The 141,950-nt window shown below is 43.1% G+C and overlaps 6 protein-coding genes across 9 annotated transcripts in view; 3 read left to right on the top strand and 3 right to left on the bottom strand.

The window, feature by feature from the left end:
* Window positions 1–62,509, top strand: part of lrp2a (low density lipoprotein receptor-related protein 2a) — a 69,760-nt gene extending 7,251 nt beyond the window's left edge. The window contains exons 3-81 of one of the 2 annotated variants that reach the window (XM_071340546.1): window positions 85–207; window positions 410–526; window positions 1,285–1,395; window positions 3,344–3,457; window positions 3,741–3,857; window positions 4,522–4,665; window positions 4,759–4,878; window positions 5,007–5,135; window positions 5,636–5,805; window positions 6,863–7,086; window positions 10,479–10,685; window positions 10,850–11,052; window positions 11,142–11,282; window positions 11,460–11,663; window positions 12,281–12,473; window positions 13,293–13,418; window positions 13,892–14,022; window positions 14,310–14,447; window positions 14,556–14,840; window positions 15,037–15,276; window positions 15,425–15,544; window positions 15,764–15,880; window positions 15,974–15,994; window positions 16,417–16,797; window positions 17,096–17,110; window positions 17,487–17,735; window positions 18,470–18,681; window positions 18,794–18,978; window positions 19,083–19,311; window positions 23,394–23,571; window positions 23,764–23,892; window positions 24,624–24,790; window positions 24,886–25,029; window positions 25,210–25,319; window positions 25,841–26,018; window positions 26,271–26,484; window positions 27,165–27,404; window positions 27,608–27,796; window positions 28,815–29,735; window positions 29,876–30,041; window positions 30,210–30,368; window positions 30,462–30,751; window positions 30,993–31,193; window positions 31,440–31,466; window positions 31,716–31,958; window positions 37,264–37,389; window positions 37,563–37,682; window positions 38,320–38,457; window positions 38,949–39,150; window positions 39,319–39,614; window positions 39,784–40,450; window positions 40,559–40,729; window positions 40,819–41,042; window positions 41,255–41,432; window positions 41,544–41,740; window positions 41,929–42,174; window positions 42,353–42,481; window positions 43,872–43,991; window positions 45,816–45,932; window positions 46,349–46,465; window positions 46,751–46,888; window positions 48,365–48,487; window positions 50,595–50,723; window positions 50,882–51,013; window positions 52,734–52,865; window positions 53,096–53,239; window positions 53,492–53,657; window positions 53,749–53,877; window positions 54,215–54,435; window positions 54,659–54,838; window positions 54,929–55,048; window positions 55,216–55,306; window positions 55,442–55,509; window positions 56,142–56,259; window positions 56,388–56,514; window positions 60,550–60,663; window positions 60,766–60,882; window positions 60,969–61,040; window positions 61,230–62,509. In XM_071340546.1, the coding sequence (XP_071196647.1) occupies window positions 85–207; window positions 410–526; window positions 1,285–1,395; window positions 3,344–3,457; window positions 3,741–3,857; window positions 4,522–4,665; window positions 4,759–4,878; window positions 5,007–5,135; window positions 5,636–5,805; window positions 6,863–7,086; window positions 10,479–10,685; window positions 10,850–11,052; window positions 11,142–11,282; window positions 11,460–11,663; window positions 12,281–12,473; window positions 13,293–13,418; window positions 13,892–14,022; window positions 14,310–14,447; window positions 14,556–14,840; window positions 15,037–15,276; window positions 15,425–15,544; window positions 15,764–15,880; window positions 15,974–15,994; window positions 16,417–16,797; window positions 17,096–17,110; window positions 17,487–17,735; window positions 18,470–18,681; window positions 18,794–18,978; window positions 19,083–19,311; window positions 23,394–23,571; window positions 23,764–23,892; window positions 24,624–24,790; window positions 24,886–25,029; window positions 25,210–25,319; window positions 25,841–26,018; window positions 26,271–26,484; window positions 27,165–27,404; window positions 27,608–27,796; window positions 28,815–29,735; window positions 29,876–30,041; window positions 30,210–30,368; window positions 30,462–30,751; window positions 30,993–31,193; window positions 31,440–31,466; window positions 31,716–31,958; window positions 37,264–37,389; window positions 37,563–37,682; window positions 38,320–38,457; window positions 38,949–39,150; window positions 39,319–39,614; window positions 39,784–40,450; window positions 40,559–40,729; window positions 40,819–41,042; window positions 41,255–41,432; window positions 41,544–41,740; window positions 41,929–42,174; window positions 42,353–42,481; window positions 43,872–43,991; window positions 45,816–45,932; window positions 46,349–46,465; window positions 46,751–46,888; window positions 48,365–48,487; window positions 50,595–50,723; window positions 50,882–51,013; window positions 52,734–52,865; window positions 53,096–53,239; window positions 53,492–53,657; window positions 53,749–53,877; window positions 54,215–54,435; window positions 54,659–54,838; window positions 54,929–55,048; window positions 55,216–55,306; window positions 55,442–55,509; window positions 56,142–56,259; window positions 56,388–56,514; window positions 60,550–60,663; window positions 60,766–60,882; window positions 60,969–61,040; window positions 61,230–61,400 (13,862 nt within the window). In that variant the 3' untranslated portion in view covers window positions 61,401–62,509. The remainder of the gene's footprint in view (window positions 1–84; window positions 208–409; window positions 527–1,284; window positions 1,396–3,343; window positions 3,458–3,740; window positions 3,858–4,521; window positions 4,666–4,758; window positions 4,879–5,006; window positions 5,136–5,635; window positions 5,806–6,862; window positions 7,087–10,478; window positions 10,686–10,849; window positions 11,053–11,141; window positions 11,283–11,459; window positions 11,664–12,280; window positions 12,474–13,292; window positions 13,419–13,891; window positions 14,023–14,309; window positions 14,448–14,555; window positions 14,841–15,036; window positions 15,277–15,424; window positions 15,545–15,763; window positions 15,881–15,973; window positions 15,995–16,416; window positions 16,798–17,095; window positions 17,111–17,486; window positions 17,736–18,469; window positions 18,682–18,793; window positions 18,979–19,082; window positions 19,312–23,393; window positions 23,572–23,763; window positions 23,893–24,623; window positions 24,791–24,885; window positions 25,030–25,209; window positions 25,320–25,840; window positions 26,019–26,270; window positions 26,485–27,164; window positions 27,405–27,607; window positions 27,797–28,814; window positions 29,736–29,875; window positions 30,042–30,209; window positions 30,369–30,461; window positions 30,752–30,992; window positions 31,194–31,439; window positions 31,467–31,715; window positions 31,959–37,263; window positions 37,390–37,562; window positions 37,683–38,319; window positions 38,458–38,948; window positions 39,151–39,318; window positions 39,615–39,783; window positions 40,451–40,558; window positions 40,730–40,818; window positions 41,043–41,254; window positions 41,433–41,543; window positions 41,741–41,928; window positions 42,175–42,352; window positions 42,482–43,871; window positions 43,992–45,815; window positions 45,933–46,348; window positions 46,466–46,750; window positions 46,889–48,364; window positions 48,488–50,594; window positions 50,724–50,881; window positions 51,014–52,733; window positions 52,866–53,095; window positions 53,240–53,491; window positions 53,658–53,748; window positions 53,878–54,214; window positions 54,436–54,658; window positions 54,839–54,928; window positions 55,049–55,215; window positions 55,307–55,441; window positions 55,510–56,141; window positions 56,260–56,387; window positions 56,515–60,549; window positions 60,664–60,765; window positions 60,883–60,968; window positions 61,041–61,229) is intronic. The other variant, XM_071340547.1, reaches the window with a different exon arrangement.
* A 2,842-nt stretch (window positions 62,510–65,351) lies between these two features.
* On the bottom strand, window positions 65,352–68,945 carry rdh1 (retinol dehydrogenase 1). Its single transcript, XM_071340545.1, has 6 exons — window positions 68,821–68,945; window positions 67,651–67,698; window positions 67,209–67,539; window positions 66,183–66,441; window positions 65,832–65,995; window positions 65,352–65,723 (listed from the first exon to the last, which is right to left on the bottom strand). The coding sequence occupies exons 1-6, from the start codon at window positions 68,821–68,823 to the stop codon at window positions 65,467–65,469; spliced, it is 1,062 nt and encodes a 353-aa protein (XP_071196646.1). The 5' UTR covers window positions 68,824–68,945; the 3' UTR covers window positions 65,352–65,466.
* A 2,808-nt stretch (window positions 68,946–71,753) lies between these two features.
* Window positions 71,754–98,578, top strand: abcb11a (ATP-binding cassette, sub-family B (MDR/TAP), member 11a). The gene is made up of 29 exons (XM_071342110.1): window positions 71,754–71,798; window positions 72,894–73,063; window positions 78,383–78,516; window positions 78,652–78,664; window positions 79,023–79,071; window positions 79,207–79,448; window positions 79,632–79,716; window positions 79,836–79,969; window positions 80,127–80,298; window positions 80,478–80,602; window positions 80,899–81,073; window positions 81,171–81,284; window positions 81,370–81,480; window positions 81,564–81,689; window positions 81,825–82,028; window positions 82,142–82,312; window positions 82,457–82,658; window positions 82,764–82,830; window positions 82,939–83,074; window positions 83,195–83,359; window positions 83,472–83,576; window positions 83,859–84,020; window positions 84,180–84,383; window positions 87,756–87,997; window positions 88,198–88,354; window positions 88,472–88,669; window positions 89,386–89,592; window positions 89,800–89,946; window positions 97,353–98,578. Exons 1-29 carry the CDS (start codon window positions 71,754–71,756, stop codon window positions 97,551–97,553), a joined length of 4,263 nt encoding a protein of 1,420 aa, XP_071198211.1. The 3' UTR covers window positions 97,554–98,578.
* Window positions 98,579–104,031: 5,453 nt separating this feature from the next.
* Window positions 104,032–110,236, top strand: spc25 (SPC25 component of NDC80 kinetochore complex). Of its 2 annotated transcripts, none has more exons than XM_071340542.1 (7): window positions 104,032–104,186; window positions 108,767–108,926; window positions 109,021–109,086; window positions 109,205–109,351; window positions 109,471–109,575; window positions 109,692–109,790; window positions 109,899–110,236. In XM_071340542.1, the coding sequence occupies exons 2-7, from the start codon at window positions 108,773–108,775 to the stop codon at window positions 110,021–110,023; spliced, it is 696 nt and encodes a 231-aa protein (XP_071196643.1). In that variant the 5' UTR covers window positions 104,032–104,186; window positions 108,767–108,772; the 3' UTR covers window positions 110,024–110,236. The 2 variants fall into 2 exon arrangements, with proteins under 2 accessions (XP_071196643.1, XP_071196644.1); XM_071340543.1 differs by lacking the exon at window positions 104,032–104,186 and adding an exon at window positions 104,332–104,511.
* Window positions 110,237–110,286: 50 nt separating this feature from the next.
* nostrin (nitric oxide synthase trafficking) lies at window positions 110,287–114,187 on the bottom strand. 2 transcript variants are annotated; one of them, XM_071340539.1, is made up of 16 exons: window positions 114,101–114,187; window positions 113,828–113,913; window positions 113,453–113,536; window positions 113,265–113,327; window positions 113,047–113,128; window positions 112,894–112,956; window positions 112,689–112,787; window positions 112,404–112,529; window positions 112,044–112,142; window positions 111,837–111,962; window positions 111,609–111,717; window positions 111,421–111,509; window positions 111,189–111,314; window positions 110,718–110,958; window positions 110,535–110,612; window positions 110,287–110,458 (listed from the first exon to the last, which is right to left on the bottom strand). In XM_071340539.1, exons 1-16 carry the CDS (start codon window positions 114,125–114,127, stop codon window positions 110,322–110,324), a joined length of 1,635 nt encoding a protein of 544 aa, XP_071196640.1. In that variant the 5' UTR covers window positions 114,128–114,187; the 3' UTR covers window positions 110,287–110,321. The 2 variants fall into 2 exon arrangements, with proteins under 2 accessions (XP_071196640.1, XP_071196641.1); XM_071340540.1 differs by having other exon boundaries at window positions 113,828–114,009; window positions 114,101–114,135.
* Window positions 114,188–119,022: 4,835 nt separating this feature from the next.
* cers6 (ceramide synthase 6) lies at window positions 119,023–140,346 on the bottom strand. Its single transcript, XM_071340541.1, has 11 exons — window positions 140,025–140,346; window positions 138,038–138,143; window positions 137,015–137,145; window positions 131,951–132,008; window positions 129,197–129,247; window positions 128,969–129,061; window positions 125,138–125,266; window positions 124,823–124,929; window positions 120,806–120,962; window positions 120,319–120,342; window positions 119,023–120,076 (listed from the first exon to the last, which is right to left on the bottom strand). The coding sequence occupies exons 1-11, from the start codon at window positions 140,192–140,194 to the stop codon at window positions 119,909–119,911; spliced, it is 1,194 nt and encodes a 397-aa protein (XP_071196642.1). The 5' UTR covers window positions 140,195–140,346; the 3' UTR covers window positions 119,023–119,908.
* Between the last annotated feature and the right edge of the window lie 1,604 nt (window positions 140,347–141,950).

Below are 141,950 nucleotides of genomic sequence, written 5' to 3'. Positions count from 1 at the left end.
TCTTACTTAGACCTTCACCTACATGTTAAGTGTTGTTGCTGGTAGTGTGGAGACTAATATTGGATGTGCTGTGTGTGTCCTCAGCCCTTGTAACATGTGATGAGAGTCATTTCCAGTGCTTGAGTGACGGGGAGTGTGTCCCAGATGTCTGGGTTTGTGACGACGAAGAGGACTGTGAGGACGGCTCAGATGAGAGACACCACTGTCGTAAGTTCTCGCACTTTCTACAGTAGAGGAAATCAATACACAAGTACTGTGTAGACCATACAGTGTACAACATATTCTATTTAGACTTTTCACCAGTGTGACAGGTGCCACAAATGTTAACCCAAAAATCAATGACAAAGGCAATTAAGGGGGTAGAGAAATGCTACACTTGTGGTTAAGTTGCTCCTCAATCTCTCTGCAGCTGGTAGGACGTGCTCCAGTGGGCAGTTCAGCTGCACCAATGGGGCCTGCATCCCAGGGGAGTACAGGTGTGACCGGCTGCCCGACTGCTCCGATGGGGCTGACGAGAGAGACTGCCGTAAGTTCCCCAGTGTGGCTTACTTACCTTCTTCCCTCAGGCTCCTGTGGCATTTTAATCAATTTGTAAGATTAAGAGGCTTGCTGACTGACAGAATGGCCACAATATGCTTCTTGTTGTCAGAGGTTGATTGCAGATTCCTTGGGGATTAGTCAAGCTGAAGTTCAGCTGCTATTCCATTATTGTGCCGACATGTTAGACCCACAGCACTGCACACTTTGGTAATCTCACAATGGCAGAAAAAAAAGCCAAGGCTGTTTGTGGCGCTAATAGAAAACTTACTGTAAGTGTTTTATCCTCCCATTAGCTTTTAGCATTTTTTTTTGCGCCATCACAGGCTGAGCCTGTTTGCCATAATTACGTACAAAGCTTTATATTTCAGAGGTGAATTGCCAACGTGACTTCCTGGGGGAGCATTTAAGGGTATATTTTCTACTGTTCATGAGATTAAAAGGGGGTTAGAGCTGCCAATGCGGCAGCTAAGTTAATGATCTGCTAGCAGCAGACTGTTACATTTGGCTAATTGCATAGTTGTGTTAATACTTGAGTACTTGAGAACTGTATATAGGAATGCTTAAGACATTTGAGAAATGTCATGTTTAAGACTAGTAGAGACATTTGAGGTTTGAAAGGGAAAGCATTATGCACCTCTTTGAACAAATTATTTGATGCTTATTCTTTATATTCTTTGAATATTCCACAGATGGGTTTGTTCTATGTCAGTCTGGTATGATTTGTCATGTTTATTTCCCTCTCAGACTACCCTGAGTGTACAGAGCTGAGGTGTGCCAACAGTGCCTGTTATAACCGGACCCAGCACTGTGATCAGGTCATGGACTGCCGTGACGGGTCAGACGAGGCCAACTGCAGTAAGTGTTCACTTCTGGCTGTGACTTGGGCTGTTACGATGACCGTATTACTGCCACATTACCGGTCAAGAGTCATGAGGGCAGTCAAATTCCACGTGACCATTTAGTCACGGTAATTATGATTCTCCAAGCTCTGATGCTGCTGATGGTCATTAGTAGCCTACCAAACGTTTTAACTGCTGGTACTCAGCACTCTATTGTCCCTCTAATCACTCTGACATCAATGCAAATGTAATCGAAAATCTAATCCAACACTTCATTAGAGCCCATGAGCTCATGTTGCGCAACATTTCTATAGGCTATGCAATTGCGTGAGGAAAACAGAGTGATGGCCTCTATTAAAAAGAGGAGGCCTACTATATTGGGGCGGCAGGGTAGCCCAGTGGTTAGAGCGTTGGACTAGTAACCGAAAGGTTGCAAGATCAAATCCCTGAGCTGACAAGGTAAAACATATGTTGTTCTGCCCCTGGTGGTGGTGTTTTCCTGCTAATGGAACATTTGCGCTTATTGCCATGTGCGCTTTTCAGCGCTTATAATGTGACGAAATAGCCTTAGTTTATCAACATTTTAAGCTAAACATTCTCATCTGTTGCATCAGGCTCATTGCTTAAAACAGTTTTTTTTTATGATAGTGGTTGTATTAGTTTGGGATCTATCGCATCCCACAACTGTCCCAGACTATGTTTAGAATATGTATTTCTCGCACAGAATAAAATAGGTCAACTTTTGTACTATGGGGGATAGTAGATTGACATAGGCTAGTGCTTTTGCTGTTTGTTAGGCCGACTCATCTTGTTGGCTGACGAAAAGTAAATGTGGACAATTCTTCCAATATCTTCAATATGCGCCTCAAGAATTAGATAAGGACTCGAGCAGTTACGTCCCCGATGTGTCTGTCTTCACTTGTAGCCTGTGAAAAAGGCCCAATCAAGTGACTGAGAACAATGTGAGTGAGAGGTGTTTCGGCACACAGCCGGGAGAAGGGAATTATAATTATTATATCCAGCCCAAGGGCACAACGGCCACTGGCCGCAAAAGACATGGATTTGTTTAGGGGGCATTACGGCCGCACAAAGGGGATGCAGCCGGGAAATTCGAGGCATTATCAAGTGCTTGTCAAATTGTTAATGAGAGACTATTGGAGTGTGTACAACCTGAGCAAAAAAACTAAGCAGAGCTTATGCCTTTCATGCAACTTTTTTCAAATGATCATTAGAGTCACATCATAGAATGTACAAAACATTTAGCCCAACATTTGTATCACAACTAAAGTTACATAAATAACTCTAAATTAAGCATATAGGAGTACCTGTTTCTTTGTTAACCTCTCAACACAGAATAGCTGTATGTGCGCACTCCCTCAAATCATTTGGAGAAAATATCCTTTCTATTTTATTCAGCTTTGTTCATTTATGTTCTTCATACTATAAATAATATAAAATAATGCCACGGAATTCTAAGCAAATCTTATCTGCTCAATGAACTAGTGTAGCCCATAGCCATATGGCATAGCCAGATCAGGACCTAGCATGAGGACAACTCAGACAATGCTATTCTGTTCTTCTGAAATAGACTACATTTTCTTCATATCATGTTTCTTTAGACCTGTCTAAAATAAATAATGGATTTATTGTGATGGTGTAGGCTATATTACGTGGATTTATTAGACATTTTTTTTAAATGTAGATGTTCCAAAGGTCTGCATCAGTGTGTGGAAGCCAGGAGATGTTAAATGTTTTTATGTTAATTAACGGTCACTTACCGTGAGACCAGCAGTTATCTGCTTGACAATCACCGGCTGACAAAATTGTATGACCGCCACAGCCCTAGCTGACCCGCATGACCACGTATTTAACCAGGCCCTCGTCCGGTCAGTGCAGCAGGGGTAAGATTAAAAACTGACACATACAGACAGTCACTGAAGGGGTTTTGTGTCTGTTTTATTCAGCACAGCACTGCAGCAGTGGCCTGTTCCAATGCGGAAACGGAGAGTGTGTCCCTCAACGCTATGTCTGTGACCATGACGACGACTGTGGAGACAGGAGTGATGAACAGAGCTGCAGTGCGTACCTCTACCCTCCTCGCACCACTACTGCTATCTGTCAACCCATAGTCTGCACCTCTAATCTTAACTCCTCACCCAGATAGTTTCTCCCCCTAACTTGGACTTAATCTGACCTTTTCAATGTGCTTCTCTCTCTCTCTCTCTCTCTCTCTCTCTCTCTCTCTCTCTCTCTCTCTCTCTCTCTCTCTCTCTCTCTCTCTCTCTCTCTCTCTCTCTCTCTCTCTCTCTCTCTCTCTCTCTCTCTCTCTCTCTCTCTCTCTCTCTCTCTCTCGCCCTGTAGCCTATCCCGCTTGCAGAGGGAGCTACTTCACATGCCCCAGCGGTCGCTGTGTTCACCAGGTCTGGCTTTGTGATGGAGAAGATGACTGTGAAGACAATGCAGATGAGAAAGGCTGTGGTATGGATGCTACAGTGTGACAGCTCCCCTTCTTCTTGACACATTTTTAATATTGGACCCAGAACCCTGAAAAAGAAACAGTAAGCGGGTTCAGTAGATACACACTTGAAGGAGTGAGAAACACTGCTGTGTCGAAAGCTGATTCACCTCTGGTCTCCGTGGTTGGTATGGGCTAGGCTCTGTGCTCCTTAAAGTGTGGTAGTCAAATTCCTCTTTGATCGCTCACCCCTCCAAAGAGCTTTAGAATTCTTCAAAAGATATTAAAGTTACGGGAGTTAGTGTCCTTGCCAGTTTTTAAGACTCTGATCGACAACACTGTTTGTGATAGTCGCAGTTGTTTCTAATCTTGAATTGTATCTGTAACTTGTGACGCTTTTGTGTGTATTTAGTATTTTTCTGTAATATTTTAAGTACACGCTGCTATTTCCCTGTTTTGCCTTCTTGCCAGTACGCCCTCGCAAAATAGGTTTTTAACCTCAATGGGTCTTACCTGGTTAAATAAAGGTTAAAAAAATATAGATTTCCCCCCCTCCTCACTGAAGAGTGTTTTTGGAGAATGGGCTGCAGAATCCTCCAATAAGGCTGCTGTCTTCAATGCATACCTCACACATTGTTGCTGTTTTCTCAAAGCAAGGCAATGAAGATGACTTTGTTTTCTCTGCAGACGCTGTATCACGTGAGTGCTATCCTGGAGAATGGCCCTGTCCATCCTCAGGCCTGTGTATCCCAATGGACCAACTGTGTGATGGGACAGCCCAATGTCCAGATGGAGAGGATGAGACCAACACCACTGCTGGACGCAATTGCAGTCAGTAACAGTACAATCAGTTTAAAGTGCACGCACATACTTTATTTTGAGAAGTGACATTGGGAGTAATGCGTGTCTGTCTGTGGTTGTCAGGTATCTGGAGGTGTGCCTCTCTGAGCTGTGAGCATCGCTGTCATGCGTCTCCTGAGGGAGGAACCTGCTCATGTCCTTCTGGGTACACTGTCAACAACAATAACAGCCGCTCTTGTATCGGTAAATACTGATAAATTCACTCCGTTACAGTACATTGAAAGAACTGGAATCTCAGGCTACTAGAGGTAGAATATTGGATGTTTGCTTTGAATTATTCCATTTTTTTATTTTTTAATTCTTGGGTGAAGACTTTGACGACTGTCAGATGTGGGGCGTCTGCGACCAGCTCTGTGAAGACCGGATAGGAACCCATCGCTGCAGCTGTCGAGAGGGCTATTTCCTGGAGCAGCACCGATACTGCAGAGCTAACACCTCAAGTGAGTGGCCAGTGTTGAGCTTCAATATACTTCAACATATCAAAGTCATTCCTGCTGCCTAGAGCCCCTCAACCCAGCCTCCTGTCTGCCAGACTCTGTCCGCCTGCTCTGCTTTCTGGTGCATTGTTGCACACTGAGTGTTATTTCTGCCAGTCGTTTGTGTCTGTGGACCCCTCTGACTTTGAGGCCAGCAGCAAAGAGGGATTTACTATGTTAACAATACAGATCAAATTATCTTGACCATTTGAGTTTCTAAAAATCTTACTAAAGGTTACTATAGATTAAGATTTGAATCAACCCAATAGTATGGCTTCAAAACTGACTGACTCAAATGTATTGTTATTTATTTTCTGTTTTCTACTGCTGAGTAAATGAATGAATGATTATACAGTATATACAGTCAAAAAACAACTGCTCAAACAGCATATGACAGGTGTTTATAAGAGATGATGAAATGTTTGGCGTGTTGTCTTACTGATTGCCTTGTCTACTGTCTGTAGCTAGCGTAGCCTCGCTGGTCTTCTCCAATGGCCAAGACCTGCTGATTGGTGACATCCATGGACACAGCTCTCGCACCCTGGTCCATTCCCAGAACAGAGGAGTCCCTGTCGGGGTGGACTTCCACTACCTCCTCAATAGAGTCTTCTGGACGGATACTATTCAGAACAAGGTAATACTGGCATTAAAATACTTCACGAGTGGTCCCTGTGGCCTTGTTAAGGCATCAGTGCATCGTTAGAATTACATGTACAGTGGACCGTAGTTACAGTCCACAGGATAGAAAGGCTTATTGTTTGAGGAAATGCTTGAGTTGTACAGGAACCTGCCCCCCCCCCCCCCCACACACAAATGAGAGGGAATACTTTGACAGATCTCTTAAGATACCGCCACTGTTAATACTGTACAAATGGTAGACCTGTCGGCTCCCAAATGGCTGGGTCATAATGAAGGGGAAGTAGGTTGGAAATGGAATCCAAAATGTCTAATCTGGAAAACTGTCTGATATGCTGGTATGATGTTCGCATAGCTCAGTGTAAATTTTGTAACCCGATCGTGTTCAAAGTAATCATGCAGTATTTGTTTTCACCGAGTCCACCCTGTTATATGCATTCTTTGGCCAGCTCAAAGGGCTTTGTTCAGCATCTTGGCTTCTGTATGGCTTGAACCCCAGCCATGAGGCTGAAAAGCAGGGACATACCAGCAGTGGGGTATCTGTGTAGATCAGTCACCTCCATAGCAGAATGTCAGCGTATTTAAATTCGGGGGACCACAAACAGGCCATGTGAACGTACTAGGAAGGTTAAACTAGCAGGCTACTTCCACATATTCAGTTTCTCTTTAAACAGGTCAGCTGAAAATCCTGCTTTTTAGATGTCTGGGTCTTGTTTCAAACGAGCCAGAGCTGTAAAGAGCACTATCCCTTCCGAGGTGCCAAGGCTTCAAGCCTGAGAAACTGGTGCCATCTTGGAATCAGTAGGGTAGAGGTTTCAGAATACTATCCGACAGCACCGCTCAAATGCTACGAGACAGACAAGATGGAAGTCAGACAAGCAACTAAAGCCCAGCCTTAATGACAGTAATTTCCTTCTCATGTGGAGGTATTATGGTGACATATCCCCGTCCCTGTTTCTCGGACTGTCTCTTTTTTTATATATCTCCGTGAATTTCCGGAGCCTTAACCACCAAAGAGCTAATCTCTTAGCAACAATGCTTTCTTTTGTGGCCAGGTGTTTTCGGTGGATATGGACGGTTCCAATATGCAGGTGATTTTAAATGTATCAGTTGACTACCCAGAGAACCTAGCCGTGGACTGGGTGAACAATAAGCTGTATGTGGTGGAGGCCAGCGTCAACCGGATTGACATGGTGGACTTTGACGGGAATAACCGGGTGACGCTGATCGCAGAGAATCTGGGAAACCCCAGAGGGCTGGCCGTGGACCCAACTGTGGGGTGAGTCGAGTGGACCTCCCCTATCCTCCATCCCTCCATCCTCCATCCCTCTATCTATCTGTCTCTCTCTCTCATGCTGTACCGGTAGAGAGTAATGAGTGTGTTCGATTCGCAGATTTTCCTGGCGGATTAGTGAGCAGTATTAAAAGTGATGAGCCTCATTGTAATCCAATAGTGCAGTTCCAGAGTGGAGGCTGGGCCAGGTGGTTACAGGTGAATTGGGAAGTGATGCTAAATGTACGCACTTGTTCTACCTCGGTGGGATTTAGGGCTGGCCCACCTGTAAGACCGGGAACAAAGACAGTGGAGGATGTGTCTGTTTCAAATTCAATTAAAAAAGGAAATCCGCTTATGTATCACCTTTTGTTGAGTTGCAGTCTTGGTCGTTTTATAGCTAAAAGGATGGATAGCTTTGCTGCTATGCAATCCAGTTTACCAATGTTCAATATTGCATCCAGTACATAAATCAAATCAAATTGTATTTGTCACATGCTTCGTAGACAAGCTTCGTAGTCTACACGTAGGTGTAGACTAACAGTGAAATGCTTACTTACGGGTACTTTTTCAACAATGCAGAGTTCAAAATAAGATAAAAAAATCAAATAAAACATTTAAATGGTGAAATGAGGACACACAGTGAACGAAAAAAAGAAAGACTAAAAATAACATGGCTATACACTGAGTATACAAAACATTAAGAACACCTGCTCTTTCCATGACAAACTGACCAGGTGAATCCAGGTGAAAGCTATGATCCCTTATTGATGTCACTTGTTAAATTCACTTTAATCAGTGTAGATGAGGGGAGGAGACAGGTTAAAGAAGGACTTTTAAGCCTTGAGACAATTCAGACATGGATTGCCTTGAAATATTTACGGTAAGTGCCTTTGAACAGGGTATGGTAGTAGGTGCCAGATGTACCGGTTTGTGTCAAGAACTGCAACGCTGCTGAGTTTTTCACGCTCAACAGTTTCCCGTGTGTATCAAGAATGGGCCATCATCCAAAGGACATCCAGCCAACTTGACACAACTATGAGAAGCATTGGAGTCAACATGGGCCAGCATCCCGGTGGAACGCTTTCGACACCATGTCCATGCCACGACAAATTGAGTCTGTTCTGAAGGCAAAAGGAGGTGCAACTCAATATTAGGAAGGTGTTCCTATTGTTTTGTACACTCAGTGTATTTAGGGAGTAGAAAATAATATGGCTATATACAGGGAGTACCAGTACCAAGTCGATATGCAGGGGTACGAGGTGTGTGTGTGTGTGTGTGTGTGTGTGTGTGTGTGTGTGTGTGTGTGTGTGTGTGTGTGTGTGTGTGTGTGTGTGTGTGTGTGTGTGTGTGTGTGTGTGTGTGTGTGTGTGTGTGTGTGTATGTGTGTGTGAGTATGTTTGTGTGAGTGTGTGTGAGTGTGTGGTGTCAGTATGCATGTGTGCATGTTTTGTTTGTGTGGGTGTAGGTACAGTTGAAGTCGGAAGTTTACATAATTCTTAGCCAAATACACCTTAGCCAAATTCACAATTCCTGACATTTAATCAGAGTAAAAATTCCCTGTCTTAGGTCAGTTAGGATCACCACTTTATTGTGGAATGTAAAATGTCAGAATAATAGTAGAGAGAATTATTTATTTCAGCTTTTATTTCTTTCATCACATTCCTAGTGGGCCAGAAGTTTACATCCACTCAATTAGTATTTGGTAGCATTGCCTTTAAATTGTTTAACTTTCGGGTAGCTTTCCACAAGCTTCCCCCAATATGTTGGGTGAATTTTGGCCCATTCCTCCTGACAGAGCTGGTGTAACTGAGTCAGGTTTGTAGGCTTCCACGCTTTTTCAGTTCTGCCCACACATTTTCTATAGGATTGAGGTCAGGGCTTTGTGATGGCCACTCCAATAACTTGACTTTGTTGTCCGTAAGCCATTTTCCCATAACTTTGCTTTAACTTCCTGACTGATGTCCTGAGATGTTGCTTCAATATATCCACATAATTTCCCTCCTTCATGATGCAATCTATTTTGTGAAGAGCACCAGTCCCTTCTGTAGCAAAGCACCCCCACAACATGATGCTGCCACCCCTGTGCTTCATGGTTGGGATGGTGTTCTTCAGCTTGCAAGCATCCCCCTTTTTCCTCCAAACATAACAATGGTCATTATGGCCAAACGGTTCTATTTTTGTTTCATCAGACCAGAGGACATTTCTCCAAAAAGTACGATCTTTGTCCCATGTGCAGTTGCAAACCGTAGTCTGGCTTTTTCTATGGCGGTTTTGGAGCAGTGGCTTCTTCCTTGCTGAGCGGCCTTTCAGGTTATGTCGATATAGGTCTTGTTTTACTGTGGATATAGATACTTTTGTACCTGTTTCCTCCAGAATATTCACAAGGTCCTTTGCTGTTGTTCCGGGATTGATTTGCACTTTTTGCACCAAAGTACGTTCATCTCTAGGAGACAGAACGCGTCTCCTTCCTGAGGGGTATGACGGCTGCGTGGTCCCATGGTGTTTATACTTGCGTACTATTGTTTGTACAGATGAACGTGGTAGCTTCAGGCGTTTGGAAATTGCTCCCAAGGATGAATCAGACTTGTGGAGGTCTACACATTTTTTTCTGAGGTCTTGGCTGATTTCTTTTGATTTTCCCATGATGTCAAGCGAAGAGGCACTGAGTTTGAAGATAGGCCTTGAAATACATCCACAGGTACACCTCCAATTCACTCAATTGATGTCAATTAGCCTATCAGAAGCTTCTAAAGCAGTGACATCATTTTCTTGATTTTTCCAAGCTGTTTAAAGGCACAGTCAACTTAGTGTATGTAAACTTCTGACCCACTGGAATTGTGATACAGTGAATTATAAGTGAAATAATCTGTCTGTAAACAATTGTTGGAAAAATTACTTGTGTCATGCACAAAGTGAATGTCCTAACCGGCTTGCCAAAACTATAGTTTGCTTACAAGAAATTTGTGGAGTGGTTGAAAAACGAGTTTTAATGACTCCAACCTAAGTGTATGTAAACTTCCAACTTCCAACTATATCGTGTCAGTGTGTGTGTATGTTAGGGTGTAAGTGTAATTAAGTATATATAGGTAGAGTCCAGTGTGTGTGTGCATAGAGTCAGTGCAAGAGAGTTAGTGCAAGAAAGGGTCCATGCAGGTAGTCTGGGTAGCCATTTCATTAGCTATTTAGCAGTCTTGTCTTGTGGCTTGGGGGTAGAAGCTGTTCAGGGTCCTGTTGGTTCCCGACTTGGTGCACTGGTACTACTTGCCTTGCGGTAGCAGAGAGAACAGTCTGTGGCTTAGGTGGCTGGAGTCTTTGACAATTTTTGGGCAACCTACTGTACTGGTAACCTGTACCTAATCTGTACCTAACTAAGCCAAAATACATTTTCTTCACAGGTTCCTGTTCTTCTCAGACTGGGACTCTCTGAATGGAGAGCCAGGTTTGGAGCGGGCTTACATGGATGGAACCAATCGCTATGGGATCATCAGGACTAAATTGGGCTGGCCAGCAGGGATCACACTGGATATTGATGCCAAGCGAGTCTACTGGGTCGACAGCCGCTACGACTATATTGAAACCACCACATATGATGGGCTTCATAGGTAAGCATACCAGATATGTTCCTTATGAAAGAGCTCAAATGTGATGTTCTTTGGCCAAATGTCTGGAGAGACCAAATGTAAGAAGTCAAAACAATGCCGTTTCCCTGTCTCTCACAATGGAAAATGTACAGTCTGCTCAGGGTATCCTCTCCACCACCTTTCAGGAGAACAGTAGTCCATGGAGGTGCTGTGATCCCCCATCCCTTTGGCATCAGTCTGTTTGAGCACACTGTGTATTTCACTGACTGGACCAAGATGGCCGTGATGAAAGCCAACAAGTTCAGTGACACAGACCCTCAGGTGGTCTACACCACATCTCAGACCCCACATGGAGTGCAAGTGGTACACCAACTGAGACAACCATATGGTAAGCATGTCACGGGTACAACCACTCTGCTGATTTGCCCCACTTCTGTATGTTCTGTCAGTGACTGAGCGGTTGTGTTGTGTTCACAGTGGCTAACCCTTGCGGGGCAGACAGGGGCGGCTGTGAGCAGATCTGTATTCTAAGCCACAGGTCAGACAACCAAGGGCTGGGCTACCGCTGCAGGTGTCGCATGGGCTACGACCTGCAGGCTGATGGCAAGAGATGTGTTGGTAAGACCAACACACAAACCTCGTTTCGCTTTTTCCCTATTAACATTGGACTTGGTACACTTCAATGTGCTGTGTCCTTTATATGTGTCCTTTATACTGCCCATGTGCCCATGTGGTGTGAAATATGAGGTAGAAGATCTGGAGGTTCATGGTGGATGTCTTCTTCTCACTCGCTAGCGGTGAGGCAGTTCCTTCTCTTCTCCAGCCAGCTGGCTGTCCGAGGGATCCCCTTCAACCTGTCCTCTCAGGAGGATGTCATCCTTCCTGTCACTGGAACGCCCTCCTACTTCGTTGGGGTGGACTTCAGCGCAGAGGACGATGCCATCTTCTTCTCAGACACGGCCAAAGACATTATCTACAAGCAGAAAGTGGATGGCACCGGTGAGAGTATTGATGACTCAATACTGTATATTAGAATCAAACACCGAATTTTCTGTTAAATATATTTTTATAACTGAATTTGTAGTTCATGTTTTTTTCATTTTTAGAATGTGAGGAAAACTTTTTTGTAACCATGGTTACATCCCTACATATATCCTTTCAAGCAGAGAGCTCAAGCATGTGATCCAGCCAAGCTTATACCGGCAGTTAGGGGAGTGCCTTATGGAGCCGGGTAGTGCAGTGGGGGAGGGATGGGGAGAGGGAGGGAGGGAACGGGCAGGAGCATGGACAGCAGTGAAACTATCACGTAACAGCTCAAAGTCAGGCTCCAGAATGTGATAAAACAAACACTGGGAACATAATTAATTAAGATTCAATATTTATCTTCCAACTTCCATGTAAAATAAGTTACTAATGTGGTAAAGAAATTACAGTAGAAAATGAGACCACAATCTGTACTGATCAGTGGTGTTGTTTTTGCAACATAGGGTTGACCAGCCCTAGTTTTCTCTGTCAGGTCTACATAGCACAAATGCAAGCTGACAGTCTATTTACTTAAATGTGTTCCTCTTTCATCTCCGTATTAAATGGCGGTGTCACCACTTTGATCTGCACAGGCAGGGAGGTGCTAGCTGCCAATAGAGTGGACGGCGTAGAGGACTTGGCTTACGACTGGATTTCAAAGAACCTCTACTGGACGGACCCGCGCTTCAGGAGTATTTCAGTCATGAAGGTGGCCGATCAGTCCAGGAGAGCCATCATACGCAACCTGAACAACCCAAGGTCCATCGTGGTGCACCCTGTGATTGGGTAAATACAGCTTGGCTGGGGGGGGGGGGGGGGCAGGGAGAGACGCTTGGCGCCACTTCCAGCCTTAATGTTGCAACAAAAACAAGAGAGAGGGAGAGCAGATATGATAGGGTTATATATCTTGTTGATGCTTGAAGAATGCTGACTTTACCGATGAATACATGCTTTTTACAGCATAATATCCCAACATTTGATTCTATTCAATTCATTAATATAAATGCTGATCAGATCATATTTGTTTAAGATTCATTTAAAGGACCATAGGATGTCAAAGGGAGACAAAGATAGTGTGTGAAATGGGTCAAGTACTCCAATGTCCTGGGCATGCACAATTTAGTAAGGGCATTATCCAGAACCAGCAGGGCTCAGAGGCCCATGCTTTCATCCTGGATCCCTGCCTCTTAAGAACATGAAAAAGCATTAGCAAACTGAGCAGTTGTGTCTAGTCACACCTAGTATAATGCGAGAGGTACCGACCCATTCATAGATTGTTCGCACTTTAAATCCCAAACCTGATAAAAGGACTCTTTATTTAGTGCTAGTGGGACATTTCCAATAGCTTCAAAGTCATAAGGCCTCTGAGTCCAACAGCCTAGATTAGTGCTGCATGAAGGCCGGTATTGTAGTGAACACTAAGAACTTGGCTTAAACTGAAAAAGCCCTGTGGAGCTCTGAAATAAACTGTCTATATTTCTCAGTTCATAAAAGATTTTGAAGTGGTCCTAAAGCCATAGTCTACTTCGGTTGAGGTGAAAAGACACTATGATCTTTTCCCATATAAATGTGAGTGTTGGTTAATGTGTATGTTTTATTTGGCAGGTATATTTTCTGGACCGACTGGTACCGTCCAGCGAAGATTATGAGGGCCTGGTGTGATGGGTCACATGCTCTGTCAATTGTGAACACTACTCTTGGCTGGCCCAACGGCCTGGCTATCGACTGGAGGTGAGCCAATGGTCCCAGAGCCTAGCAGGACCAAAGGAATGGCCTCACAATACGCCATTCTTCATCTTCCAGTAGTACTCCGTCAAGAAAACAAATAGCAATTTCATTCATAACAAATCAGATGCATAGGATTGACTTACGTTTAGAAATTGTGACACTCTGTGCATTGCTTAATCGGTGGTAAGCTATTAGCTGGTCAAAGTGAGGCTGCATGAAAAGTGGAATACTGTTAATATAACCAACCGTATGTTAGTGCGGTTTTTAGTGAATTTATGTAAATCACGAAGCTCATCTGCATTTCCTGCTGTCCAGCAAAATTCTCAGCGACAAAAGAGTGATCAAATTAAGATCCGACATCTGTAAGATCTCATTAAGCCTCTTATCAGACTGATCTTCCCTAATCCTCCTCTTGACAATATGTTTGTGCAACAGTGTTTAAGAATGTCTGTCCTACTCGTCCTGTCTCCCCCCAGCTCCATGCGCCTGTACTGGGTGGATGCCTTCTTTGATAAGATCGAGCACAGCACCTTTGATGGACAGAACAGGCTGTCTCTGGAGCGCATCACTCAGATCTCACATCCTTTTGGTCTCACCATTTTTGGAGGTGATTCAATTTTCTCCTCTTTAAATTCACAAAGAATGGAATGCAACACTGTTCCATCAGTTGCATTAAAGCTACCTTGTTACTGTATAAAAGCTTTCATCGTTAGAATTTCATTACTACTCGTCCATCCAGCTTGATTGATGATCATTAGAGAGAGCAATTACCGTGTCATCTCAAACATTAGTTCAGTGATGATAAGAGATAAAATAGCTAATGTCATAGGTTGTGCCCTGGTATTCCCAACGCCGGGTCTCAGTTTCATGAGCATTCCTGCGTGGCCTATCCAGGTTATGCATATTTCACTGACTGGCGCCTGGGTGGGATCGTGCGTGTGCGCAAGACTGACGGGGGAGAGATGGTCATCATCAGGAGGGGAATCAGCCACATCATGCACGTCAAATCTTTCAACTACAACTCCCAGACCGGTGAGAAACTCTTTCATTGTTTCCCCTGCTGCGGTGTTAATGTTATGGAGGATAACTCTGTGGCCATCACTGGATTCATTCCGTGATATCCTTTGCAACCCCTCTCAGGTTCCAACTTCTGCAATATGAATACGAACCCTAATGGAGACTGCAGCCATTTCTGCTTCCCGGTGCCGGACTCCCAGAGGGTGTGTGGCTGTCCGTATGGCATGAAGCTGGCGCCCAGCCAGCAGACATGTGTAGAGGACCCTTCCAACGAGCCCCCCACGCTGCAGTGCGGTTCCAATTCCTTCTCCTGCACCAATGGGAAATGTGTCCCTCAGAACTACAGATGCGACGGCGTTGACGATTGCCATGACAACAGTGATGAGGCCAACTGTGGCGGAGCTCATAGTAATGCGTTGTATTACGTTTCAATGGAGTATACTAACTGTTTGTCATTCAAGGCACTTTATTGGGGCATTAGTAATAATGTTTAATATACTTATACTTATATTTTGTATACTTTAGTATACTTAGAATGGCTTGTTACAGTGTTAAAAAGTAGCCAAAAAATGATGTTTCATTAATCCTTACTTTTCTTTCTCAGACACCACCTGCTCACCCAGGGCGTTCACCTGTGCCAACCAGCACTGTGTGCCCAGTGGATGGCACTGTGACGGGCACAACGACTGCTTTGACAGCAGTGACGAGCGGGACTGCCCCACCCAGACCCCTGGCACCTGCGCGGCCAACCAGTTCACCTGTGCCAACAACCGCTGTATCCCACACATCTGGCTGTGTGACACGGACAACGACTGTGGAGACGGCTCGGACGAGGCCAACTGCAGTGAGTCTCCTAGTCAAGGATCACTTTTATTGTCGAACATTTACTATAGGAGTAATACCTCTGTTGTTGAGTGTCTTTTTGAGAATGACTGTCAGTCAGGATGTGTTGCATTTAACTGTTAGCTCCATTGGTCTCTCTGTGTTGGTAGACCTCAGTGGTACATGCCACCCGGAACAGTTCCAGTGCCCAGACCACCGCTGTATAGGCCCCAGCTATGTGTGTGACGGTGACAGAGACTGTATGGATGGGGCTGACGAACAGGGCTGCAGTGAGTGACTCTGTATTATTTTCGCACTGTACTGTATTTGGGAACTTGCATAGTTGGACAGCGCCAACAACAAGTGTCACACAATTTCAAGTCAATTGAATATACTGTAAACACAAGCGTACGTTAGCCTCTTATCCCATTGATCTTATTCCATGTGTATTAAACAGTACACACAATGACTTTGCGTGTTCTAAACGGCATCCTTTGTTGTTTTTTCAGTTTACAACTGCACTCTCTATGAGTTCAAGTGTTCTAATGGACATCAGTGTATCAACTCCTACTACCGCTGTGATGGGGTCTTTGACTGTAGCGATCACTCAGATGAGTCTGGCTGTCGTAAGTATTCAACCTCTTTTTTTTTTAAGTTACAAGAAAATGTAAATGATCAGTTTATATATTCTCCTTTCTTGCCTTCTTCACTGCTATCAGATGATCGTGAGCCTTTACCAGGTAGGAACAGCCTCAATCATTGGTGAAACCTCACATGTGTAGCTTTGATTCATCCCAAAACCTGCCAACCACACTAACCCTCTGAATACGGTTAGCATGTTGCAAAACACAATTGTATAAAATGTTTTTTTTTGTCTGTAGTCACATGTGTTCTAGAATGTACAAGTAGTGGGTTTTGATACAGAGTAGACATGCAATGGCTGTTGTAAGTATACCACCTCAATGTTTTGAGTCACAAGAAGACAATACAAGGATCAGTTTCTACATACAGAGTTGATCAACCAACGGGTCTTGGAGCACAGCAGTTTGAGCATTACTCTCAGTGAAGTGACATCATCTCCGAGGTTCTGTTGAGGCTTCCTCCTGAGCTTCAGCCACACTTCACTACACTGTCTGACCTTGCCTTCTCCTGCTGTGCCCAGCCACCAGACCCCCAGGGATGTGCCACCATGAGAGTGAGTTCCAGTGCCAGTCAGACGGCAGCTGTATCCCCTCCACCTGGGAGTGTGATGGTCACCCGGACTGTGAGGACGGCTCAGACGAGCACCACGTCTGTCCCCCCCGCACCTGCCCCACCACCCTGTTTCGCTGTGACAACGGCAACTGTGTGTACCAACGGTGGCTCTGCGACGGCGACAACGACTGTAGGGACATGAGTGACGAGAGAGACTGCCCCACACCACCTTTCCGCTGCCCTAGCTGGCAGTGGCAGTGCCCGGGCCACAGCATGTGTGTCAACATCAGCAGGGTGTGTGACAACAATCCTGACTGCCCCAATGGTGCAGACGAGTCCCCGCTCTGCAGTAAGTCACCATCTCTCTCTGCCTTTTAGTCCAGCATGCTAATAGTGTCATGTTACGAAAATGAAGTGCACTCTCTGTAAATTTTCTCTTTGTAATTTTCTAGTTTCACTGGTCACTTGAAATCTTGACATATTTTGCACCGTGTTTCTGGTCACAACCAATTGAGTGCGTTAATGTTTGTGAGGAATTTTTGTTATGTGTGGAATCTTGTGTTCAAATCATGCATGTGTTGATTTGGTCTGTATTAACTTAAAAGTGATCTATGATTTTCCTTTCTTGCCTTCCTCACTGCTTTCAGACGAGCCCTTACCAGGTAGGAACAACCTCAATCATTGGTAAAACCTCACGCGTGAGGCTTTGATTCATCCCAAAACCTGCCAACCACACTAACCATCTCAATATGGGTAGAATGGTGCAAAACACAATTGGAGGATAAAGGGAAATTCTTGTCTGTAGTTACATATGTAGAAAATCTGTTTCAGAATGTACAAATGGTGTGTTTTGACGAAATTCCCAAAATATTTTCTAGGGTAGAACGCGCTATTTATAGCACTGTGATTAATTGAATAGCTAGCTACAGTAGTACCTTCATTCAGTTTGTTCATTTATCCACATTACCTGTTAAGTGTCACCAAGGTGTTTCATTTTCTTACCGTCTGTTATTGACTCTCCTCTTTTTACCATCCTAGACCAGGAGAGCTGCACTGACAACAACGCAGGTTGCACCCACGGTTGTATCCAGGGGCCGTTTGGGGCCCAGTGCACGTGTCCCATGGGCTACCAGCTAAGTAACGACTCGAAGACGTGTGATGACATAGACGAGTGTAGCCCCCCTGGCCTGTGTAGCCAGCATTGCTTCAACGAGAGAGGCTCCTTTCGCTGTCACTGCTCCGACGGATACACTCTGGAGGCTGACCAACGCACATGCAAGGTCTCAGGTGAGGAGGAGGATGTGTGTATGCGGGGGGGGGGGGGGGGGGGGGTTGAATTGGCATCTGCCGCATTACCATTTTGTGCTCTTAGAAACGATTTACGTACATTTTCATACCAATCCATCATATAGATTTGACCAATCCATTTAGTCCACAACATACTCAGTTATGTTTCCTCTAAACATAATTGGCCTAATTTCAAAATAAGACACATCCTCCCACTGTGGATTAAATCCAGTCTCCTCGATGACAGGCAGAGATGGATATACAGTGCATCTGATTGGCCCACACAGACATGATAAACTGTCCAGTTGCTGGACAGGACAGGACATGAATGGTCTAAAGGGAGCCGGTGTTGGCACCAGACTACCGGGCGGATGCACTCTCTCTCTTCTTCATTCTCTCCCCACTCTACTCTGATTTCCCCAGATAAGACAAATAACATATATGTCACTCACTGACTCTCTCTCCGGGTAATTAGGACATAATCAACAACAAAGGGCTTGTTTATGAGCAGTGTGCCTGACATGAGCCCATCTACCTCAAAGATAACCAGCTGAAAAGCCCTGTAATTCAATCTGCCATTATTCCCAACAAGGCTGCATTGATTCCCTGCTGTAGATATCTGAGGAGCTCAACTTATCTTGTTTTGTAGTTTAAGGAAGAATTTTCTACAGCTGATGAGAAGTCTTGTTTGAATTATAATGCACCGGTGAAAAGAGAGTATTTTTTGTTTACAGGTTCACGCGAGGCTTTCCTTTTAGTCGCCAGCCGAAATCAGATTGTGTCCGATGACATAACCACTCAGCCCAATGTGGTCCGCTCGCTGGTCCGGGATGGACGAAACATTGTGGCGCTGGACTTTGACTCAGTGACTGACCGTGTGTACTGGTCTGACACCAGCCAGGACAGAATATGGAGCGCTCACAAAAATGGCAGCGACAGGGCTGTGGTGAGTACCAAATGCCCTTCCATTTCCCACAAAAGAGATGCTACGTTTTCTACATTCTCTAGGGTAATAAATGAACTCCAATAACTTAAACATATGTGTGTTGATTTGACAGGTTTTTGACAGTGGAGTGACAGTGACAGAGAGCCTGGCAGTGGACTGGGTGGGCAGGAACCTATACTGGACTGACTATGTTCTGGAGACCATTGAGGTGTCCAAACTGGACGGCACCCACAGGACTGTCTTGGTCAGTGAGAATGTGACCAATCCCAGAGCCATTGTGCTGGACCCTAGGGACAGGTGAGGCTCATCTTTAGAGAGTCGAGTACACAGTGGAAATTCAAAATGTAATGAATGAAAACAGCGTAATTGACTGTAACTATAACAGTTAATCTACTGTGCAGTGCTCACCTCATGTTCTGGACAGACTGGGGGAGGAACCCTCGCATTGAGAAGGCCAGTATGGACGGGAAGATGAGGACAACCATCATAAGCAACAAACTGTACTGGCCCAACGGCCTAACCATTGACTATCCCAACAATCTGCTCTACTTCGCGGATGCCTACCTGGATTTTATTGACTACTGTGATTACAATGGCAAAAACAGGAAACAAGTTCTGGCCAGCGATCTGGTGAGCAAATTCATTTTTTAATTTATATTCTTTACATAGATATCAAACCATTGATACATAATGAACAAAAATATGACTGCAACATGTAAAGTGTTGGTCCCATGTTTCATGAGCTGAAATAAAAGATCCCAGAAATTTTCCATGCGCACAAAAAGTGTATTTCTCTTAAATGTTTGTTTACAACCCTGTTATTTCTTTCAAATTTGTTTACAACCCTGTTGGTGAGCATTTCTCCTTTGCCAAGACAATCCATCCACCTGACAGGTGTGGCATATCAAGAAGCTGATGAAACAGCATGATCATTACACAGGTGCTGGGGACAATAAAAGGCCACTCTAAAATGTACAGTTCTGTCACACAACACAGTGCCACAGATGTCTCAAGTTTTGATGGAGCGTGCAATTGGCATGCTGACTGCAGGAAAGTCCACCACAGCTGTTGCCAGAGAATGTAATGTTAATTTCTCTACCAAAAGCTGCCTACAACATCGTTTTAGAGAATTTGGCAGTACGTCCAACCGGCCTCACAACCGCAGACCATGTGTAACCACACCAGCCTAGGACCTCCACATCCGGCTTCTTCACCTGTGGGATCGTCTGAGTCCAGCCACCCAGACAGCTGACGAAACTGTGGGTTTGCACAACTGAAAAATGTCTGTACAAACTACCAGAAACCGTCTCAGGGAAGTTCATCTACGTGCTCGTTGTCCTCACCAGGGTCTTGACCTGACTGCAGTTCGGCGGCGTAACACGACTTCAGTGGGCAAATGCTCACCTTCGATGCCCCCTGGCACGCTGGAGAAGTGTGCTCTTCATGGATGAATCCCGGTTTCAACTGTACCGGGCAGATGGCAGACAGTGTTTGTAGGTACTTTAGGTACTTTTAAGGTGAGGATCTTAATGGGTTATGAAAAAAAATAATTCACTACAAAACAGTTCTGACATGTGGGATGTGAAAACTGACGCTCAATATCTCAGAACTATATTAGTGCTGATAGAACCTTATAGTCCCAAGGTCACAAAATCTTTGTCTATTTATTGAGGCTACCAGACAGCCCTATTCATTATTTTGTCTACAACACATTTTGATAATCTAATAATTAACAAATGCAAGGTTCAAAACTCAATTATACATTTCAAGCAATTTTGACATACCAAACGACCAATAGGCCTATGCTAGTAATTGTTGCTTGATGCCCCATTGCAGGTGACCATGAAAAGTAAACAGTTAATATTCTTGATCACCAAACAATTTTTTGTTACGTCTGCTCCCGCTCCCTCTCTCTGGTGCTCGAGGTCGCCAGGCTGCTTATCATTACGCACACCTGTCACCATTGTTACGCGCATCAGCGCTTAATCGGACTCACCTGGCCTCCATCACGTTATTAATTACCTCCCCTATATCTGTCAATTCCTCAGTTTCTTTCCCTAGTCAGCATTAATGTCATTATGTGTCCCTTGTCCAGACGGTGTTCGTGTTTTGGTTCCTTTCTGTTTTTTCATTAAATATTCACTCCCTGTACTTGCTTCTCGTCTCCCAGCGTCTGTCCTTACAGAATGCTGACTCCACAATTTGAAGCATCAGGGACTTTTAGTTTTTTAGTTTTTGTTGGTGACGTCGGGTCCGTGTGCTGCTGCCGAAGCAACCAGGGATGCCTCAGCTGGCTCGTCAGGCTCCCATGCCTCAGCCGGCTCGTCCAGCTCCCATGCCTCAGCCGGTCCGTCAGGCTCGCCCAGGTGGTACGCCGGGTGGCGCCGCTAGGGGTGGGGGGGACTACCCCCTAGGTAGGCCTATGTTAATGACCAAATTGAATAAGCAAAGGTATAAATATAAAATATAAATGGTAGGCTACATTTTTTACAGGGGTGGAAAAAGTACCCAATTTTCATTCTTCAGTAAAAGTAAAGATACCTTAATAGAAAATAACTCAAATAAAAAGGTATTTGGTTTGAAATATACTTAAGTATCAAAAGTAAATGTAATTGCTAAAGTATACTTAAGTATCAAGAGTGGCGCAGCGGTGTAAGGCACTGGATCTCAGTACTTGAGGCATCACTACAGACACCCTTGGTCAATTCCAGGCTGTATCACAACCGGCCATGATTGGGAGTCCCATAGGGCGGCGCACAATTGGCCCAGCGTCGTCCGGGTTTGGCCGGTGTAGGCCGTCATTGTAAATAAGAATTTGTTCTTAACTGACTTGCCTAGTTAACTAAAGGTAGAATAAAAAAAACAACAACATCAAAGTAAGATCAGATCAGATACAGTAGGGATGACCAGGGATTTCTTCTTGATACGTGCGTGGATTGGACAAGATTCCTGTCCTGCTTCAAAATATAATGAATACTTTTGGGTGTCAGGGCAAATGTATGGAGTATAAAGTACATTATTTTCTTCAGGAATGTAGTGGAGTAAAAGTGAAAGAAATAGTATAGTAAAGTACAGATACCCCCAAAAAACTACTTAAGTAGTACTTTAAAGTATTTTTACTTAAGTACTTTACACCACAGATTTTAAAAATTTATTTTTCTCATTCAGTTTCACACTCTCGACCCCGCAAAATGTTCTCACTACGCTACTGTAGCTCACCCAACCTGTGTTGATTGACAGTTTGCTGATCCAATCAGAGGGCAGAGTGTGTGTTTCACTAGCCAATATATTTTTTGGGGGGGCAAGTGCGATACTGTCTCTGGCTGCATGGAGAGTAGCCTAATCCACGGAGACTCTGTGCCACAAAATGAGTGACAAAACGTAACAAAACTTGGGCAGATGTCATCAGTCTCAAATATAAGTCGAGTCCCAAGTCTTGAGACTCCAAGTCGAAGTCAAGTCTGAAGTTGTTTTATTTTCTATCAAGTTGAGTCTCAAGTCATCAAATTTGTCACTCAAGTCAGACTTGAGTCCAAGTCATGTGACTCGAGTCCACACCTCTGCAAAGAACACTAGAACATCATCCAGGGATCTCCAGGCCTCTCTCGCCTCGGCCAAGGTCAATGTTCATGATTCCACCATCAGAAAGACACTGGGCAAAAATGGGATTCATGGCGAAGTAGCAAGGCGGAAACCATTGCTCGCTAAGACGAACATGAATGCTCGTCTTAAGTTTGCCAAAAAGCACCTGGATGATCCTCAAGAGTTCTGAAACAATGTTCTATGGACCGATGAGTCAAAAGTAAAACTCTTTGGCTGACATGGGCCCCGTTATACCTGGCGAAAACCAAACACTGTATTCCACAGTAAGAACCTCATACCAGCGGTCAAGCATGGTGGTGGTAGTGTCATGGTTTGTGGATGCTTTGCTGCATCAGGACCTGGACGCCATGCCATCGTTGAAGGAACCATGCATTCTGTTCTGTATCAGAGAATTCTACAGGAGAATGTCAGGCCATCTGTCTGTGAGCTGAAGCTGAAGCGCAGCTGGGTCATGCAGCAAGACAATGATCCAAAACACACAAGCAAGTCTACATCAGAATGGTTGAAGAATAAGAAATTCAACGTTTTGTAATGGCCTAGTAAAAGTCTAGACCTAAACCCCATTTAGATGTTATGGCAGGACCTGAAACGAGCAGTTCATGCTCGAAAACCCACAATTGTCACTGAGTTGAAGCTGTTCTGCACGGAGGAGTGGGCCAAAATTCCTCCCCACAACTACAAGAAGTGTTCGATTGCAGTTATTGCAGCTAAAGATGGTGTAACCAGTTATTGAGTTTAAGGGTGCGATTACTTTTTCATTGGTTTTGCATTACTTTCTTTAATAAATAAATGAAATATGTATACATTTTTTGTGTTATTTGTTCACTCAGGGTCCCTTTTATATAACATTAGGTTTTGGTTGAAGAGCTGATAACATTCAGTGTAAAAAATATGCAGAAAAAAAAGACGGGGTAACTCAGTAAAATCTTTGAAATTGTTGCATGTTGCGTTTATATTTTTGTTCAGTGTAGATGTTATTGATACCGTTTTTAAGCTTGGAGAACATTACATACATCATATAATTTTAATTCAAATTTGCTTATTTCCCCTTTGTGTGGATTAATATCAATAAAATGCACTTCTTGTCTTTTGCTGCTCTCAATAAAAAGGTACTGCAACATCCCCACGCAATTACCATTTTTGAGGATTTTGTCTATTGGACCGACAGATACATCAACCGCGTTATCCGAGCCCATAAGTGGCACGGGGAGAACCAGACAGTGATGCTCTACAACCTCCCTCAGCCCATGGGCCTGGTGGTGGTACACCCGTCCAGGCAGCCCGCAGGTAGGACAAGGACATACAGTAGTATATGCTAGGCCGACTGAAAATACATATTTGGCATGGTGATATCATAAGCTGGTATTGCCACAGTACAGTTTTGTCATTGTATTTGAAATTACATTTCAGAATGAAACCAAAGGTGACTGAACACTGTTGACCTTTTTTTCTTGTTTGTGTTATGGGACCCGTGTGCAGGTGAAAACCACTGCTTAAGCAGCCCCTGTTCTCATATCTGTCTGCTGTCGGCCGTGGGGCCCAGCTTCTACTCCTGTGCCTGCCCCTCAGGCTGGACCCTGGCTGCAGACCAAATCACCTGTGCCAGAGGTAGGCTCCATGCCAACCTGAGGGAAACGCTCATCACTCACAGTTTGATTAAAAAGGAAGTGAGGTCAGATGGAACAGATTGTAACAGTCATAACTCATAAAGCTTTTATTAATGGAGTAGGAATTGCTGTAAATCCTTCTCAAACCTACATACAGAGCTGCTCTTTGCAAATATATTTTAAGGGGGCCTATCCAGCTCCTAGAGCGCCAGACTCATATTTTAGAGGCTAGGGACTTGTCAACAGTATCCCATTTAAATTCTGTTGTAGAATCCCTTTCCAGAAGTAAATATTTAGGATCATAAAAGTGTGGCTAAGGTTTCAATAAGACAAGGGACCTTTAATGTGAAGTCCAGAGAGTCCTCTTTAGGTCAACAGCTTAACCCATATCAGGTTGCAGGGCTTCAGCTTTTTCTAGCCATGCAGAACGCATTCCCCCCTGAGAGGTGAATTACCCAAGAATGAAAATGCCCCCGAGCTATCCATTGATTCTAATCTCTGATGACAAAGCAAATCAGGGCTGTGGAACAAACTTTCACCTGCCCATCTGAACCCCCTCCTCTTTCAACCTTCTTTCAACATTAAGAGGTCTTAGGAAGAAAGTATGGTGATATCAAATTGTAGTATTTGTTTCTGTTTTAAAAAAGACTATCAGAGCCCCGTAGGCTATAGACATGTCCGTTTGGAGCCGTCATGTCTTGTTTGGTGATGAATAGTTTGGTTTTCCTGCAGATGAGGATCCTTTCTTGGTGGTGGTGAGAGATAGTGTCATATACGGCATTCCCTTGAATCCGGACGTCAAGAGCAACGATGCCATGGTGCCTGTTTCTGGACTTCAGAATGGATACGATGTGGACTTTGACAACACTGAGCAGACCATCTATTGGGTGGAGCACCCGGTAAGTATTCGCACTGTCCACACAAACAGAGACGTGAAGTGAGACTACTCTACTGTCCCTAGGCTCTGACCAACCCTGTCCCTTCTCCTCTGTAGGGTGAGATCCACAGAGTGAAGTCGGACGGTACCAACAGGACAGAGTTTGCCCCGGCAGCCATCCTGGGTTCCCCTGTGGGCCTGGCCCTGGACTGGATAACAGAGAACCTGTACTACACCAACCCAGCCACCCAGTCTATTGAGGTGAGCTGAAACATCCATACTCTCTATGCTCCTGTAGAAAACAACGCAGTTATTTTGGAAAATGAATGGTACTGACGGTGATCATCGTATTTAGAAAAAAAAAGTTGTTATCTTAGTTGGTTTCCCTCTGTCAGGGGTATATCTGATACAGTATGTGCGTGCATTTGTGTGTTTTGTCAGGTTTTGAGGCTGAGAGGGGAGATGCAGTACAGAAAGACTCTAATCACCAATAATGGCTCCCCGACTGGCGCAGGCACTCCGGTTGGCATCGCTGTGGACCCAGCACGCGGGTAAGCCCACTTTTAACACTGCTCTGGCACGGCTGCTCATCTCCACTGTCACTGAGCCCTATCTGCCTGCCTGCCATTTGCTCCACCCACAGAGAGAGACTTACCACTGTTACTGTATACCACACAACACAACACACTCCAACAAGCCACCACCAGGGAATATGTGCACCTATTACCTATTCATTGTTAGCATATCGAATGTGTAATGACATAAATAAAAAAAGGGGGAAAATATGCAAATCCAGCTTATCAGCTGCAGGACAGAAGAACGTATCAAAGAAAGAGGAATGTCCACAACTCTGGTAATCAGAAGCACAAAACAGTTGGATCAAAACGTTGTCCGTTTTGTGCGTCTCCTTAAATCACCATGGGAGTTTTTTCTTTCTTTTTTCTTTAATGACATAATTGAGATATACATTTCTCGCTTAATCTCACACATTGATTGAATCTGTTGTAGATGTTCTCATATGAGGTGATTGAGCTGCCGAGGGGCTGTATTCATAGCTGTGTCTCTCTGTAAGGAAACTGTACTGGACAGACCAGGGCACAGAGAGTGGCATCCCTGCCAAGGTAGCAGCTGCAGACTTGGACGGCTCCAACCCTGTCTCTCTGTTCACCAACAACCTGGATCAGGTGGAGTTCATCACTGTGGACATCAGCGAGAACAAGCTGTACTGGGCTGTCACAGGCGCTGGAATGGTGGGTCGTCATCACTACCTTAACCACTGCCTGTGTCTCAAATGCCACCCTATTCCCTATATAGTACACTACTTTTGACAAGGGCCCATAGGGCTCTGGTCAATTAAAGTGCACTATATAGGGAATAGGGTGCCCTATGATTCCTGTGTCTGACTCTAACAATATACCACTTATGTAGTCCACCTCAATGCCTATTATACATGTATTTTACATGTTATTAATGGCAGTCTTGATATTATTAAAACCCCACAGATTGAGCGTGGCGACCCAGACGGAACCAATCGCATCACTATAGTGACAGGCTTGTCCCATCCCTGGGGTGTTGCTGTTCATGAGAGCTTCCTGTACTTCACTGACCGGGACTTTGAGGTGATAGAGCGCGTGGACAAGGCCACCGGTGCTAACAAGGTGGTGCTGCGGGACAACGTGTCTGGACTGAGAGTACTGAAGGTGCACTACAGGGAGAGTGAGTATCTGAGGGACCTGATGATACACAGCCAAGCAAATATGAACCCCACTCCATTGATCTGGATTGAGACCTAAGCGTTGGTTAAATAAGAATCATTAACTTGTTGGAAGCATCAAGATTACCAGTTTATTGGAGTTTTCTTTCTATTGTGTTGAGTGTTTAATCAGTATGCAAACATACATATTTTGTCTGTTCTGTTTTTTGTGGTAAAGACATAGCATTGCTGAATTATGGTATTGCTTCGGTGTTTTTGATAGCTGTTGGGTAATTACTAGGGAGACGGAGTGGGTTATTAGTGGACCAGTTCCTCTTCCCTTAGGAACACTGGGCATTGTGTACGGAACAAGCAGTGTTCCTTTGTCCCCTAAAACAGAGCAGATACTGTAAGTGACATGTTCTCTAGGAATAAGCCTCAACAAGCCTTGAGCCTGATTTGGCAACAATGTATCAAAGTGGTGTTGTTGTCAGATTCTTCCAATGATGACTAAGAAATGAGGCACAGGTTACTTTCAGTTCCAGTAATGTCATTTGTAATAGTTTAGTCGCTGGCGTTGCTCTTGTCATCCAAGACCTAGAAGTTGTTTCGAAATTCTTAATAAATGTCTAGTTCTATTTGGCCAGACTCCTGTTGTATATGAATGATGTCCTAATCCACCATGTGGTCTTTGCCTCTGCAGCTTCGGCTGGTACATCCAATGGCTGCAGCAACAACATGGGGCTGTGTGAGCACCTGTGTCTACCGCGGCCCGGAGGCCTGTATACCTGTGCCTGTGCTACGGGCTTCAAGCTGAGCGCTGACAACAGAACCTGTGCTTCATACCAGTCCTACGTGGTCATCTCCATGCTGTCTGCCCTCAAAGGCTTCAGTCTGGAGGGGGCTGACCACTCTGAGGCCATGGTGCCAGTGGCTGGGAGAGGTAGGTGTTGTTCAGATATAAAACTCCTGCTGCAGGGCATTATAACTCTTTATGTCATGCATATGGAGGCTTTATGGATGCTTTATGAATGCTACATGATACCAAGGAAACAATACTTTGTTTGGTTTCAGACAATATACTCTGATGACATTGAAGCAACCACTGAAGTGTTTGTGTCTTACGTCTCTGGTTGTGTCTTGCAGGCCGCAATGCTTTGCATGTGGACGTCCACATGCCCTCTGGGTTCCTCTACTGGTGTGACTTCAGCAGCACTGTGACATCTCAGAATGGAATCCGCCGGATCAAGTCTGACGGAGCAGGGTTCGACAGTGTGGTCACATCTGGAATTGGACGCAACGGGATACGAGGTATCGCCGTGGACTGGGCTGCAGGTAGGCATGTTCAGAGAGCTCAAATGAAAAGTGTTTAAATTATGCTAGTAGTAGGGCTCTATAAAATCTGTTTTATTTTTTGCCTGATTCTGTTTAGTTTTTTCCCAAATTCCCTTTTCTCCATTTTGTTTTTCCAGGTTTCCGTTTTTCCCATTTATTGAGGGGGGGGGGTTTATTCAAAATCACACTTTGTTAATAGAAAAACATCCTAAATTTGATGATTTAAGTCCACAACAATCCTTAAACCACATCAGGAGACCACCTTTGAGGTCTGGGAAATATCTAAGACGTTTAGAATTTGGAGTGTAGTTACCCTTTAATTAAACTGTGCATCAGCCAGAGACCATTGTTTGGTTAGCTGTGTTTCTGTAGCGCTTGTGTGATTGCAGAGTTTGCAAAACAAATGGCCACTGGATTGATACAAATAATCATGATATCATTCTGCCAGGTAGGCACAACCCATTGGAACCCATGCCCAGTTGACTACTTTAAAATGGCGTAAGCATTGTAGAAGCCCACAATGGCACTGCCTACGGTCTGTTGGCCACTAGAGGCCTCTGTCATTCTCTATGGGCCCTACAGCAGGTAGAGGAATTAAAGGTCAGCCAGTAGTAGGTATCCATGGATACAGCGTAAGACGCTTCAACACAGGGCCTGACTCCAGAGAGCAGGCTGGTTTATATAACAGTCCGTTGACTGGAAAGAAATTAGTATAATGGACAGGAGAATGCTACTTATCTTGGTACTGTGGCCAATAAGGATTTTAATGATGGTTATACTAAACAAATGCCGGTTTCCCGGACCCAGACTATATATAAGCCTATTTCTACTTTTGCTGTCCAGAAATAGGCTTAATCTGGGTGTGGGAAACCAGCTCCTGGTAACTATGCAAATTAGCAGGCTTACCCTGTCCTTACGCAACCACTCAATAAGAACTACATGACCAGAGGCCTTTCCTACATCATCTAATCCCCATTACCCGTTCACTTATATATGTCAATTTGGCTGTGCTTTTCAGGGAACCTCTATTTCACGAATGCTTTCCTGACGGAGACCTATGTGGAGGTCCTGCGCTTGAACACCACTTTCCGACGTGTGCTGTTGAAGACTCAAGTGGACATGCCACGCCACATCGTGGTGGACCCTAAAAACAGGTACCTGTTCTGGGCAGATTACGGACAGAACCCCAAGATTGAGCGAGCTCTGCTGGACGGGACCAACCGCACTGTGCTGGTGTCATCTGGGATTATAACCCCGCGAGGTCTGGCTCTGGACTACCAGACTGGATATGTCTACTGGGTGGATGACTCTCTGGATATGATAGCCCGGGTCAACCCTCAGGGGGGCGAGACAGAGGTAGTCCGGTATGGGAGTCGTTACCCGACTCCCTATGGCATCACTGTGTTTGAGACTAGCATCATCTGGGTGGACAGGAACCTGAAGAAGGTGTTCCAGGCCAGTAAGGAGCCTGGCAGTACAGAGCAGCCTGCAGTGATCAGAGACAACATCAACATGCTGAGAGACGTGACCATCTACGACCAGCGTATCCAGCCCAGTTCGGCCCAGCAGCTCAACAACAACCCCTGCCTGCAGACCAACGGGGGCTGTGCCCACTTCTGCTTCGCCCTCCCCGGGAACCAGACCAAGAAGTGTGGCTGTGCCTTTGGCAACCTGGGGACGGACAACGAGGGCTGTGTGGTGTCGCGGGATGATTACCTCATCTATACAACAGAGAGTACAGTGCAGAGTCTGCATCTGGACACTGACGACCACGGACTGCCCTTCCCTGTGGTCAACGTGCCCGGCACCTCTGTGGCCCTGGACTTTGACCGCACAGACAATAGGATCTACTTCACCCAGAGCTCAGGGGCTGGGAGCAGCAAGATTAGCTTCATCAGTCTTTCCTCTCCTACCTCACCTTCAGTCGTGGTGGCTTCAGGTAAGACACTTAACAACTAGATTTGTTTTGTTATGTTACAAAATCATACTGTAATTAATTATCTGGTTTCACCTTTTTTGGTGAAAAAAAATCTGGTTAATCTGGTTTCACATTATGTGTTGTGTTTTGTGTCCATGCAGATCTAGGAGCTCCTGATGGTATTGCCTATGACTGGATCAATAAACGGATTTACTACAGTGACTACATCAACCAGACTATCAACTCCATGGCAGTGGACGGGACACAGAGATCCATCATCGCTCATGTGCCTCGGCCTAGAGCCATAATGCTGGATCCCTGCAGGGGGTAAGACTGGCCAGAAATGCCAAGAATGCTAATACCGTTTCACTCCTTCTGTTATGATAACAAGAGCGCTCACTCAGTATCTTCAATAGATATTCAGCATGTGTTGAATGTGCACTGTGCAATCATTGATTAACAATGGGAAAACTTGTCTTCTTCCATGCCACACAGATATATGTACTGGACAGACTGGGGGACGAATGCGAAGATTGAACGTTCTACTTTGGGAGGGAACTTCAGGGCAGAGATTGTAAACAGTAGTCTGGTGTGGCCCAATGGACTGACCCTGGACTATGAAGAGCAGAGACTGTACTGGGCAGACGCCAGCCTGTAAGACCCTCTTATAAATCTACATTCTTCTCACAAGTCATTCGTTGTCCTTTCATGTTGTTGCTAATGATATGTGCTGGTTTTGGTTATCAGACAGAAGATTGAGCGCTGCTCTCTCTCCGGGGCCAATCGGGAGGTCATCGTCAGCACAGCCATTTACCCTTTCGCCATGACCATGTATGGCCAGTACATCTACTGGACTGACTGGAACACACGCAGTATCTACCGGGCTAACAAGCACGATGGGTCTGACCAGAGGGTGATGACCCAGAACCTTCCATCCAGACCCATGGACGTCCATGTGCTGGCCAGCAACAAGCAGCAACAGTGCAACAGCCCATGTCAGCAGTTCAACGGAGGCTGCAGTCACATCTGTACCCCAGGTACTAGAAGTTAGGCCCTGTTTTAATCCTCAAGTTTTCTGATCAAATAGAAGCAGGCTGTAGTTTCTTAGCTAAATGTCGGAGTTGGACCAAACTTCCATTGAAAATGTGATCTTCTCTAGCATCCTATTGTTTTGGTGTTGTAATGTTGTTTTGGGATAGTGTGAGTTGGGCTGTGGTACGCCTGTCTCTCATACCCCCCCCATCCGTCTGATGCCTGTCCCCCTGTCCCTCTCCGCAGGGCCCCAGGGTGCTGAGTGTCAGTGTCCTTCAGGGGGTCGCTGGTACCTGGCCGACAACAAGCACTGTATCCCTGACAACGGGACCCGCTGCCAGGAAGGCCAGTTCACCTGTATGAATGGACGCTGTATCCGTGCTCAGTGGAAGTGTGACAATGACAACGACTGTGGGGACGGAAGCGACGAACTGGAGAGAGTCTGTGGTATGGTGCTCAGTGGCCACAAGTAGTGCCTGTTTTCTCGAATCATATTTGTTTGTCTCGTCTATTCAGAAATATCTTGCAATGTGATGATTTTGCATGTCTTGAATGTGGTTGTGATTACAGCTAATTATGATTGATTTATCACTACACCTGCTCTGTCCTTCACTCTCTGAGCTACTCTTAACTGTCTTTAACATGCTGCCTCTAACCAGCCTTCTGTTTCTCACTGCAACAACAATTTTACAGGATCCAAGAATGATTTCCAAACTTCCGGTGTGTATGCTTGCAGTTCACTAATCTAATGTAGCTATTTAGTGCTGCTTGTTTCTTTCTACTGACCCCGTCCTAAACTAATGAATGCATGTACTTACATCTTGCATGCAGTCCAAGTGCAAATGGCAGCAGCATTTATTGCCTTGTCAGGTAAAGCCCGCCTCCATATTTTACACCCGTCCATCTTCACCTGCTCTCCCTGTCCATTGGCTAGAGCTCTGATAATGTTGTATCTGGTTTTATTGACAGCCTTCCACACCTGCGAGCCCACTGTGTTCACTTGTGGGAATGGTCGCTGTGTGCCCTACCACTACCGCTGTGACCACTACAACGACTGTGGGGATAACAGTGATGAGGTAGGCTGCCTGTTCAGTCCGTGCGACCCCAACACTGAGTTCCCCTGCAACAACGGACGCTGCATCGCCAAGGACTACATCTGCAATGGCATCAACAACTGTTATGACAACGGCACCTCGGACGAACAAAACTGCCGTAAGTCCTCAAAACAAAACTTGGTTACAAATCTAAAGTAAAAAGATTAGTTCATGAAGATTAGATACGTTTTTGTTTTGTAAAAGTCACTAAAATATACAGTACCAGTCAAAAGTTTAGACACCCCTACTCATTCAAGTTTTTATTTTTATTTTTACTATTTTCTACATTGTAGAATAATAGTGAAGACATCAAACTATGAAATAACACATGGAATCATGTAGTAACCTAAACAAGTGTTAAACAAATCTAAATATATTTTATTCTTCAAAGTAGCCACCCTTTGCCTTGATGACAGCTTTGCATACTCTTGGCATTCTCTCAACCAGCTTCATGAGGTAGTCACCTGGAATACTTTTCCCACAGTCTTGAAGGAGTTCCCACATATGGTGAGCACTTGTTGGCTGCTTTTCCTTCGCTCTGTGGTCCAACGCATCCCGAACAATCTCAGTTGGGTTGAGGTCGGTTGATTGTGGAGGCCAGGTCTTCTGATGCAGTGCTCCATCACTCTCCTTCTGGTCAAATAACCCTTACACAGTCTGGATGTGTGTTTTGGGTCATTGTCCTGTTGAAAAACAAATGATAGTCCCACTAAGCGCAAACCAGATGGGATGCCGTATCGCTGCAGAATGCTGTGGTAGCCATGCTGGTTATGTGTGCCTTGAATTCTAAATAAATCACTGACAGTGTCACCTGCAACGCACCCCCACAACATCACACCTCCTCCTCCATGCTTTATGGTGGGAACCACACATGCGGAGATCATCCGTTCAACTACTCTGCATCTCACAAAAACACAGTGGTTGGAACCAAACATCTCAAATTTGGACTCATCAGACCAAAGGACAGATTTCCACCGGTCAAATGTCCATTGCTTGTATTTCTTGACCCAAGCAAGTCTCTTCTTCTTAATGGTGTCCTTTAGTAGTAGTTTCTTTGCAGCAATTCGACCATGACGGCCTCATTCACGCAGTCTCCTCTGAACAGTTGATGTTGAGATGTGTCTGTTACTTGAACTCTGTGAAGCATTTATTTGAGTAGAAATCGGAGGTGCAGTTAATTGCCGATTTCTGAGGCTGGTAACGCTAACAAACTTATTATCAGAACTCAGGACGAGACCCAGTTGCAGACAGTTCGAATCACAAAAGTGTATTTACAAAACAGGGGACAGGCCAACAACAGGTCAATGGCAGGCAGAGATTGGTAATTCAGGGCAGAGTCCGTAAGGTACAGAACGGCAGGCTGGCTCAGGTCAGGGCAGGCAGAGGTCAGTAATCTAGGGCAGTGTCAAAAAGGTACAGAACGGCAGGCAGGCTCAGGGTCAGGGCAGGCAGAAGTCAGTAATCCAGGGCAGTGGCAAAAGGTACAGAACAGCAGGCAGGCTCAGAGTCAGGGCAGCCAGAATGGTCAAAACCGGAAGAACTAGAAAACAGGAGTACGGAAAAGACGAAAGAGCAGACAGAGGCCTGTGAGACAGACGTTTAATCCTTGATACATGAAAAGTGGGATGTATACGGAGGGTGCGGGCAACAGAAGACGAACAGCAGATAAAACAGGGGGAAAGTATGCAGGATCCCAAGTGGACCTTCTGCTCGAGACGATACCCGGGAGCCGGGGTCCGGTGGCGGTCTACTTGTCCTCGATACCTGAAGGTGGTCTTGAGAAAAGCCGAACGGGCTCTCTTCCAGATACGGCGACAGTGGTGGATGAACATCTGGGCCGATGGTATGCTGACCTTTTCCTCTTGCTCAGGGAAGAGTGGGGGCTGATAACCCATCGAACACTCGAAAGGCGAGAGACCAGTGGCTGAGCAAGGGAGGGTGTTGCAGGCGTATTCCCCACACATGAGTTGCTGCCTCCAGGTGGTGGGGTTTGCGCAGACGAGGCAGCGAAGACAGGCTGGCTGACGACCCAATGAGTATTCAGAATGCCTTCCAGAACCGGGATGAGAACTGAGGACCATGGTCGGAGACCATGTCCACCGGAAGTCCATGGATCCGGAGGACGTGCGGCACCATGTGCTGGGCCGTCTCCTTGGCTGAGGGTAGCTTAGGGAGGGGAATGGACACCGGGTGGAAGGAGATGGTCAAATTGAAACGTGTGAAAAACAGGGCCCATCGAGCTTGCCTGAAGTTGAGACGCTTGGCGGTGCGGAGATATTCCAGGTTCTTGTGATCCGTCCACACATTGAATGGATGTTCCGCCCCATCTAACCAGTGCCTCCACTCCTCCAACGCCATCTTCACCGTTAGTAGTTCTCAATTTCCCACATCGTAATTCCTCTCCATGGTGTTAATACGATGGGAGAAGAAGGCGCAGGGATGTAGCTTAAGGTCCAGGGTAAAACGCTGGGACAGAACAGCCCCGACTCTGACATCCGAAGCATCGACATCCACCACAAACTGACGGGACGGGTCCGGATGGATTAATATAGGAGCTGTGGTGAAGCTGTGCTTAAGGTCCAGGAGCACCCTGTCAGCAACTGGGGACCACGTGAAATGGACCTAGGGAGAGGTGAGCGCTGATTAGGGGGAAGCCAGGGTGCTGTAACCCCAGATAAAACGGCGATAGAAATGGGCAAATCCCAGGAAGCGTTTCAGCTGCACTCTGGATGTGGGTTGGGGCCAATCAACCACAGCTCTCACCTTTCCGGGATCCATCTGCACATTCCCAGCAGCAATGATGTATCCAAGGAAGGAGATGGTGGAGCGATGGAATTCTCATTTTTCTGTTTTCACAAAAAGCTGGTTTTCCAGGAGACGCTGGATGATTTGTCGGCCTTCGAGAACGTGTTCTTGAGCTGAGCGGTAAAAGACGAGGATGTTGTCGAGGTAGATGAACACGAACCGGTTCAACATGTCGTAGAGAACGTCGTTAACCAGGGCCTGGAACACAGCAGGAGTGTTGGTCAGATCGAATGGCATCACCAGGTATTCGTAGAGTCCGCTAGCTGTGTTGAAATCTGTCTTCCACTCGTCACTTTCCCGTATCCGCACCAGATTAGAGAAAATGGTTCCCCCCTGGAGCGGTTCGAAAGCCGAGGCGAGTAGCGGGTAGCGGTTCTTAACAGTGATGTCATTGCGGCCCCAGTAGTCGATGCACAGGCGCAGTCTTCTTCCAAGCCCACAGGAAGATGTCCCGTGCAGGCTGCGCCGACTTCAGGCAATGAGCGTGGCAGAACGGGCTCCAGCCCATGATAGCACCAGCAGTCCAGTCGATGAGAGGATTGTGACGATGGGCCCATGAAAACCCCAAAACCACGGGTACCTGAGGAGACTTGATGAGTATGAACTGTATAGTCTGACACTCACAGCTTGATAGGAGTGGTATTGTTGGTGACTCTGCCTATAGAGCGCCCATCCACCGCTCTAACGTCCATGGGATTGGAGAGGAGCTGAGTTGGGATGCCCAGCTCTGACACCAGGGTAGTGTCCATGAAACTCTCATCGGCCCCAGAGTCAATGAGTATCCAGAGAGATTTTGACTGGTCGCCCCATGGAGAGGAGCACAGGTAAGGGGAGAAGGAAAATTCTCCGTATAGCCCACCAGATTACTCATACCTACTGATGAGCCTGGTCTTTTAATGGACAGGTAGACACGTAATGACCTGTAGTCCCACAATACAGACAATTCTTGGTGTTAAGTCAGCGTAAACGTTCGGCTGGAGACAACCTAGCTCTGCCGAATTGCATCGGCTCTGGAAGAGGCGAGTCTGCAGACCTCAGAGACTCTTGGGGGAACTCAGGTAACCTTGGATTCTCTCGGAAACGTAGACGCCAGGGACTTCCAGGATTCCTCAGAGGCAAGGGGGGATCCTTGTGTAAACGAGTGGGACTGGAATCAGATCTCCTTTCCCTCCTACGTTCCCATAGCCACCCATCGATCCAGATGGTCAAGGTGATGAGCGACTCGTGATCCGTAGGCAGCTCCCGGGCTCCAAGCTCGTCCGAGGAACATGTCGAACAGGGATTCCTGGGTTCCAGGCACTCTCAGCAGCCAACGTGCGGAAATCAACAGCATAGTCTGCCACACTGCGGGAGTCTTGACGAAGCTGGAGTAACTTCCGGCAGCCTCTCTCCCGGACAACGGAGAATTGTTGTTCCCACACTGCCCTAGCCCAGGCGAGGGCCCTCCCGGACATCAGCGTTATCAGGTATGCTATCTTCGAGCGGTATGCTATCTTCGGCGAGGGCTGCAGCTCGAAGATGAGGGAACACTGGGAGAGAAACGCCCGACAGGTTCCTGACTCTCCAGCTAAGCGTTTCGGTGGAGGTAAGCAGGGTTCTCGGGAAGCCGAGGAGGCCTGGAGAGACGCGCTGCTGACAGAGCGGTTACTGAGGGGCTGGGAGGTTACTGTCGTGGCTGGCTGCCTATCAGACAATCCACCAAATTGCTCCAGCAATGTATTCAACCCTTCCATAAGACCTCGAAGTAACTCCTTGTGTCTCCCAATGGTGTCTCCTTGTGGAGGAAACGACGTTGCGGAGCTGGTCTGAGTCTGCTGGGTCAGTCATGGCCAGTTCATACTATCAGAAAACCTAGCTATAAATGCACAGAGGATAATGGGGAAAATGGGCGATACCTGGAGGGGGCTGGAGACAAGCACAAGACAGGTGAAACAGATCGGGGTGTGACACTTATCCTCTGCAGCAGAGGTAACTCCAGGTCTTCCTTTCCTGTGGCGGCCCTCATGAGAGCCAGTTTCATCATAGTGCTTGATGGTTTTTGTGACTGCACTTGAAGAAACTTTCAAAGTTCTTGAAATTTTCCGGATTGCACTGACCTTCATTTCTTAAAGTAATGATGGACTGTCGTTTCTCTTAGCTTATTTGAGCTGTTCTTCTCATAATATGGACTTGGTCTTTTACCAAATAGGGCTATCTTCTTTATACCAACCCTACCTTGTCACAACACAACTGATTGGCCCAAACGCATTAAGAAGGAAATAAATTCAAAAAATTACTTTTAACAAGGCACACCTGTTCATTGAAATGCATTCCAGGTGACTACCTCATGAAGCTGTTTGAGAGAATGTCAAGAGTGTGCAAAGCTGTCAAGGCAAAGGGTGGCTACTTTGAAGAATCTCAAATATAACATTTGTTTGACACTTTTTGGTTACTACATGATTCCATATGTGTTATTTCATAGTATTGATATCTTCACAATTATTCTACAATGTAGAAAATAGTAAAAATGAAGAAAAACCCTTGAATGAGGAGGTGTGTCCAAACTTTTGACTGGCACTGTATACTAAAATATATATACTAAACAATAACACCAATTCTCTTCTTGTCATGTATCTCAGCGGAGCGAACATGTCAGCCAGAACACACTAAGTGTACATCCACCAACATCTGCATCCCCCGCTCCTACCTGTGTGACGGGGACAATGACTGTGGGGACATGAGTGACGAGAGCCCTACACACTGTGGTGAGTCTCCCAGGCCTGTTCTGTACCGTAAGGGCGAGTCCGAAATGGCACCCTATGCCCTTATATAGTGCACTATATAGGGAATAGTGTGCCCTTTTGGAAGCACCATAACTGGGTTCTGAGAGGAGAGTGACCCCTAAAGGACCTTACCATGTCTGTTTTTCCCCTTCCAGCCACCTCTACGTGTGCCCAGAACGAGTTCCGCTGCTCCAGTGGCCGCTGTATCCCAGCCCATTGGTACTGTGATGGGGATACTGACTGTGCTGACGGCTCCGATGAGCCCTCCTCCTGTAGTACGTACCACAGCTCTCCTTCACTCACTATGCTAAGCAAGAGAGATTCAACTAGGTTCTCAGAATGGAGTCATTATTCATTTGTTCTCCTGAGTTGAAGAGTCGTGAATGATTCGTTTATTTTCTGTGTGTGTGTGCGTGCGTGCGTGCTGTTGGTGATGTGTCAGTAGTGTATGCCTTTGTTAGTGATGTGGTCAGTCAGTCAGTCCGGCCTCCCACTGTCTGCCACATTCCTCCATACTGACGCCCACTAGTCTCCTCTGACAAACACAGCCCCTCCCCTTTCCTCTCTTCCTTTCCTCTCTTCCTTTCCTCTCTTCCTTTCCTCTCTTCCTTTCCTTTCCTCTCTTCCTTTCCTCTTCCTTTTGTCCCAGGGTAATTACACAGCCTCACTTTATCTAGTGTTTCAATAGAACACCATCGATTGAAATGTGGAGGAGATGCCATGACTATTTTTATAGCTTCACTTGCTTAATTTTGGTTCCGATATGCTTTACCTGTTGTCTTTACTAGATGAAGTCAATCAGAACATGTAAAGGAAGTTTTAAGTAACTGACATATTTGTATTTAGAGGACAATAGTATTCTAATTGTAATCAGTTTTTGCATGGTTTGCTTTGACATTTGATTCCCTGCAGCCACCCTGGTGAGAACCTGCAACGCTGACCAGTTCCCCTGTGACGACGGCAGGTGCATCGCTTCCTCCTGGATCTGCGACGGGGACAATGATTGTGGAGACATGAGTGACGAGGACCAGAGACACAACTGTGCTGAGTGTGAATTCCTCTCCTCTACCTCCTCTCTCTCTCTCTCTCTCTCTATCAGGAGTCAGACACTGAGGGATCAGGATACATGCTGGGTTTGTGGGGGGTGGATACTGGCTCTTGTTGAAGGTCTCCGGCCAGAGTCCAAGGAGCTCACATTCCTGGTTTCCCCTGCCTCACTCATTACTTTGTGTCTGTTGCAGCTCCCAGGCTCAGGATGGAACTAAACTATTATGTCATCCCTCACCAATGTGGGCTCTGACAATAAGAAGCCTGGAGCGCATGGCTTCAGCGCACCACAGGCCTCGGCAGGAGTCTCACTTCAAACAATAGGGCTCAATCACATTAGATGGATAGGAAACTGAAGTCACGGCTAGAGGTCCTGAAATACACTTAGGAATGTTTGGACTGCGAGAAATTTCAGGTCCGGTCTCGGGAGTCTTCATAATCTTGAAACGCCTCTAATTTGGTGTCATTTATCCTGCCCCCCTCTGTTTTGTTAGACAACCGCACATGCTCGGTCTTGGAGTTTACCTGTGTGAATAACCAAGCGCCACAGCGGAAGTGCATCCCTCGTGATTGGGTGTGTGATGGGGATGCGGACTGTGCGGACGCGTTGGACGAGCATCAGAACTGCACGCGCAGACCGTGTGGCGTCAACGAGTTCACCTGCAGCAACGGCCTCTGCATACGCAGCTCCTACAGGTTTGGCAACTCAGACTTGACAGTGACATAACAATGACATTTGTCAGATGTCTTGAATGAGTCATTGTTCAGTAGATGATGAGACTACAGCGTGGGTGTGTGGGCTGGGCAGCAGCACCCCCTGGTGTACGACGAAGTACACTGAGTGACTGATGTGTTTGATGACAGGTGTGACCGGAGGAATGACTGTGGGGACAGCAGTGACGAGCAGGGCTGCACCTACCAGCCGTGTCAGCAGCACCAGTTCACCTGTCAAAACGGACGCTGTGTGTCCCGCGACTTCATATGTGACGGGGACAACGACTGCGGGGACGAGTCCGATGAGCTTGACCACCTGTGCCGCACGCCACCGCCTACGTGCCCCCCCGGGCAGTTCAGATGTGACAACGGACACTGTGTCCCGATCTTCAACGTGTGTGACCGTACCGACGACTGCTCAGACAACAGTGATGAGAAGGGCTGTGGTGAGTGCATGATATCTTAAAAGCAATAAAACATATTAAGTTATATAAAATATAAAAACATAAACTACAACGCCCATATAGCCATTTAGTATCATAGCAGAGCAGCAGTGTGGTGTTGGATTTATAGTCAATCTCCTCTAATGCCTGTTCTCTCTTGTCCTGGATGCAGGAATAAATGAATGCACCAACCCCTCCATGCACCACTGTGACCACAACTGCACTGACACACCCACCAGCTTCATCTGCACCTGTCGCCCCGGCTACCACCTCATGTCCGACAACAAGACCTGCGACGATGTCAACGAGTGTGCGGAGACGCCCAGCGTGTGTAGTCAGGTGTGTGAGAACACGGTGGGCTCCTACATGTGTAAATGTGCCCCCGGGTTCCTACGGGAACCGGATGGCCGCAGCTGTCGTCAGAACAGCAACATTATGCCCTACCTCATCTTTAGTAACCGCTATTATCTTCGTAACCTGTCCACGGAAGGAGAGGCCTACTCCCTCATCCTGCAGGGCCTAACCAGCGTGGTGGCCATGGACTTTGACCGAGTGGACAAGAGGTTCTATTGGATTGATGTGAGCCGCAGGGTGATTGAGCGGATGTTCTATAACGGCAGTAACAGGGAAGTGGTGGTGAACGGGGTACTCCATGGAGAGGGCCTGGCGGTCGACTGGGTGGCCAGGAAACTCTACTGGGTGGACAGCTTCCTGGACTGTCTCAAAGTGTCCGAACTGGACGGACGCTTTGTGAAGAAACTGGCTGAACACTGTGTGGACGCCAATAACACCTACTGCTTTGAAAACCCCAGGGCGCTCGTTCTCCATCCCAAATATGGGTGAGTAAATCTAATCACTAATCATTACACGGTAAAAATTGTGAATAGTTAATTTATTCTTGATTCATTCGATAAGCCAGTAATCTCAACCCATTTGATCTCTGTCAGATATGTCTACTGGACGGATTGGGGGGACAAAGCCTTCATAGGCCGTGTTGGAATGGACGGCACCAACAAGACCGCAATCATCACCACTAAGATCGAGTGGCCCAATGGGGTCACTATCGACTACAGCAATGACAAGCTCTACTGGTCGGATGCCCATCTCAACTACATTGAGTAAGACCCTGCTTCATATTGCCATGCGGTCTTGCTTTGTTCCCGAAATGCATAAAGGCCTCCTGTAATCCTACTCCTCTTCTCCTCAGGTTCTCAGACCTGGAGGGACATCACAGACACACCGTGTATGATGGGATACTGCCCCATCCGTTTGCCCTGACTGTGTTTGAGGAGACCGTGTACTGGACTGACTGGAACACCCGTACAGTGGAGAAAGGCAACAAATACGACGGATCCGGCCGCCAGTCTCTGGTCAACACCACACACAGACCCTTCGACATCCACGTGTGCCATCCCTATAGGCAGCCCATAGGTCAGTCTCAGTCTAGGAGACAGTAATCTGAGTCTCCTCTTCTCCTGGATCAACATCCATTCCTTCACACTCAGATTGCTATCACTTCATTATCCTGACGTTTCCTGCCTGTTAGATCCATTCAAGTGTTTACATTAACACAATGCCGGGCCTGTGTTTGCCCAGCTGCATTGAATGCCTGACTGATTCTCTGACCCCATCTCTCCCCCCAGTGACCAACCCCTGTGCAGGGAACAATGGAGGCTGCTCCCACCTGTGTCTGCTCCGCGACGGGGGGCGGGGTCACACCTGTGAATGCCCCGACCACTTCCTGACTTTACAGCTGGGGGGGGTGGCTCGCTGCCTGCCCATGTGCACCAGCACCCAGTACAGATGTGCGGATAATGAGCGGTGAGTGGGAGTTCACCTTAGAGTTCTACTGCGATACACACATTCTCTTTGTTTTATACAATTGTGGCATTGGTGAGCCCTGAACGGTATTGCTCTTCCTCCCCTCCACAGCTGCATCCCCATCTGGTGGAAGTGTGACGGCCAGAGGGACTGCAGAGACGGCTCTGATGAGCCCTCCACCTGCCCCAGTCGCCACTGCCAACTGGGCCAGTTCCAGTGCAACGATGGAAACTGCACCAGCCCCCACTTCCTGTGCAACAACAACCAGGACTGCCATGATGGCTCTGATGAAGATCCTGTGCTGTGTGGTGGGTGGCATTTAGCTCTGTTCTTTCTGTTTTCAGAGAACACATGAAACAGTCTTTGTAATTGTTTGATTACATTGTTATTTAATTGTTGATTTCCCATTAGTTGTGATCTTTGTTGTTAAATACCAGGGATGGATTCATGTACTTCAGTAGAGTGTTTCAACTGAATTGACTGTTTGTATGTGCAGCCACTCATCAGTGCGAGAGCCACCAGTGGCATTGCACCAATAAGAGGTGCATCCCCGAGGCGTGGCAGTGTGACGGGGAGGACGACTGTGGCGACGGCTCTGATGAGGAGCCTACCCACTGCTCCAGCAGGACCTGCCGGCCCGGACAGTCCAAGTGCCGTAACGGACGCTGCATCCCCCAGAACTGGAAGTGTGACGTGGACGACGACTGTGGCGACAACTCTGACGAGCCTCTGGAAGAGTGCAGTGAGTGACGCGCCCAACACAGAGAATCACGTGGTGAAATCACGCCCAGTTAACTATAGGGATTGAGTGGGGATTGCTACAGTGAGCCTACTGAGATCTGTTCATCCTAAACTGTGGAAAATCACAATTGATAGCCGTTTGCTCTTCTATTGACTTCCTTGACGTGGTCTTTTCACAGTGGGGCCATCTTATCGCTGTGACAACCACACCCAGTTTGACTGCAGGACCAACTACCGCTGTGTGCCACTGTGGTCTGTGTGCAACGGTCACAACGACTGCAGGGACAGCAGTGATGAGCAGGGCTGCGGTGAGTCCACAGAAACACCAGCGTCCTGACATAAATCAACCAATGGTGCGAACCCACCGTGCTGAATAATAGAGGCTTTGTATGAGGTAACAATGTGTGTTGAGAGTGAATGAAGGGTTGTTAGCGGAACATTACATAGTGTGACAGCAGGAGGTAGTGATGGAGAGGTTCTCACCGCTTGCTCCATTCACCTCCCCGTGAGAGAACGCTCTGGATTTATGGCCTGTGTGTGTGTGTGAGAGTGTGCGTGTGTCTGCGTGCTCATGTGTATGGTGCAAGGTTCACACTGCGCTCTTTGTGCTGCGCCCCGATCCACACAGCAGCAGCCCTGGCCCTCCCATCTCTTATCAGAGGCCCTCACTCCATTAGTGCCATCCCCGCGCTAGAGGGGAGATCCGTGCTAATCTCTGTTAGAGAATGCAGCCAGCGGCCGGGCCAGGTGAAGAGCAAGGAGAGCCTGGATCCACTATCTTTCAAACCTCCGGCGCTGTGTGGTAGAGACAGCGCAGCTCTGCTCTCCTCCTCTCCTGTCCTCTCCTATAGACCTGGCATAGCTCAGAGCTCACCCACTTCAGACATGCTGCACTCCCCTCTGCATGATGAGCTCTGGTTTAATTAAAAAACCAGAGGGCACCTCTCAGTTCAGCTCTGTGGTCTAGTAGTTATCATCGACGCTATATTAAATAGTAGGAGGCACAGTGTTGAAGAATTTCTCATTAGTCTGACAGTGTCTTGTAGTACCAATGGTTGGTTGTAGCTGTAACATCATAACAGCCTTGTAATTTGGTCGAAAGAGGAGAAGTAACATCGCTGTAATGAACCATTGATTTTTCAGCAAGTAAAAAATCAACTATATGTGTTTGCACCAGTGCAATGTTTGGCCGAAAAACATTAAAGAAAAAACTAAAGGATAAGAACAATAAGAAGGATAAGAATGATGAGAGGGATAATAAGGAGAAGAATGGTAAGATCAATAAGAATGATAAGAACGATAAGAATGATGAGAAGGATAATAAGGATAAGAATGGTAAGAACAATAAGAATGATAAGAACGATAAGAATGATGAGAAGGATAATAAGGATAAGAATGGTAAGAACAATAAGAATGATAAGAACGATAAGAATGATGAGAAGGATAATAAGGATAAGAATGGTAAGAACAATAAGAATGATAAGAACGATAAGAATGATGAGAAGGATAATAAGGATAAGAATGGTAAGAACAATAAGAATGATAAGAACGATAAGAATGATGAGAAGGATAATAAGGATAAGATTGGTAAGAACAATAAGAATGATAAGAAGGATAAGAAGGATAAGCTGAAGGATTAGCTGAAGTGTAAATGCGCCGTCTTTTGTCTCTTATCTCATGTCCATGTGTGTGTTTCAGAGGAGGTGACCTGTGACCCTCTGGGGGACTTCCGCTGTGACAACCACCAGTGTGTCCCTCTGCGCTGGAGGTGTGACGGGGACAACGACTGTGGGGACAGCTCGGATGAGCGTGCCTGCAGTGAGTTCTACAGTACATCTACCCACCATAACTGTCTAGTACTGTATCTACACTGAACAAAAATATAAACGCAACATGTAAAGTGTTGGTCCCATGTTTCATAAGCTGAAATAAAAGATCCCAGAAATGTTCCATACTTACAAATAGCTTATTGCTCTAAATTGTTGTGCACAAATTTGTTTACATCTTTGTTAGTGAACATTTAACCTTTGCCAAGATAATCCATCCACCTGCAGGTGTGGCATATCAAGAAGCTGATTAAACAGCATGATCATTATACAGGTACACCTTGTGCAGGGGACAGTAAAAGGCCACTCTAAAATGTGCAGTTTTGTCACCAAGACAATGCCACAAATGTCTCAAGTTTTGAGGGAGCATGCAATTGGCATGCAGACTGCAGGAATGTCCACCAGAGAATTGAATGTTCATTTCTCTACCATAAGCCACCTCCAATGTCATTTTAGAGAATTTGGCAGTACTTTCCAACCAGCCTCACAACCGCACACCACGTGTATGGCGTCATGTGGGCGAGCGGTTTGCTGCTGTCAACATTGTGAACAGAGTGCCCCATGGTGGCGGTGGGGTTATGATATGGGCAGGCATAAGCTATGGATAACGAACACAATTGCATTTTATTGATGGCAATTTGAATGCACAGAAATACCGTGACGAGGCCCATCGTAAAGTCCCATTTCTTTTAAGGTACAGTAACTTTGACCAACAGATGTATATCTGTATTCCCAATAATGGGAAATCCATAGATTAGGGCCTAATTAATTAATTTCAATTAACTGATTTCCTCATATGAACTGTAACTCAGTCAAAATCTTAGAAATGTGCATGTTGCGTTTATATTTTTCTTCAGTATACTTAACACCTGAACCTTAGATTACCTGGCTGGCTTGCATTGGGACCTCTACACTGAGCCTTCATGGGCTGGTTGCACAAGTTGGGCATAACTAGGTCGTAACTCTATCTCATCCTTTTAAGCCCAACCTTTTAAAGTCCAACTGGTGCAACCGGCCCTATGTGTCTACTTAGCAGTTATGGGCTAACTCAGACAACTGGATACTTATAGTCATGGTTTTGAGTCTCTGAGCAATGCTAATGGGGTATTCCATTGTAGCTCAGACACAGTGAGTCACCCAGATGAAATAGAGGTGTTGATGGCAAAGAATGGACCTGTTAAGATAACAAAGTGCTCTTGCAAAAGACAACACTCCTGTCTTCGAAGCAGTGTTATGTGGGGCGAGCTTATCAGCTGTAGAGAAACAGCTTGTCCTCAGCATGTCAGACAGAGGGAGTGAGGGAGTCGGCCACCTCGACTCTGGAGAATTTAAACAAGTCTGAGAACATGCCAGCTAATGAGGATAATATCTATGCTTCAAAGAACAACTAATGTCTCGTAGAAAATCACTGTGTTGTATGATGAAATTTGCCCTGGTGCTTTTTGCTGCCACTCCCCTTGTAACTGTAGTGGTTATGCATAGTGAGAGAACACCTCCAGTGAATTCCATCATGAACTCACCACAGAAAAATGACTGACATGATTGGTCGGGGTCTTAGAGATCATTTGATAATGTACAAAACAAGTCACAGCTATTGCAATAACCCAATTGAGGGAATAGAACTATAGTATTTATCAAAGCAGTGTCTGGTTTGTAGGGAAAATAGCAAACAATCACAGAATAATGTAGTAATACTGGGACACCCTCTGTCAGCTGTGTCTACATCGTGTTTGTTTGGACTGTGGCAATGATGACTAATTTAGTATTCTCGTGTGCGGTGATAATTCTTTAGTTCCCCTCTCTGTGTTCCCCCCAGGCCCGCGTGTGTGCTCCGAGAGCGAGTTTCGCTGCGATAATCTGCACTGCATTCCCGACCGCTGGGTCTGTGACCATGACAACGACTGTGAGGACAACTCGGATGAAAGGGACTGTGGTGAGTGGAGGCTCTTTGTTTTGCCGCTGGCTTGGCTTATTCATGTGTGAGGGAATACAGCGCTAAGCAAAGAGGCACTAAAACTTCACCTTTTTGAGGAACGGGATACACAGAAAGGACCACCAGGATGAATTGACTGTGCTTACTGAAAAACATGACATTCCTTCTTCTGTTGCCAATTATCCTGGTCAGATTGTGAATTCAAGTCCATTCTAGATGTTTATTTATAGTAGTCATGAACACAAGGTCAGAATCTGAGAAACATCAGTACTTGGCATGACTGTAAATGAGTGAAGTGTATGGAGTGATATTAGTGCCAACTGAAATAGAATTTGTATTCCAAAAGTGAATTTGAATTCAAATGGGTTCATTAATACCTATTAATTATGAGTTGTGCTGGCATGGCTGTGCTGCAGAGCTGCGGACCTGTCACATGGGCTACTTCCAGTGTGGCAGTGGCCACTGCATCGCCGACCGCTTCAAATGTGACGGCAACGCCGACTGCATGGACTACACTGATGAGATATCATGTCGTAAGTGTTAGATATTATCATAGATGTGTCTATGGGCTGATGTCAAACACAACGCTCCCAGTGAGCAAAACTGGATAAAATACAAAACTGGTTGAAAAAACTGGCAAAACTGGTTGAAATTACGTCTTTTCACCCAGTTTTACTCAGTTTTACTCATCTCTTCAGATGAACAAAACACATTGTGTCCAGAACAATCATGTTACTACAGCACCCTCTACAGTTATCTAAATTAAAGTTACAACCGTGAATTTGATTTGTAATGGTCCATTTATCTTTCATTTGCAGCAACCCGTTATCCCAATGGCACGTATTGCCCACCGTTCCTGTTTGAGTGTAGGAACCATGTGTGTGTGCAGCCCTACTGGAAATGTGACGGAGACAACGACTGTGGAGACAATTCAGATGAGGAGCTCCATCTCTGCTGTAAGGCCAATGCACCTTCAATGATGACACTGTCCTTTAAATGGTTACACTGTTCCTTTAAATGGTTACACTGTCCTTTCAATGGTTACACTGTTCCTTTAAATGGTTACCCTGTTACTTTAATTGTTACGCTGTTCCTTTAAATGGTTACACTGTCATTTAAATGGTTACACTGTTCTTTTAAATGGTTACACTGTTCCTTTAAATGGTTACCCTGTTACTTTAATTGTTACACTGTTCCTTAAATGGTTACAGCATTCCGTAAATGGTCGCACTGTTCCTTAACCCTATTACTGTCTCTTCTTGAAAAACTTGTTGAACAATTATTTACCCTTAAATTCCTATTACTAACAACTCAAATTAGAAATTCCAATAGTTATTTTTTTAATCTTTATGTTTATTTTGGAGATTACAGAGCTCTACCAGGCAGTTGAGAAGTCAAAATAAGGTCATACCCGCAATGCCATATTAGAATGGCAATTTGCATAGCATTTTTACTAATCTCAACAATATTACCAAATGTACTTTAGATCTGGTTCAATGGCTTTTATAGGTTGGTAAATTGGTAATTGTGCTTTTTCAGGTGGTGTGTATTGCAATGTCCGTCAAAATGTTTTTCTTAAATTTCAAATGATCCAGATTCTTCCACCATTTTCCCCACATGCTCGGACTACATTTTGAGTTAATATATGACAAAGTGCAGTTTTTATTACTATTATAGGTATTATTTTATAGGCGACCTTACGTCTGAGTATTGATTAATTGACCCCATGGGTCATGAAATGTAGTTTAACCAATTTATGTTGCCTAATATATAGTGTGTTGTCATCAATTCAATTATATTTTTCACCATAATAAGTATATATATATATTTTTAAATATACCCTATTCTGAGTCCACCATACTTTTTACTTTTCACAAACCAACCGCCTGGTTGAGCAAAATAATTTTTTACTAAATTCCTGCTAATCAGGCCTTTTTACATTTTAACTATTTATTTTAATATTCCTGCTTAATTCTATAGCTAGAGGACTCCTGATATCTCCAGGAGTGATAAGTATAATTGTTGTCTTAATCTGTGGTCGTCTAGTACTATCTTTTTGCTAGCTAAGGCCATCTACTTAAGTGCTGCCTGTCTTAACTAGCACTCTCACTTGACTTTTCCCCCTTATTAGCTCTGACTTTGCTGATAGCTACTTTATAGAGGAAAAATTTACTTACTATGACTTTAGTATGTGGTTCCACCTAGCTATGTTAAGATGAATGCAGGAGGGCTGGGGGAGTTGACCAATCAAGTTCAAGTAAAGATTTGTTTTATTTCCAAATCCATTGTCAAAACATGCTCTGCCAGCCGGTTGAGAATAGGGTTAAATAGTTACACTGTTCCTTAAATTGTTACATTGTTGAATGTGATGGTCTTTATTCTTTGACAGTGAGAAATTACATTGAGTTCATGTCCTGGTCTTGTCTCCCTAGTGGACATCCCGTGTGATGCGCCATTCCGTTTCCGCTGTGACAACAACCGGTGCATCTACAGCCATGAGCTCTGCAACTCTGTGGACGACTGTGGGGACGGCACTGACGAGAAAGAGGAGCACTGTAAGTACACGACAATCACAAGTTACAGTAGTGTCATGTAGGGCAGGTTTCCCAGACACTGATTATCAAGCCTAGTCCTGGACTAGAAAGCATACTCAATGAAGAATCTCCATTGAAAAAGCTTTTTAGTCCAAATTTAGGCTTAATCTGTGTCCAGGAAACCGGCCTATACAGTGGGGCAAACAAGTATTTAGTCAGCCACCAATTGTGCAAGTTCTCCCACTTAAAAAGATGAGAGAGGGCTGTAATTTTCATCATAGGTACACTTCAACTATGACAGACAAAATGAGAAAAAAATTCCAGAAAATCACATTGTAGGATATTTAATGAATTTGTTTGCAAATTATGGTGGAAAATAAGTATTTGGTCACCTACAAACAAGCAAGATTTCTGGCTCTCACAGACCTGTAACTTCTTCTTTAAGAGGCTCCTCTGTCCTCCACTCGTTACCTGTATTAATGGCACCTGTTTGAACTTGTTATCAGTATAAAAGACACCTGTCCACAACCTCAAACAGTCACACTCCAAACTCCACTATGGCCAAGACCAAAGAGCTGTCAAAGGACACCAGAAACAAAATTGTAGACCTGCACCAGGCTGGGAAGACTGAATCTGCAATAGGTAAGCAGCTTGGTTTGAAGAAATCAACTGTGGGAGCAATTATTAGGAAATGGAAGACATACAAGACCACTGATAATCTCCCTCGATCTGGGGCTCCACGCAAGATCTCACCCCGTGGGGTCAAAATGATCACAAGAACGGTGAGCAAAAATACGCCACCAGGGACTCAAATCCTGCAGTGCCAGACGTGTCCCCCTGCTTAAGCCAGTACATGTCCAGGCCCGTCTGAAGTTTGCTAGAGAGCATTTGGATAATCCAGAAGAAGATTGGGAGAATGTCATATGGTCAGATGAAACCAAAATACAACTTTTTGGTAAAAACTGAACTCGTCGTGTTTGGAAGACAAAGAATGCTGAGTTGCATCCAAAGAACACCATACCTACTGTGAAGCATGGGGGTGGAAACATCATGCTTTGGGGCTGTTTTTCTGCAAAGGGACCAGGACGACTGATCCGTGTAAAGGAAAAAATTAATTGGGCCATGTATCATGAGATTTTGAGTGAAAACCTCCTTCCATCAAGAAGGGCAATGAAGATGAAACGTGGCTGGGTCTTTCAGCATGACAATGATCCCAAACACACCGCCCGGGCAACGAAGGAGGGGCTTCGTAAGAAGCATTTCAAGGTCCTGGAGTGGCCTAGCCAGTCTCCAGATCTCAACCCCATAGAAAATCTTTGGAGGGAGTTGAAAGTCCGTGTTGCCCAGCAACAGCCCCAAAACATCACTGCTCTAGAGGAGATCTGCATGGAGGAATGGGCCAAAATACCAGCAACAGTGTGTGAAAACCTTGTGAAGACTTACAGAAAACGTTTGACCTCTGTCATTGCCAACAAAGGGTATATAACAAAGTATTGGGATAAACTTTTGTTATTGACCAAATACTTATTTTCCACCATAATCTGCAAATAAATTCATTAAAAATCCTACAATGTGATTTTCTGGATTTTTTTTTCTCATTTTGTCTGTCATAGTTGAAGTGTACCTATAATGAAAGGCCTCTCTCACAGGCCTCTCTCATCTTTTTAAGTGGGAGAAGTTGCACAATTGGTGGCTGACTAAATACTTTTTTGCCCCACTGTATTGTCCCGTCTCCGTGGGAGTTTGGAGTAAATGTAGCTCGTTATTTAGGGCTCCCGAGTGGCGCAGCGGTCTACCGCACTGCATCTCAGTGTTAGAGGCATCACTACAGACCCTGGTTCGATCCCAGGCTGTATCACAACCGGCCGTGATTGGGAGTTCCATTGGGCGGCGCTCAATTGGCCCGGTGTCGTCCGGGTTAGGGGAGAGTTTGGCCGGGGTAGGCCGTCATTGTAAAATAAGAATTTGTTCTTAACTGACTTGCCTAGTTAAATAAAGGTTAAATAAAACATCATTATGTAATAATAGCAAAATTGATCGTCCAATTTGTGTCAATGTCTTTTACTCTCTAAAATGATTGACATCTTAACATGATGATTGACATCTTGACATGTTGTGTTTGTCACAGGCCAGACCCCCACACATGGGCCATGTTCAGCGGATGAGTACAAATGCAGTAATGGCCAGTGCATCCCTCTGCAGTATACCTGTGACGACTATGATGACTGTGGAGACCATTCTGACGAGCTGGGCTGCAGTGAGTAACCCACCCAACTCATTTACCACAGTCTTCACTCTACATCTCAATCATCACAAACCTTTATCTTATGCTAAGCTATATGGCTGTTTGTATAATACTGAAGTGAAAGTAAACGTCGACCCTCATAATGTGACACGTATACGTGCTCTGCCCAGACGTTGGCAGTGGGCGCTCCTGCAGTGACAACATCTGTGAGCATAACTGCACAGATCTGACAGACGGAGGCTTCCTCTGCTCCTGCAAGCCTGGATACAAACCCAGACAGACAGACAGGAACACCTGTGAAGGTACAGAAAGCAGCAACACCACCTGAGTGTACAGTCGTGGCCAAAAGTTTTGAGAATGACACAAATATTAATTTCCACAAAGTTTGCTGCTTCAGTTTCTTTAGATATTTTTGTCAGATGTTACTATGGAATACTGAAGTATAATTACAAGCATTTCATAAGTGTCAACGGCTTTTATTGACAATTACATGAAGTTGATGCAAAGAGTCAATATTTGCAGTGTTGACCCTTCTTTTTCAAGACCTCTGCAATCCGCCCTGGCATGCTGTCAATTAACTTCTGGGCCACATCCTGACTGATGGCAGCCCATTCTTGCATAATCAATGCTTGGAATTTGTTAGAATTTATGGGTTTTTGTTTGTCCACCTGCCTCTTGAGGAGTTGACCACAAGTTCTCAATGGGATTAAAGTCTGGGGAGTTTCCTGGCCATGGTCCCAAAAAATCGATGTTTTGTTCCCCGAGCCACTTAGTTATCACTTTTGCCTTATGTCAAGGTGCTCCATCATGCTGGAAAAGGCATTGTTCGTCATCAAACTGTTCCTGGATGGTTGGGAGCAGTTGCTCTCTGAGGATGAGTTGGTACCATTCTTTATTCATGGCTGTGTTCTTCGGCAAAATTGTGAGTGAGCCACTCCCTTGGCTGAGAAGCAACCCCACACATGAATGGTCTCAGGATGCTTTACTGTTGGCATGACACAGGACTGATGGTAGCGCTCACCTTGTCTTCTCCAGGAAAAGCTTTTTTCCGGATTCCCCAAACAATCGGAAAGGGGATTCATCAGAGAAAATGACTTTACCCCAGTCCTCAGCAGTCCAATCCCTGTACCTTTTGCAGAATATCAGTCTGTCCCTGACGTTTTTCCTAGAGAGAAGTGGCTTCTTTGCTGCCCTTCTTGACACCAGGCCATCCTCCAAAAGTCTTCGCCTCACTGTGTGTGCAGATGCACTCACACCTGCCTGCTGCCATTCCTGAGCAAGCTTTGTACTGGTGGTGCCCCGATCCCGCAGCTGAATCAACTTTAGGAGACGGTCCTGGCGCTTGCTGGACTTTCTTGGGAGTCCTGAAGCCTTCTTCACAACAATTAAACCGCTCTCCTTGAAGTTCTTGATGATCCGATAAATTGTTGATTTAGGTGCAATCTTACTGGCAGCATTATCCTTGCCTGTGAAGCCCTTTTTGTGCCAAGCAATGATGACGGCATGTGTTTCCTTGCAGGTAACCATGTTTGACAGAGGAAGAAAAATGATTCCAAGCACCATCCTCCTTTTGAAGCTTCCAGGCTGTTATTCAAACTCAATCAGCATGACAGAGTGATGTCCATCCTTGTCCTCGTCAACACTCACACCTGTGTTAACAAGAGAATCACTGACATGATGTCATCTGGTCCTTTTGTGGCAAGGCTGAAATGCAGTGGAAATGTTTTTGGGGGATTCAGTTAATTTGCATGGCAAAGAAGGACTTTGCAATTAATTGCAATTCATCTTATCACTCTTCATAACATTCTGGAGTATATGCAAATTGCCATCATACAAACTGAGGCAACAGACTTTGTGAAAATTAATATTTGTGTCACTCTCAAAGCTTTTGGCCAAGACTGTAGAAGAAAACACCCCTCTGTAACAACATCTTCGATGATCTATTCTTTCCTCTTCTTACGCTATTAGTAATCATTTGGTCTTTTCTCTGTGTTTTTCCTGTTTCTTTGTGTTTGTGATCAGACGTGAACGAGTGTGAGGTCTACGGGACATGTCCACAAGAGTGTCAGAACTCCAAGGGCAGTTACGAGTGCTTCTGTGCCCAGGGCTTCCGCTCAGTCAGCGAGCAGCATGGCATGGAGTGTGCTGCTGAGGGTAAGAGCTTAGCTGGACAAGTCATTTTGTCTGCATCCTAAATGCACCCTATTCCCTTCGTAGTGCACAACTTTTGACCAGGGCCCATACAGATGTAGGATCTTCATTTGAGCCAGTTTGCGACAGCAGGGAAGATGGTGCCATTTGGGACGCAACCTCTGTCTCCGATCTGTTAGTCCTGATTGTTAAGGAAGTTACCCTATTTCAATATTCTCCATTCTCCATTTCAGGGTACCCACCAGTGCTGCTTCTGCCCGACAATGTGCGGATTCGTTGCTTCAACCTGTCCTCAGAGCAGTATTCAGACTACGTGGACAACACAGAGCACATCCAGGCTCTGGACTACCTGTGGGATCCAGAGGGCATCGGACTCAGTAAGACCTTCAGCTCAACTAGTTAACTAGGCAGTTCTCTTTGGCTTATGTGAAGAGCACTATGGGAGTGATACAGTGACTGGGGAGGTTTTCATTTCTACTCCACTTCATTAGGAACCAAACAGAAGCAAATGGGTCAAAACGGGGAGGGACTACCTGAACTTGTTAAATGAGAAACACCTGTTTTAATTTTCCATTGCAAACATTTTGCTATGATGTGTACTTATGAATATGGCCCTGTTGTGCTTTTAGGTATTGTGTACTGGACGGTCCTGGGCCGAGGCTCTCAGTTTGGCTCTATCAAGCGGGCCTACATGACCACTTTCAATGACAACGGCAATAACCCAGTGAAGGAGTTGGATCTGAACCTGAGATACATTGCCAACCCTGATGGCATCGCTGTGGACTGGATCGGAGGGTACAACACCTCACTCATTGCTTACTATATTCGTTTTTTGAAAATACCTTTTGGGTTGAATACAATCTAACACCTTCCTTCTGTTTCTCAGTCACATTTACTGGACAGACGCAGGGACCAATCGAATTGAAGTGGCAAAGTTAGATGGTCGCTACAGGAAGTGGTTGATCCATACTGACTTGGACCAGCCAGCTGCTATTGTTGTCAACCCAGCACTCGGGTACGGAAGTGATCAACTACAGGCTTTCTGTTTGTTCCAAAGAGGAAAGTGTGTGTGTGTGTGTGTGTGTGTGTGTGTGTGTGTGTGTGTGTGTGTGTGTGTGTGTGTGTGTGTGTGTGTGTGTGTGTGTGTGTGTGTGTGTGTGTGTGTGTGTGTGTGTGTGTGTGTGTGTGTGTGTGTGTGTGTGTGTGTGTGTGTGTGTCAGTGTTCACCATAAGCTAATACACTGGATCCTCTCAGCTATAACAGCAATGTCGAGTGATCGACAGTATATAGATTTCAAAGTATTAGTTAACATTAGTTAACCAATACTTTTATGTGTCTGTGCATTCCCTAGACTCATGTACTGGACAGACTGGGGCAGGAGACCCAGGATTGAGTCTGCTTGGATGGACGGACAGCACAGGCAGGTTCTGTTGGATGAGGACCTGGGCTGGCCCACTGGACTGGCTCTGGACTACCTGAATGGAGACAGGATCTACTGGTGTGACTCCAAGGAGAACATCATAGAGTCCATGAAGCCGGACGGCACCGAGAGGAAGATCATCATGTCTGGAGGTCCGAACCCACTGAGACCTTTCTTAGATGTTGCTAACATCGTGATGTTATAGTCTTTGTAATATCTACATTATTAACTCCCTTAATAGTTACTGATTAAATCAAACCACATGTCCAGGACAAAGTCTCTTTTGTAAAAGAGGTATTCTGACCTCAATGGGGCTTCAATAGACTGGGTCTTATGAAACTATGGCTAATTGAGTATGGTCATTTTCTGCTTCAGATATTGGTAATCCCTACAGCCTGGATGTCTTTGAGGGCCATGTATACTGGACAACCAAGGAGCGGGGTGAAGTCTGGAAGACGGATAAGTTTGGGAAGGGGGACAAAGTGAAGGTGCTGACCATCAACCCCTGGCTGACTCAAGTCCGCATCTACCAGGAGCACAGAAACAACCGTTCAGGTTAGAGTTTGTCAAGTCTAAAACATTCACACGGTAGTTTTCTCCTGTCTGGTGAGTGTACGGTAGTCACTGGTCTCTTCCCTCTATCAGTACCCAACCCCTGTAAGGACGTGTGCAGTCACCTGTGTCTGATCCGGCCTGGAGGCTACACCTGCACCTGCCCACAAGGCTCCTCCCTGGTCAGCTTCAACCCCAACGAATGTGACGCAGGTATGGTCATTAAATCACATCACCTCCCTGCCATGTTGGCTGCACCATCATTTATCGTTGGAATCATACTCCATGCAGGCATGGCTGCTTTGATATTGTTGTGGTGACCTCGTGGTGACCTCGTGGTGACGTTGTGGTGACTTTGTGCGTGGCTTTCACTCCTGCAGCCATTGAGGCTCCAGTCTTAATGCCCCTTGCATGCAGATGCATGAACGGAGGGACCTGCTACACTGACGAAGGGGGCCTGCCCAAGTGCAAGTGAGTTCAGCAGCTGGTGTCAGGGAGTAGATTCGTTGTCATATTATTATAACATGTAACACCACAGCCACAAGCCATAGGAGTGTTTCGTTCCAGCAGGAAGAAACATCGTTTTTTTGGTCTTTTATATTCCAGGTGTCCATATGGCTATGCAGGGAGTTACTGTGAGATGGGAAAGTCCAGGGGTGCCCCTGCAGGAACAGGTATATTATAATATGAGATAAGAAGTAGAATATCTATATGATTTCTCCCCAAACAAGTCAGTCCAATATGCCAGTCTTCATACAAACTTTCCACTGATCAATTGTTCACAATAGAATAGTCATACAACATTGGTCAGAGACAAATTACATAATTTTTCTGGAAACCGTTGCCTCACAACTCACAACTGGGGCGGCAGGTAGCCTAGTGGTTAGAGCGTTGGACTAGTAACTGAAAGGTTGCAAGATCGAATCCCCGAGCTGACAAGGTAAAAATCTGTCGTTCTGCCCCTGAACAAGTCAGTTGTTCCTAGGCCGTCATTGAAAATAAGAATTTGTTCTTAACTCACTTGCCTAGTTAAATAAAGGTCAAATTAGATTGTGACCTTGAGATTGGTTTTGACTCAGCAAACACTAAAGGGGTTTTTCTCTCCTGTAAAGTGACTCTATAGCCTTTTAACTTCAATTGGGAGAATGTCAGTCAAGTAATAAGTAATCTGCATGTAATTTACCAGCAATAAGTGATAAGTGTTTTAGTTTCGGACTACTGATACGTACATGTTTATCTGGACACTTACAAATGATGAGTAGAAATGTTCTGGAATAAACATTGCTGCTGATATCTCTGTCTTCAGCAGTTGCCGTACTGTTAGCAGTGATTATCATCCTCATTACTGGAGCGTTGGCTGTTGGGGTTTTCCTCAACTACAAACGAACTGGCTCCTTAATCCCATCCATGCCCAAACTACCCAGGTAGGATCTCAGCTTTGATCTCACCCATCTGTGCGTGCCTCTGTTGTGTCGTTTTAAAACCAGAGCTTCATATGAGAATTGTTACCCTGGAAATTGTAAACAGTTTTTCTACCGTCTCTCTTTTCCAGCCTCAGCAGTCTGGTGAAATCGGGTGACACTGGGAACGGGGTGACGTTTCGTTCGGGTGACAATGTCACCATGGATCTGGGACCTCCACCCATCGGGGTTTCATTCATTGACAGGGCCATGCAGTTGGTAAGCACTGGATTGTGTTGGTTTAGCACTTAGTGGTGTCACTGCACCTTCAGACTGCACCATCAGCATTTTAATCCTGTGTTAGGCCTGGGAGACCCCGATTAACTTTGGCCTTTTGGACCTCTGTACATTTTTCACTTGTGCATTATTTTAAGCTATGAAAATAAATTAAGAGAGTCAAACACTCTCTCTCTCTCTCTCTCTCTCTCTCTCTATATACAGTGGGGAGAACAAGTATTTGATACACTGCCGATTTTGCAGGTTTTCCTACTTACAAAGCATGTAGAGGTCTGTAATTTTTATCATAGGTACACTTCAACTGTGAGAGACGGAATCTAAAACAAAAATCCAGAAAATCACATTGTATGATTTTTAAGTAATTAATTTGCATTTTATTGCATGACATAAGTATTTGATACATCAGAAAAGCAGAACTTAATATTTGGTACAGAAACCTTTGTTTGCAATTACAGAGATCATACGTTTCCTCTAGTTCTTGACCAGGTTTGCACACACTGCAGCAGGGATTTTGGCCCACTCCTCCATACAGACCTTCTCCAGATCCTTCAGGTTTCGGGGCTGTCGCTGGGCAATACGGAATTTCAGCTCCCTCCAAAGATTTTCTATTGGATTCAGGTCTGGAGACTGGCTAGACCACTCCAGGAACTTGAGATGCTTCTTACGGAGCCACTCCTTAGTTGCCCTGGCTGTGTGTTTCGGGTCGTTGTCATGCTGGAAGACCCAGCCACGACCCATCTTCAATGCTCTTACTGAGGGAAGGAGGTTGTTGGCCAAGATCTCGCGATACATGGCCCCATCCATCCTCCCCTCAATACGGTGCAGTCGTCCTGTCCCCTTTGCAGAAAAGCAGCCCCAAAGAATGATGTTTCCACCTCCATGCTTCACGTTTGGGATGGGTTCTTGGGGTTGTACTCATCCTTCTTCTTCCTCCAAACACAGCGAGTGGAGTTTAGACCAAAAAGTTATATTTTTGTCTCATCAGACCACATGACCTTCTCCCATTCCTCCTCTGGATCATCCAGATGGTCATTGGCAAACTTCAGACGGGCCTGGACATGCGCTGGCTTGAGCAGGGGGACCTTGCGTGCGCTGCAGGATTTTAATCCATGACGGCGTAGTGTGTTACTAATGGTTTTCTTTGAGACTGTGGTCCCAGCTCTCTTCAGGTCATTGACCAGGTCCTGCCGTGTAGTTCTGGGCTGATCCCTCACCTTCCTCATGATCATTGATGCCCCACGAGGTGATATCTTGCATGGAGCCCCAGACCGAGGGTGATTGACCGTCATCTGAACTTCTTCCATTTTCTAATAATTGCGCCAACAGTTGTTGCCTTCTCACCAAGCTGCTTGCCTATTGTCCTGTAGCCCATCCCAGCCTTGTGCAGGTCTACAATTTTATCCCTGATGTCCTTACACAGCTCTCTGGTCTTGGCCATTGTGGAGAGGTTGGAGTCTGTTTGATTGAGCGTGTGGACAGGTGTCTTTTATACAGGTAACGAGTTCAAACAGGTGCAGTTAATACAGGTAATGAGTGGAGAACAGGAGGGCTTCTTAAAGAAAAACTAACAGGTCTGTGAGAGCCGGAATTCTTACTGGTTGGTAGGTGATCAAATACTTATGTCATGCAATAAAATGCAAATTAATTACTTAAAAATCATACAATGTGATTTTCTGGATTTTTGTTTTAGATTCCGTCTCTCACAGTTGAAGTGTACCTATGATAAAAATTACAGACCTCTACATGCTTTGTAAGTAGGAAAACCTGCAAAATCGGCAGTGTATCAAATACTTGTTCTCCCCACTGTATATATATATATGTACAGTGGGGCAAAAAAGTATTTAGTCAGCCACCAATTGTGCAAGTTCTCCCACTTAAAAAGATGAGAGAGGCCTGTAATTTTCATCATAGGTACACTTCAACTATGACAGACAAAATGGGGGAAAAAAATCCAGAAAATCACATTGTAGGATATTTAATGAATTTATTTGCAAATTATGGTGGAAAATAAGTATTTGGTCACCTACAAACAAGCAAGATTTCTGGCTCTCACAGACCTGTAACTTCTTCTTTAAGAGGCTCCTCTGTCCTCCACTCGTTACCTGTATTAATGGCACCTGTTTGAACTTGTTATCAGTATAAAAGACACCTGTCCACAACCTCAAACAGTCACACTCCAAACTCCACTATGGCCAAGACCAAAGAGCTGTCAAAGGACACCAGAAACAAAATTGTAGACCTGCACCAGGCTGGGAAGACTGAATCTGCAATAGGTAAGCAGCTTGGTTTGAAGAAATCAACTGTGGGAACAATTATTAGGAAATGGAAGACATACAAGACCACTGATAATCTCCCTCGATCTGGGGCTCCACGCAAGATCTCACCCCGTGGGGTCAAAATGATCACAAGAACGGTGAGCAAAAATCCCAGAACCACACGGGGGGACCTAGTGAATGACCTGCAGAGAGCTGGGACCAAAGTAACAAAGCCTACCATCAGTAACACACTACGCCGCCAGGGACTCAAATCCTGCAGTGCCAGACGTGTCCCCCTGCTTAAGCCAGTACATGTCCAGGCCCGTCTGAAGTTTGCTAGAGAGCATTTGGATAATCCAGAAGAAGATTGGGAGAATGTCATATGGTCAGATGAAACCAAAATATAACTTTTTGGTAAAAACTGAACTCGTCGTGTTTGGAAGACAAAGAATGCTGAGTTGCATCCAAAGAACACCATACCTACTGTGAAGCATGGGGGTGGAAACATCATGCTTTGGGGCTGTTTTTCTGCAAAGGGACCAGGACGACTGATCCGTGTAAAGGAAAGAATGAATGGGGCCATGTATCGTGAGATTTTGAGTGAAAACCTCCTTCCATCAGCAAGGGCATTGAAGATGAAACGTGGCTGGGTCTTTCAGCATGACAATGATCCCAAACACACCGCCCGGGCAACGAAGGAGTGGCTTCGTAAGAAGCATTTCAAGGTCCTGGAGTGGCCTAGCCAGTCTCCAGATCTCAACCCCATAGAAGATCTTTGGAGGGAGTTGAAAGTCCGTGTTGCCCAGCAACAGCCCCAAAACATCACTGCTCTAGAGGAGATCTGCATGGAGGAATGGGCCAAAATACCAGCAACAGTGTGTGAAAACCTTGTGAAGACTTACAGAAAACATTTGACCTCTGTCATTGCCAACAAAGGGTATATAACAAAGTATTGAGATAAACTTTTGTTATTGACCAAATACTTATTTTCCACCATAATTTGCAAATAAATTCATTAAAAATCCTACAATGTGATTTTCTGGATTTTTTGTGTACCTATGATGAAAATTACAGGCCTCTCTCATCTTTTTAAGTGGGAGAACTTGCACAATTGGCGGCTGACTAAATACTTTTTTGCCCCACTGTATGTATGTATGTATGTACGTATGTGTGTGTATATACAGTATATATGTATGTGTATACTACCCTAAAGAAGGCACAGTGATGCCGAAACGTTGGTGTTTTACCCAATAAATTACTGGGAGTTTATTTACATTTTTATTTTATTTCACCTTTATTTAACCAGGTAGGCCAACTGCGACCTGGCCAAGATAAAGCAAAGCAGTGCGACAAAAACAACAACACAGAGTTACACATAAACAAACGTACAGTCAATAACACAATAAAATCGATGTACAGTGTGTGGAAATGTAGAAGAGTAGGGATATATACTGTATATATAGAGCGTGCTACTCTCTTTATTTTTCTAGCTTCCAGTTTATTCTCCGTTAGTCAGCACCTCCACACTAAATAATGTTCTCTGGGGGTGCTCCAGCTCATGCTTTTTATTACTGTCCGTTATTAACAACACTAGTAGACAGTCAACACATTCCCAGCCAGGGTTCCCTAGTTAATAAAGTAAAGCACAAATTGCAGGGCATTGCGTTCATACTAAAATCCTGAAATACATGTAGGTGATAGATAGCAATGCTGTTTGTATCATCTTTGAGGGACATGATGAATAACACTGTCTCTCTTTCAGGATGAAAACTTTGCCGTGGAAGCGGGGAGGCAGCCAATCACATTTGAGAACCCTCTGTATGCCACTGCAGCGGCTGGATCGTCTAGTGATCCTGCTGTCATCCACGCCACACAGGTACGCAAGGCAACACTGTTGCATGAACATTCCTAGGGCAGGTTGGATTGACATCATTGTTAAAGCAGTACTAATTGTTCTGCACTGTTTTACTCCAAACAGGTGACTGTTACTGTTAGCGGTGAGCAGATAGAGAAGAACTTTGCGAACCCAGCGTACCATACAGATCAGATTGTGTGCACCGTGGACAGTTCCACAGCCAGAGCCAAGACTGTTCAGGTGACTCTCCCGTCCTGTACTTGTATCATTAGTTAAATGTAAGGGATTATATTGTAATTTACAGCAATTGTGTCCTACATTGACAGGAGTCCAGGTGGAGCTTCTTCAAAAGAAAATTTAAGCCAAGCACAAATTTTGAAAACCCTACCTACTCAGAGGTAAAGCCAATACTGCCACCCAAGCAGCTCCTATTCCTGTTCTACAGTAGAAAATGGCAAACATGCAGAACATATGTTTGTATTCCTTCTAACTGTTTGAGGTTTGCTTCTTATTGCTACTTGTAGGTTAAGAGGCCTTGGGGTTGTGTTGGCCTGTCTTCTGCTAGTCATCCCTTTGTTGTTTTTCAGATGCAGAATGAAAAAGCAGTAGGAAGCAATGAGGACAGTTCCTCCACCGACCCCTCTCCCTTTGCCCCAACCGCCAAACCCTTTAAGAGGGATCGTCCCAGCACCTACTCACCAACTGAGGACACTTTCCGAGACACAGCGAACCTTGTTAAAGAGGACAGCGATGTGTAATCCCGTTTCTCACAGATGGGAATCAAAGACACACTCTCCTTTGCACAGAATCTATTTTTATATGCAGCCTGTGTAAAAAAAAACAACAAAAAAACACGGAGATTGTTTTGAGAAAAGAAATTAGACAAACGTTTCTTTAGCATACAGAAAAGAGGTCTGTCGTGACTATGCCTTCGGATATTTCTGATGCCAATTCTTGTTTCCTGATTTTTTTTTATTGTGATGTAATATATGTATATCTTTGCACTGAAGCTGCTGATAGAAATGTTATAAATATGTTGTACATTTGTAAATTTGAAGAGTAAGATTTTTGTCGATAATATTCTCTGGCTGTTGGAAGTAGATGAGCTTATCGATAGTGCTTCATAAACAAAGTAACACATAACAGGTGAAGTGCATTGTGGATGTACAGTAGATATATCGCATTAGGACAATGTTTTGAAAGGATAACTAACTATTTTTGCCACTGAACCAAACTGAAGATGTATGCATTTTATCTTGCATGTTTATATACCTCATTTCAGGGCTTTAAAAAAACAAAACAAAACGGAGCAAAACAAATACAAACTGATCCAATTACCTTAGCTATTCTAAATCTATAGACGCTGTAAAAAGAAAACTATCAAAATTCTGAATATCTCGAAGAATAGTATGCTAAGCATACTTACATGGTACTTACGTTCAAACTTGTAAAAACAATTCCCTGACTTTTTTTGGCATATATAAATCAAATCATATTTAGGTAAGACTTTTTTATGAATAATGATGGCCTCTTTTTAAAATTAATTTGAATCAATACTTGAATATGCCAATGATTTTAATGTGTGAAGATGTATAATTTTGGACATCTAGTGACTCTGGAGCTGGTAAAGTCCAAGAGCATCTGGAGATACAGAATTTGAAGAAATTAGGAATCTGACTGTCATTTTCTAAACATGGGTTATACATCCGGTGCTCTTAGATTGATTGTTTTGTATTGTGATGAAAATGACAAATAAAGACTGTATCAATGATCATTCTAAATATGCTCAAATGGTTTTCTAGCTGGCAAAGTGGGAGACAAAATGCTGCTGAGACGTAAAATGAATAAATGTTTTTTTTAAACAATCTCAACAGTCTGTTTTTCTTACCTTAAACTACATTGTGATTAACACAGTAGTATATTTTCTTGGCACCTCAGGCACAGTAGGGCATCACCTGTACGCCAAGGCGGAGAAGTGGCTTTTCTTTCAGCAGGTGGTCTCCTTACTGGGCTATCGCATATCCACTGCGGGAGTGGAGATGGAAGAGCAAAGGGTCAGTGCAGTACGGTCGTGGCCTGTTCCATCCAACATAAAGGCAGTGCAGCGCTTCCTAGGTTCTGCCAACTATTTCAGGCGCTTCATTGGGGGTTTCAGCACAGTGGTGGCCCCTCTCGTCTCCCTCCTGAAGGGAGGTCCTAGACAGCTGCGATGGACTGAGGAGGCCAACGAAGACTTCCGTGCGCTCAAGGAACGTTTTACGAACGCACCTGTTCTGGCTCATCCTGACCCGTCACTGCCCTTCATTGTGGAGGTGGACGCCTCTGAGGTTGGAGTAGGGGCTGTTCTCTCCCAACGGACTGGATTGCCGCCTAAACTCCATCCATGCGCCTTCTACTCACGGAAGCTGTCTCCCGCGGAGCAGAATTACAACGTGGGGGATCGTGAGTTGCTGGCCGTCAAGAAGGCGCTGAAAACATGGTGGCACTGGCCGGAGCGTACTCAACACCCATTCCTTGTTTGGACGGACCACCGGAACCTAGAGTATATTCAAGCAGCGAAGAGGCTGAATCCGCGTCAGGCCATGTAGGCCCTATTCTTCGCCAGGTTTGACTTTACCCTCTCCTATTGGCCGGGATCTAAGAACGTCAAGGGCGATGTGTTGTCCCGGGTGCATGCCACAAGGGATCGGAGGGAGAAAGTGACACCCATTATTCCCCTGTCCCGCATTGTGACTCCTGTCGTGTGGAATGTGGACGCGACATCGGTTGAGACCTGCGACAGGAACCCTCACCTGCTCACTGCCCGTAGGGGCGTACCTATATGCCCTCTGATGTGCGGGACCGTCTCCTCGCCTGGGCACACACAGCACCTGTGTCGGGGCACCCGGGTATAGCCAGTACTATCAACTGTCTCTGTACTGGGGGCCCACCATGGTCTCTTCCTGCTCCACTTGCACACAGAGCAAGACACTGAGACACCTCCCCTGTGGCAAACTCCACCCACTGCCGGTTCCACAATGACCCTGGTCCCATCTCTCCGTGGACTTTGTCACAAACCTTCCCCCCTCGGAGGGGCACACCAGTTTGTCATTTGATTCCTCTGCCTGGTCTCACTACGGCCATGCAGACCGCGGAGGCTCTCTTCTCTCACACCTTCTGGCACTACGGGATCCCAGAGGACATGATGTCTGACCGTGGTCCTCGGTTCACCTCCCGTGTCTGGAAAGCCTTCATGGAACGACTGGGGGTCACGGTCAGCATCACCTCCGGGTACCGTCCCCAATCAAATGGGCAGGTGGAAAGGGTAAATCAGGAACTGGGTAGGTACCTTCGTAGGTACTGTCCGGACCGGACGGGGGAGTGGGCTGCGTTTCTGCCTTGGGAAGAATACGCACAAAACTCCCTCCGTCACTCCTCCACTAACCTCACACTCTTTCAGTGTGTTCTAGGCTATGAGCCGGCCCGGGCACCCTGGCACCGGAGTCGGATCGAGGCTTCTGTGGTGGACAATTGGTTCCGGCACGCTGAGGAGGTATGGAACACAGCACACACCCGTCTCCAATGCGTCATCCTCCGGTGGAAGGCGCAGGCCGATCGTCACTGCAGTGCCCGCAAAACACAGTCTCAATGTCAACAGTGAAGAGGCAACTCCGGGATGCTTGGCACTATGTATTGGGGCAGGTAGTGTTCTCCTGGCATCCGCCAAACCCAGATTCGTCCGCCCGACTGCCAGATAGTGAAGCGTGATTCATCACTCCAGAGAACTCGTTTCCACTGCTCCAGAGTCCAATGGCGGCAAGCTTTACAACACTCCAGCCGATGCTTGTCATTGCGCATGGTGATCTTAGGCTTGTGTGCGGCTGCTCGGCCAAGGAAACACATTTCAAGAAGCTCCCGGTGAACAGTTATTGTGCTGACGTTGCTTCCAGAGGCAATGTTCTGTTCTGTGAGCTTGTGTGGCCTACAACTTTGCGGCCGAGCCGATGTTGCTCCTAGACATTTCCACTTCACAATAACAGCACTTACAGTTGACTGGGGCAGCTCTAGCAGGGCAGAAATTTGATGAATTGACTTGTTGGAAAGGTGGCATCCTATGATGGTGCTACGTTGAAGGTCACTGAGCTCTTCAGTAAAGCCGTTCTATTGCTAATGTTTGTCTATGGAGATTGCATGGCTGTGTGCTCGATTTTATATGTCAGCAACGGGTATGGCTGAAATAGCCAAATCCACTAATTTGAAGGGGTGTCCACATACTTGTGTATGTCTATAGTGAATAATGAAATCAGTCAACTTAAATAAATTAAAATCTTTGGATATCATATGACTGGGCAGGGGTGCAGCCATGGGTGGGCCTTGGAGGGCATAGGCCCCCATTTAGCAGCCAGGCTCACACACTGGGGAGCCAGGACCAGCCAATTAGAGTGTATTTTTCCCCACAAAATGGCTTTATCATTGGAAGAAATACTCCTCAGCCTTTTATTGTGCCCAGCACAAGGTGTCCCTGTGTAATGATCATGCTGTTTAATAAGCTTCTTGATATACCACACCTGTCAGGTGGATGGATTATCTTGGCAATGGAGAAATGCTCACTAACAGGGATGTAAACAAATTTGCGCACCAAAAATAGAGAGAAATACGCTTTTTTGTGCGTATAGAAATTGTTGGGGATTTATTTCAGCTCATGAAACATGGGACCAACACCTTACATGTTGCATTTATATTTTTATTCAGTGTAGTATCAACATCCTTGAAATGCAAATAATGAATATAAATCAATCTAAAATGTATCATAGATGTGATTGATAAAGGAAAGAGTCCAGTGGCTCATGTGTTTGCCACACCCACTTGGTTTGCATGGCTCTTTCTGTCGTCTTTGGGGACAGGAAGTAGAACAGCGACTGTGAAGTCTGCTATGAATGCAGGGAGGTAGGACAGGGGGATCCAGATGAACTTAGCATCCCAACCAGGTGAGTAGCGGGTCCGTGGGTGGCGGGCTGTAAGGGCATGCTGCATGCAACTGGTCACTTTGGAGATGTCTGAACTGCACAGGAGACCCATGGAGAAATCCTGAGCTTTTACATCTGTAATAGACCACAGGAAATGGATGAAAATCAGACATGAATGTTTCAGCATTGTAATGACATGACTAAACAATTTTAAAAAACATACAGTACACAGTATTTACTCACATTCGTCAAAGAATGTGGGTCCATACGAGTGCTTGACCTCCTCAGGGAGACGGTTCCACAGTCTCTGCAGGTCTGCTTCAATGAGGTCCAGCCTGGTCACACCCGTCTTGAAGAAACCAGGCTCAATGATACTCACTTTTACACCAAAATGCTGCATATCCCGCCTGAACACAAGAGCAAGCAGCTTAGTTGTTATCTAGCTAATACACTAAGATGCTTAAATCTATGAATAACTCTGTGGTGCGAATCTACCCTGCACAGTGTTGCACAGTTCCAGTTCCATAATAGAATGCTTGGAAATCAATCCCTAGTTTCCTGAGTTTATTATATTGTAAAACGATGCCACAGTACCTAAGGCTGTCAGAGAAGGCCTCCACACCATACTTAGATAGGCAGTAGCCTCCTCCGTTGAGGGCAAGCCTCCCCAGGATACTGGCAACATTGACCACCCTTCCTTGAGCCTTCTTTAAGAGTGGGAGGAACTTCAGGGTCACGTCAATCAGACCTATTAAATTCACATCTAGAACTTTCTTGAAGTCCTCCAACTGCATCCATTCAGTGGGGCCTATAGGTGTGGACCTCCCAGCGTTGTTGACCAGCCCCCAGAGACCTGTGATACAGAGAGGGAAGGACATTTCCTACAATAACAACATGTGATACAGCATTATCAAGTATTAGAGTACTCTTATATGATGAGAAATGTGGGTAGAAAGAGATACACTGCAACTGTTCTGTAAAGTAACTGTAGTAACACACACTATTTTCTACTACATGTAATCCTAGAGTGATGCCCCCTAGTGCAATATGTGTACTATCAATAGCTAGATGAATTCTGGGAATGTCAAAAGGCAATTCATTCATCTTTAACCAGCGCTGGATATGTGAAGCAAAGCTGTCTTAAATATTACATTCACTAATCTGCTTGTGGAAAGAGGTAAAGGATGCAAGATGCATGACATGATTGTGGATCTTGCACCAAATATTTCATTCTAAAGGGGTTGGGCTACAGTAAGGGCAGTAGTAATATTTCAAAGCTTGGGATAGCCATAAATCAATATGTTTTAGTGTTTAGTGTTTAAAGCAAGAACATTCCAATTTGGCATCTAATTCAAATCACATAGACCATTTATGTGATTCAGAGTAAACTTGGCTGGTGACTAACAAAAGTTTGTCAATGTTCTCATCACTGTGTCTAGATAATGTTACGGTAGGTTTTCTAGATGTTTCCTCAGCAGCTCTCAAGGTGATAGTGGTTTGAAAATATGCAGATGTATGGGTCAGTTTCGGTTAGTCAAGCACCCCTATCTCATTTTTATCTCGCCCGGTGCTCGACTCTGACTGGCACCCTATCTACCCCCTGCTGCCTTCTTCACTTACCTCGCTCTCCAACCTCAGCGCGCACCAACTCCACCGCACTCTCGATGCTCGGACTGTCAGTAACATTGAACAGAACTGTCTTCAGTCTGGGAGAGGCCGCAGCCTTCAGTTCCGATTCACCTTTCTCCGTGAGACATGCGGCTATTACATGAAACCCCTTTTGGTCAAGCTGCCTTGCCAACAAATGTCCAAATCCGCTATCACAGCCGGTGATAAAGACATGTTTCTTGTCAAAATCTTCAACTTTGAAAGAATCTCTAATAAACCAGGCGATGGCTATGGCTGTAAATGAAATTAGTATGCAGGATAGAGCCAAGTGTGATAGGATTGCCTAAAACAGACACACATAAAATGACATTATTTCTTGCATAATCAACAAGCTATGTAATACAGAAAGTAATGTTATAAAGTTCTAAAAGATGAGGAACTGTATCAATCTCACCTGAAAAAAATCGAATAGAATATTCTCTTCAGACACCAGAGGAAAGACCTGTAGGGGTTAACTTTCAGTTATAGAATGGTACCTTTTCAATAACATATCATCTTGTCTTTTCTTCAAAACACTTACACCAGAGAAAGCTGAGTCTTCATCCATTAGTATTCTAAGTACTCATTCATTTGAATAGTTGACATGTTTGCCAGTATAATAAAAACAGCCTAACTATATTGATAAAGAGGAATAGGCTCTAAAGAAACATATAACATCATATGAGTTTTCAAATTAATAAGACAATAGCTTAGTGTTTAGAGTAGGCCTACAATATAAGTATTCCGTTTCTTTTTATATGCAGTTGTTTGTCTGTGTCCTCCATCGCCATACTCCTTGTCTATCTTGCTTACAGAACTGGTACACACTTGAAGGATTATATTATTAGTTTGTCATAATCACAGCAGTCACCTGGTCATAAGCAGACTTGGCTGCAGGCAGCTCACAGCTTTTCATTTGACATAGTATACATGTCTGGCGGGTGGCTGAATAGAAAATTCTACAATTCTTCTAAATTCTACAACCCTCTTTTTTCAATAATGATTTCTGATTCCGCAGTTGGAATTAATGGTAGCAAGTCACAGGTATATCCAATGAGAGTAAACATTTGATTAGGAAGCTTTTGTTTTTTGATAGGAAGAATTTGCTGTAAGTCATACAGTAGGCTAGGCCTATTTTGATTTCTCATCATGATACTATTCTATCACAGCAGTATAATGGCAAACTGTAATAGTGTTTATCTAACCACCAGATGGCATCTTGGTCTCTCCTAAATGTGTACAAGAAACACTTTTGTAAAGTAAATAATGTGCAAGTCCACACACTGTTGTCAACAAGGTTAAAGGTAATTCATTTCAGGCAGTGTTGTTTATGTAAAAATGTATAATATATAGCCACACAATTATATATAAATTATTCACAAATGCAATAAGTATGTTGTGCTGAATTCAATTTGTTCACAACTGAGCATTAAAAGGGTGGAACATTATTACTGCTTACACTTGCATGGGGTTACAAAATTGTTAGTTTCCCCAAATTCTAGGATGTCTGAAAAATCCAGGATTATAGGTACATTTCGCATCCTATACAACATCTTCTGTAATGTGAATTATACATTGGACCTACCATGGCTACTTGCAAGTTTGGTATTTTCTGATCCAGTATATAAAAAAGCAGAATGGAGTTTGTTCCTCAGTCCAACCTACGTGCTTCCCAGTGGCTACTATAAAATGATTTCTGAGGGGCTACAGAATGGGAGCCGTGTCAAAGGTCTGTACTGCTTGATTGTGTAATATGTCCTATTGACCTTCAATGGTTTACATGACCATAATAGTCCTGGTAAATACATCCTCTTCACCTGATTGCCACTAGGGCTAGGCCACTCATGTTTTTCTTTTGAAGGTGCACTCCATTCTGCAAAGTCATACAGTATTATTGAGCAGAGCAGTGTAAGTGTGATGTTGTTCAAGACCAATGAATGAGAAGGGAGCCAGTGCAGGTAAAGTAGAATGCACATAATACTATTGGTTGTATCCTTCAATGAGATTGGGTAGCTATAAGCTAATCAAATGTATTTATACATATTTACATCAGCAGATGTCACAAAGTGCTTATACAGAAACCCAGCCCAAGTAGATCTAGACTAGAGTTTGGATTTATGGCCTAGAGACAGAATATAATTTACTGTATGTATCAAGTGGACACAATGAAAACATCTAAACCACTGAAACTCTTTCCATTACATTTTATTATCAGACCAGTGAAACACCGTACAAATACAAAATGTGATTAGACAAAATGCAAATCCCAACTCTGTTTAAGTTTGTAAACAAATGAATGTTCATTTTTCATTCATTGGTTGAATCAAATGCTATACTTTTTTTCTCATCGGAAAAAACGTATGGCATTTTTCTTGCTGTCCCGTGGGTGTAAATAAAGACTTGTTCTTACTTTTGGTCAGACAACCATTAACATTAAAGAATAGATCCTGTTGGTTTGGCCATATCTTTTAAGAGCATTTTGTCAGCGATCCAAGTTGGCATGTAGGACATTGGCAACCATAAGAACTTGGCATCCCAGCCAGGTGAGTAGCGTGTCCGAGGGTGGACAGCAGAGATGGCGTGCTCCATGCAGCTCACAACCTTCATCAGGTCCCCATCCAGCAACGTCGCAACATTCTTCTCCAATGTCACATTTGCTGGAAGAAAGGTATTACCTCCATTAACAAGCTGACGTCAAAGGCAGGCTTAACTTGCCCAGTTCATTTGCCCTGGGCAATCCCTGTCAGCCCGTTCTTAGAGTGCTTGTCATTCTGTCACACAGGTTTTGATAAACATATTTGCGTCAATCATACTACAGCAGCATGCACAGGTTCATCAGTATATTTGTTTGTTTAAAACAATGTAAACAATATTTTAAAAAGTACCTCTCTCTGGGTAATCATGTCCATATTGATCTTTGATTTCTTCAGACAGATTGTCCCACAATGTCTTCACATTTTTTCTCAGGAGATTTAGATCAGTCACACTTGTTTTGAAAAATCCTGGTTCAAGACACAGGACTTTAACTCCAAACGCTGACATGTTCATCCTGGAATTCAAACACAAAAATGTGCCACAACAAACATTAAAACATGTCTGCAATACAGTATCCATATAAAGTCAGAGCCATAGAGAATAATGCTCTGAGCATCACTATTCAGTTTGCTACAATTCTTGAACTCATTCAAATAAACGTGATACAGTATATTCTTAGACAAAAAGCCGGGACTCGCACCGTAGACTGTCATTGAAAGCCTCCACTCCATATTTTGACACACAGTAGGGACCGCCAAAGGCGCTTATCCTCCCAAACACGCTGGCCACATTCACCACCCTGCCCCTGGCCTTCTTGATGAGGGGCAGGACACTCAGAGTCACACCAATGACTCCAATAAGGTTAACATTCAACATGGACTTGTAGTCGTCGACGGTCATCCAGTCACAGGGGCCTGATGGTACAGAGACTCCAGCATTGTTCACCACAGCCCACAGACCTGAAAAAAACATTAAGGCAGACCATATAGTACAAACAAAATCACACACACAGCAGGACACAGGCTGTAGTCACAATGAAGGATGGAGGAAAACATTCCATGCCTACAAATGTCAACAAGTACTTCCATGCCAGTTGTCACATGTGGGAGTGAGGTATCTTACAGTGAGAAAGGCCCAGTGCAGTCAAAAAACTGATTTTGCTGTGTTTTATATGTACAGTTGAAGTCAGAAGTTTACATAAACTCGTTTTAATGACTTCAACCTAAGTGTTTCATCCACTTCACACATTTCTTGGAAAATGAAAAGAAATCAGCCAAGACGGCAGAAAAAAAATTGTAGACCTCCACAAGTCTGGTTCATCATTAGGAGCAATTTCCAAACGCCTGAAGGTACCACGTTCATCTGTACAAACAATAGTATGCAAGTATAAACACCATGAGACCACGCAGCCAACATACCGCTCAGGAAGGAGACGCGTTCTGTCTCCTAGAAATGAATGTACTTTGGTGCGAAAAGTGCAAATCAATCCCAGAACAACAGCAAAGGACCTTGTGAAGATGCTGGAGGAAACAGGTACAAAAGTATCTATATCCACAGTAAAACGAGTCCTATATCGACATAACCTGAAAGGCCGCTCAGCAAGGAAGAAGCCACTGCTCCAAAACCGCCATAAAAAAGCCAGACTACGGTTTGCAACTGCACATGGGGACGAAGATCATACTTTTTGGAGAAATGTCCTCTGGTCTGATGAAACAAAAATATAACTATTTGGCCATAATGACCATCGTTATGATTGGAGGAAAAAGGGGGATGCTTGCAAGCCGAAGAACACCATCCAAACCGTGAAGCACAGGGGTGGCAGCATCATGTTGTGGGGGTTCTTTGCTGCAGGAGGGACTGGTGCACTTCACAAAATAGATGGCATCATAAGGAATTAAAATTATGTGGATATATTGAAGCAACATCTCAAGACATCAGTCAGGAAGTTAAGGCTTGGTCGCAAATGGGTCTTCTAAATGCACAATGACCCCAAGCATACTTCCAAAGATGTGGAAAAAATGGCTTAAGGACAACAAAGACAAGGGATTGGAGTGGCCATCACAAAGCCCCAACCTCAATCCTATAGAAAATTTGTGGGCAGAACTGAAAAAGCGTGTGCGAGCAAGGAGGCCTACAAACCTGACTCAGTTACACCAGCTCTGTCAGGAAGAATGGGCCAAAATTCACCCAACTTATTTTGGGAAGCTTGTGGAAGGCTACCCCAAAATTTGACCCAAGTTAAACAATTTAAAGGCAATGCTACCGAATACTAATTGAGTGTATGTAAACTTCTGACCCACTGGGAATGTGATGAAAGAAATAAAAGCTGAAATAAGTCAATCTCTACTATTATTCTGACATTTTACATTCATAAAATAAAAAGTGGTGATCCTAACTGACCTAAGACAGGGAATTTTTACTAGGACTAAATGTCAGGAATTGTGAAAAACGGAGTTTAAATGTATTTGGTTAAGGTGTATGTAAACTTCCAACTTTAACTGTATATATTTCCACACTATGAGGTTGGATTAATACTGTGAAATTGTGAACATTATGATAATGCCCTTTTAGAGCTGTTTGAAAAGATCGCATGAATTCTCATATTGTTTTAGTGGGATGGCGTTTTCGGCCTGTCTGGTGACATCCAAAACTGTCTGGTGACATCCAAACCAGTCTACCAATAACAGCTAGTTTTCAGTTCTCCCCACTCAGACCACTCCCAGACAGTCCTAGCAAAAATCTTGCTTGAGAAATTGTTCTTTGCTAAGAAGCAAGTTGTTCCTTTTTGACTATTTGAATTTAAAAACAATCAGAGTAAGGTACTTAATTCTTACCCAGAAAGTATTTGATATCGAGATAATAACTGCTGCATTGGACCTTTAAGATGTTTGTGGTTGGAAATTCCATAGCAACAGTTGAATCTGACTCATAGTAATATAATTATTGAGTAGACCAACAGTCAGTCTAGATACTTGGATATTTTAAATACCAAAATGTCCAAGTATTACAAAAAGTTGCAACATTTGGCTAAATTGGACTTCAAAGACACACACCCTTCTCCCCAACCAAGGTTTTGATGAATGCTGTTGCTTTGTTGACACTGTCAGTGCTGATGACATCCAGGTGGACTGTGTTCAATCGTTCAGAAGACACCTTCTTCAGTTCGTCCTCCCCCTTCTCAGTGTAGCAGGCTGCGATCACACAGAAGCCCAGCTTGTCCAGATGTCTGGCCAGAAGGTTCCCGAACCCAGAGTCACAGCCAGTGATGTAGACATACTTCTCTCCTTTATTGGGTACTCTCGCGAGTTCCCTGTACCAGCGGAACACAAACCAAAAAGCCACCAGTCCAATAATGTACAGGAACATTTCTGAGAGGAAAGAGGTTCATTCAGATAAACATCATATGTTATCATATTAAAAATAAACATTTTCTATTTGCAAAGATATGTAATTGAAGGTTCATTGGGGGCATATCATATTATCTTCTATTTTACAGAGGAGCACAAACTAGTAGAAAAATCTATGCAATCAGTCCAATGGCAAAAACAGCAGAATCTTGTAGGATACTATTTTGCAAACCATTGACAAATTCTTGAGTAGTTTACAGAGGCCAAGAGCTATTGTGAAAAACAGTATATTTCCATCCATTTTAATTGGATTTTAGAAGCAAATTCATATCATATCTGCTGTGCTGTTTGCACTACGACATTTGTTTAAGTATTCAAGGTCTATTTACATTTCTCTGGTGTGCAACTAAGTTCTGCTAAGTGACTATCCTACAGCTAGAGCAGTGTTTCTTAATCCTGTTCCCTGGGACCCAAATGGGTGACAATTGTGTTTTTGACTTTGCACTACACACCTGATTCAAATCATTAAAGCTTGATGATGGTTTGATCATTTGAATCAGCTGTGTAGTGCTTAGGGAAAAACAAGAATGTGCCCAGGACAAAGGACAACTTGCCTACAGTAATTACAGAATATTTGATGACATGGCAGACAGTCTGATGACATGGCCATTTGAACATGAAGTAAGGCATGGAATTAGAGGAAACTTGATGGGTAAATCAACTTGGCTACAAAATATGATGCATTATTACAAAGTATTATACCTCCAAACTGATTAGCCTGCCCTATTACCTGGATCAACAAAACCACAAACTGTCTACATAACATCTAAAAGAATGATAAGATCTCCTGTTTACCATTTTAACCATGAATGATCTTTGACCACTATGGGTGATAGATTATGCCTAGTTTTTATTGAGCAAATATTATTCGGATAAATGCCTGAAATCTTCATACCACATCTACATTACTAGCCCCTGTTGCCTGTTGCATACAAAAGTATATATATATTTATATATATATATATATATATATATACACAACTTTGCGCCTCACATGACAGCAATGACCTCCAACACCTACGCATAAAATATGAACATTAATCAGATTCAGACACCAAGACCTAAAAAAAATATATAAAAAAATAACCTCGTTATATTTCATCACATCTTTCAATAACCACGTCAAGGCGGTTAGCCCATTCTTTGAAAGGTGATAAACATGAATGACTCGAATCACTTGTTCAGCAAACTGCAACTTTATCAGCTCGACTAACCTTTGTCCTTTTAACCAAGCGCTTTTAACATTTAATGTTCATCAAAAACTGAACCGCTTGATTAATATCCTTTCTCAGACATGGCAAAGAAACACTGGAAACTTACCCCAGGCGACAGAATTGCGCTCCCCTAAGTACGCTTGTTGAGCGGCTGGTAATAGTCTAACATCAGTGACTGTCTTCCTTGTCCTAAAATAGTTTTTATATTCTCTGTGTTCTTTACCTTCCGGTGTGTGAATAAACTTTATTTAACACATTTTTATGGACGGTCGACGTACTCCATCTGCTGGACGTTATAAAAGCTGTAACTACACTTCAACCACAGCTGAAAACCAGTCGTTAATTTCAAATTTTCGATTTGCATCCTATTTATGTGGATGAGTGAAATATATATGTAAACACTAATGAAGTGTAAACATGACAGTGTTGAAATGATCACCTACTGCACCAAGTCTACTGGCCTACCATTCAGGTGTGGTGGGTATGCTGGTATAGGATGTTTTCATGATGGTATCTGTCTATAATGATAGCCTATGATTATCATAGATCTATCTTGCATCACTACCCTTATTCATTCAGGGTCGTCACTCTAGCTACATTGTGAGACACCCAGTGGAATGACTCACAATGACCAGTCCTGTTTTTATTACAGGCCATCTCAAACAAACCCTCTCAAGCTCCCACTTGATATGACTTATCATCAGTTACGGATGGTAATTAATAACCGGCTCTAAAGCAATACAAATTCCTGTCTATCCTGACAGCTGCCATCGCGGGCATTGACCTGAAACCATTCAGACTTTTGTAAAGGCCTGAGTTTGGTCAGATATTAAGATAATTTATAACAAAGAAATTATGAGTGTACTCTTGCCTGTTGAATGGTTTGTGGTCATAGGCACATCCTTAAAAACGTAGTTGTTGGGTTAATGAAGTATACTTGAAAATAACAAAAAGGCCCATTAACTGAATATGCTCCAAATTACCACCTTTATTGACAATGTTTCGATTCAAAGCGATCTTCTCATTTTTAATATTAGAATCTAAAAGTCACCCCTGAGCCTAGTCCTGGTCTTATCGCCAACCTCTATGGCATATCCTGTGGCATTCAAACATTGACACATGGGCAATTCCACGGTAACGGAATTGCGCTGACACTTAAAATGAATGCCAAACAAAAAACATTGATTTCAAAGTTTAACAAACCATATAACTCTATGCACAAGGACTACTTTTAACAAATTTTCACTGAACATGTGACAAAAACACATTTACAGATAAAAATTTGATAACAGAATTCCGGTAAAATCTTCCTCAGTTTTTTTTATGTCCATGTTTTCCAAAAACACTTAAAAATATGCTCCAAATTAAGATTCAAAGATGTCTGCAGAAAGAATGGGGTGTCAGCTATGACATGACACAGTGACTTTGAAAAAATCTCAAAGAGTGTGCAAAGCTGTCATCGAGGCAAAGGGTGGCTACTTTGAAGAATCTCAAATAATAAAATATATTTTGATTTGTTTAACATTTTTTGGGTTACTAAATGGTTCCATATGTGTTATTTCATAGTTTTGATGTCTTCCTTATTATTCTACAATGTAGAGACCAGCAAAATAAAGAAAAACCCTTGAATGAGTAGGTGTGTCCAAACTTTTGACTGATACTGTAGTTCAGAACAGTATAGTTCAGCACAATACAGTACATTATAGTGTTCTCAACTCTATTGTGGTCTACTGTGTACTGTACTGAATTATATTTTTCTTTACAGTACTGTACTCTACTGTACTGTCCAAACTTGTGAACCCAACTGTAGTTTGTGACTACTATGATTTCCCATTGTAGCCGATTCAATTGAAGAAATTCCGTTACCAATTTTTTGCTAATTCCGTTACTGGAATTTTGAGTTTTTATAACTTAGTAATTCAAAATTGATATCAGTAAAACACTGTAACTAATTGATAGGTCTCCGTTTACTTGTTACTTCTGTGAACTTTCATTATCCTCCATCCTCATGAGGGAGAGAAATTAGAAAATATCTAAAAGATATGTGGGTTTTTGGTAACAGAATTTCAACTCACAAGGCAATGTTTCTTAAACTAACAGAAAGCAGGAACATTCCTCCAGAACTATAAGTGTTGATATTAGTTGGCAGGAGTCTTTTACTTCAACATTATTGTGTTTTGATGTATTTCTAATACCTTTTTGACTTTTCTGGTAAATGTTTTCTAAAACCCCTTTTCCATCTGTTTGACCAGAAATCAAAGCCTTTGCTTATTCCTAATTATTAGGATGGAAAATGGTTGAAAAATGGCTTAATTTCTCAAAAATATAGACTCTTGGCTTTCATTTGACACCCAATTTGACATGCTCATATGAACTTCACATGTTGGTGCTCACGAGCCCTTTAACTAAGAAGTGAACTCCATGCGTTCACACTATGACCTGATACTCATTAGCCTAATTTAGTCCAAGGTTGGGGAGTTATGTATCTCTGATTGTATCTATGTATCTCTGATTGATGGATGTTGCACTATATATTCTCTGTGTGAATCAGCTCTAGAGACTTACGGCCCATAGGTCATTACACTCATTTTACTATCCATGGTGTGGATATTCTATGGTGTGATTCTGTTATTAATGAATGTTATCATGGTGGCTCTGGGGGAATTAGCTGTACAGACTAACGACCTTAGGTCAGTCAGTACAATCATTTTACGACGTTCTGCTGTTGACATCCAGGTGATCCACACCTATCACTGGAACAGGAGAAGTTCTTTCAACAATCTGTTGACTTACATAGAAATAATCTTGATATAATTTACGTTTACTGCATTCATATTTTCCATCTCATTGAACATTCCTTCCATATTATTCAAGAGGCATATTTAAACATGTAATTCAGATATTTGGTGAATTTGATGCAAGCCATGTACTTCAGTATTCAAGTTTATTTAAATGTATTTATAGAAATACAGCACATACTGCACACCTAAATCTTTCTAAGAGAACAAATTGTCAGACAGGTGTGGAGTAACGCTCATATTAATCAATGCATGGATAAACGCATTAACTTATATTAACTCATTGATTGGACGAATGTACCTTTGCCTCACAAAAGCTCCTTAGTTAGAGACATAATGCTGATAGAACTCTTATCAGTCTAATGGAAGGGGAGATAGTGGGAAAGGCGTAGACTGAGAATAAGATAGGAATTTCCGCTGGTAGGAGAGATTCTTTATTGTTGGTAGTGACCAAATGGCTAGGATATCAGAGGAGTCCTTGACAGGAAGACAAAACAGGTACGCTACAGTTTGCTCTTCATTCTATAGTAAGATAGGGAGGAAAGCATATATGAGAAATTATTCTTCTGCGTAGCTGAAGTGGATCTTCATGGTAGACATATTGGATATTTCCATATCTACATATCTTGTGTATTATGGTAATAATGCTCTTTATTCTGATAAGAAATGAGTCATACATGTGTTGAACTTGTTAGTAACTCTCTAAACTGATCTTTTCTGTGTTTTTCCATCCATGTACTGTAATTTACATATTTATATCTTTAAAAAAAAAACATTTCAGAATTTGTCAGGGTAGCTCCTTTAAAAAAAAAAGAATCTTACAGAGATCCTATTTATTCTATGGTTTTTCTATTCAATATTATGACTTTCAATTATCAAATGTTTTGTCCATATTATGTAATAGAGGACTTATTATATGGCTCTAATGGTGTTGTCAAGGATACAACTACTTGTCATCAAGTCCTTCATAGTCCAAAAGTCCTGATTCCGTCTATAGTCATGGCAAATAGATAACACAACATTGAATTCCAGAGATGTTAAGATTGTTTTGTTAGAGATTTTATCCCACAAAATGTGTTACCATAGAAGTTACATTTGGATGGCAGTACAGACAGTTCACTCCAGACTGTGAATGTATTTTTGCGGATGTTTGTGAAGAAGACTGAGCTAAAATGACCCTTCTCTCCCATTAGACTCAGCGAGGACGTGCCTGTCAGAGTTAAAGCTACAAAAATGAAGGATCCTATTTACTTGAAAAAGGTCACTTCTCTACAGGAGGACACTGACAAAGAATATTGCCATACAAAACCAGACAGAGAAGAAGAAGGTAAGTGTCCCATTTCTTCCTGTTATACCACAAATACCATAACGTTAACATGATTATGCCCCAGTAAGAATTGAAATCATATTGTAGATCTCTTCTTCAAGTTTCAATTGAACTTTGACCTTTCTTTTTGAACAGAGAATGAAAAAGGGTAAGTGTCTGTTTTTGATTGGAATTGAAATAACAGTAGCTTCTTTTTTCTTCTTCTTTACTTTTCAAATAACAACATTTGATTCATACTCAAGTAAACTACATTCCATTCATTGCATTATTGCCCTCATTCACAGTTGAATGAACCTCACAAATGAAATCTGACTATATCTTATTTATTTTCTTCAACACTTTTTTCCTATACGGGTACTTTTCACAAAACTCTTCCAATTGTAACTTGGCTCTTCTTAGCATAATATCTATCATACCGCTATACACTTCTATCATCATGAAAGTATCAGATCAACTTTGATCATCACCATACAACAGCTCTTCCCATTTTATTGTTTCTATTGCAGAGATGGAAAGAAAAAAGAAAAGCTCTTGGATGTTGGATTCTTTCAACTGGTATTTATTTTTTATCCTTAAGATATTATGAATTATTATGAATTGTGATTAATAATGACTGTTTTTGCTATGATTGCACAATATTATATTTCCTTTTATTGGAAGAAAATGATGTAACCTATCTATTTGATCCAGTTTCGATTTGCAACGTGGAAGGACACACTGATGATGGTAGTGGGGGGCTTATGTGCACTAGTCCACGGGGCAGCCTCCCCTCTCATGCTCTTGGTGTATGGCATGATGACGAACACCTTTGTGGCATACGAGCTAGAGGTCCAAGAACTGGCAGACCCCAACAAAACCTGCATTAACCACACCATCACCTGGATCAATGGCTCCATATTTGAAATAGCAGAGAACACAACGGTCTTCTGTGGGTGAGTTGACACTTTTCTATTGTGGACTATATTTTACTCCTGCGCCATGGTTTTCTATGTCGATCTACTCACATTACTGTCCATGCTGATGCTGAAGGTCCTGATTAGAATGGAATGGGTTATGGATCCCAAAATGTTTACAAAAATATATACAGTATAGCTAAGCATCCATTTTTTTTACAGGGTGGATATCGAAGCACAGATGACCATGTTTGCATATTACTATGTTGGTATTGGAATAGGAGTCTTGATTGTTAGTTATTTCCAAGTAAGTGGGTTAAACTTCCTGCTCAAAGGGCTTTCTTTCCATTGAGTCTTGCATCCTTCTTAACCTTCTTAATCTATAACCGGTTCTTCTAAACAAGCATTCAATCCTGCTCTGTGTAGATTGCCCTCTGGGTGTCTGCTGCTGCCAGACAGATCCAGAGAATCAGGAAGACTTACTTTAGGAAGGTGATGCGAATGGAGATTGGCTGGTTTGACTGCAATTCAGTTGGAGAATTAAACACCAGGATATCAGAGTAAGACCGAAACCCATGAATTATTTTCTACAGGGATGTGTGAATGATTGAGGGCATGTTTGGAAGATGTTTCTATAAATAACCCTTATATTTTGGGTTTGACACATTCTAATCGGACCACAACAATTGTGTGATTGAACTTGTTCTCTCACCTCAGCGACATCAACAAGATCAACAATGCGATAGCTGACCAGGTGTCTATCTTCATTGAGAGGATCTCCACTTTCATCTTCGGCTTCATGGTGGGGTTCATCGGAGGATGGAAGTTGACCATGGTGGTCATCGCAGTAAGCCCACTAATAGGACTTGCTGCTGGACTAATGGCCATGGTGAGATGGGTTGAAGTCAATGTATTAAATCACTTTATTTGATGATGGTCACTCATTCTATTGTAACAGCCTCTTAGTCTGTTAGTGAGGTCTCACACCACCTTAGTAGATGTGTGAAATGTACTAGACTAGATAAACCAGACAAACCAGTCTGTCATCTCCACTCGTTCACTCCTCAGGCTGTTGCCAGACTGACAGGTCGGGAGCTCCAGGCTTATGCCAAGGCAGGGTCAGTAGCTGATGAGGTACTGTCATCCATCAGAACAGTGGCAGCCTTTGGAGGGGAGGACAAGGAGGTTGAAAGGTAACTTGAAATACTGTAGGATCTTAATTTGATCACCCTGTTGCCGAGAATATGCTGCACAGCAGGAAATGCAAACTTGTAGTGTATTGAAGGTTTCAAAAAGTCAATTCCACTTTAAAACAACCCCAACAAAAATGTCCATTAATTATAATGCACACAATAATTCACATTTCCTGTTGCTGCAGGATTATTTTCTTGCTGTGAGACACTGCTCAAATTAACCTTCCCTTCCCTGCTGACTTCAATGTCTTGGCACTTGAAAATGTGTTATAAATATGCATTTCACATTTGAACAGGTATGACAAAAACCTTATTGAGGCTCAGAACTGGGGTGTGAAAAAGGGGACGATCATTGGAGTGTTTCAAGGATACCTGTGGTGTATCATCTTCCTCTGCTATGCTTTGGCATTCTGGTATGGCTCAAAACTGGTCATCGAAACCAAAGAGCTATCCCCTGGTACTCTTATCCAGGTATGGCAACTCACATGATCAAATAATAAATATGTTTCCAATACGTAATAATAGGAGTGGTGAAAATGTACGGATGTCTTTGTATTTTTGTCTCCAGGTATTCTTTGGAGTTCTCATGGCAGCTATGAACCTGGGTCAGGCCTCACCATGCCTGGAAGCCTTCGCCTCAGGTCGAGCTGCAGCCAAGACCATCTTCGATACCATTGACCGGGTAAGGCCAGAATTTTAGAAAATATATGAACTAAGAACAATTACGTTTCAGTTATAAAGTATTTTATAAATCTGTTCACTTTCAGGAGCCAGAAATCGATTGTTTCTCAGAGAAGGGCCACAAACTAGACAAAGTCACGGGTGACATTGAATTCCACAATGTCACATTTAACTACCCCTCTAGGCCAGATGTGAAGGTAAACCCTCTTCGCTCACTTTCTTTAACTTCAAATCATCCCCAAAAGATATCTCAATGTACAACCACCATCTGTTTACTTAGATTTTAGATTCTTTGAGCATGCTGATCAGAGCAGGAGAAACCACAGCTTTTGTTGGGCCAAGCGGATCAGGGAAGAGCACCACAGTTCAACTCTTTCAGAGATTCTACAACCCCAAGGAAGGAATGGTAATAAGGCTCAGAAGATACACCTATGTTTACTATCACATTATTACGGCAATATGGTTGGGACACAAAACGTATGACTAAAGCCCAGTACAAGATGTTATTGTGTTTGATGCACATAATGCTTCTCATTTATAGTTGACTTTGGATGGCCATGACATCCGCAGCCTGAACATCCAGTGGCTTCGCTCTCTGATTGGTATAGTAGAGCAAGAGCCGGTGCTGTTCGCCACGACTATCGCTGACAACATCCGCTACGGGCGACCTGGGGTCACCATGGACGACATCATCCAGGCCACCAAGGAGGCTAACGCCTATAACTTTATCATGGACCTCCCACAGGTACCACAGGCACACCTTTAGCAAATAAATACAATGTATTACTCTGATACTATCTCATACAAGAAACACATTGAAATGTCAAAATGAGAAAACGTTTGTCTGTGGTTATACAGAGGTTTGATACGCTGGTGGGTGAGGGTGGTGGTCAGATGAGTGGAGGACAGAAGCAGAGGATCGCTATTGCACGAGCTCTGATCCGCAACCCCAGGATCCTGTTGCTGGACATGGCTACCTCGGCTCTGGACAACGAGAGTGAGGCCATTGTACAAGAGGCTCTTGACAAGGTGTGTGACTCCAAGACAAAATCGATCAATCATTATATCACCACAAAGTCAGTGCTTTGAATATTTGTTCCAGTTTTAAATCATGGTCTACCCATGTTGTAATGTTTACCTCAACTACAAAACGGATCATGTCTGTGATTGAAGGCTCGGATGGGCAGGACAACCATTAGCATCGCCCACCGCCTCTCCACTATCCGCAATGCTGATGTCATTATTGGGTTTGAGCACGGAAGGGCAGTGGAAAGCGGTACACACAATGATCTTCTAGAAAAGAAGGGGGTCTACTTTACTCTCGTTACCCTTCAGAACCAAGGAAATGACATGCCCAGTGACAAAACAAACAAAGGTAGGTCTGACATAAAGAGCAATTCATAATGATTCATTGTTCACTTTTGATAGAGTCTATCTGTATGGATGAAAATAACATGTTCATTTTCAATTTTAGGTCCAGACAATGAAACCATTGAGGAAGAAATCCTTCAGCGTTTCAGTCGAGGAAGCTATGAATCTGGGTTGAGGTGAACCTAATTGTCATGTCAGAACAGGCTTGTGACACTGCTTATGATTAACAATGATTCAGTGAAGCTAATTTGTAAAGCCTTTGTAATTCACTCTTTCTCCTAAAGGCAATCTCTTCGCCTGCGATCTCACACCCAGCTGTCAAACGAACTCATCCCTGATGCCATAACTGGCAGTATCAGAATTAAATCAGACAAATTCCTTGCCATAATGGAAAACGAGATGGAACCTCAAAGGTCAAAGGTATTGAGGTCATTCTATAAGCAGCCTTGTATTATCAGTTTTGTATTAGTGTACTTTATTCAATTTTCCCTCCTAATTTCTGAGAGAAATGAGTGTCCCTCATACAGTATATTCCCACAGCATTCCAAGGAGGAAGCAGAGGAACGTGTGGAGCCAGCACCAGTGGCTCGAATCCTGAAGTACAACAAGTCAGAGTGGCCCTACATGCTATTGGGATCTATAGGAGCTGCCATCAATGGCTCCGTCAATCCAATCTATGCTATCTTATTCAGCCAGATCCTTGGGGTGAGAGGCTATGGATTATGTACATATTAGTTGGGCTGGTAGTGATACTTATAGGTGTTGCTGTTCCATTAAATGTATTTCATTCCATCCATATTGTTGTTTTGATTTGCAGACGTTCTCTATACGTGACTTGGATGAACAGAGAGCGCAGATCAATGGAATATGTATCCTGTTCTGTGCTGTGGCGGTGACAAGTTTCTTCTCTCAGTTCTTACAGGTAGCTATATTGTACTGCACATCAAGCTGTTACATTCCATAGTAAGATGCTAACATTCAGACCACAGGAGGTTGGTGGTACCTTAATTGGGGAGAACGGGCTTGTGGTAATGACTGGAGCGGTATGAGTGGAATGGTGTCAAATACATGGTTTCCAGATGTTTGATGCCATTCCATTTGCGCTGTTCCGGCCATTCTTATGAGCCATTCTCCCCTCAGCAGCCTCATGTGATTCAGACAATAGGCCCTAGTAATGTGTGTAAACACTGTTGTTCTGTTTAAGGGCTATGCATTTGGGAAGTCTGGGGAGCTCCTGACCCGCAGGCTAAGGAAGGTGGGCTTCCAGGCCATGTTGAAACAGGAGGTAGGCTGGTTTGATGACCCCAGGAACAGCCCTGGAGCTCTCACCACCAGGCTGGCCACTGACGCCTCCATGGTCCAGGGGGTGAGTGTCAGGGACACATACCGTGGAACCCATTAGAACCATTTCTAACAAATTATGAGATGATCCAAAGGGGTAGTTTTGAAACATTTCCTTGTGCCTCACTGTATATATTTCTGTTTATGAAATGAGCTTGGAGAATTAATAGTATTTTCACTGCAGGCAACTGGATCGCAGATTGGGATGATTGTGAACTCCTTGACCAACATCGGAGCGTCTTTCATCATTGCGTTCTCCTTTAGCTGGAAGTTAAGCTTGGTAGTGGTTTGCTTTATACCACTTATTGGCTTGTCTGGGGTCTTCCAAGCCAAAATGCTGACAGGTTTCGCAAACGAGGATAAGAAGGCAATGGAAGCAGCAGGACAGGTGAGTTAAACACCCTATTATCGGTAACACCACAAACCGATGCTGGCACTAAAACTGCACTCAATGAGCTGTATACGGCCATAAGCAAACAGGAAAACGCTCATCAAGAGGCGACGCTCCTAGTGGCCGGGGACTTTAATGCAGGGAAACTAAAATCCATTTTACCTCATTTCCACCAGTATTTTAAATGTGCAACCAGAGGAGGAAAAAAAAACTCTAGACCACCTTTACTCCACACACAGAGACGCGAACAAAGCTCTCCCTCGCCCTCCATTTGGCAAATCTGACCATAATTCTATCCTCCTAATTCCTGTTTACATGCAAAAACTAAAGCAGGAAGCACCAGTGACTCGGTCAATAAAAAAGTGGTCAGATGAAGCAGATGCTAAGCTACAGGACTGGAATATGTTCCGGGATTTTTCCGATGGCATTGAGGAGTACACACCATCAGTCACTGGCTTCATCAATAAGTGCATCAACGACACCGTCCCCACAGTGACTGTATGTATCATGACACAAGGCGAGACCCAGACACAGACGGTTGGAGTCTTACAATATTTAATAATCCAATAGGGTAATGGAAGAGAATGTCGAGGACAGGAAAAAGGGTCAAAACCAGTTCAGAGTTCAAGGGTACCGAAGGGCTGGCAGAATCAAGGTCAGAGGGCAGGCAGGATGATCAGGCAAACAGGAAAGTAGTCCAGAGTCAGGCAGGGGTCAAAACCGGGAAGACTATCAAAAAGAGAATAGCAAAAGGAGAATGGGAAAAACACGCTGGTTGACTTGACAAAAATACAAGACGAACTGGAACAGAGAGACAGGAATCACAGGGATAAATACATTGGGGAAAATAAGCGACACCTGGAGGGGGTGGAGACAATCACAAGGACAGGTGAAACAGATCAGGGCGTGACAGTATGTACATACCCCAACCAGAAGCCATGGATTACAGGCAACATACGCACTGAGCTAAAGCGTAGAGCTGCCGCTTTCAAAAAGTGGGACTGAATAAAAAATAAAAAATATTTAACCAGGCAAGTGAGTTAAGAATAAATTCTTATTTACAATGACGGTCTACACCGGCCAAACCCGGACAACACTGGGCCAATTGTGCGCTGGCATATGGGACTCCCAATCATGTCCGGTTGTGATACAGACTGGATTCGAACCAGGGTGTCTGTAGTGACGCCTCAAGCACTGAGATAAAGTGCCTTAGACCGCTGCGCCACTCGGGAAGCTTATAAGAAATCCCGCTATGCCCTGTGACGAACCATCAAATAGGCAAAGCGTCAATACAGGACTAAGATTGAATTATACTACACCGGCTCGACGCTCGTCGGATGTGGCAGGGCTTGCAAACTATTACAGACTACAAAGAGAAGCACAACCGCGAGCTGCCCAGTGACACAAGCCTACCAGACAAGCTAAATTAATTATATGCTCGCTTCAAGGCAAGTAACACTGAAACATTTACATTACATTACATTACAACACTGAAACATGCATGAGAGCATCAGCTGTTCCGGACAACTGTGTGATCACGCTCTCCGTAGCCGATGTGAGTAAGACCTTTAAACAGGTCAATATTCACAAGGCCGCAGGGCCAGATGGATTACCAGGATGTGTACTGGCAAGTGTCTTCAATGACATTTTCAATCTGTCCCTGACTGAGTCTGTAATACCAACATGTTTCAAGCAGACCACCATAGTCCCTGTGCCCAAGAACACCAAGGTAACCTGCCTAAATGACTAGCGACCCGTAGCACTCACGTCTGTATCCATGAAGTGCTTTTCAACACCATTATCCCAGAAACCCTAGACCCACTCCAATTTGCATACTGCCCAAACAGATCTACAGATGATGCAATCTCTATTGCAGTCCACACTGCCCTTTTTCACCTGGACAAAAGGAACACCTACGTGAGAATGCTATTCATTGACTATAGCTCATCGTTCAACATCATAGTGCCCTCAGAGCTCATCACTAAGCTAAGGACCCTGGGACTAAACACCTCCCTCTGCAACTGAATCCTGGATTTCTGATGGGCCGCTCCCAGGTGGTAAGGGTAGGTAACAACACATCCGCCGCGCTGATCCTCAAAACGGGGGCCCTTCAGGGGTGCGTTCTCAGTCCCCTCCTCTACTCCCTGTTCAATCATGACTGCATGGCTAGGGACGACTCCAATACCATCATTAAGTTTGCAGATGACACAACAGTGGTAGGCTTGATCACGACAATGATGAGACAGCCTATAGGGAGGAGGTCAGAGAGCTGGCCGTGTGGTGCCAGGACAACAACCTCTCCTTCAACGTGATCAAGAGAAAGGAGATGATTGTGGACTACAGGAAAAAGAGGACCGAGCATGCACCCATTCTCATTGATGGGGCAGTAGTGGAGCAGGTTGAGCGCTTCAAGTTCCTTGGTGTCCACATCACCAACAAATGATCATGGTCCAAACACACCAAGACAGTCGTGAAGAGGGCACGACAAAGCCTATTCCCCCTCAGGAAACTGAAAGTATTTGGCATGGGTCCTCAGATCCTCAAAAGGTTCTACAGCTGCACCATCGAGAGCATCCTGACTGGTTGCATCACTGCCTGGTATGGCATCTGCTCGGCCTCCGACCGCAAGGGTAGTGCGAGTACGGCCCAGTACATCACTGGGGCCAAGCTTCCTGCCATCCAGGACCTCTATACCAGGTGGTGTCACAGGAAGGCCCTAAAAATTGTCAGAATTCAGCCGCCCTAGCCATAGACTGTTCTCTCTGCTACCGCACAGCAAGCGGTACCGGAGCGCTAAGTCTAGGTCCAAAAGGATTCTTAACAGCTTCTACCCCCAAACCATAAAACTCCTGAACAGCTAATCAAATAGCTACCCAGACTATTCGCATTGCCCACCCCCGCTTTTACGCTGCTGCTACTCGCTGTTTATTATCTATGAATAGTCACTTTAACTCTACCTACATGTACATATTACCTGAATTACGTCGACTAACCGGTGCCCCCGGACATTGACTCTGTACCGGTACCCCTTGTATATAGCCTCGTTATTGTTCTTTTAATGCTGCTCTTTAATTATTTGTTACTTTTATTTAAATGTTTTACCTGTCTATTTTTTACTTAACACTTATTTTTCTTAAAACTGCATTGTTGGTTAAGGGCTTGTAAGTAAGCATTTCACTGTAAGGTCTACTACACCTGTTGTATTTGGCGCATTTGGTTTGATTTGAAGATAATTCAATAATGGTCCCTAAAAGGGTTGTTAGAACATTTCTGTCAAATGAAAGGACCTCGTACGAGGCACTGGTCCAGAGAGTGTTATTCACTTAAATTTCAATTTAGAGACTTGACAATCTGCCTTCTCTCGCACAGGTGTCCAGCGAGGCTCTAGCCAACATCAGGACCATCGCAGGGCTGTGCAAGGAGAGCACATTTGTGGATACATATGAACAGCAGCTGGAGGCTCCGTATAAGTCTGCCAAGAAGAAGGCAAACATCTACGGCATCTGTTTTGCCTTTGCTCAGTGTGTTATCTTTATGGCGTACGCCGCCTCCTTTAGATACGGAGGCTATCTGGTCAGCTCTGAAAGATTACATTACCTGGTGGTCTTCAGGTACATTTGTTTCTTTTGCTGAATGTTGTGCATTTAGTATTTACAGTGACATACAGAAAACCTGTGAATAACAATACTGCATATAGGTCATCATCATGTTTACTGTACATTTTCAAAAACATACCCATTTAAGCTGTATTTCTGTCCTAAAAGCTTACTGTATTATCAAACAAATGCCAATGTGTTGTGCATATCCCCAGAGTGATCTCTGCCATTGTGATCAGTGGGACGGCACTGGGAAAAGCTTCCTCATTCACCCCAGATTATGCCAAAGCCAAGATTGCAGCTGCCCAGTTCTTTAAACTGTTGGACCGAGTCCCCAAAATCAGCATGAGTCAGATAGACGGGGAGAAATGGGTGAGAAAAACATGATTGTTTATTCAATCAGACATTTTCAGTACAAGTGGAAAAGGATCATTATTCACATTGACATCAAACATGTTGGTGTGTAATAATGCCATGCCCTCTTTCCAGGATGATTTCAAAGGGGAGTTAGAATTCATCAACTGCAAGTTCACATACCCGACCCGGCCTGACATCCAGGTGCTAAATGGACTACTGGTGTCTGTGAAACCGGGCCAGACCCTGGCCTTTGTGGGCTGTAGTGGCTGTGGGAAGAGCACTAGTGTGCAGCTGTTGGAGAGGTTCTATGATCCAGATGAGGGCAGAGTGGTGAGTCCTCAGACCAGACCCAACTTCATTTACATGACCTTACCTCAGTGGAGGCTGCTGAGGGAAGGATGGCTGATAACAACAGCTTGAACGGAGCAAATGAAGTGGCGTAAAAATAAATAAATCTGGAAACCATGTGTTTGATACCATTCCACTAATTCCGCTCCAGCCGTTACCACAAGCCCGTCCTCCCCAATTAAGGTTCCACCAACCTCCTGTGCTTTACCTTATCTGCCATGTACACTGAGTATACCAAACATTAGGAACACCTTGATACACACGGGAAACTGTTGAGCGTGGAAAACCCAGCAGCGTTGCAGTTCTTGACACGAACCTGTGCGCCTGGCACCTACTACCATACCCCGTTCAAAGGCACTTACATTTTTTGTCTTGCACATTCACCCTCTGAATGGCACACATACACAATCCATGTCTCAATTGCCTCAAGGCTTAAAAATCATTCTTTAACCTGTCTCCTCCCATTCATCTACACTGATAGAAATGGATTTAACAAGTGACATCACTAAGGGATCATAGCTTTCACCTGGATTCACCTGGTCAGCCTATGTCATGGAAAGAGCAGGTGTTCTTAATGTTTTGTACACTCAGTGTAGATGGAATCACAGGTACAATTCATCAAGTGTGCCCACAGTGCCTGCCAAAGTCTATTACTATTATTTGTATTTACAATAAACACTTCCTTGTTCCCATTTCAGTTGATCGATGGCCGTCCATCACACACTGTCAACGTGCCCTTCCTGAGGGCTCAGATTGGCATCGTCTCCCAAGAGCCAGTGCTGTTTGACTGCAGTATTGCTGAAAACATACAGTATGGTGATAACACCAGGAACATGAGCATGGAGGAGATTGTTGATGCTGCAAAGAAAGCTTATCTCCATGACTTTGTGATGACTCTGCCAGATGTGAGTAAATGAAGTGAAATTGTACTTTGTAATTGTAATCTTTGTAATACGTCTATGTCACACTATCCAACTTCCATTTATACTGTGAAGAATGTAAAAAAATGAAACATGTTATTGTGGCGGAACATGATATTTTCTTCTGATACTGTTCTCTTCATATTGTAAGTAGTGTACTCGACACTCCTGTGTTATCTTTGACTCTGGCAGAAATATGAGACTCCGGTTGGCGCCCAGGGCTCCCAGCTCTCCAGAGGGCAAAAACAACGCATCGCCATCGCTCGGGCAATAGTCAGAAACCCTAAGATCCTGCTTCTGGATGAGGCCACCTCTGCATTGGACACAGAGAGTGAAAAGGTACCCATAGACCAGACCAATGTACACTGAACAAAAATATAAATGCAACGTGCAACTATTGCAAAGGTTTTATTGAGTTACAGTTCATATACAGAAATCAGTCAATTTAAATAAATTCATTAGGCCCTAATGTATGGATTTCACATGACTAGGAATACAGATATGCATCTGTTGGTCATATATACCTCAAAACAAGGTATGAGAAAAGTATCTGGTGTGACCGCCATTTTCCTCATCAAATCATTTTTTATATAGCCCTTCGTACATCAGCTAATATCTCGAAGTGCTGTACAGACACCCAGCCTAAAACCCCAAACAGCAAGCAATGCAGGTGTAGAAGCACGGTGGCTAGGAAAAACTCCCTAGAAAGGCCAAAACCTAGGAAGAAACCTAGAGAGGAACCAGGCTATGAGGGGTGGCCAGTCCTCTTCTGGCTGTGCTGGGTGGAGATTATAACAGAACTATGCCAAGATGTTCAAAATGTTCATAAGTGACAAGCATGGTCAAATAATAATCATGAATAATTTTCAGTTGGCTTTTCATAGCCGATCATCAAGAGTTGAAAATAGCAGGTCCGGGACAGGTGGCGGTTCCATAACCGCAGGCAGAACAGCTGAAACTGGAATAGCAGCAAGGCCAGGTGGACTGGGGACAGCAAGGAGCCATCACGCCCGGCAGCCCCGACGCACGGTCCCAGGGCTCAGGTCCTCCGAGAGAGAGAAAGAGAGAGAGAAGGAGAGAATTAGAGAGAGCCAAGATTTTCAAAATGTTCATAAATGACAAGCATGGTCAAATAATAATCAGGAATAAATGTCAGTTGGCTTTTCATAGCCGATCATTAAGAATTGAAAACAGCAGGTCTGGGACAGGTAGGGGTTCCATAACCGCAGGCAGAACAGTTGAAACTGGAATAGCAGCAGGGCCAGGCGGACTGGGGACAGCAAGGAGTCATCATGCCCGGTAGTCCTGACGTATGGTCCTAGGGCTCCGGTCCTCCGAGAGAGAGAAAGAAAGAGAGAAGGAGAGAATTAGAGAGAGCCAAGATTTTCAAAATGTTCATAAATGACAAGCATGGTCAAATAATAATCAGGAATAAAAGTCAGTTGGCTTTTCATAGCCGAGCATTAAGAGTTGAACAGGTAGGGGTTCCATAACAGCAGGCAGAACAGTTGAAACTGGAACAGCAGCAAGGCCAGGTGGACTGGGGACAGCAAGGAGTCATCATGCCCGGTTTGCCGTGACGTATGGTCCTAGGGCTCAGGTTCTCCGAGAGAGAGAAAGAAAGAGAGAACGAGAGAATTAGAGAGAGCATACTTAAATTCACACAGGACACTGGATAAGATAGGAGAAGTACTCCAGGTATAACCAACTGACCCTAGCCCCCCCGACACATAAACTACTGCAGCATAAATACTGGAGGCTGAGACAGGAGGGGTCAGGAGACACTGTGGCCCCATCCGATGATACCCCCGGACAGGGCCAAACAGGAAGGATTAACCCCACCCACTCTGCCAAAGCACAGCCCCCACACCACTAGAGGGATATCTTCAACCACCAACTTACAATCCTGAGACAAGGCCGAGTATAGCCCACAAAGATCCCCACCACAGCACAAACCAAGGGGGGGCGCCAACCCAGACAGGAAGATCACGTCAGTAACTCAACCCACTCAAGTGACGCACCCCTCCTAGGGACGGCATGAAAGAGCACCAGTAAGCCAGTGACTCAGCCCCTGTAATAGGGTTAGGGGCAGAGAATCCCAGTGGAGAGAGGGGAACCGGCCAGGCAGAGACAGCAAGGGCGGTTCGTTGCTCCAGAGCCTTTCCGTTCACCTTCACACTCCTGGGCCAGACTACACTCAATCATATGACCTACTGAAGAGATAAGTCTTCAGTAAAGACTGAAGTAAAGTCTTCAGTAAAGACTTAAAGGTTGAGACCGAGTCTGCGTCTCTCACATGGGTAGGCAGACTATTCCATAAAAATGGAGATCTATAGGAGAAAGCCCTGCCTCCCGCTGTTTGCTTGGAAATTCTAGGGACAATTAGGAGGCCTGCGTCTTGTGACCGTAGCGTACGTGTAGGTATGTACGGCAGGACCAACTCGGAAAGATAGGTAGGAGCAAGCCCATGTAACGCTTTATAGGTTAACAGTAAAACCTTGAAATCAGCCCTTGCCTTAACAGGAGGCCAGTGTAGGGAGGCTAGCACTGGAGTAATATGATCAAATTTCTTGGTTCTAGTCAGGATTCTAGCAGCCGTATTTAGCACTAACTGAAGTTTATTTAGTGCTTTATCCGGGTAGCCGGAAAGTAGAGCATTGCAGTAGTCTAACCTAGAAGTAACAAATGCATGGATTAATTTTTCTGCCTCATTTTTGGACAGAAAATTTCTGATTTTTGCAATGTTACGTAGATGGAAAAAAGCTGTCCTTGAAACAGTCTTGATATGTTCGTCAAAAGAGAGATCAGGGTCAAGAGTAACGCCGAGGTCCTTCACAGTTTTATTTGAGACGACTTTACAACCATTAAGATTAATTGTCAGATTTAACAGAAGATCTCTTTGTTTCTTGGGACCTAGAACAAGCATCTCTGTTTTGTCCGAGTTTAAAAGTAGAAAGTTTGCAGCCATCCACTTCCTTATGTCTGAAACACAGGCTTCTAGCGAGGGCAATTTTGAGGCTTCACCATGTTTCATTGAAGTGTACAGCTGTGTGTCATCCGCATAGCAGTGAAAGTTAACATTATGTTTTCGAATAACATCCCCAAGAGGTAAAATATATAGTGAAAACAATAGTGGTCCTAAAACGGAACCTTGAGGAACACAGAAATGTACAGTTGATTTGTCAGAGGACAGACCATTCACAGAGACAAACTGATATCTTTCCGACAGGTAAGATCTAAACCAGGCCAGAACTTGTCCGTGTAGACCAATTTGGGTTTCCAGTCTCTCCAAAAGAATGTGGTGATCGATGGTGTCAAAGGCAGCACTAAGGTCTAGTAGCACGAGGACAGATGCAGAGCCTCGGTCTGACGCCATTAAAAGGTCATTTACCACCTTCACAAGTGCAGTCTCAGTGCTATGATGGGGTCTAAAACCAGACTGAAGCATTTCGTATACATTGTTTGTCTTCAGGAAGGCAGTGAGTTGCTGCGCAACAGCTTTTTCTAAAATTTTTGAGAGGAATGGAAGATTCGATATAGGCCGATAGTTTTTTATATTTTCCGGGTCAAGGTTTGGCTTTTTCAAGAGAGGCTTTATTACTGCCACTTTTAGTGAGTTTGGTACACATCCGGTGGATAGAGAGCCGTTTATTATGTTCAACATATGAGGGCCAAGCACAGGAAGCAACTCTTTCAGTAGTTTAGTAGGAATAGGATCCAGTATGCAGCTAGAAGGTTTAGAGGCCATGATTATTTTCATCATTGTGTCAAGAGATATAGTACTAAAACACTTGAGTGTCTCCCTTGATCCTAGGTCCTGGCAGAGTTGTGCAGACTCAGGACAATTGAGCTTTGGAGGAATACGCAGATTTAAAGAGGAGTCCATAATTTGCTTTCTAATGATCATGATCTTTTCCTCAAAGAAGTTCATGAATTTATTACTGCTGAAGTAAAAGCCATCCTCTCTTGGGGAATGCTGCTTTTTAGTTAGCTTTGCAACAGTATCAAAAATAAATTTTGGATTGTTCTTATTTTCCTCAATTAAGTTGGAAAAGTAGGATGATCGAGCAGCAGTGAGGGCTCTTCGGTACTGCACGGTACTGTCTTTCCAAGCTAGTCGGAAGACTTCCAGTTTGGTGTGGCGCCATTTCCGTTACAATTTTCTGGAAGCTTGCTTCAAAGCTCGGGTATTTTCTGTATACCAGGGAGCTAGTTTCTTATGACAAATGTTTTTCGTTTTTAGGGGTGCAACTGCATCTAGGGTATTGCGCAAGGTTAAATTGAGTTCCTCAGTTAGGTGGTTAACTGATTTTTGTCCTCTGACGTCCTTGGGTAGGCAGAAGGAGTCTGGAAGGGCATCAAGGAATTTTTGTGTTGTCTGAGAATTTATAGCACGACTTTTGATGCTCCTTGGTTGGGGTCTGAGCAGATTATTTGTTGCGATTGCAAACGTAATAAAATGGTGGTCCGACAGTCCAGGATTATGAGGAAAAACATTAAGATCTACAACATTTATTCCATGGGACAAAACTAAGTCCAGAGTATGACTGTGGCAGTGAGTAGGTCCAGAGACATGTTGGACAAAACCCACTGAGTCGATGATGGCTCCGAAAGACTTTTGGAGTGGGTCTGTGGACTTCTCCATATGAATATTAAAATCACCAAAAATTAGAATATGATCTGCTATGACTACAAGGTCTGATAGGAATTCAGGGAACTCAGAGAGGAACGCTGTATATGGCCCAGGAGGCCTATAAACAGTGGCTATAAAAAGTGATTGAGTAGGCTGCATAGATTTCATGACTAGAAGCTCAAAAGACGAAAACGTCATTTTTTTTTTGTAAATTGAAATTTGCTATCGTAAATGTTAGCAACACCTCCGCCTTTGCGGGATGCACGGGGGATATGGTCACTAGTGTAACCAGGAGGTGAGGCCTCATTTAACACAGTAAATTCATCAGGCTTAAGCCATGTTTCAGTCAGGCCAATCACATCAAGATTATGATCAGTGATTAGTTAATTGACTATAACTGCCTTTGAAGTGAGGGATCTAACATTAAGTAACCCTATTTTGAGATGTGAGGTATCACGATCTCTTTCAATAATGGCAGGAATGGAGGAGGTCTTTATCCTAATGAGATTGCTAAGGCGAACACCGCCATGTTTAGTTTTGCCCAACCTAGGTCGAGGCACAGACACAGTCTCAATGGGGATGGCTGAGCTGACTACACTGACTGTGCTATTGGCAGACTCCACTATGCTGGCAGGTTGGCTAACAGCCTGCTGCCTGGCCTGCACCCTATTTCATTGTGGAGCTAGTGGAGTTAGAGCCCTATCTATGTTTGTAGATAAGATGAGAGCACCCCTCCAGCTAGGATGGAGTCCGTCACTCCTCAGCAGGTCAGGCTTGGTCCTGTTTGTGGGTGAGTCCCAGAAAGAGGGCCAATTATCTACAAATTCTATCTTTTGGGAGGGGCAGAAAACAGTTTTCAACCAGCGATTGAGTTGTGAGACTCTGCTGTAGAGCTCGTCACTCCCCCTAACTGGGAGAGGGCCAGAGACAATTACTCGATGCCGACACATCTTTCTAGCTGATTTACAGGCTGAAGCTATGTTGCGCTTGGTGACCTCTGACTGTTTCATCCTAACATCGTTGGTGCCGACGTGGATAACAATATCTCTATACTCTCTACACTCGCCAGTTTTAGCTTTAGCCAGCACCATCTTCAGATTAGCCTTAACGTCGGTAGCCCTGCCCCCTGGTAAACAGTGTATGATCGCTGGGTGATTCGTTTTAAGTCTAATACTGCGGGTAATGGAGTCGCCAATGACTAGGGTTTTCAATTTGTCAGAGCTAATGGTGGGAGCCTTCGGCGTCTCAGACCCCGTAACGGGAGGAGTAGAGACAAGAGAAGACTCGGCCTCAGACTCCGACTCGCTACTCAATGGGGAAAACCGGTTGAAAGTTTCTGTCGGCTGAATGAGCGACACCGGTTGAGCATTCCAACAGCATTTCCCTCCAGAAGCCATGAGAAAATTGTCCGGCTGCGGGGACAGTGCGGGGGGATTTATACTAACGTTACTATCTGTACTTACTGGTGGCACAGACTCTGTTTCACCCTTTCCTACACTGAAATTACCCTTGCCTAACGATTGCGTCTGAAGCTGGGCTTGCAGCACAGCTATCCTCGCCGTTAGGCGATCATTCTCCTGTATATTATGAGTACAGCGAATGCAGTTAGAAGACATCATGTTAAAGTTACTACTTAGCTTCGGCTGTTGAAGGTGCTGACGAACCATGTCCAGATAAAGCGTCCGGAGTGAAAAAGTTGAATGAGGGAAAAAAGTTGTGATGGAAAAATTTAAAATATAAACGTAAAGTTGTCAGCTAGGAGTGTTTTCCCACTCCTCTTCAATGGCTGTGCAAAGTTGTTGGATATTGGTAGGAACTGGAGCACGCTGTCATACAAATCGATACAGACTATCCCAAACATGCTCAATGGGTGACATGTCTGGTGAGTAGGAATTGTGTACAGATCCTTGCAACATGGGGCCGTGCATTATCATGCTGAAACATAAGGTAATGGCGGCAGATGAATGGCACGACAATGGGTCTCAGGATCTCGTCACGGTATCGCTGTGTGTTGACATTTCTATCGATAAAATGCAATTGTGTTTGTTGTCCATAGCTTATGCCTGGCCATACCATAACCCCACCGCCACCTTGGGGCACTATGTTCACAACGTTGACATCAGCAAACCGCTCGCCCACAACGTCATACCCTGCCATCTGCCCGGTACAGTTGAAACCGAGATTAATCTGTGAAGAGCACACTTCTCCAGCGTTCTACTGGCCATCGAAGGAGAGCATTTGCACACTGAAGTCGGTTACGATGCCAAATGCAGTCAGGTCAAGACCCCGGTGAGGACGACGAGCGAGCAGACGAGCTTCCCTGAGACTGTTTCTGACAGTTTGTGCAGAAATTCTTTGGTTGTGCAAAGCGACAGTTTCATTAGCTGTCCGGGTGGCTGGTCTCAGACAATCCGCAGGTGAAGAAGCCGGATATGGAGGTGATGGGCTGGTGTGGCTACACATGGTCTGCGGTTGTGAGGCCGGTTGGACGTACTGCCAAATTCTCTAAACGACGTTGGAGGAGGCCAATGGTAGAGAAATTAACACTAAATTATCTGGCACCAGCTCTGGTGGACCTTCCTGCAATCAGTATGGCAATTGCACGCTCCCTCAACTTGAGATGTCTGTGGCATTGTGTTGTGTGACAAAATTGCACATTTTAGTGGCCTTTCATTGTCCCCAGCATAAGCTGCACCTGTGTAATGATCATGCTGTTTAATCAGCTTCTTGATATGCCACACATGTAAGGTGGATGGATTATCTTGACAAAGGAGAAATGCTCACTAACAGGGATGTAAACTAATTTGTGCACAAAATTTGAGAGAAATACACTTTCTGTGCATATGGAAGATTTCTGGGATCGTTTATTTCAGCTCATGAAACACTTTACATGTTGCATTTTTATTTTTGTTCAGTATATATATATATCACCTCTTGATTATCCTTTCTATCAGATGAATCACTCTATCCACAGCTCAATGATGCATTTGCTTAGATATTTTCTTAGCATGCCATGTACTGTATTACATTAGAGAGAATATAGAATGTCCTTATGATGAAAACAAACACTTTCAACTGAACTTATTTTTAACATTGTGTTTTCCAACTACAGACAGTGCAGGCGGCTTTGGATGAGGCCAGACGTGGACGCACCTGCATTGTCATTGCCCACAGACTGTCTACCATCCAGACGGCAGATATCATAGCCGTCATGTCCCAAGGTGCTGTCATAGAAAAGGGGACACATGAGGAACTCATGGCTAAGAGGGCTGCCTACTACAAACTAGTCACAACAGGGGCTCCGATCAGCTAAACCTGAGTAGATGTAAATGTTCTATAGAGGGGACGCTTTATGAGGAAATGGAGTTTGTCACTAACCAAAGTACATAAATGTGACATTTTTGAAAGAGTAACTATGGAAAAAAACATAAAAGTCCCTGGGGTGGAAAGGCTATATTTGCTTGATATACTATGTATTTACTTAATGTCTCTTGAGTCTTTTTGATATGATATTATACACTGAGTGTACAAAACATTAGGAACACCTGCTCTTTCCACGTCATAGACTGACCAGGTGAAAGCTATGATCCTTTATTGATGTCACTTGTTAAATCCACTTCAATCAGTGTAAATGAAGGGGAGGAGACAGGTTAAAGAATGATTTTTAAGCCTTTAGACAATTGAGACATGGATTGTGTATGTGTGCCGTTAAGAGGGTGGAAGGGCATAATGTTTTTTACACTCATTGTATATGGCCATAGAGATCAATTGGGTTTTATTTTGCAAAACAGATGGAACCTTTAAAGTAATTAGTTCAAGTAATTTGTAGTCCAATGTATGCTTTTGCTCAAGAAGGTTACAATTATTGATATGAATCATATCATCTGTCACAGATTTAAATATTTATTTGCATTCATTTGTTTACAGAAAAATATATTTCCTTTTATTAACCTTTGAGAGACTGAATGTTTAGTGTTTGATCTTTTGTCAAATAGGAAAATCCATGTCATAACAGATGATTAATTTTATTTCATTCATACAGATACATTATTAGTTTAAAAATGGAATTCTTTGAAAGGAAAGCTACGTACACTGGGAAATGTAACTTGTGTTGTCCTTGAGAAAGTGATAGTGTAATGCTGATAGGGTGTGCTGCAACCCTAAACGACAGATAACATCCGGCAATGTTTTTTTCTGTTGCCCTTTGTTGCATCTAATTTATTTCTGTCCTTTTCCTTGATGGAAAAAAAAGACATTGAACCATCTACTTGATGGATATCTAACGGAATAAATGAAGGATGAATTGTATGTATAAGGTACAATTCTCTGGAGTCTAAATTCTCTCTGAAATATTTCTTATGTGACCTCTGGATGAAGCTGTAGTTTATCATTAATTTGCAGTCTTGAAATGCCGAACACAATTGTGTACTAAGTGCTGACACACCCTTCACAAACCACCAGGTCATTGTACATACTTTTTGGTATAATTAGGCCTACAGTAGAACCAGGATCTTTCACAAACAATGTACTCCACAAACTCCATTTGCCAAGTGATTAGTCAATCAATATATTTATAAAGCACTTTTCACATTAGCAGATGTCACAAAGTGCTATACAGAAACCCAGCCTAAACCCCCAAACAGCAAATAATGCAGATGTAGAAGCACAGTGGCTAGGAGAAACTCCCTAGAAAGGCAGGAACCTGGGAAGAAACCTAGAGAGGAACCAGGCTCTGAGGGGTGGCTTCAGAGCCTCTTCTGGCTGTGCCGGGTGGTGATTATAAGAGCACATGGCCATTTAAGGCCAGATTGTTTTTCAAGATGATCAAATGTTCATAGATGACCAGCAGGGTCAAATAATAATCACAGTGGTGATAGAGGGTGCAACAGGTCAGTACCTCGGGAGTAAATGTCAGTTGGCTTTTCATAGCTGAGCATTCAGAGGTCGAAACAGAAGGTGCGGTAGAGAGAGAGAGAGAGAGTCCGGTGAACTTGTCAGGGTTCCCTAGCCGCGGGCAGAACAGTTGAAACTGGAGCAGCAGCACGACCAGGTGGACTATGGACAGCCAGGAGTCATCAAGCCAGGTAGTCCTGAGGTATGATCCTAGGGCTCAGGTCCTCCGGGAGGGGAGGGAGAGAGAATTAGAGGGAGCATACTTAAATTCACACAGGACACCAGATAAGAGGATAATTACACCAGATATAACAGACTGACCCTAGCCCCCCGGCACATAGACTATTGCAGCATAGATACTGGAGACTGAGACAGGGGTGGGTCAGGGGACACTGTGGCCCTGTCCGACGATACCCCCAGACAGGGCCAACCAGGCAGGATATAACCCCACCCAAACCACTAGAGGGATATCAACAGACCACCAACTTACTACCCTTAGACAAGGCTGAGTATACCTAATTGATCTCTATGGCCATATACAATGAGTGTAAAAAACATTATGCCCTTCCACTCTCTTAATGGCACACATACACAATCCATGTCTCAGTTGTCTAAAGGCTTAAAAATCCTTCTTTAACTTGTCTCCTCCTCTTCATTTACACTGATTGAAGTGGATTGAACAAGTGACCTCAATAAGGGATTGTGGCTTTCACCTGGATTCACCTAGTTAGACTATGTCATAGAAAGAGCATGAGTTTTATACACACAGTGTACAGTCTTTCACAAAGCAATATAAAAATAACATGCTCATAGATGTGCCTACCTCTGGCATCCCAGAGTTGAGCTGCCAGAAAGGCCTCTGGTAAAGTTGAGTGCTGATGTGATTATTATATACCAGACAATCGAAGAGCTCATGGCATGACCGGGAGGACTGCCTTTAAGTAATAATGCCAGAGAAGCTGGTGTTTGGAGGATATATTGGCACGGGTGTTGTTAGGGCCTAGACTAGGTCAATATCCTCCAAACACCGGCTTTGAGGGCATTATCACTTTTATACAACGGGTTACCAACATTTTGGAAATGGCAACGACCCAGTCGTTTGTTCTAAATGTTCCATACTGGCTGGCAACGTTCTTAACCCTTGCTTGCTAGCTAGCCAACTACGGCTAACTTACAGTCACGTCAAACAGTGCAGCCAGAATAACAACAGTATCTGCATTTGCATTTGTTTAAGCTGTAAAAGACTGCAAACTAGCTGCACTGTGTTTCGTTGTACCTTTTAAAAATGATTGAAACAATTCATGATTTCGACTGGCTGAGAAACGCTGCCTGCCTGTCTGTCTCATTCCGACCCCTTCACGTTCATTACTATGGGACAGCTGGAGATCGAATTTGAATATTGAAAACAGTTTTGCAAATGTCGGAGACAGACAGCAAGGTTTATACAAATCTCCGCTGTTGAAAACTAAATGTTAGTCTAAAAGTAATGTGAGAATGTCTAGATGCTTTTTATAGTGGAGATCAAGTTTATAAATTGCTTGGCTGGGCTGATGAGACAGTGGATTGCGGATTCAGATGGAACAGAGTAAATAGGCATTCATAGATTTTGCCGGTGGTAACTTGTGGAATAGACACCGGCTGTAATACGCTTTTAACCAATCAGCATTCAGGTTTAGACCCACCCATTGTATAAATACAAATAAACACTGTTTATCTATCATACAAGCAGGACATTCACAAAGATAAATTAAAGTCCACACAACAATATATCAGACAGTTGTGCCATTTTGTAAGCCATTACATAGAATTATCTAAGAACTGAAAATGTAATGATTGACTTTCCTTCAATCTCTAGAATTTATGATCATAATGATTGACAGACTGGAAATAACACTGACCTGGTCTTGTTTCACAGGTAATGTGGAACTGCTAAAGCTGAGGGAGTGAATTATTCCGGTAAAAGACAGTTTCCTGCACCCACCAGTATGGCCACTAGCCAAACAGAATACTAAAAACAAGAGACAGTCATATTAACATTTATATAACAAGACGTGTCCCCTAAACAGAAAACATGATGATTTTATAAGCATCTATAAGGATACTGTTACATAACTTACATAACACTCTCTCCCTCCCTTTACAAATTATGGCAGTACAAGTGTAAAAGATTAGGTGGAAACAGTCTCCAATAACTGCCCCAAATATCATCTTGGTGCAGACAATTTGGCCAAGTTGGAACCACAGAGGGAAATCGAGAGAAAATATGTGACGAGGGTCATCCACAGAGGTCATGAAGTCAAGGAACTCATGGTAGTCTCTGTAGTTGCTTTGGAGGTGCTGGATCACCAGCACCCCACTGCTGTGGATGAGGTCCATCTGGAACAGCTGCTCACTCGGCCATAACTACAGCACCGTGTGTGTGTGTGTGTGTGTGTGAGAGAGAGAGAGAGAAAGAGAGAGGGAGAGAGACAGACAGACAGACAGACAGAGAGAGAGAGATGTCTTTGAAATACCATCATAAATCCTTCAACTGCTACGGCAACGAGTGAATTAAATGCTGCAATTAACTTTAGTGAATTATTAACAGAAAATATTTACAAAATAATACATAGGAACAGAGCAGCATTGTACATCAGGACGCACAACTGCAACACATTTCAACTTATACTGTAGAGTCTTCCTCAGGCAGCATTGAAGGCATGTTACACAAAGTTGTTTACAGGACGATTGTGTGTACATTTTCCACAGGCTATTACTTGTGTTAGTGAAATATCAGCCATTCTGTCCACCTCTGAGGATAGTGTTCTCCCGCAAATGCACAAGTCGAACCACTGGGATCCATTTACTGATTTATTACATCATTTTCCCATTCAGTGATTCTCTGGTGGGTTAATTGAACATTGCAACAACAATGGGTTTCTAATAGTAAAGTAAAACATTACAAGATGTATTATTAGTATTGTTTATTATTAAAAGTAATTTTTTGATTTGAACCATAACCCTAAGATAAGTGGTTCTCAATCCTCTCCTCGGGAACACCCAGACATTTCACAATTCTGTTGTAGCTCTGAACTGCCACACCTGATTAACTAATCGAGGGCTTTATGATTAGTTGACCAGTTGAATCAGGTATGCTGTCTGAAATAGTTCAAACATTATTTGCTGGCGGTCCCAAAAGTAAAAATGTTGCTCTTATTTTTACCGACTGAAGAAATATCAACCAGATGGTCCAGTAAGAGCACTGGGATACCTAATGAAAATGGAAAATAGTTAACAGGCCCTTTTTCCAGACAACCTCCAGGGACTTAGCTGGTACTATGATAAACCAGTCACATTCTGTTAAGGTCCCCAAAGCACATACATCCCTGGGTCGCTCCTCTTTTCAGTTCGCTGCAGCTAACGACTGAAACAAGATGCAAAAACCACTCAAACTGGACTGTTTTTATCTCCATCTCTTCATTCATAGACTCAATCATGGACACTCTCACTGACAGTTGTGGCTGCTTTGTGTGATGTATTGTTGTCTCCACCTTCTTGCCTTTGTGCTGTTGTCTGTGCCCAATAATGTTTGTACCATGTATTGTGCTGCTACCATATTGAGCTGCTGCTATGTTGTTGTCTTAGGTCTCTCTTGTCGTGATGCGTGTTTTGTCCTATATTTTTATTTTTAATCCCAGCCCCCGTCCCCAAAGGAGGCCTTGTGCCTTTTGGTAGGCCGTCATTATGAATAAGAATTTGTTCTTAACGGACTTACCTAGTTAAATAAAGGTTAAATAAAAAAATAAACCATGATTTCTTAACATGTATGTTGATGCAGACATGACCTTAAACAACCAAGCCACAGCCTTTTTGTCTTGCTACCGTCTAGAAGGCGGAAACAGCATAGGTGCATCAAAGCTGGGACCGAGAGAGTGAAAAAGAGCTTCCATCTCCAGGTCATCAGACTGTTAAATAGTCACCACTAGCCAGGTTCCGCCCAGCACCCTGCCCTGAACTTTAGTCACTGTTACTATCCTGCTACCAAACCCTGCACCTTAAAGACTGCTGCCCTATGTACATAGTCATTGAACACTTGTCACTTGAATAATGTTTACATACTTTTTTACACACTACATACTGTATTCTAGTAAATGCTCATCCTATATAACTACTGCTTTTCTATTCATATACTGTCCATAATGTCTATACACACCATCATATATATATATAATATATATATATATATATATCGGACTCTGGCATTGCTCGTTCTAACATTTCTTAATTCCTTTCTTTTTAATTTTGGGATTTGCGTGTATTTTTTTGTATCGTTAGGTAGCTATTACTGCATAGCTAGGACCATAAGCATTTCGCTACACTCGAGGTAACATCTGCTAAATATGTGTACGCGACCAATAATAATAACATTTGATTTGATATAAACTCGACAAAAATGTTAACCTTTTTTTCTTTCTAATGTTGATACAGAGGTTGATATTTTAGGCTCCCGAGTGGCCCAGTGGTTTAAGGCACTGCATCTCAGTGCAAGAGGCGCCACTACAGTCCCTGATACGAATCCAGGCTGCATCACATCCAGGCGTGATTGGGAGTTCCATAGGGCGGCGCACAATTGGCCCAGCGTCGTCCGGGTTTGGCCGGTGTCATTGTAAATAAGATTTTTTTTTTACTGACTTGCCTAGTTAAATAAATGTTAACGTTTATTTTTATTTTTTAAACAGAGTGATGTTAGACATCGACAGCCTGGCCCAAATTCAAGAGACTAAACAAAACTTTGCATTGTGGGAAACCAGGAAAAACGTGTCTGATATCCTTTTTATTTTAATATGGTTTTAAGCGGAACATAAGTGATGAACATCGTACATTATAAACACGGTACATTGTAATTTTTATCGCAGGAGTTTATTTCTTAAATGACTACTTTGAATTTTGATAAAAACTCAATTTCCGGTATGGCGTCACAGGCCCATCCTTGTTTCCGTGAGCGCGGAATTTTGAAAACAACAGCGAACAGCTGCCGAAAGTTTTGTTCGAGGATCATCCGAAAATTGCCACGGTAGTTAACAAAATTCACCATATTTGATAATCGGTTGTCATAGTATTTAATATAGCCAAAATGATTTTTACATAAATCGCAATGGCCCCGTTTGGTCATGAGCTGTGTTGTCTTATGGCAATAAATAACGTCACATGGGATTTGCTAAAAACACGCCATTTCGATACAGCAACGAAGATACTTTTCTTAAAAATTTAGAGAGCATTTTCGCAAACACTTTTCCCAAACTGCTGCGTAAATTAACCTACGAAAAAGTAACTTCCGGTCGTAGCTGTATCCATGTGGCATTTTTTTGGGAAATCCGTGTCACAAACCGTGGTCAACCGTGAGTTTCTGTTTAAAAGTACATTCTGGAATTCGCTTTTTCAGCAAAATGGCAGACACGACATTTTTGAGATTGATAGCTGAGGGATGCGGCGGCTGGGGAAATGTGGGCTGACCTCTAATATTCTTAGACACCTAGGGAAATGTGGGCTAAACCTTCTAATATTCATATGCACTGTTTTAGATGCAAGGACTGACTAGAGTTCATTACAGTGAAATTATGATAGTTATAAACACATACATTGTTGTATGTAAACAATGGAGTAATAATAGTGAAATGCTTACTTGCAAGCTCTACAACAATGCAGTAACTGTTAATACGAAGTCAGATAAAAATACACAGGAGAATAAGAAATACACACAAGAAAATACACTATATACAAGTCAATACCAATAGCGGTGCAGGGATACTGGTGATAGTTAAGGTAGCTATATACATGTAATCAGGGTTAAAAGTGACTGAGCTGCAGGTTAAATATAATAAATAGTCCAACAAAGTAAATGGTGATTTGTGAGCGTTGGTGTGTGTTTGATTGCACCAGCGTATATGTGTTTGTAATAATGACAATTATAACAATTTTGAATGAACACTTTTGTTTTAACTTAATATAATACATAAATAAAATCAATTTAGTCGCAAATAAATAATGAAACATGTTCAATTTGGTTTTAAATAACGCAAAAACACAGTGTTGAAGAAGAAAGTAAAAGTGCAATATGTGCCATGTAAAAAAGCTAACGTTTAAGTTCCTTGCTCAGAACATGAGAACATATGAAAGCTGGTGGTTCCTTTTAACATAAGTCTTCAATATTCCCAGTTAAGAAGTTTTAGGTTGCAGTTATTATAGGAATAATAGGACTATTTCTCTCTATACCATTTGTATTTCATATACCTTTGACTATTGGATGTTCTTATAGGCACTTTAGTATTGCCAGTCTAATCTTGGGAGTTGATAGGCTTGAAGTCATAAACAAGCATTGCTAGGAGCTGTTTGAATGAATGCTTACCAGCCTGCTGCTGCCTACCACCGCTCAGTCAGACTGCTCTATCAAATATCAAATTATATACTTAATTATAATATAATAAACGCACAGAAATACGAGCCTTTGGCCATTTAATTTGGTCAGATCCGGAAACGATCATTTCAAAAACAAAATGTTAATTTTTTCAGTGAAATACGTGTGTATTTATCGAACGGGTGTCAACACTAAGTCTAAATATTGCTGTTACATTGCACAACCTTAAATGTTATGTCATAATTATGTAAAATTCGGGCAAATTAATTACGGTCTTTGTTAGGAAGAAATGGCCTTTCAACAGTTCGGAACGAGCCAGGCGGCCCAAACTGCTGCATATACCCTCACTCTGCTTGCACTGAACGCAATAGAAGTGACACAATTTCCCTAGTTAATATTGCTTGCTAACATACATTTATTTTAACTACAAATGCAGGTTTAAAAAAATATATACTTGTGTATTGATTTTAAGAAAGGCATTGATGTTTATGGTTAGGTACATTATTGCAACGATACTGCTTTTTTCGCGAATGCGCTTTTGTTAAATCATCACCCATTTGGCGAAGTTGAAGTAGGCTGTGATTCGATGATAAATTAACAGGCACCACATTGATTATATGCAACGCAGAACAAGCTAGTTAACCTAGTAATATCATCAATCATGTGTAGTTAACTAGTGATTATGTGAAGATTGATTGTTTTTTTATAAGATAAGTTTAATGCTAGCTAGCAACTTACCTTGGCTCCTTGCAGCCACAAGGTAATTTTGATGCTGCACTCGCGTAACAGGCGGTCAGCCTGCCACGCAGTCTCCTCGTGGATTGCAATGTAATCGGCCATAATCAGCATCCAAAAAGGCCGATTAACGATTGTTATATCTTGAAATCGGCCCTTATTAATCGGCCATTAATCGTCCCCACAGTGATTGTACGTGCATACCCCAACCAGAAGCCATGGATTACAGGCAACATCCGCACTGAGCTAAAGGGTAGAGCTGCCGCTTTCAAGGAGCGGGACTCTAACCCGGAAGCGTATAAGGAATCCTGCTATGCCCTTTGATGAACCATCAAACAGGCAAAGCATCAATACAGGACTAAGATTGAATCGTACTACACCGTCTCCGACACTCGTCGGATGTGGCAGAGGATGCAAACTATTACAGACTACAAAGGGAAGCATAGCCGCAAGCTGCCCAGTGACACGAGATTACCAGACAAGCTAAATTACTTCTATGCTCGCTTTGAGGCAAGTAACACTGAAACATGCAGGAGAGCATAAGCTATTCCGGACAACTGTGTGATCACGCTCTCCGTAGCCGATGTGAGTAAGACCTTTAAACAGGTCAATATTCACAAAGCCACAGGGCCAAGCGGATTACCAGGACGTGTTCTCCGAGCATGCGCTAACCAACTGGCAAGTGTCTTCACTGGCATTTTAAACCTGTCCCAGTCTGAGTCTGTAATACCAACATGTTTCAAGCAGACCACCATAGTCCCTGTGCCCAAGAACACTAAAGGAACCTGCCTAAATGACTAGCAACCCGTAGCACTCACGTCTGTAGCCATGAAGTGCTTTGAAAGGCCGGTCATGGCTCACATCAACACCATTATCCCAGAAACCCTAGACCCACTCTAATTTGCATACTGCCCCAACAGATCCACAGATGATGCAATCTCTATTGCACTCCACACTGCCCTTTTCCACCTGGACAAAAGGACCACCTATGTGAGAATGCTATTCATTGACTACAGCTCAGCGTTCAACACCATAGTGGCCTCAAAGCTCATCACTAAGCTAAGGACCCTGGGACTGAACACCTCCCTCTGCAACTGAATCCTGGACTTTCTGACGGGCCGCCCCCAGGTGGTATGGGTAGGGAACAACACATCCGCCACGCTGATCCTCAACACCGGGGTCCCTCGGGTGCGTGCTCAGCCCCCTCCTGTACTCCCTGTTCACTCATGACTGCATGGCCAGCACGACTCCAACGCCATCAAGTTTGCCAATGACACAACAGTGGTAGATGGGATCACCGACACCGATGAGACAGCCTTTAGGGAAAAGGTCAGAGACCTGGCCGTGTGGTGCCGGGACAACAACCTCTCCCTCAACGTGATCAAGACAAAGGAGATGGAGGACCGAGCACGGCCCCATTTTCATCGACGGGCTGTAGTGGAGCAGGTTGACGGCTTCAAGTTCCTTGGTGTCCACATCACCAACAAACTAACATGGTCCAAGCACACCAAGACAGTTGTGAAGAGGGCACGACAAAGGCTATTTCCCCTCAGGAGACTGAAAAGATTGGGCATGGGTCCTCAGATCCTCAAAAAAATCTGCTGCTACACCATCGAGAGCATCCTGACTGGTTGCATCACTGCCTGGTATGGCAACTGCTCAGCCTCCGAACGAAAGGCACTGCAGAGGGTAGTGCTTACAACCCAGTACATCACTGGGGTCAAGCTTCCTGTCATCCAGGACCTCTATAACAGGCGTTGTCAGAGGAAGGCTCTAAAAATTGTCAAAGACCCCAGCCACCCTAGTCATAGACCGGCAAGCGGTATCGGAGCTCCAAGTCTAGGTCCAAAAGACTTAACAGCTTCTAGCCCCAAGCCATAAGACTCCTGAACAGCTAATCAAATGGCTACCCAGACTATTTGCATTGCTTCCCCCCCCACCTCTTTTACGCTGTTGCTACTCTCTGTTTATTATCTATGCATAGTCACTTTAATTCTACCTACATGTACATATTACATTGAGTAACCGGTGCATTGACTCTGTATATAGCCTCGCTATTATTATTTTACTGCTTCTCTTTAATTATTTGTTATCAATTTTTTTACTTAAAACTGCATTGTTGGTTAAGGGCTTGTAAGTTAGCATTTCACTGTAAGGTGTAATGTATTCGGCGCATGTGAAAAATAGAATTTGATTTGATTCTTGAAGAATATAACTTTATACATGCCTTGAGCTTAATTCAACTGTAATACTCCATTAGAACCCCAAAATATAAACTACTTTGGGAACACACTGTGTATAGCCTCAAAAAATTGTTAGCCCTTGTATGTATCCATAGCTCTGCCTATGAATTTGGAAGTGGTAAAACAAATCCAGCCCCATCCCTCAGCGGTTTACCAAAACAGTGGAATGGTGTCACGTTGTTTTTTGAAGTGCAAATTGCCCCTGTATCTTGCCAAAATGTCGACTGACCTAATCAGTGTTTTTGTATTTCCGTCACCTAGATCATCATGAACTGCATTACAGATGCAAACATTGGGAATTGGTTTAGTAGCACAATGGAAGACATTCGCAACAAAATGCTTTTTCAGGGAACGGCCGAGATGACGGAGACAGGCATGGATTGGGTTCAAACCCACCGAAAGACCGTCAGATCTGTTCTCGGTATGAGTTGGACGCTGTCGCCATGTTTACCGAGTCAATTATGCTTAAAATGTGTCTATTCACAGCTATAATAATCTCCCTTCTCTTTCTGCAGATACGTGTTCAAAGAAATGGAAGGATGATGAAATAATATTTGAAACGATAGACTCATACAAAACAGGTAAGATTGTGCCGGGCATGACATCCTGTGAAGTGTCACTAACAATCAGTTTGACCGTAACCTTGGCACTAGCCTACTCATACTTTATTATTGAAGACAATGTCCCCCCTACCCCCAGACTTGGAAAATAAAAATGCCTCATTGGTGGAGAAGAGAAATGGCATTGCGAAGAGACTGTCTGAAGTGGAAGGGAAGAACGTACAGAAAAGCAAGATCATTGAAAAGATAGAGATGATCCGAGTGGAACAAGCCAAGAAAAAAGAATGTAGGCTCTTTTCAGTAAATGGAATAGTAGATTTTGTCCTTCACACACAACTATTCATTGTTCTAAAATAGATTAGTATCCAAAACAAACATGTCCCCTTGATTTTCCTTTCTTTTAAGTGATTGTGTCCCAAAACAAAGCCAACAAGGACAGACTGAAAAATCTCAACAAAGCCAAGCAGGTGTTTCAGGGTCGGCTGGGATTGGAAATTAGAAAAATTCATGGTAAATCGGGAATAAGTCTGTTGGCAATGGCAGTAATATTTTATTGTTTGAACATTTTAGTGTTGACCAAGTGTTAAACCACAGAATTAAAAGGAATTGTTATTCTTTTATTCAAGGAGAGAAATTGCAGTTTATCTTCCGAGACATCAACCAAAAAGACTCGGAATGTGTATACACCTTCATGCTGAGGATCAACGAAGGAGGATTATACCAGAGTGAGTACAGTAAATAGTATAGAACAGTACAGTAACAAATGGTTTTGGAAACTAGGAGTGTTATCATGAATGGCTGGAAATGTGATATAACCATATTTTTGTCCACAGTTGTGTCTAGCGACCCACCACTGGATTGCATGAGTCACTTGGAGCAGAGACTCCAGGAGACCAACAACTTCTCTGCCTTCCTTGCAAATGTCCGGAGAGAATTTCTCGCTCTAAAACCTGAATAGAAAAAAGAAAGTGGATCTGTTTATATTTTAACATATTTTAGTAATATCCTGTGTGTTTTGTCGCCAACATTGTTTGTAATATTAACGTTTCCATTATATGACGTCCATTTTAAAAGGCTAGGTGCAATTTTCAAGTTGGTGGGGTTCTTCAGCGGCCCAAAGATTTGATCAGGCATTTTGGAATTGCTTTAAATAAACACTTTTTGTACACATCCCCCCCCATAGTTGATTGATGTATTACTTTAATCATGTAACAGGATAAATGCTTTACCCTGTCCATTTGCGCCAACACTGACTGTCATACATCTGATGTTTCTACAACACTTAACATGGGCAGCTCCTCAATGTAGGTTGATGGAAAATGGCCTATCTGTCCATTCAATATCCCATACCACCAACCGCTGTCTTCCTTTTGATAGATGTCAAGAAGGTCTCCTGTAAACAAATGATTTTGTAAGTATAGTCATGGATTTCATATTTTTCCCCCCCATCTATTTTTATTGTCCGTTACCTTCTTTCATATTCAACTCATCATCTCTGTCTGATGTGAAGTCGTAAACAGCTTTGCATTTCCCAATGCTACACCACTCTGCACCATAAGGAGAAGTTTCTATGTATTAGTGTTTCTTGTTATGACGCATAGGCAAGATCAGAATGGTATATCTTTGTAATTATATATGTGGATGGGTGTCACCTTCTCCTTCCTTGTCGTCAGTCAAAGACATGGCTCCATTGACAGAGCCACATTCCCCTGGAGCTGCAGTATCTTGGATGACAGCAGTGTAGACTTGGTTTACTTCTACTGATGAGGCCTCTGCTGATGTCACACTCTGAGGGGGTCCTTTGTAAATGATGGAGCTCCTCAAACGCGATCTGAACGGTGTCTTTTTGATTTTGACTGGACGGGCCAGCTGAACAATACTGTGCTCGCAATCCTTGGAAAACAGATTGTAATCTGGTTAGGATGTATAGTAACATACATACATACTTATGTTTATCTATTTTGTGTCATCAAAAAGGATATGCCATGATGTGTTTGTGCTGTCTAAATCTAATTGAACATGCACAATATGGATTAAACAGTATACTGCATGTTGGTAAATTAATCTAGGCTACAATGAACATGTGCAAAGCCCGAACAAATGCACTTTGATTATGGGCCTACCTTTTCTTTCCATTTTGTTATACTGGCACTGAATCGATGCAAAGTCTTAGGTTTTCCCTCCAATTCAGCCAATGTGCTGGAGAGTTTGCAATGAGTTGCTTCAAGAAGGTTCAGTTTCAGAGTGGTCTGTAGACATCCAATAGGAAAATGCATTTAACACAATGCTAGGAAATGTATACAGAAAAATATCAAATCATATTTTCAAAATGGATCTATTGCTGTATGAAAAAACCTCATCAATCAACTGTTCTGTTTCTTCCAGGTTCTTTTTGTTTGAGAACGATGGGTTTTCAGAGTAGGTCTTCACCAGTCTCTCAAGACCTATTATTAATTGGATGTTGGAAGACATGAAACGAAAAAGTGTCACACAGAAATGTATTATTTCCAGTAAAATTCTATGCTTCATTTTTCAACACTTACCGTCACAGTCTTTCTTTGTTTTTCCGATACTGTCCCCCAGCCGCTGGAGTTTGGACTTGATGGCTTCTCTTCTCCTGTCTTTTTCCATCAATGACTTACTGTCCTCCTCCTTAACATAAGTCATTGAGGGTCAGGCACTGTATGTCTTAGGTCAAAATCAAACTAATACCAGAACTATTTACAGATACAAATGTACTGTACAATTATGTGAACAAAATGGACCCGTACAAAATAATCAGTCATCAGAAACTTAGCCTTGTTCTCCTCTGCTGCTACACTGGTCTCCTCCACCAGATTTTGGATATCCTTTTCCACATCAACTTTCTGGATGGCTTGTTCTATTTGTTTCTGTCTCTGTAAGTAATACAAGAGAAATGAATGATACAGTTTTTGTCACAGGGTTGTAATTAGAGTCATTTTGGGAAGAATGCTCACATGTACAAGGGTGTGTCTGAAGCTTGCCATGTGGAGGTTGTATTTACTCAAAATGTTGCACAGAACTTCTATCCGCTGTTTCTCAACCTCCTGGATTATCTGAAATTATAAAGATACTGTATCACTATCAGGCACACAATATGGATGCTGCAACACTCAAACCTGACTATCTCTAAATGGGTCTAACCAAACATCAGCATGAGAGGAGACGTACAATACAACTGAACTCTGCACATCGAAACTTCTTGGGTGACCTGTCTTGACCCCTTCTCTTCAGATCAACAGTACAGTCAGAGAAGGTACATATCTTTAAAATAAAAAGGATTTTGGAGGAAATGTACTGTGGGGATTGGTTAGAACCTGGTAGCAGTTTTTCAGTGTGTTTTCCCACTTCAGTCTGATTTCGTGACCATCCATGTTGATGGTGAAGTACTCCTCGTCTGTTCTGGTCTGGGCCTCAGCAGACTTTGTCAGTCTGGTCAGCATCTAGTTAACAACAGAACAAGTCATCATCCTAATCTTATTCGGGGGTTGGAAATGGCATCTTTTTGAACTTTTATTACATTGGGATTTTCGACGGTTTCCTAATCATCCATATCAATAGGTGAAAATGACAGTTTTACAGTAAATATTGCAGTGGAGTACCTTCTGTTTTTCTTTTTCTGTGCAAATGTGTGTATTCTTTTCAACAAAGTTGAACAGGGCTTCATGCTCTCTTGTCAATCCAACCAATTTCTTCTTCATCTGTGAGGGAAAATGTTTGAACAATATTCTTAATCAATCATTTTCTTTGAATGATGTAATCAACCAAACAATGTATTTACCAAACAAGAATTTAAGGAAGACTTACCTTGATTTGTTCACTCCAGTTCGTCACAACAAGTTTTGCATTTTTCTCAACAACATTATCAAGCTATTCAAGAAAGGGATAAGAAAAACATGTCTCAATGTATAATTGTGTAGAATGATGTGTCGGTAGGAATAAATGATCCAAATTACTCACAGGTCTCTTCCTCTTGTTGTGCTCCTCAATTACTTGTCGAATTTCTAAAATTGCCTCTGCCTGAAAAGCACTTCCTAGTGCTCTGAAAAAAACAACATAATAGTATCATTCCTCAGACTCAGTCATAGAGAATATCCAAGAAACATCGCTACTACAGGAATGCCTCATAATATGGTCATAATATGATTAAAAAGGTCATAAGGTCATGCGTGTATTACCTGTGTGTGTCTGCTGTAGAGTACATGTCGTCAGATACATGGCACCATGCTCGGTATGTGGAACTTCCCGGAAAGAAAAACAACGACATGCAGAGAGTTTAGAGCACTACACTATGGGCTCTATTCAATCTGGATCGCTGAAGCATTACAGACTGCGTGATAGAAATGTGAAGGTAGAGCCAACTCACTTGTCATTCATTCCTTTGGATGCCTTCATGAGTTTTCCAGCAAGCTTCTGAAGTCCCTTGGCATAACTGATCTCCAGCTCAGCCCTAGTCACAAATTAAGTGCCATAAAGGAATGTTACTTTTGTCACACTGAGGTGAAACAGTAACTACAGCTAATTAAAATTCAATCCGGGAAGTTAAGACCTTAGCATGCAATTGTGAATGACCGAGTTGGTATTGTCCATACATTTAAATGATTGGACATTTTATGAAATAGAAATATGTGCAGTCCAGGTTGAAAAGGGTTTTACTTTTCCAATCCTAGGTAGCATAATAACAATTTCTAATAAATTACCTCACTAAACGATATTCTCAAGGAGTTGACATTGACCATACCTTTGCTGAAATACTGTCATGAGCTCCTTACAGAAATGCTCCCCATTTTTTGAGAACTTCTTCAGATCTTGGTACAACAGGTTGTACTATAACACATTCAACAAGTCATGGTGTTGTCAAACTGGCTATTTCTAGTAACAGTAATAGACACAGCTATGAAGACAATCCATTAACGTGTCGACCTATGGTACAAACATATAAAGGAGAAATAATGATTTTCTTTGTACATTTGACTAAAAGTAGTCTTTCAAAAGAGGTAGAGTTAGTACTCACAGCACAGGTGCTCATGGGGTCCGCCATTTTCTGTCTAAGATGGTTTATTAACTTTGCACTTTGAACACGCTCCTCCTAAAGTCATTCATGCGGAAATCACCTGCGCTCATATAACCAGTGCACAAGGAAAATTCCAGTGGAATATTTAACCATTTATGTCCTCAACCATCCACTGTCACTTTGTGCAAATGATAATTCATGTCAACAAATTGCTTAATTTGTCCAAAGTTATTCAAAATTCATGAAACCCCTTTTCATTTTAGTGAGCGGTCAAATTTTACACAATTGTTACCTTGGAGAAAATTGGGGAGGGTCATACTTTTTCAATTGCAGTCATGGGGAGAGTTTGGTATTTTTGATTTAGTCCAGGGGAGGGTCGCGCAATTTTTCATTGATTAAATGTCATATTGCTCAGGGTTTGAGAATTAGTTGCTTATTATAGTATCTCGATGTGTACCTGAAGAAATGCAATATCTGTGCGTGCGGACTAGGACAACTGATGTCCTGTTCAGTTTGAGTGGGAGAACGCGAAGATGAAAAGGAGGAACGGAGGTAAGCTTGCTACTGCTATAATTGATTTGAATAAAAACAATATGTTTCGTTGTCCATAACGACGCTATGTATCAGAGTTATTGACCTCACAACAGGTAAGACAACAGTAAGACCTCGAGTAATATACTTAACTTACTATGAAGTAGCAGCCACGGATATGGACAGCGCATGGGTGCTGAAAGTAGGCTAATTTGAGAAGGCTTCATTTAATTTGACTTTAGGTTACTAATAACAAGAGGGCTTTGTTTTGGGGCCTATTCCTTCCTATTCAAGAAATAAGAGGAAGGCCTACCTGTTTGACAGACTAAACTATAGTCTACTATCCATAGATTTTCTCAGCCAATTACATCAGTCACCATGCACTCCTTAAATACTGTATATCAGTGTCAGTGAAGAGCCTGGCGTGTTAAATTAAAACCAGGGCTCGAATTGAGGGGGCGTGTCAGGGTATTGTGTCTTTTTTTAAAGAAATTGGTAATAGCATAGGCCTACCCCTTGTTAGCTTAAGATTTATAAAAACATTTAATGGATCTGATTATTTAAAGCGATCAATAACGTCGCTTTAGTACGCAATGCTAGAAATAAACTGTAAAATTCCGGGGAAAGACGTGACACTGATGTATATGGTATAACTTTGGTTTGTCTATGATATTCAGAGGCTGCGCTACAACCTTTTATAGGAGACAAAAAATTGTCTTTGCTTGGGAAATAATGTGTGATGCTGTCACTATCAATTGACATTTCAACAGGTTAAAACTTCTTAAGCTGACAGTCCCCAAAATCGGGCACTAGAATTACTTAAGAAAAGATGTATATGTTTACATGACTTATTTTATTGATTTCTCACCGTTTTATAAGTCAGAAGACAGCTATCCTTCCTAGGACCATGTCAACGTCCTCTGTCGAATAAACGTGTATTTGCCTCCCTCTGTTGGTCAGCTGCATCATTACATACATTTATATCACTAGTGCAAAGTTATGTCAAAGGTGCGGGCCTTAGAAAAAAATGCATTCAGCTCAACTGCTTCACCGTACAGACATGGCAGAGCAATCGCTGAATTTGTCCGAACAATCAGATCTAAATACATAACTTGTATAGCTCTACAATAAAGAATGCGACCTACACACTTCCTTAAACCTGAAATAAGTAAAGTAATTTTGTGTGTGGAAGTCAAACATTTGTTTTACATCGGAGGCAGACACATTGCATATGCTCAGAACAACACAATGGTGCCCTTATAACTGTTCTCTCTTGTCTAGTATGGACGCTGTCACATCTGCTCCTGCCACGCCCTCTAGTGCCCATCCGGTGTCTCCATGACCTGCCGCCACTTCCCCTGTGCTCTCTCCCTCTCCCTCTCTCTCTCTGTGTGTGTGATTGTGTGGGCGGAGACAGGTGTGCTGGAGTCAGAGCAGATCTCCACCAGCTGCAACCTGTTCCATAATCAAGACCTCTACAAATACTCAGTCCTGCCACTTCCACACTGCCAGATTGTAATCTCTGCTCAGTCAGTCTACACTTCTAGCTTTTGTTACTATTCAGATCCTGTTACCCTGCTGTGCCTGTTTCCCTGCCTGACGCTGTTTTCCTCTCCGCTACAGTTCTGCCCACTCTGACTCTGGTCCCTGTCTCCAGTCCCACGTCTCATCATCCTGCTACTCTGTCCTGGATTCCCCACTCTACTACTCCCTTTGATTCCCCTCCGGACCTGATTACCCTGTCTCAATCCCTCTCGTTCCAGCCTCAGCCTCCGCACCTGGTCTCCAGCAACTCACCCGAGCTTCCCCTGACCTGCACTCCATCTTCCCCGTGTTCCAATGAATACCTTGATTACTTCATCCCAGTTACCTCGCCTGAGTCTGCTCTTGGGTTCCCCTGTTCCACTCCGCGTAACAGACGCACGCAGTTTAAATGGCTCAAATATATGGACATAAAATAAAGCATGAAAAGGCGTAGTCATTCACATTCGTTTTTTTATCATACCATTATATTTGTATAAGTTTTATTCTACCTTTATAGTGTACTAGATCATATGGGTTGAAAAGCATTTTTTTTCCTTCAGACCTAAATAAACAATTCCAGGTGAAAGCCAAAGGTCATAGCTTTATAGGGTGGGGAAACATTACTACGTTAATAAATATTGCCCTCTTGCTAGATTGACTAAAACCATAGTGAAACAGTACAAAACAGCTGTCAGTTCAACTGGCAGCTGTTGGCAGCTGGCAACAACTGGCAGCTGTTTAAACATACTAACTCTAAATCAGTCAGGAGCAAGCAAGGTAGCCTAAGAAGGAAAGAAAATGTATTATTATATTATTACTTTCAGGCTTAAGCCTACCATTTAAGAAACAAATTGTGGGGCCTACAGAGTGGCGCAGCGGTCTAAGGCACTGCATCGATGTGCTAGAGGCGTCACGACAGACCCGGGTTCGTTCCTGGGCTGTGTCACAACTGGTTGTAAATAAGGAGTCTCATTGGGCGGCGCAGAATGGGCCCAGTGTCGTTCGGATTAGTGGAGTGTTTAGCTTTACTTGGCTCATCGCACTCTAGCGCCTTCTTGTGGCGGCCGGGCAGCCTGCAGGCTGACCTCGGTTGTCAGTTGAACAGTGTTTCCTCCGACACATTGGTGCGGTTGGCTTCCGGGTTATGCGGGTGGGTGTTAAGAAGTGCGGTTTGGGTCTTGATTTGGAGGACGCATAACTCGATTTGCCTCACGAGCTCGTTGCAGCGATGAGACAAGATGGATATTGTAAAATACAAAAATATTTTGTGACATGCTACAGGTTGGCAGGAGCATTCAACATGCCTATAAATTTAGCATTTAGGCTGTATAAAATGAAATAAAAATGTTATTACTTTGAATGAAATAATACAAAAACAAAAAATGCGTTATTAGGCTATAGTGCCTTTGAATTAACTTTTAGAAACAGGAGTTAGCCAGTCTGGTTTGAAGATCATGCTACACATACCTATTTAGTTAGTTAATTTTGAAACTGCATATCTATGGCTCTGGTCTGTCTTAAGAGTGAGGGTAAATTGTAGGCATGTTCTCTGCTATCCACTTTATGTTTTAATTCGTATTCTTATTTTATTTTACAAGCGTTCAGGGAGGGTCGTGTAAAAATATAGGGGAAGGGAGGGTCATCCATTTTCATTTCAAAGAGGTCCGATTTTCACCCTCATTATATAATGAACAAAAATATAAACGCAACATGCTACTATTTCATTGATTTTCCTGAGTTACAGTTCATACTAGGAAATCAGTCAATTGAAATAAATTCATTAGGCCCTAATCTATGGATTTCACATGACTGGGAGAACAGATATGCATCTGTTGGTTTACAGATACCTTTAAAAAAATGGGTCTCTCAATGGGCCTCGGGAGCTCGTCACGGTATTTTTTGTGCATTCAAATTGCCATCGACAAAATGCAATGTTGTTCGTTGTACGTAGTTTATGCCTGCCCGTACCATGACCCCACCGCCACCAAGGGGCACTATGTTCACATCAGCAAACCGCTCGACCGCACGACGCGGTAGACGTGGTCTGCCGTTGTGAGGTCGGTTGGGTGTATACAAATGTGTGCACAACATTTGAGAGAAATAATACTTTTTTTTGTGCGTATGGAACATTTCTGGGATTTTTCAGCTCATGAAACATGGGACCAATACTTTACATGTTGCGTTTATATTTTTGTTCAGTGTAAATAACGTACAGTCCCTTACCTCTTCAAAACGTTCCCTTTCTCGCAGGCAGAGTAAACCCAGTCGTTTTTAATACTGGCAATAAAGTATTATGTAATCTGTTCACATCAAGAAGAGACGGTGGTAAATACATTGCCACAATGCTCAGCATTAAGATGAGACTGCATTATACTTACATAATACACTTCCTAGTCTATCCATGTGTCCTTGGATAATTCATATTTGTCAATACAAGTAAATAGAGAAATGACATGGGCACCTGAAGAGCTATTGTTTTTCTCTGAAAAACAAATGCTACTGTAAAGTTGAATATACACTACACTATCTAGTTCTATTTCAATGATAATGTATGAGACTGGATTAGCAAGATGAATGACATTTCTTTTTTAAACAATGGCATTGTACCGGAAGCATTGTTGAATGAATATTAATTGCAAGGATTCAGTTATGATTCATTTATGAGATGCAATTCATTATCCACTAACCTTGAGTGGTTATCAGGGAGGTCGATTTTTTTTTTTTTTTTTTTTTTTTACATCCATAGTCAATTTAAGACATCCCACTAAATTCCAATTCTGTAATCTACCAATATTACTTAGTTGCTTGTCACAAGAATAAGTATGTACACTACCTGCTATTTGAAATTAAATCAGATCGACAAAACATACTTTCTGACTTGCAATCTTTAATATCGTCATGGGTTATAATTGAGTCAACGCTTAATACCTTATATCGGTATTCCAAGAGGGCCATGAACATTTAATAAAAATACTTACCAGAAATATTGTAGAGTACTTATAACAAAATGCTTTAATTTAAAATATAGCATGGCCCTATTTTTACACACACATACATAATTGTTTTACTGACATCTCATTTACAGCTTATGGAAGGAGAATGTTTGTTTGTATTTCCCATAATGCATTGTTGTGGGACCACATTACTATTCCTTTGTGAGCAAAACAAATTCGGTCACAGTTTTGGCATGTGTTGGTATTGCAGCATTGAAAGCAAATCCAAGTGTTTAGCATTTTGCCAGTGAAAAGACTCATACTGTAATGTGTCTACCTGTTGATGGAATAGTGGACTGATAAGCATTATGGATTGGTCCAAAATTAACTCATCTTAACACTGACAAAGTAGTTGAGATATGTTTTCAAATTATTGTCAACATATCCATAAAAAAAAATATATAACAAAGACACTAACATAATTAACGACCCCCCAGTATGCCAGTCAAGACTACTTTTAAAACAGCATGCTTTCACCATAACAGTGGAATGCTTTCATTCATTGGCTAAACAGAGAGTGGGCTGTACCAACAGGAGTGCTTTGATATTTCATTGAGTGCAGTTTGATGCAAATATAGAGAAAGAGAATAAAATGAGACGGGAAACATGGAAATAATCAAACAGAAAACGGAACTGCATTCACAGATTTCTATTAAGCACTTCCAGTACCAGACAGGCAATGTTGTTCATGTCGCATGTAGTATCTATGAATGGGGTCTGCAGCTTTGCTCCAGTACTTATAAATGTCTCATAGTGGCGGTCAGTGTTCGTCTGGACACGGGGCCCCTGCTGACAGGTACCCGTTGGTCCCGTGGGCTTTATTGGTCCCGTTGGTGGTGCTGTTGTAGTGCTTCTGAACAGGAGCAGGCGGAGGACCGTTGTCCTCGTCAGAGCTGGATTCAATGTCACTGCGGTCGTCTTTCGACACCTGTGGAGAATTGCAGGGGCTGTCAGAACAGCTCATATACAATCTGATGTCATGACAGAGGAAGTACAAGCGGTTGGCCATTACTATTTGTAAAATGGGGGATTTTACAACTAAGATGAAAACGTCAAAAACAAAAAGGATGGCTTGCGTGTCAGAACAATCTGTAATTGTGATTTGTTAGTGAGATAGCATGTGACAATAATACACAAATACATTTATTCACTTTCTATTCTACTACTTACATGTAAAGGATTCCATTTCCCCACCTTGGTGGAAAGGTTAGCATAAGGGATAGAAAAGTAAAATCAATAAAGGCTATTGACAACAAAACAGTTTAGTGATTAGCTCCTGTGGTACAGTACATTACAGCTTGAGGGTGAAGATATTGCCAATGCTTCGCATCCACAATTACAAAAAGTAACATGGTAGTACTAAATTCTAATTCCATACATAATGAGAATGAATTTAACTACGTAAAGATGGTCCTCTCGCAAAGCATTACTGTATGACAATGTCTGCTTCCCAAATTCCACCCTACTCCCTATGGGCCCTGATCAAAAGTAGTGCACTACATAGGGACTAGAGTGCCATTTGGGACCCTAGCAATATGACCTGGAGGAGAAACTTAATTGCATGTCCTTGTCTCCTCACGTCCTCTCTTCTCGCCTCTTTCTCAAAAGCCATTGGAAGAGAAGGTCAGAGAGGAGGGACCTCTGACTTGTCGCTCACCTTTCCTCTGGAGATGGCTCTGCAGGCTATCTTCACTATGAGGTAGGACCAGAAGGAGTGCAGGAACTGCAGCAGGATCAGCAGCAGGTTGAACACCCACCAGGAGGGGTACGGCCCCACGATCTCCCAGCTCTCAAACAAGGTAGTGTTTAAAATCCTACCAGAGAGAGAGGGAGGAGGGGGATTAGGCAATTTATTTGATAAGTGAACCACACAAAAGACACATTCAGTATTCAGTGTAGCTCATAGCTACAGGATGTAGTAATGAGTTGATTAATTTATTCCTGAAGAGACAACATCTCTATTGGGAATTAGGTAATAGACTTGGATTTTAATATGCGTCTCTCTTTGACATCAACAAAAACCTGTCAACTGAAGTACACGTCAGAAAACCAAATTGAGGCAGCTGTCATCAAATAATTTGTGTAAAGAGACAGCCCTTAGAATGCTAGGTGAACAGAAGAGAATTATAATGTCCTTGGTGCTCTAAAAAGGTAGGGTGGAGGAATAGGCAGGTGGCTGAGAGAGACCCTCAGGGACAACATAAGACGCTAACGTCCAGAGCCTTCAGCCCCTAGCCACTCTCCATCCTCCACATCCCAGACACACACTCTTAACAGCCAAGGATAATCATCACCCGGCAGATACAGACATAACTGTACCCTTCTCACTGCTACACTGTGTGGAAAGGGTTCTAGCAGAGAATGTGCATTTACTTTATGAAGTCAATCTGTAATATACTGTACACACTACTAGACCTACTTTAAACGTGTGAAACCCTTCATTCACGTGTCCGATGGAATACATGCAGTGCATTTGGAAAGTATTCAGACCCCTCGACTTCTAAAATGGATAAAAATAATATTAAAATAAAATTCTCCTCAATCTACACACAAATCCATCCCATAATGACCGATGGCTTGGTTTTTGCTCTGACATGCACTGTCAACTGTGGGACCTTATATAGACAGGTGTGTGCCTTTCCAAATCATGTCCAATCAATTGAATTTACCACAGGTGGACTCCAACCAAGTTGTAGAAACATCTCAAGAATGATCAATGGAAACAGGATGCACCTGAGCTCAATTTTGAGTCTCATAGCCTGTTTTCCATTTGTCGTTATGGGGTATTGTGAGTAGATTGATGAGGATTTATTTATTTATTTAATACATTTTTAGAATAAGGCTGTAACGTAGCATAATGTGGAAAAAGTCAAGGGGTCTTAATACTTCCCGAATGCACTGTACACCAAATTAGTGAGGTAGCACACAAAGTATTGCTTGATATGATTGAGCTATTTCAGTGAAGGTAGAGATATTGCTGGACCAAAAATTGTACATGGAATGAATCCTGCTGATACTGAAGCCATGGCAACAGCTTTCTGGCTGTTGTGGTGCACTCTGCCTGCACTGTGATATACTGTATAACCCACATGACAAGAGGAAAAAAAGAGGAAATCACTGAATAAGACATTTCTAAAGGATTTACTTGCACAATTCAAAAGAAACCTTTCTACAGAGAGAGTACTGCACTGTAGAGGTTTATGGTTTAATATCTCCAGAATAGAGAGTCATTTGTCATTTGGACCTGGTTATCAACAGCTCTATCCTCGAGTGTGGTCTCAAAGGAAATATATTTTAGGGTGATAATGTTTGGGGTGTCGTCTCAGAGCAGGATAGTAAATCATGTCCCTTTTGCCTTCTTACTTGAGAGTGTGACAAGGACATCACACAGTAAGATGGTGAGCACATATTCAAGGACTATGACTGATTTTCTACTGTTTCTCTCTCTCTCTCAAGGTAGGATACCCCGTCACTGATGACATCAAAAACATCCCAGTACAATACAAATTCATCCATCTAATTGGAAGTCCAATATGAAAATGCAAAACCAGCTGGTATTGATACCAAAAGACACAGACCATAATAACATCAAGAGGAAGTCAAATTATGTTTTCAATATGTAATTTAAAATGTGTAATTTTAGATTCCAGTCTAAAATGTATCTCAAATAATTCATCTAAAAATAATGGTCCGTCGCTCATTTTAAATCCGCTCTCTCTTTACTGGAGAAGATACAGTGTCTTCGGAAAGTAGACTTTTTCACATTTTGTAACTTTACAGCCTTATTCTAAAATGGATTAAATAAATAAAAATCTCAGCAATCTACACACAATACCCCATACTGACAAAGTGAAAACAAGTTTAGATTTTTTTGCAAATGCATTAAAAATAAAAAAACAGAAATACCTTATTTACGTAAGTATTCAGACCCTTTGCTATGAGACTCGAAAATTGAGCTCAGGTGCATCCTGTTTCCATTGATCATCATTGAGATGTTTCTACAACTTGATTTGAGTCCACCTGTGGTAAATTCAATTGATTGGACAGGATTTGGAAAGGCACACACCTGTCTAGATAAGGTCCCACAGTTGACAGTGCATGCCAGTGCAAAAACCAAGCCATGAGGTCGAAGGAATTGTCTATAGAGCTCAGAGACAGGATTGTGTCGAGGCACGGATCTGGGGAAGGGTACCAAAACATTTCTGCAGCATTGAAGAAGGTATCCAAGAACAAAGTGGCCTCCATTATTCTTATATGGAATATGTTTGGAACCACCACTTCCTAGAGCTGGCCGCTCGGACAAACTGAGCAATCGGGGGAGAAGGGCCTTGGTCAGGGAGGTGACCAAGAACCTGATAGTCACTCCGATTGAGCTCCAGAGTTCCTCTGTGGAGATGGGATAACCTTCCAGAAGGACAACCATCTCTTGAGCACTCCACCAATCAGGCCTTTATGGTAGAGTGGCCAGACGGAAGCCACCCCTCAGTAAAAGGCACATGACAGCCCACTTGGAGTTTGCCAAAAGGCACCTAAAGACTCTCAGACTCTTTGGCCTGAATGCCAAGCGTCCCATCTGGAGGAAACCTGGCACAATCCCTATGGTGAAGCATGGTGGTGGCAGCATCATGCTGTGGGGATGTTTTTCAGCGGCAGGGACTGGGAGACTAGTCAGCATCGAGGGAAAGATGAACGGAGAACAGTACAGAGAGATCCTTGATGAAAACGTACTCCAGAGCGCTCCAGACCTCAGACTGGGGCGAAGGTTCACCTTCCAACAGGACAACGGCCCTAGGCACACAGCCAAGACAACGCAGGAGTGGCTTCGGGACAAGTCTCTGAATGTCCTTGAGTGGCCCAGCCAGAGCGCGGACTTGAACCCGATCAAACATCTCTGGAGAGACCTGAAAATAGCTGTGCAGCGACGCTCACCATCCAACCTGACAAGAGCATGAGAGGATCTGCAGAGAATGGGAGAAACTCCCCAAATACAGGTGTGCCAAGCTTGTAGCGTCATACCCAAGACTTGATGCTGTAATCATTGCCAAAGGTACTTCAACAAAGTACTGAGTAAAGGGTCTGAATACTTATATAAATGTAATATGTTTATAAAAATAAAAAAATGAATTAGAAAAATGTTCTAAAACACTGTTTTTGCTTTGTCATTGAGGTATTGTGTGTAGATTGATGAGGAAATAAAACTATTTATTCAGTTTTAGAATAAGGCTGTAACGTAACAAAAAGTGGAAAAAGTCAAGAGGTCTGAATACTTTCCGAAGGCACTGTATGTCCATATTGTCGTTGTAGTATCCATACTAACTACTACAAAGCAACAAAACTCACCAAGACCTGTATAAAAGGAAAATCTTCATGGAAAAATTGCAAAGCCCATTTGGAGTGTCAGTATTCTGAGATCTACAGTACATTCATGCCTCCTGCATACGGAGACAGATAAGATGCATATAAACAAACATTCTCAGATAAAGTGATGTGTTAACTGACCAAGACACTCGAGCCCATCATTTCAATTGAGCTGTAGATTTTCATAATGAAGACATTCTGCGTCCCAAACGACACCCTATTCCCTACATAGTGCACTACTTTTGACCAGTGGCTAATAGGGAATAGGGTGCAATTTGGGATGCATCCATTCGATGTAGAGACAAAGCATCCTTACCAGACAGGATAGACACCCAACCTGGAGCTGATGAAGACCATGGCAAACATAACAAACAGGAGGTTGCAAAGTCTCTGGCACTTGGCATAGTTGGCCATTTTGGCAACCTGCAACAGAAGTCACAGATGCATGTTCACATGAAAAATTGGTGGTGAAGAACACACTTCAGGGCCACGTTCATTAGGAAAACGTTGTGGAACGCTGCAGATAGAAAAGTATTGAATAGAAATGACATGTTTGTTCTACAAAACATATTTCCATCTGAACGTTCCACAGCGTTGTGCCTCGATGAACGAGTCCCGTGTCTCTACTCACCTCCATCAGGACATCGGCGGCGTCGTGGAGACACATGACCAGCGTGCCCACTCTAGCCATGTTGTTGACGTAGGAGAAGGTGATGAGGGTGATTGTCGCCAGGTGGTGCAGAAACATGATCAGGAAGTCCTGGGGGGACACACAGGCGTCATAGTCATGTCACACAATGGCAGAGGGAGAAAGCATTCACAGCTCTCCACCATGTGACTCATAGCAAGGGGACTTGTAGAGCATATGGGTTTTATGAAATCCTCTGCGTCATGCAGAGAATATGACTGCAGCTGTATTCTTTGTGCTCACAGGGGTAAGTGGACTCCTCAGCCCCTTGTACACTTTCTGGCTGCACACTAATCAGAACACATGCTGTGCAATTCAACTTCCCTCCCATCTGCTTTTGATTTGTGTCAACAATTCTGTTGTTTCTCTGAATGCAGGACTCACCTTCATTTCTCATCTACAGTGCCGTGAAAAAGTATTTGCTCCCTTTCAGATTTCTTCAATTTGTGCATATTTTTGATACTGAATGTTATCAGATCTTCAAACAAAACCTAATATTAGATAAAGGGAACCTGAGTTTACAAATAACAAAGACAATTTATACTTATATTTATTTAATTAACAAAGTTACGCAACACCCAATGCCCCTGTGTGAAAAAGTAATTGCCCCCTAACACTCAATAACTGGTTGTGCCATCTTTAGCTGCAATGACTCCAACCAAACGCTTCCTGTAGTTGTTGATCAGTCTCTCACATTGCTGTAGAGGAATTTTGGCCCACTCTTCAATGCAGAACTGCTTTAACTCAGCGACGTTTGTGGCTTGTCAAGCATGAACTGCTCGTTTTAAGTCCTGCCACAGCATCTCAACTGGGATTAGGTCTGGACATTGACTTTTTAAACATTTTCATGTAGACTTGCTTGTGTGTTTTGGATCATTGTCTTGCTGCATGACCCAGCTGCATTTCAGCTTCAGCTCACAGACGGATGGCCTGACATTCTCCTGTAGAATTCTGAGACAATAGAAGGAACCATGAATTCTGCTCTAAGGCAAGTCGTCCAGGTCCTGAGGCAGCAAAGCATCCCAAAACCATCACAATGCTTGACCGTTGGTGTAAGTTTCTTACTGTGGAATGCAGTGTTTGATTTTCCCCAGGCATAATGGGAACCATCTCATCCAAAAATTTGACTAAAACTTTGCCAAAAAGCACCTGGATGATCATACCGACTCTTGGAGGAATGTTCAATGGACAGATGAGTCAAAAGTATAACTTGTTAGGCAACATGGGTCCCATTATGCCTGGCGAAAACCAGGCAATTACTTTTTCACACAGGGGCATTGGGTGTTCCATAACTTTGTTCATGAAATAAATGAAATAAGTATGTAACTGTTGTGTTATCTGTGCACTCAGGTTCCCTTTATCTAATATTAGGTTTTGGTTGAAGATCTGATAATGTTCAGTATGAAAAATATGCAAAAGTAGAGAAAAAAATCAGAAAGGGGGCAAATACTTTTTCACAGCACTGTACTTCAGACTGACACTTTATTGAGTGTGAGAATCACGTCTAGAAAAAAAGCACTAAAATAGAGGGGAGTCTATATGTACTACAACTAAAGTTGCCTTTAGTCAGTCTAGATCAGCCTGTTTAGATCAGTCTAATCTACATAAAGCTAGCCTGGTTGCAATGTCCTGATGAGTGAGGCTGTGGGAGGATGTGGATGACATGGGAGAGCCTTCCTGTCCACCACGAGGTTGAAGGGAATCAGTACAGCAGGACAGCAGAGCAACTGGCCCAGCGCAGGAGGATGAGGAGGAGGAAGAGCAGTGGTGTGAAATGCAGAATGGAAGCATGGCAAAAATAGAGTGCAGGGAACATACTGGAATTGGCAGGGGGTGCAGAGGACCTCCTCAATGCGTGGTTTTGTGCATGAAAAAACTGAAAGGAGAAACAAAAACAGACAACATGCCAACAGTCAACACGGAGATGAGAGGTGAGGGCATAAATACTATGGCATCATGGGACAGCTGTGAGTGAGCAATTGAGTGAGTGTTAGGTTTGCTGTGGAGTTGACGGGGTGGGGCAGAGAGAGGAAGAAGAGGCAGGCACATGTCTGGGGTGGGAGGCATGCAAATTGACATTCTGTGAACCACAAGAACAATGGAAAAGACCATGGGCCAAGGTGGCAACTCCATAAACAATGACACGTGTTAATGTAAACGAATGGCTGTTGATGCTGATTTGAAAAAATACTGAAAAGGTTGATTGATGATTCAAATCGTAAAGCTTATACACATGCTGTATTTCCAATTACCCCCCCCCCCCCCCATATTGTAACCTTTGTTCTTGACACCTCTCAACAGTGTTAAAGAAGATAGCATAGCATAGCTCATTGAAAAGAAAACATAAGCAGAGGCAATATTGACAGCTCAAACATGGAGAAGCCCTGACCTGTAAAATAATGGATTGTGTATGTGTGCCTTTCAGAGGGTGAATGGGCAAGACAAAATATTTAAGTGCCTTTGAACGGGGTATGGGTGTAGGTGCCAGGCGCACCGGTTCGTGTCAAGAACTGCAACGTTGCTGGGTTTTCCCATGCTCATCAGTTTCCTGTGTGTATCAAGAATGGTCCACCACCCAAAGGACATCTAGCCAACTTGACACAACTGTGGAACACTTTCGACACCTTGTAGAGCCCAAGCCCCGATTAATTAGTCTGTTCTGAGGGCAAAAGGGGATACTAGGAAGGTGTACGTGAGTGTCTTATATATGTGAACAGATATATGTCTGTCTGTGTATCAGCAATTCTGCAGCACTCTTTTTCATAGTGGCTGTGCATGCGTGTTCCATGGATTATTGATCTTTAGTCTGGCGATTAAGCGTGAGTGAGTGAGCAAACTGGGCCTGATGTCATCCCAGCTGTTTATTTGACCCTCAATTAGTGTTTAACCATCGTTCAGGAGGAAATGGAGGGAAGCTAGACTACGAAGGTGATATAACCACCATGAGCTACTAACAAAATTACCTCAGATAAACCAGGGCTAAAACATACGCTGATATCAACAGCAACATGAAACCATTCGTATTCAATATGAAATATTTAATTCAATCTTTTACATTTTTAATGACGTTTTGATCAGTGGCTACAACAAACATTACGCTGAAATCAAAAAATAATGGAGAAATGTGAAAAAATATATATAAATAAATATTTTTTTTAAATTATCAAATCGGCAGATTCTAGGAACTGAATACTGAAATAGGACTCACTCCAAAACAAATGAGGGGAAAACAGTTTAGAATGGCTGGCAGAAAATTCTACTCATAAAAGTTATGAGCAAACACTAATCCATCTCCTCCTCTCAGAGCCCTTTGATTTCACAGAACAGAGAGACTAGACCACATCAAGGCAAAACCACCACTTCCAGGGACATAGTTTTATTTAATCTAAGTCATGGACCAGACAAATCGGAGGAGGCCTGAATGCAAGTGCAGACAAACATTAATTAGTGCTTCCCTCCGAGATTACTACTGTGTAAATCAAAGCTGGAGCTGCACAATACAAAGGATTATGAAGGAGAAAAAAAAAAACTGAACACATTTGGTTTCTGAATGTTCTAAAACCAGCTGTGAAGCCTTTTCCTTGACTTAATATTGTCTTTATTGTTAAAGATGACTATTATTAGTTTTATTTTGGATTATTATAAACATAATTACCTTGGTTAAAAGGAAATTGCTGTTAAATCATATGCACACGTCTATGGAGGAAGCAATGTGATAAACAAACAGTCAAATATATTATTCATATTAATGTATTGACTTAATTGGTATCCTACCTTCCTCCTGATATCTGTGAACTGGGAGAAGAGTAGGGACAGGTAGAAAGACAGCTCCAGTATATAGTAATAGTGGATGTCCACCGTCAGAGGCTGTGAAAATACACACATAGATCAAGAAAGTTATATTAAACCTAGGTATAACAGACCTTTCAAATACAATAACTGTTATAGGTGTAAAGAAGTCGCTTAGCACAAATGAAAACAGAGAAAACATGGGAGATTTACCTGATAAGGGTAGTTATACCAGCACTCTCTTGTATTCCATAGCCATGTGGTCTACAGAGACAATACACGAACAGAATATTAATGTACTGTTATGCTGTTCCCAAATTAAAAGTGGATTTACATTCATAAAGTGCTATTGATCCCGACACCTGAATGCTATGCTGCCTCTGGCTCAACACTAAATGTTTGATTAAGATCCAGCACATCAATAACCTTGGGACCGTAGCCATGTCAGATTGCATTTTCATCAAGGGAAACTTAATTGAATCAAAGCAAGCGTTTGCTGTACGCTAGTAGTGAAAAGTAAATCACAGACGCGTTAGCCTGGGGACGACTGCGAATGTTCATTCTGGTCCCAGGCCACATGATGAATGCTCTAGAGACCTGGGGGATGTGGTTAAGACTGTCTTATGTCTTGCCACAAAAGGGACCTAGACTACAAAGGCAGGGTAATGAGCTGCTTATCATCATTATCTCTTAAAAATGCTAACTCCGCTTTAGTTGACGTGCAAACTCACACTCTTACATTAGGGAGGAACATAGCAAGAGTTGTCTGGTGGAAAAATACAGAATAGGACCAGTAAGCCAACTGAGCTACATTACAGAGTTGTCACTCAATAATCACCCATACTATATCAACTTCGAGTCTAGGAGAGATGATAAGGGCTAGGACACAGTTAAAGGTTCACCTTGGTAAGACAGAGACTTAAAGGAAAGGTTCACCCATGTTGAATGTTATATCATTTGTGTGCATCATTTAGCGATGTTCTGTCGATTCCTGGGGTCATTTCATGTTTCCATGCACAGTACCAGTCAAAAGTTTGGACCCAGCTACTCATTCAAGGGTTTTCTTTATTTTGACTATTTTCTACATTGTAGAATAATAGTGAAGACATCAAAACTATTAAAAAACACATATGGAATGATGTAGTAACCCCAAAAAATGTAAACAAATTAAAAATATATATTTTATATTTGAGATTCTTCAAAGTAGCCACCCTTTGCCTTGATGACAGCATTGCACACTCTTGGCATTCTCTCAACCAGCTTCATGAGGTAGTCACCTGGAATGCATTTCAATTAACAGGTGTGCCTTGTTAAAAGGCATTTGAGTCAATCAGTTCTGTTGTGACAAGGTAGGGTTGGTATACAGAAGATAGCCCTATTTGGTAAAATACCAAGTCCATATTATGGCAAGAACAGCTCAAATAAGCAAAGAGAAACGACAGTTCATCATTACTTTAAGACATGAGGGTCGGGTAAATCCGGAAAATTTCAAGAACTTTGAAAGTTTCTTCAAGTGCAGTCGCAAAAACCATCAAATGCTATGATGAAACTGGCTCTCATAAGGACCGCAACAGGAAAAGAAGACCCAGAGTTACCTCTGCTGAAGAGGATAAGTTCATTAGAGTTACCAGCTTCAGAAATCTGCATTTAACTGCACCTCAGATTGCAGCCTAAATAAATGCTTCACAGAGTTCAAGTAACAGACACATCTCAACATCAACTGTTCAGAGGAGACTGCGTGAATCAGGCCTTCATGGTCGAATTGCTGCAAAGAAACCACTACTAAAGGACACCAATAAGAAGAATAGACTTGCTTGGGCCAAGAAACATGAGCAATGGACATTAGACTGTGGTAATCTGTCCTTTGGTCTGATGAGTCCAAATTTGAGATTTTTGTCTCCAACCGCCGTGTCTTTTTGAGACGCAGAGTAGGTGAACGGATGATCACCGCATGTGTGGTTCCCACCGTGAAGCATGGAGGAGGAGATGTGATGGTGTGCTTTGCTAGTGACACTTGTGATTTATTTAGAATTTAAGGCTTTTTTGGTTACTACATGATTCCAAATGTGTTATTTAATAGTTTTGATGTCTTCACTATTATTATACAATGTAGTACAATGTAGTAAAGATAAAGGAAAACCCTTGAATGAGTAGATGTGTCCAAACTTTTGACTGGTACTGTATATCTGAGCTATTGCCGTTCAAGCAGGCAGAAATACAGCCGTTCTGGCGAGTTTTGCGTCACACAGACTTATATCAAACAGAAACGGCGACGTATAGGGAAGCCAATTGAGTTTGCCTCTCCTCCCCTGTAGACCTGTGCTATTAATACCCTCCGGGAGACTCACTAGGCCCAGCTGAAGGGAATGAACTCATTCCACAAAGTGCTTCGTCATGCAAGCTGTTGCAATGAGACATTCTCATCGCAGCAACGTCTCTTATTCACCCTTAATCATTATTCTAAATCAATGGCCGCATCAGCAGCATTCAATTACTATAGACACTCAAAAGTCTTCTGGCCTCAGTACATTACACAATAGCAGAGTCAGACAGACACATTAAAAGACAAGTGATACCCTCAGAGTAATGATGTGATTTCCAATTATTTCCTCTATATATCAACATAGAGTAACAACAGCATTAGACTGAAGGTGGTAGTTGACAGGGACTAGTTTCTCAACTGATAATGTGCTCACAGACACTAATATCTGCATAATAAATACTGTGCAGAGCAAATCTATCAATTATTTACCAGTGATCACTGGTTGGAGTATTTGAGAGTTGCATTCTTTTTCAGTTGGTACTTCTTCCACAGCACGATGCATCAAATCTAACCTCCTCCACACATCCTTGAGTGCAAGGTTCTGTTATAGCTCCTCTTTGAAGAGCGTGTCCTCAATACGGAAAGTGCTGAATAAAGATGTTGGTATTCATCAATGAAATGATTTTGGGAAGTAGCCCACTAACCTTTTTAAGGAAACGCACTCCGTAGGTAAATATATAGAGGTAAAATGTAAATCTCCACCTGTGAAGAAAACAAAGAACAGAACGTCAGTCAGTAACACAATTATGGGTTTGGATGCATCCTCTGTGGAATGTCAAAGAGAGGCCATGTTTGAGCTCCTGTGAGGGAGGTCAATCCAAGGACAGCCAAGAAAGCCACCGTCTGTCCAGGCTCTTTGTTCAATACCGTGACAGCACACAGCACTCAAATCGCACTTGCACGTCTTAACAAACAGTCTCTTATTTTCCCCTATTCATCTGACTACAGTTCCTTTCATTGTAAGCACTGAGTCACTGATGGTTTTCGTATGCAGAGCTTTTACTTCTTAGACCAATTAGTGGTGCACACAGTAGACGTATCATATTCTAAATCATTTTCAAAAGACACAGAATGAAATGAAAATAGCTTTTGGAAAGGAAAGGCCTGTGGACTGTGGACACGCGCGTCCTCTTGATCAGCTATTCAGTTTTCAACCTAACAGAAGAATACCACGGGTGAATTCAACCAGTGGCAGAGACTAGGTTATATTCTAGAACTATGTTACAGTACGCTAGCCTGTCCTGAGACCTGCTAGCCTGTCAGAGAAGTGGCCGGAGCGCCAGGGCTCTCACATCCCAGCGTCTGCATTCCAGGGTGAGTCACTTCCACTGGAGCCCGGTCGCCACTGCACTGCTGCATGGCAGAGGGAGGCAGGCACTCTCAGTCCCAACCTCTGGTCTTACATAAGTCAGCACGTATCCACGACTGCTGCAAATTGATTGAATAGGAAAGGGTCTCCTGTGAACATGGGTTTCTATAGCTCTCAGGCAGAGCAGAGACTGAGACATTTCCAGTTGACACTTCAGAGATCAAAGCCACGCTGTTGCTGCACACAGCCCAAAACAATCACCTAATTACTGCACTGAGAATGGGCTGAGAGCTAGCCAATAACTAACACACGTCCTTGTCAGATTACAAGATGGGTTTCGTAATGAGATTATTTTTATTTTTCTCATAAAAATGAATTATTTAAAGAAACATTTGACAAAGACTGATTATTTTTTTCTGGTTTGTAACGATGACAAATTGCATCAATAATTCAAGACTGAGTCTTGCCATTAATATGGCCTCTCACGGGTGAAACAGCCTGTCAGCTGCAGGTGTACTCTGGTTTCACACAGTCACAGCAGCACACAGGAATACTCATCCTGTATCAGAGACAGGAAGTTCCAACTCTGACTAGCATGATGTGACAGGGATGTTGTATGAACCGAATAGTCACTGACCAGAGTATGTGAGCGGAGTTGACTGGTCGGAAATACGACCAGAGCTCACAGGGGAAAAAAATAACTGCAGCTCCAAATTCACTCCATTCATTAAAAATCACTATTTAACCAACACCCATCGATTTTTGTGACTACCTGGACCTACCATTTGGTTTTGAAGTATTGGAACCAAACCATATGATTTTAATGAAAAGTATTTTAATAAATATGAAGAGGTGAATGTAAGAAGCGCTTATCATTTCAATTTTTTTTTTAGGCTATATTATTTCAAGGCTATAGCCTACAAAGTAATACATTGTGAAGCATTTGCGAGTGTGACACACTAGGCTGGTAGGGAGTTAGGGACATTAAGTGCTCAGCATTTAAACAACATTTTGTTGTATTAAATCATTATAGTCTATAAATTGCGCATATAGGCTGTGACTTACTTCGAATAAAATACAAATTAAACGAGTCTACGGTGCCTTTGAATACAGTTTTAGAAACACAAATTTGGTCAGAGTCTGTGGCTTCAGGCTCATGTGATAGTGCCTGGAGAGCAGGCCAGCAGCAGAGAATATCCTAAACACCTTTTTTGGATGCAGAGTTGTAATGTATATATTTTTTTCTTTAGGTAGGCATAAAGGTTTTTAGGCAAAAATAACCCAATCAAAACAGAAAGCTCCTTGAAAGTTGGAATATGCCAGGCCTATTGGGCCAAAATCAATTATGGCCTATTGTATAGATAATATAACATAAATGAAGGAACCTTTTAAGAGATCTGATTTTTAGTTTATAAATACTTTTCTACCATGACACACTTAATTAGCTACCCATCTCATTCCTTTCTTTTAGCATGTGCACGTAGTAAGTACTCATCATGCTTTCGGGATATTTGTTTTTTCAGATTCCACAATGATTCTTTAGTTGTGGACACTACATCACCGCACTGCCTCTCTTGCTCCTCATCTTTTTAAGTCACCGTGATTTTGCACTTGTGTTTTATCAGTTTCTTTATGAAAATATTTAGCGAACTCCATGACAGTAGCTAAAGCAAGTGGCTATAGCAGCACACAAGTAGACCACAGATGCATGCTGGGCCGGGCACACCCTGAGCTCGTGAAGTGAGCGCTACTGGAGCTAAATTGGAGCGGGCAAGACGGCCGACGCACCAGCCTTCGGGAATCTCGCTCCAGTCAAATTGGGCCCGCTCCGCTCACATACTCTTTCACTGACTGGCCTCAGAGGGGGAATTTTACAAATGCTGATCATGCTGTGTGACACTGGGAGTTTTGCTTACATCCAGGTGGTTTTAGGGTGGGTAGTTTTAGCTGGCCTTACAAGAAGTAAGTCTTTTTGACAGCGCAAAGACAGAAAACACACCACGGTAGCCTATGCAATGATTAATACACTACAGTAAATCCATGTTAAGTCCTTTTTATCAGGCAAAGAATCTGAGGTGTCAAATGTCAGTGATCACAGTACATAGAGACTACCTGTGCTCTGGTTACAAACAGAAAATCTTTTTACATTTGAATGAGAAGAAAGGCAGTCATTCATGGAATTCAAATAATCAAGCCACAGGTTATTTTGCTCTCTGTGCTGCTTGATTAATTGTAAAAACCTAATGATAGGTCAAGAAGATGGTTGCTTGGCAACTGGTTAGTCAAACACTGTAAAAGAGTGTGCTTCTAGTGCTGCGCTTTTCAGGGAAGGCCCTAACATTAGAAAGCTAAACTGACCAAGACGCACCTAACATAATTCCACCCAAAAACAATTAAAACGTATATACAGTATATCATATGGGCTATTTAGGTGACCGCTGATGCCGCCCCATGCTAAGCAGTGCTTACTTTGCCAAAGTCAGGGGTGCAAAATATGTATCTTGTCCATGCCCAGTGTGCCTCTCCAGGGTGCTGTTGGAGCGATGCAGCCCTCCAACAATGCTCAAGTTATCTAACATAAATCATGTAGCCTATAGTAGAAAGAGTCATAGCTTATGTGGTATTTCTGAAGCCTACAAAACTGGAGAAGATTCTCATGAAAATGTTATGAGACAGATACTTAAAAAAAATAAAAACGGGGATAGGAGGGCGGCACCACGTACAGGACCGAGCCTGGTGCCATTTATGTACAATTACTATGACTCACAACTACTTTCTCTAAATATCGTTTTGCTGGTGACCGCATACCAGATGGTACATGGTCCTGTCGTTTTATAACATGACGATACGCTTAGACGTTATCAATCACGGCCCAGTTCCATTGTGTTCGGTGGTCAACATAGAGCAGAAAGCTGCAGAGTGAGTTGTCACATTGTTCCTCGCTGCTTTACCATAAATATTGTCACAAATTAATGCAAATATTTATGTCCCTCAAAATGTCTGTATTAGGACGTTCCTGACATTCCATCTCACGAAACACAAATACGAGCTTTGTCTTTGAAACCTCAGCGGATTATAATCTACTACCTTTGGTTATTTTCCTCTTGACAGAATTGAACCACTGAGGACCATGGAGGGTTGGAGGCAGATCGGTTCAGACAACCAGCACTGTGGTCTAAAACAAAGCCCTTGCCCCACTGGGGACTGGGGACCAGACAGGCCCGATATAACTAGCTGCAAAATAAATAACTGTGCGCCGTGTCGTTGGACTCTGCTGTCTCCAGTCTAAATGTATCTCTCTTTGTTAGCATAATGAAAAAGGGAACAGTGGCTTCACCTTTGGCCATCCTGAAATGTCTGAGGCCATAGTGTCCTATCAAACCCAAACAGCTGTATACAAGGCACTAATTACAGTAGGATTACTGCTGAGATGAATGTGGCTGGTTCAGTTTAGGGAATTGCAAGCTAGTGAGACAACAGAGAAACCAATCAGGCATCCATTCCATTCAGAGTCTGTCCACTCCACTCTGCCTACAGACACAACACTGCATATATTTAACATTTAGGGACTTCCTTGATTTAATTTTAGCAGAAAATATTGACAAAACAGATTTGCTCTAGTTACATAGAGGCTATGCTTTTGTGAGACGTCTTTCTTTTTGTTCTTCCACCAAAGTAACTGAATCCAGTTGGCAGTTGCTGAACCATGGTACTTTCACACTGACAAACTGAATTTGATATTTCTCTTTGAAGATCAAATAATGACTGTGCCAATCGTCTAAGCAGTGAGTCCCTTTAACAGTGAGCTCCTGAGTGAGCAGCCCCAGGGCATCAGAGACCCACTCTGTGCCTCGCTGCTTCTCCCACTGCCAGCCTGGCTACACTGGTGTCAGGCATGAGCCCACTCTGACAGGCTTGTTCAACTAGTAGATATCCCTCCAGACAGGAAAGACTGGAAAGTCTAGGTATCCACCCCCTTAAATCTATTTCCACTGAACAAATGTGCACATACAGTGCCATAAAAAAGGTATTTGCCCCCTTTCTGATTTTCTCTATTTTAGCATATTTTTGATACTGAATGTTATCAGATCTTCAACCCAAAAAAACAAATTCCCCTGTGTGAAAAACGAATTGCCCCCTTAAACTCAATAACTGATTGTGCCACCTTTAGCTGCAATGACTGCAACCAAACGCTTCCTGTATTTGGACAACATGGGTCCCATTATGCCTGGCGAAAACCAAACACTGAAATCCTTTTTGGTTGAAGATCTGATAACATTCGGTATCAAAAATATGCAGAAGTAGAGAAAATTTGAAAAGGGCAAATACTTTTTCACAGACTGTATGTGTTTATATTAGTGATAATACATGGCATTCTGAAGCTTTCGAGACCTCTTACATGCTCTCACAAAAGCGAGCCAACGTGCTGGGCTTCTCCTGGTTCCTGCGCTGTCGGAACCAGCGCTGGATGGTCCGCACATCCCAGTCCAGCTGTTTGGACAGGCCCTCCAACCTCTTCTCATCTGGATGCTAGGAAACACATGATCCAGACACCTGACTGTTAACAAGGCTGTCATTATTGTCTGAAGTTAAAACAGTCTTGATATTTGCTGAAATCAAAGGCAATCAATGTCTCAACATGTCATCAGCATGATGCACTATGGGGTACTGAAACTAGGGCTGGGGAATTGCCAGGGAACCTCACAATACGACATTATCACAATACTTAGGTGCCGATACAATATGTATTGCAATTCGATACTATGATTTTATTGCGATTCGGTGTTCCAAACATATTGCTCACCATATGTCTGCTGCAGAGGGAAAAGAGAGAGTCATGAGATAAACAAGTCTTGATCAGTCATGGAAATAAAAGTGCTGAAAACAAATTGGCTCCGTATTTAAAAAGAATGGAGAACAAGCTATGAAGGAAATATACTGGAGTTTTGGTGCAAGCACAGCCAACTAGTGCAAAAATAATATTGAGGTTATCTCAAAACGATATGATACATAGTCAAAAATAATATCCCGATATGTAACTGTATCGGTTTCTTCCCCCATCACTAAGTGAAACTATGTGATCACCTGAAAAGAAGCTGAGAAGACACACCTTCGTTTCCATCTCTGAGGATGCACAATGACTGAGGATGTCTACCTTGTGTGGAGGTAGTCTGCCAACTTTCTCAGTATGTGAATCTGAGCATTTGTTAAAGGACCTTCATCCCTTTCTGAGCTAATAATAACCATGGTGCATCAATAGAATGAGGCACAAATACTTTCAAACATGATGTCTTGCTTTCTGGACTCAAACTGAATCCAATGCCTTTTGCAAAGAGACAGATTTTAATATGCAGTATGTTATCAGCACTAAAAAATGCAAACAAAAGATGGAAACACAGGAACTATTTTTTATTTGATTTACCTTGGTGATAGCAGTGAACACCTTCTCCAAAATGGCATTGGGCTGGGCTTTCTGTGGTCCATTGGCTTGTATCTTGAGACCCAAGGCACATGGTCTGGCAATAAACCTACAAAGAATAACAAAACAATATCAGAATATTCTCACAGTGGGTACTGTATCATCATCATCAACTAATTGTTGTTACTAAGAAAAGTGTTTTGATCGTGGTAAATGGGGACAATCGTGGCAGACACATTGACAATATTGACAACAAGTTGTTAGAAATAAATCTCAATGCTTAAAAATCTTATCCAACTATAAGTACAATGTGTGAATTGTTGAATTATTATGTCAGTATGCATCGTCAGCAATTCACAATATAAGAATTTGGCTAAATTTGACAACTGTATAAATGAAAGATGCCATCATGGAGCTATATGATTGAGTAACAGTCACATTAATGGACAAAGGGTTATGGGAGATTAAACTGCTGAAAGTGTACGCCAAGATCAAGATAAAATGTCCATGTCCAGACAGCTGAGAGAGACAGACAACAAGATATAGAGAGTGAGAGAGAGAGAGAGAGAGAGAGAGAGAGAGAGAGAGAGAGAGAGAGAGAGAGAGAGAGAGAGAGAGAGAGAGAGAGAGAGAGAGAGAGAGAGAGAGATTAGCAGTCTAGTGGTCTATTCATAAAAAGTCCTTACTCTGCAAATGAAGTGTGTTGTCAGCAATCAGAAAATCTGACCTGCCTAAACAGACCATTCATGAGGTAAACGTTATGCCTCACAACGTGAAAAACGTAATCTGTTAAAGCCTGCCTTAAAAGTGAATTGTGAACACTGACTCAGTATAAATTTCACATAAGAGCAACAGCAGTTGTTGGCAGATTCAATGGACACTAATCCAGTACTACTACATGTTGTTTTAGCAAACCGATAATAGTACATGTGAGGCTTGTGTAGGCATAAGCAAGCTGCGTGTATAATCTACCATTAAAAAGCAAACATCTAGGTCTGGGAACACTTCACAGCAGGAACCACAGTCTTTACTATTTTGTTTGGCCTATTAGTGCGATCATATTTTATAGGTCATATCATCCGTAATTAAGGACATTTACATTTAACAAGCCTCTCAACTGTCCCACGAAGACGTATACAGCACACATATTTCTAAGAAAACGTTCCATTGTGAATGATTACAGTACGAGTGGTGGGCTGGCTAGTGAGGTGTCACGGTGGTGGCGGTGACAGCGGCCAATCAGTGACATGTATGTAGCCCACACTAAAATATAGTTCAACTGTAGTCTACTGACGCATGCACACACATCTAAATCAGACACCTATATGCTATATCATATGATGAGCCGATATAAAGTGTGTGTAGTATTAGGCAGACACTGCTGAGGGGGTCTGTCTGTTTCCTACTGATGTTTGTGGTCTAGATTGTACAGAGCATCCCATGTGTCTGAGTGGTGTACTGGTCTAGCGTCAACACTTAGCCTGGTAGGCTATGTACAATTGGGATAGGCAGGCTTACAACAATAACACGAAGCTCAACACTGATCACCATCAAGACATAGGCAGCACAGACCCTTGCAAGGTCAATAATAGGCTAAATTATACGAGCATGACTCGAATAATGTCCTTGCCTCCTATTGCCAGCTGCAACTTGGATGCAAGGCCAGCATGCATCTTATTATGAAGAAAACAATTCATCTCCAAATGCAGCTCTTTCGCTCCAACACATTATTAATATATAGAAGAAGCATTGTTACAATGTAACAGACAGGCCTATAGAGAAGCTAACGTTACAATGTTACCTTCCTTGATACATCGCATCATGTGCATGTCATTGTCTAGAAATTCAGTGTGAGCGATACATGCTTCATTAGCCTACCCGAGACAATGTTTTTTAAAACAGGCTTTCTTTAGGCTACATGTAAATTAAACGAATCCAACATCATCTCCAGTTATACCAATATAAGGTTATCACTTCTGAATGCACCCACCTTTCGAAAACCAGTCGAATCATAAAGATGCAGAAGGCTAAAGGACAAGCCAGATACAAATCCTCGGCTTGTGGGAATGTTGCCTCATCTGTGTTTTTTAAGTCAGCCCAGGTTACATTGTGAGGGAGCCAAAATCTCTCGTTCCAAAACCATGCCAAAATACCAGCCATTTCCTTGTATTATGTACGCTTTGTCCACTTTACCAATGGACCAGAAATGAATGCGATATCAATGGCCTATTGCGTAGTTGCAGCAGTCTCACGGTCGATCTTCGCAGGTTTTTAGTGTGATGGGATCAGTGTATGCGCCGCCCGTCTGTCTATTTCCCACGTGTGTGTCATGAACGACATTAGTGTGAGCAACAATAGTGAAATCAGCGGGTTGCCTTCAAAATAAAAGTTCCCGATTGAAACATGAAACAGATAAAAATAGTGGAATCATGCCACAATTGGACTAGATAATGCTAAACATGGAATGTTTATGTTGGTAACCCTCGTAACCCGAATATGTTGGTAACCCTCAGTGCCGGTGTTTGGAGGATATATTGGCATGGTTTGCTGGCCTGAGACGAACAACACCCGTGCCAATATATCCTTCAAACACCTGCTTCGAGGGTTACCAACATATTCAAATAATGAATAGAGTATTAGCAGATACAGTATTAGCATCTTAGTAAATTCCACATAGTTGTGTTCTGTGAGTGTCACTGAGTAGGCTGGTACCCCATTTCATGGGAGTACAATCCATAGGTTAGGCTGTACAGTGCAATATTAATGTCCAATATACATGCACACAATAGACAGACTGGAAAGGTGATTTCCCACAATCAAAGTCCCGCAATAAGAGCTAAGACGCTAATATTTGTGTAAACTCTACATAGTTGTGTTCTGTGAGTGTCACTGAGTAGGCTGATACTCCATTTAATGGGTGCACAATCCATAGGTTAGGCTGTAAATTTAAGTATGCCCCCAATGCAATTCTGAATTCAAATACATCCACAGTGCAATCAACTGATTTTTTAAAATTAACTAATAATTGTCTTTTGTTGAATTTATATAACAACATACCAAACTTGTTTAGCATTATGTAGTTCAATTGTGGCATGATTCCATTATTTTTATCCGTTTGCGTCAGTTTCAATGACGGACTTTTATTATGATGCGAACCTCCGATTCCACTGTTGTTGCTCACGCTGTTGTTCACAACACACTATTTTCTCCCTCGCTCTTTCCAGTGTAGGGAAGTAGAATGAATCAGGCATCTACTCCTCCGCAAGTGATTGGTGCATTGAAATGTCACACATGCAGTCACTATACAAAGGTATTCACGCATAAGTGGTGTATGGCACTAGCAATATATCTTAAATTATGATTTTAGTTTACTTTATGGAATAGGCTGAGTTTACCTTGACTGTTGATGTTTTTTCTCCTCAATACAATGCAGAATAATACGATTATATTGTTATTAGTCTGAAGTACTCATTGAATAATATGTTCCCGACTTCCTGTCCTGACTGTTTCTGACACATTTTGGTTAGGCAAATGTCCCATAGCCATTCAAAGCAAAAAATAAATACATGAAACACGCACTGTATCAACATGAATACTTAGTCAATCATGCCACCCTACTTACCAGCACACTCATAGCAGAAGAGCTGCTGTATAATGTTCATGTCGAGGAAATTATAGCATTAATGAATTAATCTCGGTTTACCCAGAACTAGTCTCACGTAATTGTAGCCTTGGCAGACGAATCTTTCAACAAGAGATTATAAATTAATAGATTTGTGTAAATACAGAATGTGAATGTGTGTATTAATTTTATAAAATGAGGGGACCTCATAGGCATTATGTATTGTAGGGCCTCACAAATGTTGGTATATGATTGAAGGTGTAATATTGCCATCTAGTGGAAAGATTTTATTAT

Source organism: Salvelinus alpinus, chromosome 14, assembly GCF_045679555.1.
Source record: "Salvelinus alpinus chromosome 14, SLU_Salpinus.1, whole genome shotgun sequence".
Lineage (NCBI taxonomy): Eukaryota > Metazoa > Chordata > Actinopteri > Salmoniformes > Salmonidae > Salvelinus > Salvelinus alpinus.
Note: the sequence above shows the minus strand (reverse complement) of the source record. Positions and strands in the feature narration are given on the sequence as shown.

Coding starts and splice junctions, on each gene's coding strand:
- rdh1 (XM_071340545.1), bottom strand. Junction 67,540..67,650: donor TTCTATTCGATTTTTTTCAG/GTGAGATTGATA, acceptor TGTCTGTTTTAG/GCAATCCTATCACACTTGGC. Junction 66,442..67,208: donor CGCTGAGGTTGGAGAGCGAG/GTAAGTGAAGAA, acceptor TCTGTATCACAG/GTCTCTGGGGGCTGGTCAAC.
- abcb11a (XM_071342110.1), top strand. CDS start 71,754: ATGACCCCAAGCATACTTCCAAAGATGTGGAAAAAATGGCTTAAG. Junction 81,690..81,824: donor ACAACCCCAAGGAAGGAATG/GTAATAAGGCTC, acceptor TCTCATTTATAG/TTGACTTTGGATGGCCATGA. Junction 88,355..88,471: donor AGATAGACGGGGAGAAATGG/GTGAGAAAAACA, acceptor CCCTCTTTCCAG/GATGATTTCAAAGGGGAGTT.
- nostrin (XM_071340539.1), bottom strand. CDS start 114,127: ATGGCGGACCCCATGAGCACCTGTGCT. Junction 113,129..113,264: donor TCTACAGCAGACACACACAG/GTAATACACGCA, acceptor TGTTTTTTTCAG/AGCACTAGGAAGTGCTTTTC. Junction 112,530..112,688: donor CAGAAAAAGAAAAACAGAAG/GTACTCCACTGC, acceptor GTTGTTAACTAG/ATGCTGACCAGACTGACAAA.
- spc25 (XM_071340542.1), top strand. CDS start 108,773: ATGAACTGCATTACAGATGCAAACATTGGGAATTGGTTTAGTAGCACA. Junction 109,087..109,204: donor GATAGACTCATACAAAACAG/GTAAGATTGTGC, acceptor CCCTACCCCCAG/ACTTGGAAAATAAAAATGCC. Junction 109,791..109,898: donor CGAAGGAGGATTATACCAGA/GTGAGTACAGTA, acceptor TTTTGTCCACAG/TTGTGTCTAGCGACCCACCA.
- cers6 (XM_071340541.1), bottom strand. CDS start 140,194: ATGGCTGGTATTTTGGCATGGTTTTGGAACGAGAGATTTTGGCTCCCT. Junction 137,146..138,037: donor TGTTCACTGCTATCACCAAG/GTAAATCAAATA, acceptor TGTGTTTCCTAG/CATCCAGATGAGAAGAGGTT. Junction 129,062..129,196: donor GGTATAACTACCCTTATCAG/GTAAATCTCCCA, acceptor GTATTTTCACAG/CCTCTGACGGTGGACATCCA.